Genomic DNA, 144,179 nt, shown 5'->3' with positions numbered 1-144,179 from the left:
TTCTGTGAAATTATAACCCGTCCAGGAAGAAAAACAAAACACTATAAACAAAAATGTTTGTTGCTAAGTTAGATATTTCTCTTAAGGAGAATCAAGTTGGTCAGGGTAAAGGGAGACAAGTAAATTACATTCTTGCTTGCACATCCTTTCTCCTTTTAGTATACCATTTAGGACAACATGAGTGAATGGTTTGTAGGGGATGCAGTTTTGTAGCTGCTTCTATTCTGAACAACAGTAGAAGGACTAGAAAAATTGCTGTCCTCTAGAAGTACAGTGCGAGCCACCGAGGCTTATTTTAATGATCTATTCTGTTCAATTTAATGTATCTAAAGTGCAATTGTATGCCATTTATATTATTGGGCTATTTTGCCTCCCCCTCCCCCCTTCAAAACCCTTTATGCATTTTTCAGTTACAGCACATTTGAATTCTGCCCAGCCCACCGCAGTGTAAGTGTTCAATAATCATATATGGCTAATTTCTACCATATCAGACAGCACAGGAATAAAGATGGGGAAGTTGAAGAAGAAAAGTCGGGATGGAAAACGGGATTTAAAGCAGTCTAGTGGTAGTGAAGCAAATTTTGTGACCAAATACTTTGTTTTCAGGCTGCATGATGACAAGCCATGTTCGTTCAAGGCTGCTATCAGCCATATTATCTAAAGATATAAGTCTTGCCACTAAGAAAATCTGACCATCTCACTAAGACATTGATCAGTTGCAAAGCAGTACTGAGAATGTCTTTCGTTGCATACTTAATACATTTTAAAAGGTGTAGTGGCTCAACACCACTCACTTTCATCATAAAGGACCTAATAGGGCTAGACAATTCCTTCAACACAGCTGATTAAAACTCTATTGCATTGTCTCCTAGCCTTATCCTAACATTCTTTTCCAAATGCACCACTGAGGATGGCTCTGTAACAGCCTATGGGCAGTGTGCTACATATAGGAATATTGATCACTTTTATCATAGTCTCTTAAGAATTACACATTTTATTGTACTAATGCTTCTTACAGTAACTATCATATTAAATCAGAACTTTAACATTATGATTCATAAATAGTATGAAACTTGGCACCCATAAATCACAGTACTAAATTGGAAATTTAAAGTTAAGATTTATAAACTAACATACTAAATCACAACTTTAAAATTTAGGATTCATTAATAAGAACTTTTATATGCATGGTGTATAAATCAAAGCACTGTACCTGATTCTTGGAAGTTAATGCATGTAAATCATAATCCTGAAAGTTAATATTAATAAATCAAGGAAATGCATTCTACTTGGTAAATTTCTTTTTTAATCGAATAGTTCCTACATTACATAATGGCACTATCGCCTGAAAAACATGAATTTCAAAGCTTCCTTTGATAGCCATTTCTAGAACAGCTTTCTTGTTTTATTTAAGCCCATTTCTCTCATGCAAACACGGAAATATCTGATAATGCACCTTGTTCATACAGACTCTCATTATCTTAAACAGTAATTAAATTTACACTATGGGTTTTCTGTTTCCAAGCTAGAAATACCCATAGAACTTAGCTTTCCTCCATAGGAGATATTTTCTGCACCTTTGATCATTTTTAATAAGTGTCTACAAGTCCTTTTGAGGATGTGAGCAAACCTGAACAAAATGTTCTTACATGGGTCCTATTAACACAGAGTGTGGTGGATGGATTACTTCTGGACCCTCATATGTCATACCTGTTTGTAACAGTCCATTTATATCTCACAGCCAAAAGAACAGGAGCAACTTCAGTCTCCCATAGTAATATGTGATCGCGAACTCAGGAAGAATTGCTTTACTCTCTTCATGCTTAGATTCCCTAGCCTTTGAGTAACCAACCCCCCCCCCGAAAAAATAAAAAAAAACTGGCTTCTGTCTCCTCCATTCCATAAAATAGCTCTTACTAAAGTTTCCAAAGACCTCCATGCTGTCCCTGCCAAAGACCAAAAAACGAGAGAACCCTTATCTCCTTCAACAAACATGAATATGCATGTAGTCATTGACACTTGGCACTGTTCCCTGTATGAGTGTCTGGGACACCTTTCTTCTGCCTTTCCAAAAGCTCCCTCCAGTCTCCCTTATGACACTATTATCCTAACACCTCAACCTCATAATTTAAGTATTGTTTTACATTTATCTCCTTGAGTTTCTTGTTTTCTCACTCTCTCTGTTCCCTCCTCTTTGCCCATGGGATCCACTACCAGTCAAATATTTATTTACAGAAATCTTAAGATCTAAAAATATTTACTTGGTATTTCTTCCTTGATGTGACACTAACCCTGTTGAAATCTACATGCTCAAACTGGGTTTCCTCATTTCCTTGGGCAAGCATCTTCTCTTTCTTCAATCCCATCATTTTCCCCAAAGTCTAATTAGCTCAGACGCTGCTCAGATTTCTTCCATCCATTCCATCTAGTCTTCCATCTATTCCTCAGACGTTGCTCAGATTTCTTCCATCTATTCCTACAGTCCATCTATTCCTACACTTTTAGCTTCGGCCCCCATTAATTCTCCCTTGGACTGACTGTTCTATAGTTTCCTAACAACTCAGTACTCAAGAAAGGTTATCCAAACATATAACCCCCATCACCTGCTCCTCATATATATGGCTCTGATAACCCATCTGCTTCTACCTTCTCAACTCCATCTCTGCCTCCCATCATACTTTTCAATTTAAATGAGTAGTTTTCAATCTGGGGAATTTTGCTCCCCAGTGAACGTTTGACAGTATCTGAAGACATTTTTGTTTGTCCCAACTACAGGCGGTATTGCTACTGGTATCTTGTAGATAAAAGCTCCAGATGTGTTTAATGTCCTTCAATGCACAGCATAGGTCCCTGCAACAATTCGCCAGTCTCAGAAGTCAGTCAAGCAAAAGTTCAGAAACACTACTTTACACAAAGTATCCATTCTTTATCAAGAGATTGCAACAGATTTTGCAACAGCTATGTGTGCCAAGTCTTTATGCCACAGAGGTGCAACCTCCTTTTCCTGAAACACTCCACCAAGCTTTATCCTGCATGTCCCAGTTTAATGCCTCCTCCTCTGAAAAAGGGATTTATCATCCTTCCAAGCATCAGTAACCTACCAATATGGCTTTGTAGAAACAATGTGCATGGGATTCATAGTCAGAAAGAGATTGCCTTGAAACATGGTTCCATGTTACTAGGGCTGTGTCCTGGGGCAAATTAACCAGAGTCACAGTTTCTTCTTCTAAGAATTGTGAATAGAAAATTCCAAACTGACAACTTTATCACTGAGATTTAATCACATCGATGCAAGGGATATCAAGCTCTACATTGTCACCCCAATGACCACTAATATTAACTTGGCTGGTTTCACAGTTTGTTCTTCCAAAACAAAAGGATCAAGTCACATGAAGGATGCATTCTTCAATCAAGGAAATAGAAGTGACAGAGCTCCCTGACTAGACCCTCCCAATAGGCTTTCAAGGTCTATTTGCAGAGAAATAAAAACAAGAAAAGAGTAAAATATGTCTAATATATGTCCTGGGCTTCACTTTGATACCTGGGTTGTTCCAGTAAGATTAACTGGATGACACTAGTTACATCTTCTTTTGGAAATATGTTTCATTATGTAATATACTTAAGCCAGCATAAGAATTTTCAGTTTAGGGGGTGGGTGGAGGGAGGGGAGGGATTGGGGTCAAAATGGGGGGGTTGAAATTGTATGGGGAATATAAAAATAAAATTTATTATAAAAAAATAATTTTCAGTTTAGTTGGAAACATTGGACTGGAATTCTAAATCAGCCAGAAGGACACTTTAACTTGTAATCCACTAGTAAAATGAGGTCATAGAACAGTACCACATACTTTTCTATACAATGTTTTAAGTAGTGAAAAGGTACACAGATCTCTATCAGCTTAAAATGAGGTTAAGTCCTGATAAGCCCATCATAATTTGATAATGACGTAAGTTGAAAACACTGACAACACAGAGCAGAGTTCACTGTGGGTGAACCCTTCTGATCATGTAGCTGATTGGGAGCTGTTTGCTCTCTGCTCCTACCCAGCATCAATAGAGAGTATGGGACCATGTATTGTGAGCCCAAGAAAACATCAAAAATCAAATATTGAAGTCTAGTTTCTACTTCAGTATGATTGTATATTACTTTCACACTATTGTCAAGTTGAACTATCTTAAGTTGAACCATGGTGAGGCGGGAACCACCTGTGCTCACAACTAGTGTATGAAATGGAAGCTAGTGTGGCCATTTATGTGAATGGAACCCTTCAGGTCTGTGCACTTATTAGTCTTTTCTGTTATATCCAAAGACTTCTTTTAATGAGCTAATTTGTAGCATGGAAGATGCAATATGCAGTGTATAACACTCTTCTGTACTAGGGTTAAAATATAAATTGGTCAGAGTGAGGTAGACCTCTAAGGAGGACATGTGGAAATGTATTTGAAATGCTCAAAACTGTGAATGTGATTCATTCTTCCACTGAAGTGCCCACAAATGTTTACTTGAGAATTTTTTGAAGCTTTTTAAAAGGACTTGCAATGAATTCAGCATTACAGTAAGCAGAGCCATCCTGCCGGCAGTAATGCTCTTGCAGCTTCTCAGCTATTCCCAGAGGAAATAATGGCTGAAAGGAAAAATCAAGTGAAAAAGAACTTTCATCAGATCTACTATAAAAGGCTTTTCTGACATCACAGCATATGCAGATTTCTTTGATAGTCTGACTCTTTGGGTATAGTTTAATAACTTTCTTTTTTCCCCCCATCACTTACTTTCTCTAAGTAATCTGACATGTCAATAATTTTATGCATAAAATTACACATTTTTGTGAGGTAATACACACTGATACCATTTCAAGCACACCACCAGGCAGACCTCATGAGAGTTTAGTAACATATTTGTGATTCTGAAGTATATTATAAATTTGTAAAGAGTAGTTCTAATATTTACTTGTTTTATTAAGAATTGAAAGTTTGAAATGTGTATTTTTTATGTAAATGAAGTGATCTGATTTTTTTAAGTGGTATTCCTTATTACCAAAGGAGAAAAAGCTAAAACATTATTCCCCTTAGAGATTTTGTCACTAAGCACCATCACATAGTCCAGAAAGTATCTCAAAATATGAAAGTGATATATTTCTATATAAATCTATAAAAAGTCCATATGCCATAAACATGACTGAAAAATGAGTGGTACATGATGGCCTAGGTGAAACATTTAAACATTAGGGCAACCAAGGGCATTCTAGTTTATTACAAATATGTTGTCACAAACAAAAATGGGGGAAATAACATTTGCAGGATTATACAAGGATATTTATAGTTAATTCAACAAGAGGCAAAACACAAGCAATTAGTAACATAGAAAAAGTCTTAGGTTTACCAGTTATTTTATAAACTGCAACTGGAGCAACTATATCTATTTGCCTTCCAATTCTTTCTTTGATGTGATGTTTCTACCCAGGACTGACTGGCATGTGAATAAAAGGAATTGGTCATTTTATATAATTCTGGTAGGTATATAAATCAGTAGTACAACTTTCTAGAGAGAAATTTCTCTTTAACATGTTAATATATTTTGACAGAAAGGTTTCTAGGAAATTATCCTAAGAAAATAACTACAGCCGCAAGATGTCCTTTGCAACGTTACTCAGTACCCACAATCATCAACCTAAATATGCAAGAATGGAGATAATTTGAATAAATGTTGAAGAATTACAATGTGACTGTGAAAAAGTTATTCTGGAAATAGAGTTCCTTATATAAGATGCTCATAACTCAGGGTTGTATGGGAAAAAAAAAGAACAACACAGCTTCCAAGAACATGCACACCACACTCCTGTGTTAGAATGTTTTAGCCACAAGAATTGCTTAAATCTACATAGGTAGTAAAATTTTATTATAGTGTGTGCCAAGAAAAATGAGGAGCCACACAAAACCCTTCTCAATCGCTACTCTTGGATGAAGACAACAATGGTCCCTCATGATTCCAAAGGGGACAGGAAAGCAGCCCTGAGGAATTAGTTACCACATCGTCCAGAAGTAGGCTTCTACCATTCTCTAATGATTCTGCCTTTTGTGCCTTCCCTCTTTCTTCTAATATCTAAATTTCTTATTTCTTTTTCCTATGTTCTTTACTTCTGCTATCATTATTGCTTTTGTTTCCGTATGCATCCCTATTCTTTATTTTTTACATCACTGTGTAGTCCCCGTAAAAATCCCACCACTAATTCACCCATGAAGCATCACCATAGTCCCTTGTGCTCTTCTCCCCCATTTTGATCCGTTTTCTCCCCCTCCCTCACAGAATGTCTCTGATTTATGGTTGTCTGCTAATTTTTCTGGGTATTTTGATTATTTGTTATTTTTTTTCCCGATCCCTTATTTTGTTCCCTATATTCCTCCTGTAAGTGACACTATCCGATACTTTTCTTTATCCTTCTGGATTATTTCACTGAGCATGATCTCTTCTAGCTCCATCCATGTTGCCGCAAATGGCATGAGTTTATCTTTTTGATTGCTGAGTAATATTCCATTGTGTATATGTACCATATCTGCTTGATCCAGTCATCTATTTTTGGGCATTTGGTTGTGCAGCCCTGTTTTTTTGTTGTGTCTCACAAACAATCCCCTCAACACCTCAAGAGAGGATCCTATTGACCCTTCATTTAGCATCCAGTGTAGTGTGTCCACACTGAGTACAGTTCTTATGAGGAGCTACTTATTTAGCTCCTGGGCCAGTTTTTAGATGGTTATGTTTGCTTTCAGCACTGCTTCATGATCCAATCAAATTTCTCTTGGACAGCAGAGTCACATGAGATGAAATCTAACTTATTCAGAAGAAGCTACTAATGCTTTCCTGAAAATGGGAGTTATAGATCTGGATGACACTAAGATACCTTTCTATGATGAAATTATAGAATCCACAGAATAGAATCTCAAATATAGGTCATTTCCATTTGCTATTGATTCATTTTATATTAAACAATTTTATTACCTACCTATAAAGAAAATATAAGTATTCAGTTTTAGTAAGTTTTATGTTTTCAATAACTTGACCCAGTCTCATGCCTAAAGGTTTTATCTTTTCCAATGATCATTTGTAAATATAGGCTTCTTCAAAAATATCTACTGAATCATATGTATCATTCCATCATCTATTCTAACTCCCCTTCCCATCCTGATTCCTGGAAAAGCCTTATCATTAATACTTAGTAATGTGGGCCTCTCTGGTGGCCTAGGGGTTATGTCTCAACACCATCACCATTGAGGCCCGATTCAATCCCCGGCCAGGGAGCTGACCCAAATATGGCACAGCAGACCTCTCCTGTCTTGCCCGCTGCTCCCCTCGGCAGTGTATTTAAGTCAATCCATCTGTTCTGCTCCATTTCTGGTGAATCCTCTCAATCCTCCTGCCCAACCTCTGGCCTACACCCCAGTTCTTCTGTAACATATTTTTTAAAAAAAAATGCCTAGTAATGTCAGCAACAACTAAATCCTAAAACACTCCCTTTATCCATGCTACATTTTTTTTATCCATGCTACATTTTGTTTCATTTTGTCTTCCTCTTAAAATGTGTATGAATATTGCAGTTAGTTACTTAGATTATATACAGAATGTTAGAGTACTTGGTTTTGAGGCCATATGAACCAAAATTTTTCTTTTGAAAATTTGGTGGTGATTTTCTATCATAACTGTTTCTCCATAATCAGAACCTTAGTATTTCCAATTTGCTCCTTTCCTGGCTTCAGAAATAATTCTATAAAAATTCTGATCTGTAGGGATATTATTTAATGTCTTACTTAATGTCACCCTAGTCTATCTATTTTTATTTCTTAAGCCTGCTGTTATGGTTCATTTTATTCCTGCTATAGCACACAGCAAGTAGATTTTTTTTTTGACCTTTTTATTCTATCATCAGTTTGATCCTGTTCTTTATATATTTTCCATAATTCAAGTCATGCATATTAGTCTACACTCTATGTAAGACTTTTTACTAGAAACTCTTACACACACATGTCCCATACCCTGCCCATTAGTGGTGGGAAGGGACATATATTTATAATAAAAGGAAAGGACACAAAGAACAAATAGCTAGAAAATGTATTAGAAATATCAGAGTAAAGTGGAATTAGTGAGAAAAGCAAAATAGGAGGAATCTTAGGAATATAGAAATAGGGATATTGTATTTTTCTTTATGTCATACATAATAAGATAGGTATTAAATCATTTTGAATTAAAATTCACTGAACCAGAAAAATATAATATCAGGTTGTCAGTATTGGGAGCGGGTGCAAAAAATTGTTCAGGATGGAATGAGTCATGGTCAAAAGCAGCAGAATGAAGACTAAGAAAGGAAAACTCCTAAGAGAAGCCATTAAAGAAACTTCAGGAATGTCCATTCAGTAGGATGCAGACACATAAATGCTGTGTTGCAAAAAGTATGCTGGAAAGATTGTTACCTGAGCACCTGAACATTTTGATAGTGGAAAGAGACAAGACATTGTGGAGGTAATAAATACCATGAGATTGCTCTAAGAATAAAAATGATCAGAAGAGTGACCAGCATCTAAAAGGGCAGAAAGAGAGGGCTATTTCAAGAGTCTTCATAATTACTGTCAAATTTAAAATGGCATAGGGAAACATATGTAGGCAGACCTTATACCACACATAAAATGAACTTGAAATAATCAAACCCTGAAATGCAGGATCTAAAACTTTAAAATTATAGGAGGGAAACAGAAGAAAAGCTACATAATAGGTTCGACAATGATATTTTGGCTATGATACCAAAAGCACAGGCAACAAACAATAAAAGATAATGTGGACTTTATCAAAATTTAAAACTTTCAAAGGACACAATCAACAGAGCAAAAAGGCATCCCTTTTTGTATATCTGATAAGGAATATCCATAATATATAAAGAATTTACAACTAAAAAACAAGTTTAAAAATGGACATATGACTTGAACAGACCTTTCTCCAAAGAACATACAAATAACCCATTAGCATATGGAAAAAAGTTCAACCCAAGTGTCCACAGATGGATGGATTAGCAAAATGTGGCACATGCATACAATGGACTAGTACTCAGCTTTTGAAAGGGAAAACTCGGATATACCTTACAACAATGCATGAAACTTGAGGTGGCTAAGTCAAACAAGCCAGTCACAAAAGCATAAATACTACATGATTCCACTTAATGAGGTATGTAGCAGTCAAATTCATAGAGACAGAAAGTAGAATGGTGGTTGTCAGGGGCTGGAAGAAAGAGGGAAATGGAGAATTGTTTTAGTGGGTAGTTTCAATTGGAAACGATGGAAGATAAAGTTCTGGAGGTTGTTTGAAGAATGGTGTGCATGAATTTAATACTACTGAACTGCATACTCAAAAGTGGCTAAGAGAGTAAACATATATATTTCACCACAACTACAAATAGAAATATAATTTTACCACAAATTGAGAGAAATATAAAAATTGATTAACATGGCAAATTTGATGTTATGTGTGTTTTACTGCACTTAAGTAGAGCATCTCATGTCCCGGAAAGCCTTCTACCCTCCCTTAGCTACTGACCTTTTTACAATCCTGGAAGGTTATAAGGTCTCTTGATCTCTTCCTGTCAAATTATGCCCTCTTCAAATTTTTCAGATCATGTCATTTGCTCAGAAGAAAAACTTTTCTTGACTACCCAAATCAAAAGTATGCTCATTGTTTGATGTTTTATCATCCCTCCTACCTTTCCCCCACTTAAACATTGGTTTAAGTATACAGTTTTGGAAGAACATTTCTTTCAGCCTGTATTCCCTGATAGCCTGTAAATTCTGTGAGAACAGGAACAAAAGTCCAAGTTAATACATAGTTGTATCCATAACAGCTGGTAACTTGACAGGCACAGAGTTCATTTTCAGTAAATACATGTTTAATTAAGAAGTGAAGCTAGTTGCTAGTGAAACATTTAGTATTGGGGTTAAATATAATAATTTATCATCAAGGTTGATAGAAATCCCCAAGTATTAGTAACATTTGAGGAATGAAAGTTCGATATAGTTGGCTGGCAATCATTTATTCCCATTTCCTTCTTTCTACTCTGGATGTATAAAACCCAAATTATATTCTCATACTCTTGCACTCAATGTAATTAGGTTTCACTAATGAGTCTCATTCGAGGATCAAATGGCTTGAAGGCCATCTTCCTGCTGTGGCTGCTGTCACTGTTTGCAAAGCATTCATAAAGCTCTGTCTCTCTGTGCCTAGTGACAACACATTAAACATGGGTATGAGGGACACAGCAGGTATAGTGCCAAATGCATCTTCCTCATCTTTGGGTTTTGGCTACAGTGAATATAGTGGCAGGCTGCCAATTTTCATCCTCTACTTTTATAGACTTCTCAGGCTCTGTAATATACCCCTTTCTGCTTAAACTACTTAGAATTGTCAGCTCACCACACTGAATCCAGATACGCCAAGTTTTGAAAAGACTAGAGCTAAAACAAAATAAAGCAAGTTTTCATGTTATTGACATATCACATTAAACTCAAGTCATGGCACAATTCTGGAACAATAAGTGAACAAGTTGTGATCATTTAAAATGGAGGAAAAGTGGTCATGCCAAGTTAGACTAGAATCACTAAATGAATGCCATGGTAACCTAACACTAAGTGTTTCTTGATGGGGTCTTTACACTAGCAAGTAAGTACAATCTCATACTCCTAGGGTACTTAAATTTCAGCAAATATTTAACAAAAATCCTTCATGTAACCTCCTATGACATTCCTGGCCAGGATCACTCTAGTACACTTGAACACTATTGTCCTCTACATTCCTGTGTCATTCTGCTTACTCTTGTTAGATCACTATTATCACACCAGTTCAGTTTCACATCTGTCCTCATATCCCCACCCCCCAATCTGGACTTCCTGGATGTCAATAAACATATTATTCTTCCATATAATCCTAAGACCTGGTATAACACTTGACATACCGTGATTTCGATATTCAATACTAACATTGAATTATGCAATAACTAAGTAAATTCATACATGACAGAAATATCAACTTCAAATGCACTGATTAATGGAGTGATATGAACTGGAGAGAAGTCTCAATTAGAATAACTCCAGGTTTTTTCACTCTAATTTTTAATCCTAGAAACAACTGTGGCCTTATTTTGTGGCACTGTATCATTATGTATTAAATTGGTACAATATCACTTTTATTCTGCTCTGCAATTGAGCTCATCATTTTGTTTGGAGGGTGTTCAGCCTCATCGACTAGATTTATAAATTTCCTAAAGATTCAGGCTTTGTCTACTTCTTTCCCTTGGCCCACATCATTAACTTCACTGCTCTGCCCACAGTGGGTGTGCAGTAGGCCCTTTTTATATGACCATTTTCTTGTTACTGGTTCTCATCCTCTTAGTTGATTCCTCTGCTGGCCTCCAAGTCTCTATGGCAAGTCTCTTTTCAATTGAGAATTAGTAGGGGATCAACAGAAGCTATTGTGTGTTGCCTCTCATTTCATCATTTAGAATAAACTGACTTTTTTTTTTGGACAACACCCATATACTTAAGACGCCCACATATTTGGAGTAAATCACTGTAAATAGGCGATCAGCAGAAAACAACAGCCTGTAGAACACATTACGAAGGAGCAGCAGGCAGCCAAGTTTTTCGTAACTGGGCTACTAGCCACCAATTTAAAGCTTTCATCTGAACACACTTGCACCAAACAGAAGTCTGTTTTTCTGCACAACATAAATGGAAGGGGACAAAACACTGCTGCTCTAAGTTTTATTAAATTGATATTTTTAAACAATTCTGGCTTTGAGTTAGTAAACATGCTTTGGAAATGGCATATCCAAAACAATGAACTATGCTAAAAATAAGAGAATGTATGTAAGTATAGACAAAAAGGGGTCTTCCTTAAAAAAAACATTTCCACTAATACTATCACCCCCTACCTCTTAGCATAAGATTAATTGGCTCTGGAGATAGGACAGTCAGTTCTTACATAACGCCACCGAATGTTTTCTGTCAAAATTTTAAGTCTCTAATAACACTAGCTGCTAAAGGGAAGGCAAACAGCTCCATTCTACTTCATTTGAATGCTGGAGAGCCTTTTTAAATTTTGATATTTTTTAGTTCCAAACTGAAAATAAGCATTTTCCACCCCCCCCAAAAAAAAAAACAAAAACCCATTTTGGAGGTGAGTTATTGAGAGCCTTCTTTTCTACTAATGATATTCTACCACAGAGCAATGAATGTGAGCTTATAATCATAAAAATACTTGATGAAGCCTTTTTATCCAAATATCCCAGAGCATTAAAGGAAATAAAAACACCATCCATTTGCATACCAATTCTGATAGCGAATAAAATAAACAAACAGGCAGAAAATTGTCTAAGGAGTTTCTGTGCAATTCATAGTTTCAAAATCATTGACAGGGATTATTTTTGATCCCCCGCCACCAGGCCAGGTCTAACCAAACATGTCATTTTCCAGTGAAAACTTACATGTGACCAAAAACATCTGACCTTAGTCATGAGCCCACTATGTCCATTTTGCTACTTAAGACTAATTCTTTCAAATACAATTTTGTTGTATCCTTTTCCCATACCTCTGCTTGCAGAATTTCAAAACCTCCTGATTCATATGTGGTTTTAGCTATCTAAGTATATATACACGCACATTTATTGGGCTTTATGCAAAACTTTGGGAGATTTCAGAGCAGTTAAACCATTCCATGTTCTCCCCATGCACACACAAAAAAGGTCATTTTAAATTAATACAGAGATACACCTCATTGGAGAGAAGAGTGACATCATAAATGGCAAACTACTAATGCAAAAGAAGAACAGTGCTGCTTACTAGGAGCCAGGTGGCCCTAACCTGGTCCCATGAGACTTGCTTTTGGATTGGTTTCATTTCGAGCCACTCAATTTACAGTAAAGAAATAGAAAACCCCCACCCTCCTAGAAAAGACGCATTCCTGCATTCCTGTAGTTCCACTTACCAGTGGTGACAGGGAACTGGAAGACTTTGCAAAGCTCCACGGCCTGAAGAAACCAGCAAGCCTCAGTTTGCCTTATAAACAGCTCAGAGCCAATCAAAAAGCTCTATCAGTATATTCATTGACATCAGGTGTTCCCTTCAGCACTCCTCTAGTGCGTATAGCTGAAAGCCTTGTTCATCAGCATTTGCGTCACCTGGAGGATGGATAGACCTGGCCCAACTTCTGACTTCTTAATCAGTAACTGCATTTTTAAAAGATCCTCAGGTGGTCCAAATAAGCACTAAAGTTGGTGCAGCACTAATCTCAATGTGCGCTCAGCTTCTGACTGCAGGATTTGGCAAAATGATTCTTTAGAGCAGAACCTGATAGTTGAAGAACATTGTAGTTCTGAGAGACTTTGGCTCTATAAATTGAATCCTTAATTTGTGACAAAGCTCTACAAGCTTAAGAAGTCTGGGACTTCAAGGCCTCTCTGGTGGCGCAAGAGGTTAAGACGCAACTTATGAAGCTGTCCACAGCCACTGTAACACGTTTGATTCCCAGCTGGCCAGGGAGCAACACACATGGCACAGCAGACCTCTCCTGCCTCGCCCGCTGCTCCCCTCAGCAGTGTATTTCAGTCAATCTGCCTGTTCTGCTCCCCACTCTGTCTCTGGTGAATCCTCTCAACCCCCACACCTCTGGCCTGTACTCCAGCTCTTGTATGCATAAATAAATAAATCTTTAAAAAAAAAACGTTTGGGACTTCAAAATTCTAGAAAAAATGATTGTAATCTGTATTTTCTTTGAATTTTTCTCTTTTACTTTTATAAAATGCCACTTTATTACTGATAAAATGTTTACTTCACACTCTCTCTCACACACACACAAACGTGCGTAAGTTCAATGCAGTTAAGGAAGCTTGAGAAAGCTTCATACCATGAATAGGACAGAATTCAATTTTTTTGCTAAGTAAATAATTAATAAATGTTTCTTGAACTGTTAAAACAAATGTAAAAGATGAGGTTTAAGATAGTTACAGATAGTGCAGGGACGGTGACAAGAATGAGGTTCAATTATTAAGAATCACTGATTTCTAACAACTAAGCTGAGTCTTTCTCTTGTGAACCAAAATAGAGCTGGATTTGGGTAAAGGAATGTGGGTGCTTTGACGGTGGTGGTGGTTTGGTAACGTAGATATGAGGAGGTATGAGACCATTTCCCTAAATGGTGTACAATGTTGTAAACCAACGTTACCTCATTAAAGAAAAAAATTTGAGGGACTCCCTGGTGGTGCAAGGGGGTAAGCACCGTACCATGAAGCAATCCGCAGCCTCTGCAGCACAAGTTCAATCTCTGGCCAGGGAGAAACCCACATGGCACAGCAGACCTCTCCTGTCTCGCCCGCTGCTCCCCTCAGCAGTGTATTTCAGTCAGTCTGCCTATTCTGTTTCCCACTCTGTCTCTGGTGGATCCTCTCACCCCGTGCATCTCTGGCCTGTACCCCAGTTCTTGTATGCATAAATATTTTTTTTTTTTTTTTTTTTTTATATATAGAGGCATGTTTTCTTTCTTTCTTTATTTGTTTCTTTTTTTTGTTTATACATGCACTGGGTACAGTCAGAAGCGCGGGAGGGTGAGAGAATTCACCAGAGCCAGAGCGGAGAGCAGAGCAGGCAGAAGGACCGAAGTACACTGCTGAGGGGAGCAGCGGGCGTCAGGAGAGGTCTGCGCGCCATGTGGGACCCTCCTCCGGTGGCCGGGGAGCAGCCGGGGATCGAACCGGCGCCGCAGAGGCCGCGGGCAGCTTCGCAACCCAGCGCTCAACCGCTGCGCCACCGGGGAGGCCCATGCATAAATATTTTTTTAATAAAATAGAAAAAATTTGAAAAAGACACGCTGAAAATGCAGACATCTCAATCCCGTTCCACCTCTTTTATTTGCTGTTGACCTCATTATGTCTGCTTTTTTCCCATCTGTGTCTGAAGAAGGTGACCTTTCACAATCCAGCTGGGTTTAAAATTCTCTTTCCAATGGCTTAGAAGACTTCAATATTATTACCTGCATTAGACATAAAGGAGTGATCGTATTGATCAGTAATTTTTGTTTTGGTTGCTTTTTTGCTCATTTGTTTTTTAATTTTGGAGAACTAGCAACTGTACTAAGTTAGCATTATGTGGAAGGAGGCATTTAGATGATGGCTTCATCTTATTAAAAATTCCATCCAAGTTTTAAAACTACATTTTCCAAGAAGTTTTCCTTAAAATTGTAATGAGCACTGTGTGTTAAAAAATGATTTCACTGTTAAATAGGTTGGGAAGTATTGGTTTATACAAGTGAAAAAGGCAACAGGCACATGAAAAAATGGTTGTGTTCACTTATCCTCAAGGAAATGCAAATCAAAACCACAACAGATATTACTTGACTCCCTGGCCTGTTTAAACAAACAAAACAAACAAACAAACAAAAAAACAAAAGTTGGCGAGGCTGTGGAGAAAAGGACCCCTTACACACTGTTGGTGGGCATGTAGGCTGGTCCAACCCCTATGGAAAACAGTATGGAAGTTTCTCAAAATATTAAAAATAGATATAGCATATGATCCAGTAATTCCACTCCTTGGTACTTATCTAAAGAATGCAAAAACATTAATTTGAAGCACTCCCCTGATCATTTCAGCACAATTTACAATTGCCAAGTTATAGAAACAACTTAAATGCCCAAGGGCAGAGGCATGGATAAAGAAGATGTAGTGTATATACACAGTGGAATACTACTCAGCTATGTACAAAAAAAAAGATGAACACTTGCCATTTGCAACAATAATGGAGCTGGAGGGGATTATGCTATCTGAAATAAGTCAGAAAGAGAACAGCAAATACCAGAAGATTTCACTGATATGTAGAACACAAAGGGGAAAAAACTGACAAAACTAAACCAAAGCAAATCCTAGAAATGACTGAAGAAGTGAGATGATTAGAGGGGGCAGGAAGGGAGGTGTGAATAAAGGAGACTGGGTACCCCAATGGCCTAGGAAAAAGGACTATAAGAATTTGGTGGTAAGTGTGGTGTGGTAACATACATCTGAGGAGGTATGAACCTAGTCCCCTAAATCATAAACAGTGTTGTAAATCAATGTTAACTCAATAATGATTTTTTTTCCATAAGGGGGAAAATCTTTATGCAATGATTATTAGGACTTTAGCATGTTAATGAGAAATGAGAACCTATAAGAAGTGAGGTAGGATACAGTTGCAAATTTACACAAACCTATTTAGTCATAGACTATTTTGGGGATAAAATATCCCAATGGACTAATGTCCTAAGATAAATGCTGAACTCAAAGTGGAAGTTGGCTGAATGGATGGATAGGGTTAGATAAATAACATATATAGTGTTTTGAGGTGGGACACCTAACAAAACAGGGAGGAAAAAGCTGTCAGAATTTTCATACACTTATGTCTGGAGAAGATTTCTTGCTCATGTCAGAAAAATTGACCTTTTCCAACATGAAAAAAAAAGAGTAGTGTGGGGATGTACTGCAGAGGATTTATCACTAGTGGCTAAACTAATACTCTTCCAATATATAAGAAGAAGGATGACCTGAGGATTTGGAACCTTAACAGTAGAGATATTTTTAGATATAATTCAATACTTGAATTAAACACAAAACATAGCTGACTATATAGAAGTGTTGAAAGCTCAGCATTTATACTCAAGTAAGCAAATTGCAGCATTCTGCACCAGCATCAAATTTTGAATGCTTTTTACCTAGATCCTCCTGCAATTCAGCTTAAATGGAAGAAAGGTAAATGTTACATCTTCCCAAATAATGGCAGACACATAAGAAGGCAAGAATGCCAGAGATTATTGGATCTCCATAGTGACCAGTAGGTCAAACTATATCTAAATTTTTATTTCTCACTAAAACATTTTTGGATAACCAACCAGTTATGTCATGCTAAACACACTTATGCACTCTTTCATAAAGTGAAGAGTTTGTTTACAAGAAAACCTTCTGAAATGGAATCATGTTTTGATCTTTGCATGGCGAAAAATAAAAAAAAAATTAAAATGTTCCCTTAAGGCCCTAAATACAGCCATATGCTTTTGCATACATTTTCACAACTCAGCAGCTGCTCACTGAACCTCTTCCATTTCAAGTTTTCCTGTTGACCACTCTCTTCTGCAAGGCTTCTGTGACTGCCGGATGGAAATATTTACGAAAACATTGGGGCAGCCAAGATCGTCCAAGTGTTTTCAAAATGTTTGCTTGGCAAAGAGATGCTGGCAGGCAAAATATGCTCCTACAAGGGTTTCAGTAAGCGTTTATGCCTCCTCAGTATATTACATTTGTAAATGTGGCAGAGACCTAAACTGTGATCTCTAGAAGCTTTAAATGAAGAAGTGGAAACTCACTTTGCCTTGGAGAGGTTTTGCACCTGTCAATACTACCAAAGCACTTTAATGGATTCATAGGCAGGCGCCTCCTTAACCACCTCTATAATCACAGACACAAACTGAGAAAACTGAAGTTCCCATGATCTCCCTAAAAGAAATCAGTTAATTTGTTTCAGAAGAGTCTTTTCCTGAAGGCGTGACTTGTGTTAGGAAGGACAATGAAGAAGATGGGGAGAAGTGAGGGTTTTCACACCGGAGAAAGACATAGAAGAATTGGAGAGGATGGTGCATCCAAGAAAATGTAATAGCAGGTTGATGACTATTAGGACATTGGTCACCCTCTAGGTGACCAGGGGATTAAGCTCGAGATATAGGCAAGACCCATAATGGTGATATTTCTAAATCATATGGAAGAATTTGCAAAATCCTGAAGTGATATAAGCAGTAGCTCTGTGGTATGATTTGATTGTTATCTTTTAAAAGACAATTTGCTTCAAAAGAGCCTGAAACTCTGTTGCAACTGGAGCACCACTTAACTTGAAGCCAATAAAAGGGGATTTAAAAGTTTGAGCAAAAAATGATAAAGTTATATAAATGGAATCAGACAATATGGACCCTTCTGAAACTAACTTCTTTTACTCAGCATAATGATTGTGAGATTGATCCAAGTTGTGGTTTGTATCAGTAATTCTGTCCTTTTTATTACAGAAAAATATCTCATTGTACAGACGTACCACCATTTGTTTATACATTTACCCATCAAAGGGCATTTGGGGTGCTTCCAGTGTGGGGAGGTTATGAATAGAGGTGCTGTAAACATCCATGCACAGATGGAACACTTTTGTTTACCAATTATGGTGGTGGTTACACAAATTTATGTATATGGGTTAGAATTTGTAAAACTATAAACTAAAAATGTTAATTTTACTATATGTTAATTTAAAAATAAAATTGTAAACAGTGGAAATGAACTGAGCTAAGAAAGTAGCAAGGAGACTAGAGAATAAAGATTTGAGATAATGCCAAGTTTGGTTCAACAGATTGTTTTACAGGGAAACAGAAATTTCAAGGAAGTAGATTTCAGTAATTGCAGGGACAACAGTGAGCTCATTCATTCATTGTTAATTTTCTGGATTTGATGAGAACCTGAGAAGAAATCAAACAATCAAAATAAAATTAGATGGGTCTTAGGGAGGTGCTGCACTCAAGACTTCCAGGGGGGAACACCTTCCCAGTTGATGGAGACCCAGCCACCACACCAGCCCATCTGGATTCTGGAACTTGCATAACAAAAACCCAGTATCTTCTTTTAGTCTAATAGTCATCCACATATGTGCCCACACTACCATTTCTTCTTCTTTTTTTTCTTTTAAAGTAACACCTGTACAAAGAAACTAAAAGGAAAAAAGTTATGTAGAATAGCCAGAATGCAGCATATTGTTTATTTCTAATCCTTAGCTGAGCTGCCTTTGAAACCATTCAGAAAACTGAGCCTCCCCTGTGGCGCAGCGGTTGAGCGCTGGGCTGCAGAGCTGCCCACAGCCTCTGCAGTGCCAGTTCGATCCCTGGCCGCTGGCGAGGGTCCTACATGGCATGCAGACCTCTCCTGCCACGCCCGCTGCTCCCCTCAGCAGTGTGTTTCCTCAGACTGCCTGTTCTGCTTCCTGCTCTGTCTCTGGTGGATTCTCTCACCCTCCCACGCTTCTGACTGCACCCAGTGCTTGTATAAATAAATAAATCTTTAAAAAAATAAAAAAAAAAGTCTGGCAGTCACACCCCATTAGTAAATCCACATGGTTGAGACGTGTTGAACCTGAAATCACATACTAATGAAGCAACTGGCAAATTTGTTAGACATTTTGCCATTAAAATGTCAATATAAGTGAGGGTGGGGAAGCAAATTTCACTAGGTAAAATAGTGAGTTAGTCGATTAGATCTTTTTAAAACAAAACCAGTCTGTAGTAGGTTATCAGAAGCTCATCAACATATGGGTATTATACGGGAAGAGGAAATTATGAGATGGTTGAAAGGATGGCCAAATGCAGGAAGTAGGAAATCAGATGACACTAAGATTTTTTTTTTTTTTCCAGAGTGACTACATGATGCATTGATTACCAAAACATCTGTAATTCAGTCTCTCCTATTCAGACCCTTTACAATATCACTTTGCAACTTCTACCACTAAAAAGCAAAATCTATTTCACCAACCACTAAAACCTGGGCTGGTCTGGTCACCCGCCTTGGCCAATAAAATGTGTTGTAAATGGTCCTGGGTCATGCAGACTCTAAACCTCAAGAGGTCAAGCATCCTTCCTTGTTCTCCCAGAAGTCTGTGCACCCACCAGGTAAGTTAGCTTGGGTTAACACTTCCGAGGAGCACATGGAACAAAAATGAAGCCTACCTGCCCAGTTAAGATCTCTCTAGACCAGCTAACAGGCAGCAGAGCATCTGGCGACGTGACCCGAGAAACATGAGTAAATGCTTGTAAAATCAACCAATCCCGCAGTTGAATCCTACAACTGACCCAAAGACCTGTGAAGAAAATAAATCCTTGCTATTTTAAGACACTGAAATTTAGGGTGGTTTATTATATAACATAGTCGTTAACAGAAACAAACCTCAAAACACTTTATATTTCTGCATGCATTAGTTTCCTGTTGCCACTATAACAAATTTCCAGAGACTTAGTGGTTTAAAGCAACACAAATTCTTTTACAGTTCTGAAGTCCGGAAGAAGTTTCACTGCGCTAAAGTCAATGTGTTGGCAGGGGTGGTTCTTTCTGGAGGCTCTAGGGAAAAACCTATTTCCTTGTGATTTTTCAGCTTCTAGTGTATGACTGCACTCATTGGCTTGTGGTGGCGGCCCCCTCCATCTTCAAAGCACATCATTCCAAATCTTTGCTTTCATTATCACAGCACCTTGTCCTCCAAATCTAACTTCTCTTGTGTCCTTCTGAAAAAGCCTGGTGTGAGTTATCATGTACGGCTAGGTATGTGAGGAGTCTCTCCATCTCAAAGTCCTTACCTTCATCAGATCCACAAAGTCCCTTCTGCTGTGTAACATAATATTGAGATTCTGGAGATTAGCCTGTGGACAGAGTTGCAGGACTATTATTGAGGATCCACACTACCTTTTCCTTAAAGCCACCACAGCTACATCCTTTTCATGTTTTAAATTAACAGCAGAAAGTTCACATACAGGGCATGAGGGATGAAGATCAAGTTCAGTTATAGCAAGATTGGGGAATGAAACGATTATAACATCAAATATAGCTGGAAGAAAAGCCAAATTAATGATAATAATAACTACTACTTATTGACCTCCTACTATGAGCTGGAAACAGTGGTAGGCATTTTACTTTTAATTTTTGTAATTATTAAAATCTATCAAAGTAGTACTTTGCCTACTTGAGACCAAGACTGAGAAATTTAAATAGCTTGTCTGTAGCTTCTGAGTGATTGAGCTAGGATGTGACTCCCGTGCCTTCTTCCTCCTAAGTACATTATCCACATTGCTGAATTAAAATCTCTGATACTCTTTTATACTCTTTACTCGCTCAACTTGCAAATCTAATATTCTACAGACAATATTTATCCAACAGAAATCTCACAAGGCAAAAATGAGAAACACCCTCTAGTTCTCAGGTAGGGAGTAGGGTATCTACAGATTAATATAACTAGACTCCAAATGCTTAAGTCAGTTTTTAATGCTTAACCTGACAACAATATATTTTAGATTTTAGACTAACAATATAACAGCAACTAAAAACTGTTCTTTTGATATTCTTGCACTTTCAAATTTTGACCCATGGTGGAACTTTTTTTATTATCCTATGAGTCATGTTTTTGATTTGAAAATTACACTCAGTTGAAGTATTTTCACTTTGGCTTTATTTTCATTCGGGCAACAAACTTGTAAGTTTGGGTTACTTTACAATTTCTTTGAAATTTTTACTTTGAGAAGTATCTCTGAAGAGTCTTTTTGTTAATGAGGAAAAACTACTGCTTGGCTGAAAAACATTTCATTTGTAACTGAAAAGTTAAAAGCTTTTCTGCCTGGGTATGTGTCAGCAGCAAGGAACAAGAAGTGCAAATGCATGGTTAAGTGAAAACAATTTAAATATGTGCATATTAAATGCACCCTTATTTGAAATATTTGTTAATAAAATATTCATGCACAATTGTTATCAAATACTTGACTTCAGTGTATTCTTAAGACTTTAAAAGCTATCTTGGAACCTTACAAGATCATTATAAGGGTAGAGGGTAGAGTTCGCTGTTTACACAAACTAAATGAAGCCCACTGATTTATTTTGTGGTAGGTTCCATTTTCTAAATGACAAAACTCAAGCAAATCAAAATCTAGAAAGATGATTGCAGAACTGAGGCTACTAGGGGGGAAGTTGGGCATCAGAACAAAGTGGGTAAAGAGGTCCAATGGTATACAATAAAGGGATATGGGTGCTCTGGGGTGAGTGGGGTGGGGTGATGCACATCTGAGGAGGTGTGAACCCGTTCCTCTGAAATATATACAGTCCTGTGAACCACTGTTAATTCAAAAATAAATACAATACTTATTTTAAAAAAGGAAATAAAACAACCAGAAAAAAAGCATGGCGTTACCATAATGGTGAGAAAAAACCTTGCTGCAGTTGCAAAGGGATGGGGCATTCCAGAAACATAAGATTTTAATTTAGGCACAGAAGGAACCAAGAAATTAGAATCTGGTATGGAAAACAAATTTATTACATGACAGGGATGTAAGTTTATAAATTTTGTGGCCCTAGGTTTAATGCAGGCTAGATAGTATATCCATCTGAACAAAGATGAGAATTAGCAATAAAGAATAGTACTATGACAGAGATAAAGTAATATTAGAATGATTGGCTCATCTATTTATACCTCTAGCCCTCAACTTCTATTTCCTCAAAAATCTATAGCTACCTGTCTCTTTTAATCATTAACAAATCTCCTACCAATTCATAGTCCTAGAGGCAATAACAGAAAAGCTTCAAGATGCGGGAGCTTCATAGAGGAAAATAATCTTTGATTTGAAAGAAATATGAAAAGCCATCAAGTTCAAACTTCATCCACTTGACAAAATCTCCTTAGAACACCCATGACAGAGTCATCCACCTCTGCTAAAGTTCTTCCAAAGCTGATTACTGTCAATCCACTACAAGGCAAGCCATTTGGTTCATGACAGTTCTTATTCTACTTAACAAAAATCTACATCCTTAGAAAGGTACCTATTAGAACTTCTACTGAACTCTGGATCGAAGTTAGAGTTAACTAAATCCTGTGCTGTGTAACAACTCAAAAAAAAAATTGAAAAAGAAACAGACATGTGCCTGGCAGGTTTCTCTTTTGGAGCTCAGCATCCTCACACCTCTATTTGTTAACTTTTTCCAGAAGCATCTCATAATGCAGAATACAGTGGGGTTGCCCCCACCATGGTTAGGACACTCTTCATCAGTGTTCACCAAGCTGAAGTGCTTTTGTATACAGAGGGTCATATTCTGGGCTTAGGCTGATAAATATCAGATATTGATTGCAGGGATCACCTTTTCTCAGGGTAGCTGCAACAGTAACACCTGAGACAATCAGTACTTTGATATCCCTCTTTATTTCTGACAACTGCGATGGAGGATGATTTTCTAACCATTCCCTAAATTGACATTAGAGAATGGGAGAATGGTTCTGTAGACTTAGAGTACAGTTACAATGACTACTGGGAGCTCTAAAAGTGGGAGAAATGCAGTTAGGCATTCTGGCCTTTTCTTTGGAAGATTCTCTTCATAAGATTTTTGAAGAACATTCATTCAGAGTATGGGAAATAGAACAAAGGGAAAACTAACTTGCTCTACAGAAACAAAGCGGGGTTTGGAGCTAGTTCTTTAGCAGTGGGAGAGAGAGAGAGATCATTAAGCCCATTTTGGAAAGATAACAAAAATTACAAAACAAAAACAAAACTCTGGAGCCACCTGGGAGTGCTGGCTATAACAACAGAAAGTGATGGCAGAGCTAATCTCAGGAGAAAGAGTAATCCCCCATCCCAGCTGTCAGAAATAAATAGACAATGAAAGTGCTGATTGTTTTCAAGTGTTGTTGCTGCTGACATTGACTAAGGGCAACAGGGTGCAAGAACCAGGGTCTTTGGTCTTCATGTCACGTAAAGATAAAAAGAAGGAACTGTAGGAGACAGAAAGTTGCAAGTGAGGCCACAGGAAAAATCCAGGACACCCCCAAATCTGTATACTCTGTTACAAGGAGTACTAGAAAAAAAAATCACTGACCTGCAGGAAACTTTGTATACTGGGTGTTACCAAAGACATCTCTAAAAAGCAAAACCTGTTCCCCAATGGATATTTGGATATTTGGAAAAAATTACTGAAACTTTTTGATATCAAAAATATGGTCAATTTTAATGCACATATTTGTGTTAAAAAATTAGATCCAGCTGGAGAGATAAGTAGCGATCTGGGCAATACATGTCAGAAAAAATTGCTCAAAATGCAAAATATAAAAGTAAGTTTATAAGTAATTGTGCGTAAAATGTACACCCAATAGAGTTTTAGTATATCTTCCTATAAAAGAAAAGAGCTGAGAGAATGTGAATTAGGCGGTATTAGCAGGGAAAATGACCAAGAGTCTTCTGATATTGATTGTGGCATTAAAACTTAAAAAAGGGAAGTATGCGGGGCCTCCCTGGTGATGCAAGTGGTTAAGCACTGCACTATGAAGCAATCTGCAGCCTCTGCAACACAAGTTTGATCCCCAGCCAGGGAGAAAACCACATGGCCGAGCAGACCTCTCCTGTCTCTTCTGCCGCTCCCCTCAGCAGTGTACTTCGGTCAATCTGCCTGTTCTGTTTCCTGCTCTGTCTCTGGTGAATCCTCTCACCCACCCCCAGCATCTCTGGCCTGTACCCCAGCTCTTGTATGCATAAATAAATTATTCTTTACAAAAAAGGGAAGTATATGCCCTGAGTAGAATAAATAAAAATCATTCCATGTTTACATGATTAATATGAAAGTGCAGACCATCAATAAAAATATCCACATAGCAACACTTTGAGGATGAAGCTAAAAGTACTTGAAGAGACATTTGAAAAGAAGAAATATTGGGTCTCCCTGGTGGCGCAAGCAGTTAAGTCTCAGTGCTATCATGCTCTTACCACTGTGGCCTAAGTTCGATCCCCAGCCAGGGAGGTGACCCACATGGTGCAGCAGACCTCTCCTGTCTCGCCCACTGCTCCCCTCAGCAGTGTTTTTCAGTCAATCTGCCTGTTCTGTTTCCCACTCTGTCTCTGGTGAATCTTCTTACCCACCTACACCCCAGGACTTACATGCATAAATAATAAATCTTAAAAAAAAAAAGATGAAATGGATGTGTTACCCACAACTCCCTTTTCTTGCTCTCTCCTGCAGCAAAATGCTGAAAGGAAAGGCCAAGGGAAAGAAGGTGGCCCTGGGCCCTACCATGTTGAACAATCAGGAGGCCAAGAGCGTGGTAAATGCCCTGTTTGAGAAAAGGCCCAAGAATTTTTGGCATCAGCCAGGGCACACAGCCCAAAAGGGACCTCACTCACTTTGTGACATGGCCCCTCTCCATCAGGCTGCAGTGGCCAAGGGCAATTTTCTACAAGCGGCTAAGTGTGCCTTCCACCATGCACCAGTTCACCCAGGCCTTGGGCTGCCAATCAGCTGGCTCCTCCGCTGCTTGTGCTGGCGCACAAATAGGGACCAGAGACCAAGCAAGAGAAGTAGCATAGATTGTTGGCCCAGGATGAGAAGAAAGCTGCCAGCAAGGGGGATGGATATCCCCACTAAGAGGGAACCTGTCCTTGGAGCAGGGGTTGATACTGTCATCACCCTGGTGGACAACAAGAAGTCTCAGTTGGTGGTGATCACACATGATGTGGACCCCAAGGAACTGATTTTCTTGCTGCCTGCCCTGTGTTGAAAGATGGGGGATCCCTACTGCATTATCAAGGGGAAGATGAGGCTGGGGCTTCTGGGCCACAGGGAGACTTGGGCCGCTGTCTCCTACACACAGGTTAGCTTGGAAGACAAAGGAGCCTTGGCTAAGCTGGTGGCATCTATCAGACCAAGGACAATGACAGATAGGATGAGATATTAATCACGGGTGTGGAGGGGGTGTCCTGGGTCCAAAATCTGTGGCTCTTATCACCAAGCTGGAAAAGGAGAGGCTAAGAACTCACCACTAAATTGGCTGAGCATATATATGCTGGGGTGTTTTCTGTACATAAAATAATAAATGTCCTCCTTCGGCCAGTGTCAAAAAAAAAAAAAAAAGAAAAAAAAAAAAAGCAATAGCAATAGAGGAACCAAGTTGAGAGTTTAAAAAACGAAAAAAATGAACAAAAACAAAAAGAAACAAGTGAAATAATATCAATGAAAGAGGAAACAATAGAAAAATCAACAAAAACAGAAACTGAATAGAAAATACAAAAATGTCTGAAAAGCTTGATAATGTGTGTGGAGGGAGTGGGGAAAAATGGTATATTACCAATATTAAGTGAGCAAAAATACATGACACTGTAGTTTAGCATATTAGAGTATGCCATGATCTGCATGGCATACTATGCCATGGATATAAATATAATGGATATAAATGTATATAATATGGATATAAATATAATGATACACGTCTCTAAATTATTAAATCCAGAACAAAAAAGGATCTATTTTATGGGCCCTTACATTTGTAGGAAAAATACAAAAAGGCATTTGGATAGAATATATAATAACTTCAGGACAATGATAACTTTTGAGCAGGAAGAGGACAGGAGTGAGGCTGTAGTTATATCTATTATAATTCATTTCTTTATAAAAAGGAGGTGTGAAATAATAAAGCAAAATGTCAGCTCATTTTTTATAGGTTACATTCATGACTATTCTAACAAGAAATTATATTTCAGTAGGAAACTCTGTATCTTCTATTGGACACTCTTAGTTACCAGATTCTAACTTCATATTCACTGTCTTTAAGCTATTTTGCACCTATTTATAACCTGTAGATAACTGATATAGTGCTCAAATAAAGTTCAATGCTGTCACATTAAATTTCTCCAGTCTATTAAAACTGGACTGTCAGCAGAGATTTAATTGACCTCCTCCCTGATGGCCAAAAATAAAAACCACAGTTTTGTCTCCACTTACAATTAATCTCAACACTGTTCATATAAATGTGTGCTATTTTTCCCTTTTTATAACCTTTTTATTGTGGTATAATCAACATACAAAAACCTACATATTTAATGTCTACAACATGATAAGCATACATCCATGAAACAATTAACACAAGGTATACCATAAACCTATGCTTTGAATGGGTTATAATAGCTGCCTGATGATATACAAATAAAAAAATTATTAAACATGTGTTCACTTTTATATCTGTAAAACAGCCGGAATTTTATCTTTTCGAAAGTTATCTTTTAAGACAACTTTCTGTGTGTTTGTGATATGTGAATTTTTTTTTTAAATTATGTGATACACCACACACCTGGCAAGGGACTGATATCAAAGATCTATAAGGAGTTTACACAACTCAACAAAAAGAAAACAAATTGCCCAATTAGAAAATGGGCAGAGAAGTTAAATAGACATTTCTTCAAAGAAGACATACAGATGGCCAATAGGCACATGAAAAAATGTTCATCATCACTCATCACTAACGAACAGCAAATCAAATCCACGATGAGGTATTACCTCACACTGGTGAGAGCAGCCCATATTAAAAAGACCAGAAACAACACACGCTGGCAAAAGTATAGGGGAAAAGGAACTATCTTACACTGTTGCTGGGGATGTAGATTGGTCCGGACCCTATGGAAAGCAGTATGGAGTTTCCTCAAAAGACTAAAAATGCATGTGCGATATGACCCAGCAATTCCACTCCTAGGTATCTACCTAAAAAATAAAAAAATAATAATTCAAAATGAAACCCAGGGCCTCCCCTGGTGGCACAGCGGTTGAGCGCTGGGCTGTGAGGCTGCCCGCAGCCTCTGCAGCGCCGGTTCGTTCCCTGGCTGCCGGCGAAAGTCCCACAAAATGAAACCCACACGCCTATTTTATAGCAACACTATTTGCAATAGCCAAGATACGGAAACAACCTAAATGCCCAAAAACAGATGAGTGGAGTAAGAAGATGTGGTACAACGGAATATTACTCAGCAATCAAAAAAGATAAACTCATGCCATTTGCAGCAACATGGATGGCGCTGGAAGGGATCATGCTCAGTGAAATAAGCCAGAAAGAAAAAGAAAAATACCGGATGGTCTCACTCATAGCAGGAATTTAGAAAACTTAAATAATGGACCAGGAAAATGAATAACTATAAGAAAGTAAAAATCAAAATCAACAAGCAACCATAGACCAGAGACACACTACAGTGGGAGTGGGGGGGAGGAGAAGAGGGATAAGGTTCAGAAAAAGGGGGTGATAATTGTATGGGGAATATAACCCAAATGAAAATGCATACATTATGCAAAAACGAAAAATGATGTAAGGATTATATAAAATAAAATAATTTATAAAAAAAGAATATGTGGTAGATAAATATACAATGAAATACCAATCAGCAATCAAAAATATTAACTCATGTCATTTTCAGCAACATGGAAAGAACTGGAAGGGCGTCTACTAAGTGAAATAAGCCAGGAGGAGAAAGATACATACTGGATGGGTCCACATGTGGAATACAGAAAAATCAAGCAAAGGGGCAGAAACAGACAAACTTCAAAACCAACCCTTGAAAACCAAACCACAAATCTTTGGCTTTCAGCAGGAGGATGAGGGTAGGGAAGGAAAGGGATAAAAATAGGGAGTTGGGGCCACCCTGGTGGCGCAAGGGGTTAAGATGCAACCTAGGAAGCTATCCGCAGCCACTGCAGCATGAGTTCGATCCCCTGCCAGGGAGCTACCCACGTGGGGCAGCAGACCTCTCCTGACTCACCCACTGCTCTCCTCAGCAGTGTATTTCAGTCAGTTTGCCTGTTCTGTTCCCCACTCTGCCTCTGGCGAATCCTTTCCCCCCACACCTCTGGCCTGTACCCCAGTTCTTTTATGCATAAATAAATAAATCTTTTAAAAAATAGGGAGGTAGGGGAGAACACAATGGACTTGTGCTTTGGCAGTGGGAGGGTTTGGGTGACTACACCTGGGGTGTAATCTTACACTGTCAGCACACTAGTATGGGTGTAAAATAATGGTACTTCCATAACAATTAAAAAAAACTGAATAAATATTAATTAAAAAATTATATAACAGAGGTTTGGAAAGACCAAAGTTTTGGAAGGAAAAGAGCAGAACCAGAAATACTTCAATGGCAGGGGAGCATTGCACAGGAGAGGTACAACCAGTAAGGGGTCTCCCAGGGTGGAGATCACAGAGAAATTTGGGGGCATTATTATTTTATCATATATTTTAAACACACTTCCTCTACGATGTCCTGTTTCACTCTCTCTCCACTTTCCCCAAACTTTGAAAAATATATTTTACTCAAAAAAGCCTTGTAGTAGTGCTTTTAGGAATAAACGAGGGGGCAAAACAAGTTCAAGAGCACTGCAAACATTTCATAAAAACTCCTGAAGGTCCACTGGCTATTTCCCCATGGTGCATTTCAAATTTTCAGCAAGTAAGGTAAAGACCATTTCTTTTTTGTCCATGGAGACAATCATAGTATAGGTAAAGTGTTTTAAGCCAAATTTTAAAATATTTTGCTCCCTTTTTAGTGAGTTATTTCCTATTAATTATAGTATAAGATATGTTGGGTTATTATAGTGTCACATTAATTGTTTTCTGATAAATGTCAGGCCCATGTTATTAAAGGGGTTATTTTTTAACTAAGAGCCTTTGTTCTGGCTGATGAAATAGAGTAAGTGTCACATTATCAGATCTTGACATTTGCAAAAGACAGAGTGCACTGGACAATTAAGGAAGTGATTTTATTCAGACTATTGTAACAGGGAGCATGTTCATTAATGAGAAATTTCTCAAAGAAATGGAAGGAGGCCTGGGATTTTATAGAAGCCGGTAAACAAGGGGATCATTAGTGAGTTTCATAAGTTATAGGAAGGATGGAGCAGGAGCTTATCTGTCATTGAGGGAGGGTGGGTTTGGGTCTTATCTCAGAATATGGGAGAGCAGAGAGGTCCTTGATGGTTAGCCCACTCAGAACATGAAAGCGTAGAGGATTTTTCAACCATCACTGCTTCCCAGGAGCAAAGGATTCAGATACATTTCATTTTTTTTCAGTTCCCTCTGTTGTTAATGATAAATGAGTATCACTGCTGCTGAAGAGCTCAGAGGCATTCTTAAACCTCCTGAAAGGGGCACTGTCTAAGAAATAGTCTTTCAAGTGTTCTTGTCTGCATTGTTCTTGCAAAACCAGTAGCACAATCTCAGAGTTAGTAGCAAAGATAGTCATTTTAGGCTCCTGGAGATCAGACATCTTAAAAGATTATCTAAAGGGAAAAGAAAAGAAATATATAAATGGCTGAATTAAAGTACAGAACCAGAAATTGAACTCTGAGAGTAACCAGTCTAATGGATTCCAAGAGATTGTTAGAGGAAAATCTTTCTGTTATGGAGCACCACCTATTGAGTTTCTTGAACTCTTAGCTAGGATGTCAATGCTCTTAGTGATGTTGCCCACAGTCTTAGTTTCCTCTCACATAAGGAAATACAGGGCTCATGCATTTGGCAGACTTTTTAGAGGTCCAGACTGTGGTCAGCCTATGGATAGCTTGCTGTGGTGATGAGTTCTTCAAAATTATAGCAAATTACTGAAGTTCAGCTGGACAGGCTTTTTCAGATTTTGGAGAAAAGGCAACCTGAGGTTCCAATAAGGGTCTGAGTAGTGAAGTTTCAATTCTTAATGACTCCAAGTCAGGTGATAGGGACACAAACAGGAAATGTTAGTTTGCAGGATTATGATCAAATATTCAAGTAAACATGAACACTTGAAAATTTGGTAAGGTTTGACAATTTGGGCAAGATAACAGAATCCAATTCAATTTGCAGTTCAATACCCAAACTGGGTTTTCTATAGCGGGAGAAGACAATATTCTGTTAGAACATAGGCAAGAGAGTTGAGTATAAAATTTGATGGGTTATTATTTAGTCTTATTATTTTTTCTGATAATAATTGTTAGCCTCATGGTAATAAAGGTGTTATTTTATATGTAAGAGCCTTTGTTCTGGCCTATTTTTACCCACAATTTGCAAAAAGGTGAAAAATAGCTCAAATATAATGAATATGATTGAAATCTTGTAACCCAGAGGGTTTTCCTACAGATAAAGCAGAGTTTCCCATTGAAAAAAAAAATTATCTCTATAATCACCCCATTAATCAATCTCAAAGAAAGGTTATTCTTGATTACAAATAAGTCTGGTTTCATTGGATTCAACCTAGTTATTTACATAGGTGCAGTAAGAATGATAATTTACTTATATAGGCCTTCCTAAGTAATTTTTTTCCTTGAAATTTTCATAAGGAAACTCATATTGGACTTTGAAAAACCCCTGAAGGCAGAGAAACAAAACCAATAAATCACTATAGATTCCACTTACAATAATATAGATTTGGGCAAATCCCTCTCTTCTTGGGGTACCCCAAATATCCTAAGTATCCTGGGACTGCTAGGAAGTGACTATTTTTGGTCAATCATCTTGAGAACGCTGTAAAGTGGGTACCAGACCAGTTTTTCCAAGAGGACTTTTTACATATTGGCTCCATACAGTCAACCTTATTTCATCAAAAGTGTCTGGTTACATTTGATTATTTGAACATCATTCTTGAATATGACATTCAGGAAAAGGCCTTAATTGCATGACCAATGATTCCAGTTATGTCTCATTGTTACTTAATATCAAGCAAGGCAGTACCAGAAATCTGATTAAAAGAAACATTATGAACAGGGAGAGCATTGATAATTCTCTGGAAACTTCTATGCCATATATATGTTCTGAAATACTCATATTAATAATGTTTTACCCATATATAGATAACCAAGAGAATGTTAAGCTTCTCTTTATATTTGACGATGTTTCCCTGTAATTCATTAAATAAAAATTCAAATAACCAAATCAAATAAATCTAATTATTCTTGAGCACCTTTTATATAATAAAATAACAAGTCTTTGTGATTTTCCAGGGGCTCATAGGAAGATAATGGTAGGTGTAAATGACATGAATTAGGAATTGATTTTGGGAAGGCAAAATATCAAAAGTTGTCAGATTTGAACACTTGATTAAAATAGGATCATGGCTTACTAAGAAAAATATTTGGATAGTTTTATAAAGCAAAGTGACAAGAATTTTTTTTCTTAAGTACACATAAGAAGTAGAGAATCTTAACACTTTCCCAAGTGAGAAAGCTTTGTTTTCTTGAACAATCAAGGTTTTAATAAAACCAATTCAAACCATAAAAGGTTATTCTGTTAGAACACAGAATCTTTGCCATTTAGACAGATTACATAGAAGATGAAGAATAACATTTACAACCTCTTATTAAAAGCAGACCAATAATCCAAGAAAAGTTTGTCATTTCAACAGAAAAAAAATTCTGGTTTTTGCATCAGTACAGTATTTGACACAAAAGCTTTTTGAATATATTACTTTTTTAAAACCATCAAATCCTGGCCAGCTTTGACTGTAGCAGATAAAACTTCCTTTCCAAAAACCCCTACAATTGTGTATATCTGTAAATATCCTTTATACTACATCTTCTCAAAGTAGCAAAAACGAATACTTCCAGATCAAATATCTAGAACCTCTCTGAAGCTACACAAATATAAAAACAAAGGTATATAATAATGTAGATTATATTTACTAATCAATGTTTCAGTATTCCATTTTACTTTGGGACTGAACTAGATAGTTAAAGAATAGCCAGTACCAGTACAAGATTTTAAGTTACCTAAAGATCTTGTAAACCCTGTTAAAGTTAACAGACTATGAAAAACGATTGCTGTTGAATTAAATTTGTCAAAATAATGATACAACTTGGTTAAACACAAATTTATATTGTTTATAATCTTATACATTTAGTAGAAATAATTCTATCATTTTTGATCAGTATACATATATAATTTTAGAAAGAACATACCCAAGTAGAATAACAACTTTTAAATATATTATACTTAACACCGGTAAATCAGAGTTTTTTTAAATTAAGCCAAAAATGTCAAGCTAGTCTTATTCACCAAAGCTTTATCTGAATTATGTGAATTTGAATTCTTAACACAATACTGAGTTGATTTCTGTAAGCATACTTTAAAATTTGGATGTGGGCCTCCCCTGGTGGCGCAGTGGTTGAGCGGTGGGCTGTGAAGTTGCCCGCAACCTCTGTAGTGCCGGTTCGATACCTGGCAGGCCGCCTTGCCGGCGAGAGTCCCACATGGCTCGACAGACCTCTCCTATCTGGCCCGCTGCTCCCCTCAGCAGTGTATTTTGTCATTCTGCCTGTTCTGTTCCCCGCTCTAGCTCTGGTGAATTCTCTCACCCTCTCGCACTTCTGACTGTACCCAGTGCTTGTATAAATAAATAAATCTTTTAAAAAAATGGGGATGTTTGAGATGTTAAATCACCCTATATTCTCAGAATTTTAAAAATGTATTTATATAAGATTTTTTTAATCTATTGATATATGCCAACCAAAATAGAGCTTCTTTAAGAGATATTTATCATTTTTATTTATTATTAATAATATTTGGAGGTAGGAATATATTATAGTCACACAGTGAGAGGTATATTATATGAATTATACTCATAAAAACACATAGGGAGACACAGACAGAAAGCCGGTTGCTTCAATTCTAAAATTTCAGTTGTGGAACAAGCATAAACACAGAAACATAACTCTGCAAGTCTAGGTACCCATTTCCAGGTGGACCTGAGTTTCTTTATTGATTTGGACTCGAAATAGACCAACAGAAAGACGAAAGATTTTCAAAAAATAGATTTCTTTCACCTTTCACCTAACAGAAATAAGATTTCATAAACCATTAGCCATTCACACAGATCATCAAGTGGAGAGATCACGAAATCAAAAAGAGCTGGCACCAGAAATCAAACCTGTAATTATTAACTATCAAAAATAAATCCTGGGCCTCCCTGGTGGCACAAGGGGTTAAGACACAACCTATGAGGCTATCCGCAGCCACGGCGGCACAAGTTCAATTCCCGGGCAGGGAGCTACCCACATGGCACAGCAGACCTCTCCTGACTCCCCTGCTGCTCCCCTCACCAGTGTACTTTGGTCAATCTGCCTGTTATGTTCCCCACTCTGTCTCTGGTGAATCTTGTCTCCCCCAGCACCTCTGGCCTGTACCCCAGCTCTTGTATGCATAAATAAATAAAAATCCTTAAAAAAAATCCTAATGATGCACAAGAGTCTGGAGAACAGGAATAGAAGGAGTCACATTCATCTTTGGGTTTTCAGATTGTCAGTCAGGAGTAGAAAGGGTTCGAAGAGGCCTTTTCATTGGGGTATAGTAAATGAGAACAGGGCCAGGGTAGAATTTCCTCTGAGTCACAGTACTAAACTGAAAAACAAGAGGTACTGGACAATTAGGATTATTTTTTTTGGACCATTGCAATAGGGCTCACTTTCATTAATGAGGAACATCTGAAAGTAAAGGACAACATCCTGGAGTTTGAGGGGCAGGTAAACAAGGGAGTCATCAGTTCAGTGAGTCTTATGGAAGCCAAGAGGAAGGACTGAGAGTCCCTGAGTAAGCGAGAGTAATCTCATTTCAGTCATTCATGAGTGATCCTTTGAGGAGAGCGTTTTCTCAGAAAACAAAAGGGTGGGGAGATTTCTCAACCATCCCTGCTTTTGGGGAGCACAGGGTGAAATTCAGAATTGTCACATTAAATTTCTGCAACCTATAAAATGGTCATGAAATATAGATTATGTTTGACTTGTAATTTTGCTCATTAATAATCATTAATATTCTTATGTTACCTGGTATAAAATGACAAATCTCTTTAATACCATGTTACGTTGGTAGTATAAGCTTAACAAATAGCATTAGCTTACCCGTGAATTAACTTTCTATTTCTTCTCATTTCTTTAGTTAATAAATTCTACTTTGATCAATTTTTAGATTGACAGTTCCATATGTTGGATAGTTGGTAATTTTATTATAGATAGAAACAATAATTTAATGCATATTTGTAGATCTAATGCTGGAAAACTCCTATTTCAGTTTTATAGCAAAGACAAATCAAGGTTGTGGTTTCATAGGAGAGAGTCATTGTACAGAAACTTAAAACACAAATTGGCATGTTAAAAATATATACAGTTTTGGGCTTCCCTGGTGGTGCAAGTGGTTAATAACAGCACTGTAAAGCTATCCTCATCCTCTGCAGCATGAGTTGGATCCCCAGCCAGCCAGGGAACTACCCACACGGCACAGCGGACCTCTCCTGTCTTGCCCGCTGCTCCCTCAGCAGTGTATTTCAGTCAGTCCGCCTGTTCTGTTCCCCACTCTGTCTCTGGTGAATCCTCTCATCCCTCCACACCTCTGGCCTGCACCCCAGTTCTTGTATGCATAAATAAACAAATCTTAAAAAAAAAAAAACACCTAAGATGAAAAGCTTCTACCCAAGAGGTCAAGTCTCAGTTTTTTCAAAATCTGCAATTTATACTGATTTCTAATTACAGACCAGCATTCAGGAAAAAAGTGCTCCTGGGATGACATATGTTCTACCTACACATCATTCATTAAAATTAACTATATTAATTTTATTTTGAAAATGGATTATTTGACAATTTTTGTTTACATGGGCGAATAGGAAAGATTCACAAAAAGTAGGAAAGTAGCGGGTCAAGGAAACCCAAAACATAAATTGTCTGTCCTTGAAGAAATAAGCATATATAATCACTCTTAAATTTTTTCCCAACTCTTCAAAGAATACTTAGCTTATAGAAAGAAAATAAAAAAGCAAAAATGTAAAAGGAAAGAAAAAAAAATAAAGCAAAAACTAAAGAGTCATTAGCTTTATGAATATGTTTTTTTTTTCAGTTATGGTTCTTCTAATTGACATTATATGAACTAATTCAATTTGGGATTCACTTGATTGCAGAAAATCAGTTTAATAAAAATTCATTATTTTTAAAAGTTTTCCAAGATAGTCTCTGGATATATACAATATTGTATCATTTTTAATATAGCTACATTTTATAAGTTCCCGATAAAGATTCATAATAAGGCTCCATAGTTTTTCTATTAAAAACCCTTTCATCATTTTCAATTGTAAATGAAATATAAGATTCAAGTGGATTTTCTTTTGTTAAATACATATCTACAATATATATTCTGAATCCATACAAAAAGTTGTCTTTTAAGGAGAATATATACAATCAGTTTGTACTTTATTTTTGGATTTCTGAGAAATGTTTCCCTAAAAATGCTCTTAGTGGTTCTAGTCATCCTAAATGTGTGGTTTCAGAACATAACAGACAGCTTAGGAGTAACACAACTTTTTATGACTTCTATTTATGCCTTTGCATTAATAAACTTTGTCTTTGAAATTTATGAGTGAATGGTGAGTTTTACCCCTCCCAACCTGCCTAATGAGTTAATTTAAATTTTTCTCACCTATTTGGTGTAAGTGGCCAGGATCCATAAATTTTGTGGTAATGTGATTTAATCCAATTAAAAGGTCTCTTCTCTCTTGCTGTGAGGTAAGCTGCACCTCTTTTTTGTTCCAATTTTCTGGTATTCTTCCCAAAGGGTGCCAGCCCTAGATTAATTAACAACTTTGTAAAGCCTTCCTTCATTGAAGTGACTTCAGGACAACATGCTGAGTCTTAGGTCAATAGAGTAAGAATTCCAATCTCTTTTCGTCATATTGAAATGTTGGAGTTTGGGGTATATAGCTTTCTGTCATTGGCTATCATAGGTCTGCACATAAAGATTATAAATATGTGGGATGGAGCACCTTTTCTAAGTGTTCCACCAACCCCATTCAATATTGTGAGCCACTGTGGTGATGAAAGAGGATCTAACAAGGAAGTTACAGGGCAAATCTTGGCCAGCTAATAGGTTGAATTGTAGCTTTCATAAGAAAAGTCCTTTAGTATTCAACAATTCAAGAAAGTGGTTGCTAAGAGCAGTCTAATCATTCTATCTGACTGGATGGTACAGCTCTACAAAGTATGAGATGTAAATACTTGCTAAGTCCCTGCTCCTTAGAAATGTATGGTCTTCCCACTTCTCCAAAGAAGAAATGCAAATGGCCTACAGGCATATGAAAAATGTTCAGCATCACTCATTATCAGGGAAATGTAAATCAAAACTACAATGAGGGCCTCCCCTGGTGGCGCAGCGGTTGAGCACTGGGCTGCAAAGCTGCCCACAGCCTCTGCAGCGCTGGTTCCATCCCTGGCCACCAGCAAGGGTCCCACATGGCATGCAAACCTCTCCTGCTGTGCCCGCTGCTCCCCTCAGCAGTGTATTTCGTCAGTCTTCCTGTTCTGTTCCCCACTCTGGCTCTGGTGAATCCTCTCACCCTCCCACGCTTCTGACTGTACCCAGAGCTTGTATAAATAAATAAATAAATCTTAAAAAAAAAAAACAACTACAATGAAATCCCACCTCACACAAGTGAAAATGGCCCACATTAAAAAAGAAAGAAAGAAAGAAAGAAAACTGGAAACCACAAATGCTGAAGAGGATATGGAGAAAAGGGACTCTCTTACACTGCTGGTGGGAATGCAAACTGGTCCAACCACTATGGAAAGCTGTGTGGAGGTTGCTCATAAAACTAAAAATTGATCTACCATATGATCCAGTGAATGCACTCCTAGGAATCTACCCAAAGAACACAAAACCAATAATTTGAAAGGATTTTATTTTCATGCCTATGTTTATTGCCGCACTATTTACAATAGCCAAGATATGGAAACAACCCAAAACAGATGAATGGATCAATAGTCATGGTATATTTACACAATGGAATATTACCCAGTGATCAAAAAAAGACAAACTAGTGCCATTTGCAGCAACATGGGTGGAGCTAGAAGGGATTATGCTAGCTGAATTTAGTCCGAAGGAAAAACAGAAATATTGGATGGTTTCATTTGCATGCAGAATATACAGAAGCCAAACAAAAGGTCAAGAAAAAGACAAAACTTGCAGGCAGATCACAGATCTGAAGCAAACAGCAAGGGCGGGGGGGAGAGGATCAAATCAGGGGAAGGAAGAGTACAAGGGACTATGGTGATGGTTCACGAGTGATATGGTGGTGGGAAAACTATGAGGGCTACACCTAAGGGGAGAAACCAATTTTTGTACAAAAATGAATAATGATATTCAAAAATTGAAATTGAACAAAGATTTTCTAATTCTAAACCAAAAAAAGAACTAGGTAGTACTCATATTTGTAGCCTCAGTAGCAGTTCCTCTCCACATGCTGCATTTCACCACTTGGAAAGCTGCCTAAGTCATCCCCAAAATCTCACTACATTTGTGTGGGATAAGACCTGGGCATCAGTCTTTGATTTTTTTTTTCTTTTTTGGAGCAATTATCTCCAAAGATAATCACCATGATTAGTTTGATGTGTGTTTTCTAGATATTTAATGTGCATTTTTAGTCTGGTGTCAGTTTATTTTGAAAAATAGTTTTATTTCATGGCATTTTTTTTGTCTAATAAGTGGCATCATGCTATATATAGTTCCTTTACAAACTTGCACTTTCTGATTCATTTCTTTGTTGGTAAGGTTTTTTCTGCATCGAATAAACCTATCTTATTATTTTGAAATAAAAATGTATGGTCTTCCTTCAAGTGGTAGCCCCTAGACAAAGACAAGGGGGTTCTTAAGTCTTGTCAAAGGTGAGAGTGGTAAATAAAAGTATCCTCTTGGGCCTCCCTGGTGGACTAGGGGTTAAGTCTTAGCACTGTAACAGCTGCAGCCTGAGTTCGATCCCTGGCCAGGGAGCTAACCCACATATGGCACAGCAGACCTCTCCTGTCCCGCCCGCTGCTCCTCTCAGCAGTGTATTTCAGTCAGTCTGCCTGTTCTTTCCCCCCCCCACTCTGTCTCTGGTGAATCTTTTCACACTACCCCCCCCCACCTCTGGCCTATACCCCAGTTCTTGTATGCATAAATAAATAAATAAAATCTTTTAAAAACAGTATCCTCTCTACATAATGTTTAAGTGAATGTTTTTTATATGATACTGTTATGAAATAACATACATAAAAAGCAAAATCATAACTCATGATACAAAGATGAACACATAGTAAAGGTTTAATGGACTCATGTTAGGGAATCAGGCAGATGTTATAAGTAGCCCCCAAATCAAAAAAGCACAAATTTATATGATGTGCAGATAAACTGACTTTCCCCGGTGGCACAGCGGTTGAGCACTGGGCTGCGAAGCTCCCCGCAGCCTCTGCAGCGCTGGTTCGATCCCTGGCCACCGGGGAGGGTCCCACATGTTGCGCAGACCTCCCCTGCCGGACCCACTGCTCCCCTCAGCAATGTACCTCGGTCTTTCTGCCTGTTCTGCTCCCTGCTCTGGCTCTGGTGAATTCTTTCACCCTCCTGCGCTTCAGACTGTACCCAGTGCTTGTATAAATAAATAAACAAACAAACAAATAAACAAATCTTAAAATGACTTAAAAGTAAACAACAGGCTAGAATCAGGTAACACCAAAGAATGTATTACAGACAATGTATAGTTTTTCGCTGAAACAACAATTTTTATCTACAATGACTTTCTGACTCTGCTTTTGATAATTTTCTTACTAGATTTATATATCATGCTCCACTTATTGGAGTTAGAGTGAAAAACAAGAATTTCATATTCAATACTAGGCTCTGATGCCCTGTGTTACTTATTAAACCTATCACAAAAAGAAGCACTACTTTCAAAGGTTATAAAAATTCCTTGACAAATCTAGAAAAAAGATTAATCTTATGAAAATAATATTGAACAAAAGAAGCATGACATGAAAGAATATATTCAACACATTTTCATTTTTATAGTTCCAAAACAGGTAAAACTAAACTCTTATGAAAGCATACATATAAATTTAATTATAAAAACGAGGAATTTAAGTATCATAAAATCCATGCATGAGAGAAGTTCTAATTTGACAAAATGTTTCCTCTGGTAAATTAAATTAAAAAATATATATCACATCAAACTAGAGTGACATATGAATAACACAAACACACCTCTTCCCTTTCTCATCCTCAGATACCATGGTTTCCTTTCATGTTTTTACACTATTTCAGCTCCGGCGCATGTACGATGCTTCCATGTTTATATATAGGAATAGAACAGAAGATTTCGTCCAACCAGGATGTGTTCTAATGACATTCCCTTTCCCCACATATCTGTGCTATTAAAATAGAATTCATATAGACACAAACACTCATGAGCCTGACCCTAAAGCAGTTTGATGGAGAGCTTTTCTCCACAAGGATAAGAGTTTTAGATCCAGATATATAGATAAGGGTCCTTTCATGCACCTTAAGGGAAGGGTAGCTGCATATTGACTTAAAATTCACTGGATTCTTGGGCCTCCCCGGTGGTGCAGTGGTTGAGCGCTGGGTTGCGAAGCTGCCCGCAGCCTCTGCAGCACCGGTTCGATCCCCGGCTGCTCCCCGGCCACCGGAGGAGGGTCCCACATGGCGCGCAGACCTCTCCTGCTGCCCGCTACTCCCCTCAGCAGTGTATTTCATCAGTGTGCCTGTTCTGTTCCCTGCTCTGGCTCTGGTGAATTCTCTCACCCCCCTGTGCTTCTCACTGTACCCAGTGCTTGTATAAATAAACAAACAAATAAATAAATAACTCTTTAAAAGCAAAACAAAAAAAAAAAATCACTGGATTCTTGGGGTAATGGAGCCCAATATGTGAACAACTTGAGTAGTTTAGCATTTCTCAATGGGATGCTATTGGCATTTTTAGCAAGACAATTCTTCAATATGAATCATCTGTTCTAAAGAGCATGCCATATTTAGCACACCAATAGCACCCAAGTCATTGTGACACGCAAAACCCTCCCACAAATATCTGACTGCCCTTGGAGTATGTACTAACCCAGATTAAAATGTTACCATCTACCGAGCAGCAGCATTATTTACCATCACGAAGAGGTAGCACCAATCCAAATGTCTGTCAACAAATGAATGGATAAACAAAATAGGTTGTATTCATTCAGTCTTAAAAAGCAAGGCAATTCTGATACAAGTGACAACATCAAAGAACCCTGAAGACATTATACTAAGTGAAATAAGCCAGTCACAAAAAGACAAATACTGTGTGATTCCACATATGAATTATCGAGAGTAGACAAACTCACAGAAACAGAAAGTAGAATGGTAGTTTTCAGGGACTACGGGAGAGGGCAAAATGGAAAATTGTTTAATGGATACAGTATTTCAGTCTTGCAAGATGAAAAGTTCTGAAGATTGGTTGCATAGCAAGGTAAATATAATTGACACTAAGGAAACTAAACACTTAAAATGAGTAAGATAGTAAATTCTATGTTATGTGAATTTTATCACAATTTAAAAAATACTACCATCCATCTGAAATTTTTAGAAAAAAACATTATTTAATGCATATGTTATTACATAGAATGATATAATAGGCCATCTACATAGCGACTTTTTACAAATTATGACTTTAAAATTTGCAAGGAAAATGGATTAATCACACTTTTCAACACTCAAGAAAAAATACTTGTGCAGTACACTCGAAAAAATATTTTATAAGAGTTCTGGGGGGTTGATTCTAGATAGTAGTTTTTTCACAGAACTTTTGCAAAGTAAATGTATCCAGGACTAGTCCTGGACACAAATGTAGTCATGTTAATATTAAAATCTATCAACACAATTTTCAGAGCTCAAAAGAATTACTAATTAATTAGTAATTAGACACTGGAGAATCTTGAATAGTTTTTTTTTTTTCATGCTTCAGATGTTATCTCAGTTTTTCTATGTATTTACAAGGCAACTCTGTATGTCTATGCTTGTGTAGAAACATGCTAAGGAGTGATATATCTATAGAAGGGAATTTACTCTTGAGTTCGTTGTCAGATCTTCCAATTGGTAGCTCATTCAATCAAATGATGTCAAATTTTGTGTCCTAGATGTGACATTAAGATAGATAGAAAGAGGCCTCCCAGGTGTAGGGGTTAAGTCTCAGCGTTATCACTATTGAGACCTGTGTTTGATCCCTGGCCAGGGAACTAACCCACATATGGTGCAGTAGACTTCTCCTGTCTCACCTGCTGCTCCCCTTAGCAGTGTATTTCAATAGATTCGCCTGTTCTATTCCCCACTCTGTCTATGGTGAATCCTCTCACCTCTGCACCTCTGGCCTACACCTCAGTTCTTCTCTGCATAAATAAATAAATCTTAGAAAGAGAGAGATAGAAACACATTGAAAAAACAATAAACTTGCATCTAGAGCTCAGGAAAAGCTCAACACTGTCAGTAGCAGTGTGGAAGGCATACAGATTATTAAAATAACATTGTGTTAAGTCTAAACATCCTAGAGTGTTTATCTACAGCTGGAACAGATCAATCTCAGGAATGTCAGTACCTACCACTTCTACTTGTCTCCATCTTCCTTATATTTTGTACACTCTGGATGGCCTGACTCTATTCAATCTACTTAACACCTTTGGACCTCAGTGTTGTTAAAAACAATGATAGATGTTGAGCTTAAGTTGGGTGATCAAAGGACAATAGGAAATGCATTTTAATGGGATTACAATAGCTGGTAGGAGCAATTCATCTGTGGGCCATAGCTTTTCAAGCCCTTGTTTCACAATTATCATTCATCCCTGAAAGCATCAATTCTCATTTGTTCAAGTTCTATACTGCTGCTATGAAGCCCAATGTAGGCATCAAAATTATAGATTTCCAGTATTTTGGCTCATGATTCTCACTTGTTCACTGTGTCGTTAAACTCTTACAGGATCATAAACACTGACAGGACTGTTTTTTATATATCCATCCCTTTATTCAGTTATCCACTTTCATTGGTTTTGTGGAGAGAAGCTGCTAGACACACAGGAGAAGACTGAGCTCAATGTCTCACTGACTGGGGGAGAACAGCATTGTTACTGGTGTCATGGTGGAAGCTCTTCATATCCTTATCCGTGTGATAAAGGCTTGTAGAATTTTTATATGGTATTTACAGCAAAACACATAGAAGGAAACAATATGATGGATTAAGAAATTAAATGGTCTGAGACTATGATATAATTTGGAATAAAACTGACACCAAACTTAGAATGAAATTAGATTGTTTTCTCTGCAGAACTACCACAATTTAAATAATCAATATAATTAAAACTCACCCCAGTGTAATAAAAGGTCATCTCAGTATATCTTGGAACATTTGGGGTTTGTTGTTATTTCCTGTCAGGAAGCACTAACATGTCTCTTGAAGTTACTATTGGCAGGACTCCATTTTATGAGAATTTGGCAGTGGAGGGTAAAATAATATGCCACCCCAAATATGTTACTTTGGTATATTGAGCATTTTGAGCTTCTCAATTGGAGACAATTGAGAAGAAAATCACCTTGCCCTCCCCCATTTGCCTAAGAGCAGACATTTACAATGGTAAATGTGTCCGGAATCCCCTCTCTATCAGGAAGGACAAGAACATAATCAGCAGAGAGAACATTAGACCTTTGGCAGCCCAGAGATGGCACCAGAAGAATGACCGTAACGCACTTTGCTAGAACTAGCCCTCACCTACCATTATTTCTCCATATATTTGACTTCCCACAATTTGCCACGCCTAGAAGTGCAAAGTCCTCTTACATTTCATCAGTTCTCTACAAAATCTTTGTTCTCTAAGGTGCTACAGAAGCTCAAGTTCTAACCATCCCTTTGAGTTACTCATCCTGAATGCTACCATGTCTAAGTGTTATGTCTGCATTAAAACTTCTGTTTTTAGCTTGCTCTTCTTTTTTTTCCAGCCTCAATTGTAGACCCCAGCTAATGAACCCAATGAGAAGAAAAAAAAAAAAAAAAGTTTTACTCCTCTCCAGCAGAGAGCAAAGAAAAATGAGAAAATTATACATCATATGGTCATGACATTGCTGGGGCTCTTTTGGTGTTCACTGATTTATCATCACCACCCCCACCCCCAAACACACACCCACATCTGGTGTATAATTCCTTAGACTTCCTTGGATGGAGAGTCATCGGCTGTTCCCCGAGAGGATAATCTACCTCTTACCCCTGGGAACCATGGGCTTGTCTAGCGCTGGTTTCTACCTTGTTCCACATTCCAAAAAATAAGAATGCATTTTGTACTAAACTTTAACATGGACTTTTCTGTGCTCTGACCAGAACAAAATATAATTACTATTCAAAAAAAATAAAAGGAAAGGCAAGTCCAAACATTTCTCCTAACCCAGCATGGTTTCTATGGTTCATTATTACAATCACTTCCTTAAAAAATGCTTCCAACTCCCTTGTACTCGCTCAGTCCCTTAATTAATCTCACTTGGGAAATCTCAAACCTTCAAGTATTTTCACCGAAGCAGATTAACATTTCTGGGAAAAATCAAATCCACACAATTTGGCTGAACATTCCACTTTAAATTCATAACAATCTGAGACAGGGCACAGCAGTCTTACATTTTCCTAGGAAGTTTATTTTCCCACCTTCCAAAATGGCCATTTGGAGCTCCTTCTCACTCTTCAAATCTACTCTCACGCCCACCCCACTCTCAGCTGCTGAGGTTGCCCCCTACTTCATGAGTAAATGAGAAGCAATCCAACAGTATGTCTCTCATCCTCACTGACCAATATCTCAATATATCTACTCTTTTAACAGGCTCCTTGCTCCCAAGAAAGTCATCACTTCCTCTTGAGCTTTGAGTGGCATCCCTTCTGCCTTCTCAAAGTTAATCATCCCAAGGTCAGTCCCATCAACACAAAAAACATGCTGGTAACTCCCTATCAATAAAAAGGAAGATTTACCTCTGGAATATCCTCCTGCAACCAACACCCCTTTCCTCTCCATCTTTTGCCCAGATGAAATCTTTTCAAATGCACTGTGGTTCAGATGCCTCCACTTCCTCACCACCCCCCATCCCACAAGCTCATCAATAACATATGTTAAGACTTATAACAGTTTCTCTAGTGCCTTCTCCAAAAGGTTCTCATCTCCTCAACCTCTTTATATTTCTTTACTCTGTTGTCCTTGAAATAGGACTATTCTCGAAACACTTCCCTCTCTGGAACCGGCACTCTAAGGTGTATCTCATTCTTTACTCTTGAGTCTCCTTTTCTGTCTTCAGCTTTTCTCCACCTCCACATGGTGGAGTGGACCACAGCACAGTCAATTCCATGCTCTCTTCTTAAGCCAGCAGTTCTCAAATCTAGTTACTCTTTCAAACCACTTAGCGAAGTCTCAAAATATGTAGCACATGGAATATCCTGTCAACGATGCTATTTGAATTGGCCTGGGACAGAGCATGACATGTGTATGTTTTAACAAGCTTCGTAAATGATTCCAAAGTATAATCCGGACTGAGGAACGCTGCCTTAGAAAATATCGGGGCATAGCTTTAAGTGCTGATTGTATGCCTACGATTCCAGATTATATGCCCATGATTCCAGATAATATGCCCATGATTCCAGATCGCTCCAGCACCAGTTCCCCTGAACTTTCCACTCCATTCATCTCTTGATATCTGCGCTTAGTTGTCAAGCATCTCAGAAGAAACATATTCAAAATGGAATGTGATGTCTTTCTTTTTTCAGTCCTACAGAGCCAATCTATCAAGTAGCATTGACTTTCTTTTCAGGAAATATATCAAATGTATCTCTTCCCATTTCCATTTCCCTAATTCAAACTGCCTTGATTTCATCCCCTGCTCACTGCAATAGCCTTTCAATCGGCCTCCTCGCTTCCGTACCCCACTACCCGCTGTTCTCCATATAGGAAGTAGACTTTGTTAATGTCAATGAAATCATGATTCTCCTTTGTTTTAATATTGATTGGTTTGCACTGCTCTTACAATAAAACACAAACCTCTTACCCCTGGTTTATAAGGCATTGGAGGTGCTTCTCAAAGCAATTTCTACATAACATTTTCAATCACCCACTGGAATCCAACCTTACTGCGTCTTATTCTACAAACACATCGTGATCTTTCTTGGCTTAAGGCCTTTGCGCTTGCTGTTCCTTCTGTCTCTAATTTGCCCCTTCCCATATCTTGTACCTCATCTGTCTTCTGTGAAGCAACATGTAATTTCCTCAAAAATAGCATAGTGGTAAATAACACTGTCTCTGTGTCAAACCACATAGGTTCAAATTCTATCTCCATAATCTCTCAATAGTGTGATCTTTGAAGAGTGAGGTAAACAATCTGTGTCCAATGGTGATAAACGTATAGAAAATGTAAAATTAAGATGACAAAGGTACCAACGTCAGAAAGTTGCTGACATAGCCTAATCCACGTGAATGGTCAATAGAGAAGTACTTGGTACATAATAAATGTTACCTATTAATATAATTCTCTGACTATCCTAAAGTAAACTGGCTAGTCTTTCACTCTGTTGTTTATCTTAAATACGTATCATCTCTGTTTCCTGATTAACTGTTTTAAGTAATTTTATGTTTATTATTTTATTTTTATTTTCTGCTTTCCCAAACAACACTGACCACTATAACCCAGGTGCTACTAGAATGTTCCATGAAAGCAAGGATGTTAGCTGTCTTCCTCAGCACTGTATATAGGGAAGAACCTGGCACACTGTATACATTCAGTAAATATTTGTAAACTTAATATTGGCTGGTATAAATAGAGCATCTTTTTAATTTACATTCTTTATAAGAGAGAAATATGTGGGAATGAAATCAGTAGATAACACTGAGTGCCAATGTTCTAAAAATCAATAGCTTTTTTTTTTTAAACCTGTAAACCTCACTGTGTACTTGTTTCTAAGAAAAGACTTTCAATAACTCAGCAGTGAAGTATGACATATTACCTCTAAGGGAAAATGTTTTCCAAACATTTGTTGTACATATTCTGCAATTGTGATAAAACGAATTGTATTTTTTAAGGCACCACTCAGAAATAAATCCAATTTCTGGAAGTTCAAAGGAAGTATTTTAAGGTAATATTTTCATCTGAAATTTGTAAGATCACTTCATGTTTTGATACAAATTGTATGTTTAACCAATCCACCATGATATCACTGGAAGATATCAACCTAAGCTTTTCTTCTTTACAATATGAAAACTTCTTTACAGTATCAATATAATCTTTAAACTTCTCTGTAGCTATTTTAAAAGAATAATATAAATTTATCTTGATTACCATTATTTCACCCACAGAAACCATATATATATGCTTAGAAAGGGATATGAATAGCATAAGACAAGTTCAAGGACTAAAATGAATAGAGAATCAGTCCACTGAAGGGGGCTCACACATTTCACAAATGAGTTTTCAAGAGACACCATATTCTTCATCATATTCTCACCATTTAGTTTGAGTAGCTCCTGAAAAATCAAACAGGAATTTCAGGAACAAATGTCCCTTTTATTCCCTTGTAAAAATCCTATAGCTTCATTGCAAAACATCGTTCAATATTTTTATTGAACTTGAAAAATTGAAATGAAACAGAATAAAAATTCTTTCCTGTGATGCTAACGTTTCAAAACCGAGGCTTATGAATTGTCACCACATCTGAGTATTGAGACTAATGATTATTTGCTCTCTTCAGTTGATGCTTTGTGTGATAATGTTGGATGGAGGAGTAGTAGCAATCGCTCATTTATTTGAATCACAATAGCTGCCTGAGAAACCTGAAGTAAAGGTAAATTGATACATGAGGTTTCTGTCCCCATATTGTTTTCTTGGATTCCCAGTGCTCCAATAACTTCTGCCAGGAGGAAAGCACATAGAGAATTTGAATCATATTGCAGATTGAATTTCATTTGAAGGACTGGTCATCTCACTAAAAACCATGCAGACCTACCTTACCATTACTTCCGTATTTTATAATGACCCGTGAAAGATGAATAGACCTCTTTTTACACATATGAAATGATTCTATGGTATAAATTGATTCTTTTATATCTAACTTGTTTTTTAAGAACGTTTAAAACACCAGACTTGGATGATAACTGGGAAGTGACTGGCTCACACACATTTGGGTATTATATGTCCAGTGATAAAATGAAATTCATTTTATAAGAACTCATATTTTAGAGTATCTTTTGGGTTATTTTATAAAACACAGTTTGAGAAGAAAAAATAGCATGCCAAAAATTATAACTTAAAAGCTTTAAATTATATATAGAATATTAGAAGGGGAATTTTTCATTCACTTGATACAAAATACGAAGTTACCTTATCAAGTTCCTTACCTACTTCACTCCATTTTCTCCACCAACTCTTCAGTAAATATATATTTGAAAGTCAGTATTAAAATATCACAATGTGCGGGCCTCCCTGGTGGCCTCGGGGATTAAGTCCCAGTGCTATGGCCTGAGTTCGAACCCCAGGCAGGGAGCGAACCCACATATGGTACAGCAGACCTCTCCCGCCTTGCCCACTGCTCCCCTCAGCAGTGTATTTCAGTAGCTCTGCCTGCTCTGCTCCCCACTCTGTCTCTGGTGAGTCCTCTTATTTACCCCCACACCTCTGGCCTACAACCCAGTTCTTCTATGCAAAAATAAAATAAAATATCACAGTGTAAATCCATAGGAGGTTCTATATGTGAGTAGTCTTGGAAAGAAGCCAAAGGACACAGCCTGCCTCCAAACAGGTCTCCCATCTTACCTCATCCAAAATATGAATTACTAGTCAATTAATTCAGTGCCATATCCAGAAAGACTTGGTTGCATTAATATATTGCTCCTTGGAATCAAGGATATGACTTATCACTACTTTAACAAAGGTTCAATTCTAAGATTTGCTCATTTAAAAGTGCAGGAACCTATCCAAAAAAATGTGCTAGCAAAATGGAAAAGTGGGGCCTCACTGGTGGTGCAAGGGGTTGAGACAAAGCCTATGGGGCTGTTCACAGCCACCACCGCAGTGTGAGTTTGATCCCTAGCCAGGGAGCTACCCACATGGTACAGTAGACCTCTTCTGGTTCTCCCGCTGCCCCGTCTGCAGTGTGTTTCAGTCGATCTGCCTGTTCTGTTCCCCGCTCTCTCTCTGGTGAATTCTCTCACCCCCATACATCTGGCCTGTAACCCAGTTCTTGTACGCATAAATAGATAAATCTTTTTTTTTTTTTTAAAAAAAGAATGGAAAAAGTGTCCAGCATGTAGGAGGTCTACTTGTTACTGGTTGAGATATTGAGGTTAGATCCAGCAAAGAAAGCAGAATGGAACTTTCCTAGCCATGCTAATATCTATTGGAGAGATTTATAAGAGCTATTCTGTGACCTAACTGCAGGAGTAAAGTCAGGTAAGAAAAACTGAAGATACAGAAAGGAGGAAACAAATAATACAGCGGGGAAAACTTGGGTGAGGGGAGAGAATATAAAGAAACAAAAAATCTGAAAGAGTCCAGAGAAGAGCTGATTCAGTAGGACTCTTGGTGACATTGGATTTTAGCCATCTTACTTCTGAATACTTTGGCATGCACCTACTGCTAAGGAGAAGAATTTTTAGAGAGGCAAAGTTATTCAGAGAATTTTGAAGGTTATGATAGAATGATCGTTCTCAACATTTAGGTTATGGATAACTTGATGGCCTTGAGTTATTTCTTTAGTAATTGCATCCCAAAGTCACTACTACATCGTTTGGGAAGCCATAAACAACTTTGATATTAAGATCAAAGTTTGTGCAATCAAAAGTTTCAGGAACTGCGGAGTAGGTAATCAAGCACTAACTAGATGGCATGCTCAGCTCAACAAGAATGGCTTCTTTCTGGGCCTCCCCTGGTGGCGCAGCGGTTTGAGTGCTGGGTTGTGAGGCTGCCCGCAGCCTCTGCAGCGCCAGCTCGATTCCGGCTGCTCCCCGGCCACCAGCGAGAGTCCCACTGAAAAAAAAAAAAAAAAAGAATGGCTTCTTTCTGCATTCTGAAGTTCTGTTCTCGAGATCCAACAACGACAGTAGTGCATATTTAACATACAACAGCAGACTGATTTTTTTTTTTTTTTTTGTTTAGAAACAAGGGTAGTATTCTAAAAGAACATGACAAAAACAAAGGTTGGGTCAATGTGTTCCTATATACATAGTGGGCTAGGCATTATCATAGATAGTTGTCAAAATTGAGTTAATGACTCAACAGTGCAATCGCTAGGGAAAAAAAACAGTGTATTTATTTGCAATGGCTAAAAAAATGAATTGTGCTTTTGTGGTGGGTTCTCAGAACCGTGTCTTCTCAGGAAAAGGTATGTTGAAGCCTTAACTTCTAATACCTTATTTGGAAGTATGGTTATTCAAGATATAATTGGTTAATTATAGTCAGAGAATATATTACAGTCAGAAAATATATTCCTATATTTTGAGTCTTAGAGATTAATTGAGGCTTCCTTTGAAGCCTAAAAAAGAGTTGAATTTTGTAACTGTTCCATGTGTGTTTGAAAAGAATATCTACTGTTTGTTAAGGGTAAAATTCTCTCCATGTGTAATTTTTAGTTCAAAGCTAATAATCATATTATTTGATTAGTCTTTTTTTTTTTTTAATTGAGGTAACTGGTTTACAACACTGTATAAGGTTCAGCAGGAGAGCTGCACACCTTGACAAATGTGTCTATTATTACACCACACCCACCACTAAAGGCCTAGCTACCATCCACCATTATACAATTAACCCCCTCACACGTTCCTCCACCCACTTCCCGCCCTCTCCCCTCTGGTAAACCATCATTCTGTTGTCAGAGTCTAAGGGTTTGTTTTACTCTGTTTGTTCATGTGCTTTATTTCTTTATGTTCCAAATGCGTGAAATCCTATGGCATTTGTATTTGTTTTTCTGAGTTATTTCACTTAACCTAATCACCTCAAGTTCTTTCATTGTTTAGTTTTTTATTGCTTGATTAATCTAACAGTGTCTAATAGAAAATGTTTAATGAAATTTCTAATTACAATCATTGATTTCTTCATGTCTTCGCTTGTTCTTCCAATTGTAGACCTATATATTTTGACACTATATCTAAGTAAAGATGTTCAAGACATATCTTCTTGAACTATGCTTCACTTTACAAACATATAGCACATTCAGCTTAAAGTATCTTTGAATTGAGATTTTTTTGTCTCCCCAGCTTACTTTTCTTTGTATTTATCAACTCTCTCTGTCCCCTTCCATTTTATTTTAATAAATAGCTAGACCTTATAAGCTAGCTGTTCTGCATGTCATTTAATCAAATTTGAGAGTATCTATAGATTTATATTTGCTGTAACTTGTTATATTAGGATTCATTTCTGTACCTTATTTCATGTCTGTATATTAAAATTTATTTTTTAATATATAGCATACTCCTTTCCTTACCTTTCATTAGAGAAGCTCAACTCACTCTACTCTCTTTTCGTACTTTAGCACCCTTCCTCAGAACATTAGCATCATTCAGACTGCAGTTTTTATTTTTCTTAAAGATTGATTTATTTATGCATACAAGAGTTGGGGTGTAGGCCAAAGGTGTGGGGTATGAGAAGATTCACCAGAGACAGAGTGGGGAGCAGAACAGGTAGATCTACTGAAATACACTGCTGAGGGGAGCAGAGGGCAAGACAGGAGAGGTGTGCTGCACCATGTGGGTAGCTCCCTGGCCAGGGATCAAACTCTTGCTTCAGTGGCTGCTGATAGCTTCACAGTGCTGATGCTTAACCCCTTGCGCCACCAGGGAGGCCCCAGACTGCAGTTTTTAAAGTATGGCCCACAGCCTTTTTGGGATTCCTATGACTATTTCAAAAACATATGCGTGGTCAAATGATTTTCACAGTGAATTAAGTATTCATTTGCCTTTTTCTCTCTGCTTCTTTAATGAGTGCTCAGTAGATTTTTGTGGAGACCACACAAGGTATGGATCACAATAGACTGAATGCAGAAGCACAGATGTGAATCTAGCTATTTCCTGTTATTCTAGACATTAAAGAGATTTACAAAAACATAAAACAATGTAAATCCCAGATTTTTTTTTTGTTTTAGAATTCTTTCTTCATAAAAGATGTCATTCATGTTACCTTGAAATGGGTTTGTTGTTACTATTTTTAACAAATACTGTGAATTTTTGAAAAAAAATTTTAATATGGTGATATTAATGGACCTAACTCATATAAAGAAAAGTTCTTTGGCATTCTTAATGGTTTTTAAGGATGTTAATGGATCTTGTGGCCACAATATTTGAATACTTCTGGGTTAAATTTTGTTTCCGGATGTTTAAAAAAATACAGCTTAAAAACCACTATTTGCAAAAACACATTGGAAGTTACTCACTTCCAATTTTATACATACTTTTTATTTTTACTGAAATGCTTTCTTCAGGAGTTTGTTGAACTACTGTTCAAAACTTAAAAGTTGGAGTAATAACTGTTATAAGTGTTTTATTCCCATAGAATTTTTTTTTAACTTTCATATTCATCTATTTTAGTGGATGTAAAATTGCTAGGCCCAAGTACTTAGTAGGTTCAACTCTTCACTGTCTAATTTCACCTAACATTTTTCTTCTAAAGTTTGATACGGGGCCTCCCTGGTGGCTCAAGGTGTTAAGACACAACCTATGAAGCTATCCACAGCCACCGCACCAAGAGTTCGATCCCTGGCCAGCCAGGAAGCTACCCACATGGTGCAGCAGACCTCTCCTGACTTGCCCACTGCTCCTCTCAGCAGTGTGTTTCAGTTTGTCTTCCTGTTCTGTTCCTTGCTCTGTCTCTGGTGAATCCTCTCACACCCCACACATCTGGCTTGTACCTCAGTTACTGCATGCATAAATAAATTTTTAAAAAATGTGTTTTCCTGTTTTTTTGTTCTTGTAATATATCACCACTGTTTCCAATGAGTCATGATAATGTATATTCATGCCCCCGAAAATGGAAGTTCTAAAATACTTTGAAAATGACAAGGATGCAACTGTTAGGCACCATGATGTGCCCCAGAACCCTTAGTTGTTATTGTGCCATCAAGTGTCCAAGGAAGTAGAAAATGAGATCAATAACCATACAACTGTAAATAGAACTTTATCAAATCATTTTAAAAACAGCAATGAATGACAAAACTGGTGGGGTGTGGGAGGGAAAGACCTTGACATGCATTTTATGGCCCATATTTATTGTCATTTATATATAGGATCTTAAGACTGACAACGAAAATTGATTACAGTAGCAAAAATCAATGAAAAACTTCTTACATGTCAAAGCAAACGTAGGAAATTAGCAGCTCTAAGACAGAAGTGAAGGTTGGTAGAATCTTGAAGAGCAATCCTTACATGATAATTAGGAAGTGAAATACATACAGAAGAGGAACAAAATCAAAAAATAAATTCTCTCACTCAAGTGTCAATGTATGTTGCACAGTACTAAAGAAAGTACAAGGAAAAGAATAATTTCTTGGAGTAGAATTGAGCAGCCTTAAATCTAGAGCTCATGTTCTATTCCTGCCAGGAACCTGAGTCATTGTTTTATCTCAGGCAAGTAAGTCATTTTGCTTCTTTTTGCCTCAAATTACTCATCTATAAAAAGCTATACTTTCAGTATTCTTATAGACTATCCCATCACGCCTCTTCCTTATCCAATGAGTGCCGGATATCAACGCCGGAAACAAACTCAGAAATTAATTCAGAAATAAAAGCTCTAATTCCAAAACATAAAAATAAAGATGGAACATAGAGAATAAGCTAGCTCGGAAAGTCCTTCGTTGTAGATTGCATTTAGTTCATGGATATGATTGACATAACCTTTAAAAAGTATTACTTGTTTTAATATCGCTTATGTTTAAAGTAGATTATGGATGAAAGAGAGTCCACATTATCATTCACCTGCCCTGAGGAAAACATAAAGTTAGTTCTAATGAGTTTCATAATTTTGGTTTGCTATCATTATTATAAAAACATTCATGAATACCATGTACATGTCAAATTGAGCTTTTTTTCCAATTTTAGCTTTTTATAAGTGAAAAAATTTTAATAAAATGGAAGTCATCACTTTTTTTTTGAAGTCATCACTTTTTCAGGAAAAGAAACTTCGCTATTATTTAGTGTCACTGTTTGACAGTCGGTTTTCCTGTATGATCAAATACAATCCAAGCATGAAGCCCATGCCACAGCGAAAGGAACAGAGGGACGTTGGGTCAAAAATGGTAAATAGGGGCCTCCCTGGTGGTGCAAGGGGTTAAGATACAACCTATGAAACTATCCACAGTGACTGCAGCATGAGTTTGATCCCCAGCCAGGGAGCTACTTGCATGGCACAGCAGACCTCTCCTGTCTTCACATGCTGCTCCCCTCAGCAGTGTGTTTCAGTCAATCTACCTGTTCTGTTCCCCACTCTGTCTCTGGTGAGTCCTCTCACCCCCCACACTTCTGGCATGTACACCAGTTCTTGTACGCATAATTTTTTTTTTTTCAGATTTATTTATACAAGCACTGGGTACAGTCAAAGCGTGGGTAGGTGAGACAATTCACCAGAGCCAGAGTGGGGAACAGAACAGGTAGACTGACAAAGTACACTGCTGAGGGGAGCAGCGGGCGGCAGGAGAGGTCTGCGGCGCCATGTGAGACCCTCTCTGGTGGCCGGGGATCGAATTGGTGCTGCAGAGGCTGCAGGCAGCTTCTCTGCCCAGTGCTCAACCTCTGCGCTACCAGGGGAGACCCTGCATAAATAAATCTTTTTAAAAAAGAGAGAATTAACTTTTAAAAAAATGATAAATAAGTTGCCCTTAGTTACAGAACAAGTTCGTGGCACAACTAGGAATCATGTCCTGATCTATTAACTTCAACCCTCCCCTGTTTATTTTCTGTTCTATTTTTATGTCTCACTCAATTCAACCGCATACAAAAATATTTATTGAATAGCTACAAAATGTCCTGCTTTTGTGAGTTTAATTTGAAATACTTATTAACTCTCTATTCCTGAACAAGTTAGTTAAATTCCCTGAACATTCAATTTCTTTATTAGTGAATGAGATATAAAAATATCTATTCATTTATACTATAGAGCTGATATAACGATCAAAGAAGTACCTTGTGAGACAAAACAATAAAAATTCTCTGAAAAGCTGTATTTCAGCCAAAGCGAGAGATGAAACCAAAAGACTAGCGAACATAGAAAGAAATGGAAAACAGATTTTTTTTAATGATAATGAACCTTTTTTTTTTAAGATTTATTTATATATTTATACAAGCACTGGGTACAGTCAGAAGCGCGGGAGGGTGAGAGAATTCACCAGAGCCAGAGCAGGGAGCAGAGCAGGCAGAAGGACCGAAGTACACTGCTGAGGGGAGCAGCGGGCGGCAGGAGAGGTCTGCACGCCATGCGGGACCCTCCTCCGATGGCCGGGGAGCAGCTGGGGATTGAACCGGTGCTACAGAGGCCGCGGGCAGCTTCGCAACCCAGCGCTCAACCGCTGAGCCACCGGGGAGGCCCGATAAATGTAATTCTTAACAAAATCATCCTTAAGTTGCATTCCCCCCTTTCTCCCTGCTCTCAGCAGCACTGGCCTCCTTTCAGTTCAGGGAACACAGAAGACTTTTCTCCTCTTCCCTAAGCTACTTTAGAATATTCCCTCCCTTTAGGGAATGTTCCTTCCTAGCTAGTTGCATGCATGGTGTCTTCTTATCTTTGATTTTTATATATCAGCTCAAATATTCATCTCCCTAGAACAGTTGCCCTTATCACCCTCTCCAAATAAAGTCATCCTTCTTAATTTTTACCGTAACATTCAGTTCCTCATTAATATATGTATTGTTCTTTTCTAGTGCTCTACTGCTACCAAGGAATTTAAGAGACTTGAGAGTGAAAATTATATGTGGGCTTCTCACTACAAACTGATTAGAAATATTTGTTGCAAAGATCAAAAAAAAATAGTAAAGTAAGACATGAAGAAGGGAATAAAGATTTCTGAACATTGGGACTGCTGAGTGCATTAAGTACTGGGCCAAAGAGGGTCCAAAAAAGGACTGTTTCCTCATAAGACAATGAGGTTTTTTTGTAAAGGTCATCTCTCAGCTTTAAATACATATCACATTCTTAATAACAAACTCCTATTAATAGGAGTTGTAATTTCTATAGAAATTAAAAATCAAGGTAGGCTGTTAACAGCACTTGTGTTTTTCATTTTAAAAAAACTGTTGAGCATATCAAATATAGGTTTTCATCTAACTTTTGACAAGGTGAAGAACTTGACCATATAATATACATGATACAAATCAGCTGTCCTTTTGTATTGCAGTATTATTTGAAATTGCTAGAAATAGACAATTCTTTAACTAGACTAACGAAGAAAAAAGGAGAGGACACCCAAATACACAAAATCAGAAAAGAAAGAAGAAAATTGTAACTCATGCTACAGAGATAAAAATAAACACGTAAGTCAACTAAGAACATTTATACTCCAGCAAATTGATTTTTTTGTATAAAGATGTGATATATGTATATGTGATACACATACACACACACATACACACACACACAGAAGTATTATTCATCATTTAAAATTAAGGAAATTCTGATATGGGAGAACATGGATGAACCAGGAGGACATGTTGCTAAATCAAAAAAGTCAGTAACAGAAGATCAAATACTCCCTGATTCCACTTACAGGAGATATTCACAACAGCCAAACTCACAAAAGCAGAGAATAAAGGGGCTGTTGCCAAGGGGGCATGGGGTATGGGGAGCAGCAAATGGAGAATTTTTGTTCGGTGAGAATAAATTTTCATTTATACAAAATGAGCTAGGTTCTAGTGATCTGCTTATAAACCAGTGTCAAAAATTAACAATATTATATATTGTATTATACTGTATTATATACTTAAAAATTTGCTAAGAGATTAGATCTCATGCTAAGTGTTCTTATTTCAATAAAAGAAAAAAGATGTTATAAGAAATTATCTCATGGAATCATTCAATGTTGAAAGGAAAAATAAATAAAAGTGAAGTCGCCTCTGGACTTTCTCTCCCTGGTCCCATTGTCAGGAAGATGGCAATGATAAAAGTACTTGGTTGAAACATCCTGAGGATGACAGAACCTCCCAGATAGTCTTAGATAGCTCATTCCAAATGGTTCTGTATGAAAGAAGGCAACATCTGGTCTCTTTGTGTGAAAAAAAAATTGATAGAAAAACAACTACATCAAAGAAGCAATGTTAAATAGTTAAAGGATAACTGAAAGGTAATAGGTTGGCTTCATCATTGATCTGCTGCTGAACAGTTGAGACAAATCTACTCACATCTTTAGACTTCTGGTTTCTTATCTGCACAATGAAAGCACTGGCCAATGCTGGTCCTTTGCAATTTGTGCTCAAAGAAAATTTTAGGGTAGCATAGAATCTCCCTAGGATATCAAAGGGAGAAAGGACAGGAATTCTAAACTTCAAAAAGTCCAAGACATTAGATTGGTACTCAACTCAATGGTTTTAAACTACCTCAAAGCATTACTGCTAAAAGGCAAGGTACCAAAATTTGTAATTATAAATTTCTAAGAAAATTAAGAGGAAGAGGTATAATACACTACTCTTCTCCAACAATAGGGACAGGACAGCTCTATCAGAGTCATTTCTTAAGATTTATTTATTTATGCATACAAGAACTGGGACATAGCCCAGAGGTGCAGGGGGGTGAGAGGATTCACCAGAGACAGAGCGGGGAACAGAACAGGCAGAATGACTGAAATACACTGCTGAGGGGAGTAGTGGGCGAGTCAGGAAAGGTCCACTGTGCCATGCTGGATCGAACTCATGCTGCAGTGGCTGCGGACAACTTCATAGGGGGCGTCTTAACCCCTTGCGCCACCAAGGAGGCCCTCAGAGTCATTTCTTAAAACTATTTTTTCATGCATATATCTAAATTAAGGTGATTTCCCCCACAAGTAACAATATGGAATTTATTTAATCAAAAGGATGGAATCCCAGAGTTGGTGAGGTAGAAGATGAAGACATTCAGTGCTGGTGGCATGAGAGGTAGATTCATCAAGAAGTTAATAAAGCCTAAGCTTTATAGGCAGTCAAAGAACTTTAATTTTGTATAGACTTTTGAATTATTTTTCTTTTTTGATTATAATTTTAATATTAACTTGGCAGTCATTTTCACATTTCCATATGTGCACCTGCTTCATTCACTCTCCACCAAACCTCCCATGCCTATGGCCCATCCCTTTCCTTCCCCTGTTTCCTCATTCCTCCTCCCATGCCCTCTGGTAACCAGTATATTTTTCACAGAGTCTAAGAACTATGTTTGCTATGTTTTACCAGTATATGTTCCTTAATTATTTATAGTCCACAAATGACTGAAAGTATTTGGTATCTTTCACTATCTGACTTATTTCATTTAGCATAGTCACCTCAAGATCCACTCATTTTGTTCCAAAAGACACTATTTTGTCATTTTGATAGCTGCATAGTACTCCATTGAGTATATATTCCACAAAGTAATATTGTAATTAAGTACATATTTGAAAATTGAAACCCTTATTTTTCCATTTAATACACTTTTGATGGTGATATATCACTTATTTTATAATACATTGCAATACACCGAATCTGCTGACCTGATAGAATGCTGGATTAGTGTCTTCCATTTTCTTTTTTAAATTGAAGTAACATTGCATTATAACATCATATAAGTTTAATTTTCTTGTTGCACTCCCCCATAAATTGCTTAATCTATGACCCTAGAAAACCTGCATCAACAGCTGGCTCTCACACTATTTTCCAACAAGTCTCCTAGCAATGAATTCTTGATGGGGTCAGCTTTGCTCACTGACTAGGTTGGCTCTGACTTACACAAAGGCTTCTCACAGCTAACTGGTGATATGTCTTTTCATTTCCTTCCAGGCATTCACTTCCAGGCCTTGTTTACTTCCTAGTAAGTGTATGACATATGTCCTTTTTTTGTAATGATGAACTATGTCCCTAGTTTCGAGGATGATGTCACATGCTAATTAAGCCATGATTTTAGAACCAATTTACTGCCAGAGAAACGGATGTTGCCTAATTGACTCAAATATAAGCCACTCTGGAAATGAGGCTGAAGTTAGCTTACTTAGGGAGGCATGGCTTATGGAGAAGATGAGACTGGAGTTAGCTTACTATGGATATGGGTGATATATGGAGAGGGCTGAAACTGAACCAAATTCAGATGTGGGATAGCTTAAAGTAGTAGAGTAGCTTAGTAGTTATAGGAGAAAAGCCTTGCTTGGAAGATTCTGGAAAGACGACCTCCCCTGGTGGTGCAGGCGGTTGAGCGCCACGCTGTGAAGCTGTCCACAGCCTCCACAGCACCAGTTCGGGCCAGTGAGGGTCCCACATGGTGCTGCAGACCTCTCCTGTCCCGCCGGCTGCTCCCCTCAGCAGCGTATTTCATCAGTCTGCCTGTTGTGTTCCCTGCATTTCTCTGGTGAATCCTCTCACCCTCCCACACATCTGGCCTGTACCCCAGTTCTTGTATAAATAAATAAATAAATAAGAAGATTCTGGAGAGAAATTTTCTAGCTGTTACAAGAGAATCATAGAACAATATTTTCTCAGTTCTCTCTCCCCCTCCCCCCACTCTCTTTTTTTCTTATGAACATGGAACCCACCCACCTCATTGGGTGCCAGCCACCACTGTGCCATCACAATGAGGGAAGCACTGACCAATCACAAAGCTCACATATGCAAACAGGCAAAGTTAAAAAAAAAAAAAACAAAACAGAGAAGCAGATCTAGAGCTGTCGTTTTTCTGTATTAATCCACCCAACTTCTATACTACCAGTTATGTGGGCCAATAAAAACTCTCTATACTCCTGCAACTTACACAGAATTGTAAACCAGTGGAACAATAAAAATTTTAGGTTTATTTTTCTGCCATCTGCAGACAAGCACAATAATGAAAAATTCATCAAAGTTCCATTATTCCACCTGCATCAGAAAATGATCATTCAATTACAAGGCAATTAATCCCTTTATTTTCTACATCTGTTAAATTTTCAATTAAGAATTTGACCTTTATGCTCATATCTTTTCTATTGTCGTGAATTTCATCTTGATGCCTTTTAAATCTCCAAGTGAGGATGCTGGGGGGATTGACAGACATATGAGAGTCAAGTTTAGAGAGTGCTACAGGAAGAAATATAAATTTGGGGATCATCTGTATATAGATGGCATTTAAAGGCCAGGAGTCCAGATGATATCACCTAAGATTTGAGTGCAGACAGAAATAAAGAAATCTAGGGCCTCCCAGGTGGCACGGCAGGTTGAGCACAGCATTCTGAAGCTGTCCACAGTCTCTGCAGTGCTGGTTCAACTCCCCAGCCTGTCAGGGAGATACCCACATGGCACAGGAGACCTCTCCTGTATCACTCGCTCCTCCCCTCAGCAGTGTATTTCAGTCCATCTGCCTGTTCTGCTCCCCACTCTGTCTCTGGTGAATCCTCTCACCCTCTCATGCCTCTGGCCTGTACCCCAGCTCTTGTATAATTAAATAAAATCTTAAAAAAAGAGGTCCATAATCTGCATCTTTCAGGGCAAAATGGGGCAATCTGAAAACCAACACACAAAAATGACATCATCATTTGCTGAGTTGAGTTTACCACAGGTGTTCTCCATATACTTCTCCATTTTACTCTAAATGTAATCAAGGTAAAATACTCTCACAAACTCCCATCATAGGGGTGGAATTATTGCACGATATTAATTTAGACCTTACTATATGCCAAATCACAGCACAGTCGACAGCTTGCTCACTAGTTACAGCAAGAGGCAAATTAAAAAGAACCCTATCAATAAAGAGAGTTGATGTTTCTAGAGAAGCAAGGCTAGCCGAGAGAGGAGAAACAGCTGGATGGGAGACAGATAAATGGATTGAAACTCTGAGCAATCATCAATACTGCCCCCTTCTGGGGATCTCCAGGGCCGGTAACTAGGAACTAATTGAGAATGTTTTAAAAAATTCTTCAGAGCGATTGCTTTTCTACATTTGTAATAAAACAGAATTTTTTAAGAATCTGTTTTGTCATGTACGAATTTGAAATAAGATTTAAAAAATAACATTCTCTTAGGTGATATTTAAAACCCTTGTTGCTGCCTACCTTTTAAAAGAAGCAAAATGGCATTTCAAAGAGGCAACCGAATCTAGAAAGCAAAGGATCACAAAACAGGTTAGCAACAGCTAGAGTTCATGATTATTTTTCTAAAAATAGCTACTTGTATTTTAGAAATACACAAAGGGTAATTTAAGAGGCTTTTTTTAAATAATAAAATATATGTCAAGCCCACATTGCAAACCAGATTTAAACTCAGTGAAGTGATCTTTCATACATTATACAGTGGCAATTACCATGTAAATAGATTTTAAATAAAGTGATGTATTATTTAAAACCTCGGTGTTATATAAAGCAAGCATGGGGAAATGCTTGATGTCTATTTTATTTTCAAATCAGCAACCCCTTTTCACACACAGAAAAGGACAATGATTGTACTAGATAATTTTAATTATCTTCCTATAATAACGTGCTTGTAGCCCCTATGATTATATATTTCACCAACATTTGTGAAAAACATGATCATGTCCCCTATATTTCCTTTCAGAAATATTTTAATGAGAACTCCTAGAGAATACATTCAATTCAGACTGTTACAAATGACCTGAAATAATAAAAATCATGATGCATGAGAGCGCGAATTCCCCCTCAGATTTTTCAAGGTGTCCTTGCAGGAACAGGTTGAAAGGAAGGGAGGAAGGAAAGACAATACATTTAAGGAGTGTTTCATGGACCCTAAAGAGGATATTGAATCTGAGAGACCATGGTTAGAGTCAGTCTATGACCACTTGTCTAGTGTCTACCGTTTGCAGTAGCATCTGAGAGTCACATGGAGTTGAGTAAATGACCAACAATGGGGCCTCCCCTGGTGGCGCAGGCGACTGAGCGTCACACTGTGAAGCTGTCCGCAGCCTCTGCAGTGCTGGTTCAAACCCGGCCGGCCGGCGAGGGTCCCACATGGCGCGCAGACCTCTCCCTCCGCCCGCTGCTCCCCTCAGCAGTGTACTTAGTCAGTCTGCCTGTTCTGTTCCCCGCTCTGTCTCTGGTGAATCCTCTCACCCTCCCGCGCATCTGGCCTATACTCCGGTTCTTGTATAAAATAAATAAATCTTTTAAAAAATGACCAACAATGGAGCCAGTTACCTTTGGGGTCACCTAGTCTCTACTTGAGCAAGCACAGTTCTTTTTTGATGCTAAAGAGCCATGGGGAATTCGTCCCTCCCTGTGCCTCTTCATCTGTATCCCTACCTAACTCTGGTCTCATTGTCCATCTTCCTTGGCTATTTTGGCCACATCCATAAATGGACAGAGGAAGGGTGATGATGATCGCACTCCTGAACACAAAGTGAGTTGACAGTGACGTGGAAGGGAAGATCCCCACACTTTACCTGAGTATAATCAGCTTGAGATTCATCTCCTACACTCATCTCTCCTCACTAAATAATTAGAGACCAGGAAAATCACATTCTAGAACATACATTTCTTAACTCAGTGACCTAGTCCCTTCAAAGCAAAAAATACTTTGACTACTCTAGTTGTTATCTGCAAATTAAGAACATTCCTCTCTCCAAGAAGTGTTCAGTTGTTATCGATCATCTAATATCCCCTGCATTTTCCTGTCTCCTCCTATTGATCATCTTCATTTTCCTTTGGATTCTGTCTTTGTTCTCAAGCATACCATTCTATCCACTCATCTTGGATTATTATTATTTTTTATTTTTTTAAAGATTTATTTTTTATTTATACAATAGCTGGGGTACAGGCCAGAGGCGAGGGAGGGTGAGAGGATCCACCAGAGACAGAGTGGGGAACAGAACAGGCAGACGAACCGAAAGCACTGCTGAGGGGAGCAGCGGGCATGACAGGAGAGGTCTGCCATGCCATGTGGGAATCTCCCTAGCTGGCCGGGAATCAAACCCACAGTGCAGAGGCTGCGGACAGCTTCACAGCACTGTGCTCAACTCGCTGAGCCACCAGGAAGGCCCCATTTTAGATTATTGTAATAGCCCATTATATGTGTCCTGTCATCAAATCTCCTTTTACTCATCAAACATTACTGATCGCCTACTCTGGATATTCTGCAGTGAAGAACGTGGCGTAGAAATCTGTTCTCAAAATTTGCCTCCTGGTGTACATGACCAAAATTATAATCCAGCTTCCTCACATCCCTTTTTCACTTAGTTTAACTCTGCATTGATGTTGGAAGCAAATACAAACACTTCATCCTTGCCAATCAAACTATCATTTACTTACTCATCTTCATCTCTGAACATCAAACTCTAGAATGTTCATTAAACAGTTGTAATTCAGTTGAAAGAGTGCCACTAATGAATATGAATTCACATTCTTGCCCTGGACATGAATTTAGCTTCTCTAAGATTCAGTTTTCCAATTTCTAAATTGAAGGTAATAGTTCTTCCTTCAGAAAACTTTTGAAATATTGCAATGCCACATGATGCCAACAAAACTATTTTGCAAACTGAAAAGTACCATAGCAAGAAAAATTATTATGTCAAATTGCTATTTACATTTTCGGTTTTCTACCAACACCAGACTATTATGGAACCATGGAATCTAGTGTAAATCTAATGACTACTTCAAAATCAATTTCAAGTAGTAGTGTGTGAACATGAACAGTAACAACAGATTACCCCTACCTGAAAGGTTACCATGTGCCATAAATAAAGCATTTCTAATGCACTATCTTATTTTAACCTTTTGAACAATCTTAAGAGGTACTACAATTAGAAACCCCACTGCACATGAAGAGAATAAGCAGTACCTAACTTCAAAAACTTGACCATAGTGGGGCGACTAATATGCAATAGACTCAAGGGTCAAGTATGAGACTGTTCCTCTCGCTGAAGAATGCATAACCACTACATTATTTTTCAATTTCTGAGGTCTTCTATTAAATCCTTTCCTCACCTTGACTTGACTTTATACTTTCCTCCTTCTGCGACAAGGATTTTTTATATAATTCTTCACTTTACACAGCCACTACATAGTAAGTTTGATTTTCCCATAACAGTTATCAAATCCTAAGAGGAAGGAACCATGAATTATCCTTCACTTAAGTATTATTCCACAGCTCCTATACATCCTTGCATGGAAAGCAAATAATTAGTAAACAGACCTTGCCTTAATTTGGCACTACAAGGAGACCAGACAAAAAGAGGTAACAATGTATACCATAAAGAATACCGAATTAGCAACATCTAATTCTGAAATAATTTAAATATAGAATCCAAACAATTACATCATCATTTAATCATTTATGGCTTGGGATTTCTTTACATTTGGAAAAGAAAACCCTGAATAAGTAAACCAGGTCTTCACAACAAATAACGTTTCTCACCTGTTCTTGTGTATTAGCAGTATATTTCTTGAGTTTGTTTGTGGTAGCCCACTAAATGCTAAAATCCCTTTTCATGCCCTGTTAAAGAGATGGTGGAAAACTCTTCTTAGTGTGTTAATGTAGTGCCAAGCTGTCACATTATTCAAATATCTGATTTTGTAGGTTGTGTGTGCGTGTGTGTGCATGTGTGTGTGTGTTTGATAATGATCTGTGAGGTGTTGTTTAAAGTTGAGTTACTTATTACTGAAGCAGGGAAGACTTTTTTTCTTGATTTTTTTCTATTAGGCCTGAGAGATTGAACAATAAACATGCATTTGTTTGAACGTTAAACTCATAAAAGGAAAAGTCTGTATAATACATGTATTTCTACATCTTTATATACACAAATTTATTTAGACATAAACATATTCATAGACATTTATTATCTTAATTAAAAGATATGTGCACTGCAACCAAGCATAATAAATAAAACACCCAGTTTCATAGTTTACACTGAATCACCTTCAAAAAGCTGACCATAAAACTGAAATATCCAGAGTGGGAGGACTGGGGGGGAGGGGTAAGAACAAACAGGGAAGGGAGCACAATGGCCTATGGTGGTGGATTATGGGTGATTTGGTGGTGGGTGCTGAATGACGTGATACTTGATGGGGGGTTACTACTGTTATTGCAATTAAAAATACATTTATTTTAATAAATGAATAAAATAGGCAAAATATTTATTTAAATGAAAGTTCATCAGGTTAGGGGGGGAAATAAAAATAGAAAACTGATGTCAAATCCTACCTCACCAGAATTCCATGGGGTAAGAAAACATATGAGAGGCATATATTAAGGATTCAATAAATGCTGATTCCTTGGTTGCTTATGACCAACTCCCCCCACCCCCAGTGTTTTTTGATCTCCCTGACTGAGACAAAGGATAATGATGAAAATTTCAAACAGCTAATTTCTCCTTAGAAAAGTAAAGAATAAGGAAAGGAATTAATAAACCTGTGCATGAATTCCCAGTGATCCTCTACAAAAAAAATAAGAGTATCCTTAACAATCCTTCAGTCATTGATGTTTCTTGGGAACAGATGGGAAAGAGAGTATTTAATCCAGCAGAACAAAGGGAACAACTTGTAAAATGAGATTACAGCAGGCAGGTTCTCTGCTTATTTGACTTGATTCCTTCTCCTTTGTTCCAACATAGACCTGAAACTCAGAATTACAAAATATACATTAAATATTAATGTGTATAACTGTAACAAACATCACTTTTTTACCTGTCAAATATTCTTAGTCCCCAGGCGATGACTAAGAAAGTGGGCATTAACTAATGGATTAGCCAAAAGACGTTTTAGTGAGACTTTGCCCTGCATTAATAATCACTCTAAGTTCGAGAGTGCATATTACCAAGTAACAGAGGCATAGAGAAGTACTAGCCAGAGTTAAATGTAGTGAATTAAACCCAACAGATGGAAACTACATAAGTCCCCAACAACAGGTGAGTGGATAAAGATATGATATATATGTACACCGTGGAGTACTGCTTAGTTATTAAAAAAAAGATGAACTCTTGCTACTTGTGACAACATGGATGGAACTAGAGGAAGACAGTGGTGGAATATTCCATGGGAGATCCAAAGACAAATCAAGACAGCCTTTGCCTTCAAGAAGTATTTGGCCCAATGATATATTACAGAAATTTTATTTGGCATAGTTAATCACTGCTATAGATTTTTGGGGAAAAAAAAAAAAACACCTATACTGAGCCTAAATGGGAACTTCCATGTTTCATTAAATAAATGGGAATTTAATTTTATATTAATAGATGGTAGTATTATAGTTTTCAAAAAACATTTTTATTGAATTAATATCAGTTTACACTGTTGCTTCCATACTAGAGGTAGGATCCCACCTTCAAGCATTGTTGCCATTGTGTACTCACCATCAGAGAAGCCATAGTCCACCACCTAAAGATGGCAGCATTTGAATGGATGAAAGAGACAGGGCATGGCAACAGTACATCATGGAAAAGTGATTAAGAAGAATAGATATGATGGTACCTTCCTAATTGCTAACAACTATTTCCAGAAAGATAGTTCGGAAATACTTAGTGATTTGGTATAAACACTATGCATTGGTTGGCTGACCTTTCGTTTCTAGCAGGCAGATCCCACTAACCAAAGAGTAGTATTTCTTTATGATTATCATGACAGCTTATGCTCAGATAATAAAAATATCTATAAAAGAGAACCTATACGAGTCAATACCTGAGTCCACAGATAACTTCTGATCAATTTAATTGGCCACCCATCTTGCAGAGTACATCAATTTAATTAAGATGCATTATATAATTTTAGCATATAACTAGCTTCCTAGGTTGCAGAAAAGAGGAAAGGTGGCTTCATGGGTTTTAGGGTGTGTTTTCTTTTAAATTATATTATATTTTATTGATGTAACATTGGTTTACATCTCTATATATCATCTAAGTGTATAGATTCTCACCTCTTTAGATTTATGTCACCTCACCACACCCACCACTAAGGCACCCTTAATCCTTCACTAGAGTCCATTGAGACACTCCCCACTTGGGTAGCCTCAATTCTGAGGTCAGATTTCTGGGGATTGTTTTTTAGATTTGTCTCTCTCTATTACAAACGAGTGCAGTCATATGGTACTTAACTTTCTCCTTCTGGCTGATTTTACTAAGCATAATCCCCTCGAGTTCTATCCATGTTGTCACAAATGGCAAGAGTTTGTCCTTATTTTAAATAACTAAGCAGTAGTCCATTATATATACATAAATATATACTTAGAGAGAGATAAACCTGTATATATATATATATATACATATATATCTGTGTATGTATGTATGTATGCATGTATGTATGCATGTATGTATATATATATATATATATATATATATCTCGCATGTTTATTCACTCATTTGTTGTTGGGCACTTTTGTTGCTCCCATAACCTGGCTGTTGTAAATAGTGCTGCAATGAGCATGGTGGGGGGGCATAGATCCCTTAAAACTATGGTTTCTATACTCTTCAGATAGATTCCTGGGAGTGGAATTATGGCAGATCCATCTGGACTCTTTTGAGAGCCCTCCATACTGTTTACCATAGGGACTGGACCATTTTACATTCCCACCAACAGTGTAGGGGGATTAATTTTCTCCATACCCTCATCAACTGTTTCTGGTCCTATTGATATGGTCCATTCTCTCAGGTATGAGATGATGTCTCATTGTGATTTTGATTTGCATTTCTCTGATGGTAAGTGAGGCTAAGTATTTTTTCCAAGTGCCTGTTAGCCATCTTCATATCTTCTTTGGAGAAGTGCCTATTTATATCTTCTGTCCATTTTTTGAAAGTCATTAAGTTTGATTATATGCACATATTCTGACCCTCACCCCCATACAAACATTTAAAGAGACATATTTTCTTTTCTTTTTTTTTTTAATTATTTTTTTTTCTTAGACTTTATTTATTTATACAAGCACTGGGTACAGTCAGAAGCGCGGGAGGGTGAGAGAATTCACCAGAGCCAGAGCAGGGAGCAGAGCAGGCAGAAGGACCGAAGTACACTGCTGAGGGGAGCAGCGGGTGGCAGGAGAGGTCTGCCCACCATGTGGGACCCTCCTCCGGTGGCTGGGGAGCAGCCGGGGATCGAACTGGCGCTGCAGAGGCTGCGGGCAGCTTCGCAACCCAGTGCTCAACCGCTGCGCCACCGGGGAGGCCCGAGAATTATTTTCTTTTCATAGAAAAGCATAGCGCGGATTTTAAATGACCACAAATGTGGATTATCTCTAAATTTACTCTTAATTATATTTTTCATCAGGGCAAGAGCATGACAAACCTGTCATTAATGAATACAATAAAGGGCTAGATAGAAAGAAACTGACAATATAATTACAAACTCAAATTTCTTGTAGACATTTTTAACATAGGTCATGTAGGAAGTCACCAAGAGATCTGTCAAGAAGAAAAAAAAAAGGATAGTCATGTGGAAATAAACAAAGACCACCCAGATAACAAGCAAACATTATTTATTCAGAGCTTGCTTAGGCTAACTAGAAGTAGAACATGCTATGTGAAAGGTTAAAGGGCACATCTGACATTTTCTGCATGGTCCCAAGTTGTAAGTGGGGACAAAAATTAGGGAGACTGGCTGTGACTATTGGGCCAACTCATGACTATTGGGTTTGACTGCGACAGAAGCTGTGGTTTTCTTTCTCTGGAGATTGTGGATCACAGATCTATTTTTACAGATGGTCTGACCATTGTTCCTTTGTGTATTTAGACTCTAAGCCACAAATCTCAAATTATTTGGACTTAATGTTATATGCTTGGGTGAAAACTATTGTGATACCTTCGTCATGATATGATTTCCTCTTTTATTCAATAAACTCAGGAGTTATAAAGCCTATTACAAGAAGATAGAATCTAAATAATTAGTAAAACGTCTTCTTAGCTAAAGCAATGAAATGTCAGCATTATCACAAATTATAGTATATTTGTTGAAGCAGATAAAAATGTGACAATAATAATTTGCCCATTTAACTAAAAAATATGAGGAAAGTAAGAATTTCTCAGTCTTGTTTGAAATTTGCTTCAATACCAACAAATATATTAGTACTTAAGCTGTCAACAATTTGCGATATATTGACATAATAACATTTTAATTTACTTTCATTACAAAATACTTTCATTTCTTAAGGGGTCCAAATATTCATGGCCAGGAGATAATATATCACACCTTAAAATAATTACTTATGTATAGTACTTCTCTGAGATAACTAGGAAAAAGAAGTCATTCCCATTTGAAATTTGAGAAAGCAGGATCAGAGAAGCATACTGACTTGCGTAGGATCTAGTTACGATCCATGCTACAAATTAGACTTCCTAATTTCTAGTTTCATTTCTCTTTTCTCTCGATTTTCCACCTTCTATTTAATTGCCAAGGTGAATGCCAATTTCATCAGCCTTACAATAGCCTCCAACATGAAAGAGAAAAAACAAAAAAAAGAAAACACTACTAAAAACACAGTGGACATGACAAGCAAAGAAAATCTAATGAAATTATATAGAATAATAACTTCTGCTTTCTCCCAAGTATAGACTGAAACTGTGTCAAGTCCAAAAAAGACTGACAATCCATCCCTGAGAGTAGACAAAATAATCTTGACCCCAGAGAAGGGGACTGTGGGATTAATAAGAACAAGGCAGTGGAAGAAGGAGGAAAGAGAAATTTCAGCAGGAATAAGTCTACATAATTGAAATACAAAGCTTTTTAGAGGGCTCCTTGGAGAAACATCATCTAGAATACTTTCCTTGTAGCAGAAAATAAGGAAATTGTCAAAAAATAATGAGAACAAGTCAAAAGGAAACAGAAACTAACTTGAATAAACTTCCACTGACCAAATCTGGGGCAAGTCATTATTAATAATAATAAAGAAGATAACAACAACAATGACATTATGGATTAAAACTCATTAAATAAAATAATTTATGGGTTCCTAATAAAGAGAGAGAAATACAGAATGTCCTTTCTGTGGTGATAACATAGAAATAATATTGCAATGACTATAGGGAGGAAAATAAAGGTCAACATTTTCCAGCAATTATAATTAATTCAAATTAAAAATATCAGTAGATGCTAAAACTAATGGATGAAACATTTAGAGAGAACAGAATACTCAAACATCTTCAAATAATAATTGTTAATGACAAATGGAAATATAACCATGCCAGGGAGAAAACTGGCAGGCATCACCACATAGCCAAGTGATCAAAGTCAGTATCACCAAAAATAATTCCATTTGGTCAGTTATCCTACTTCTGGATATTTACCCGAAAATACAAAAATACTAACTCTAAGAGCTATATGCACTATATATATATATATATATATATATGCATTATTTACAATAACCGTGATATGGAACCAAGATATACAACAATCTAAGTATCCATAGATTCACAAGTGAATTTTAAAAATGACTATCTACACAATGAAATACTATTCAGCTATAAAAACATAAAATTCTGCCAGTTGCAACAACATGGATGGACCTAAAATGAATTTGCTTAATGAAATAAGCCAGACAGAAAAATATATACACTGTGTATCACTCACATCTGCTATATAGAGAAAGCAAACAAAGGAACTAAATAAAATAAAAATTAACTTTTGGACTTTAAGACCAGCTAGGAGTTTCCAGAAGGGAAGGGAAAAGGAAAATTGGGGGAAAGGGGTTGGTGGTATGGTTAAGGATAGATTTAGACTTTTAGTGGTGAAGTTAATGTAGTATATATACACGTTGATTCTCAACGATGAACACCTGAAACTTATATAAGGTTAGAATAATAATTAGAAAACATTATAATAATATAATAATATATAATAATATAATAAATACATATGTAATAATGATATAATATCATAACATGATCATACTGTTATAATAATAATAAGACACAATTATAACAATGAGACAAAGCAACCTCAGGTACCCGCTGATATGATGCACTAATAGAAACAAAACATCTTGTATGTATTATTCCTGCCCCAAACACACAATCTAAATCTAATCAGGAGGAAATCTTAGACCATCCAAAATTAAAGGACATTCTACAAAATAATTGATCTTAACTCTTCCAAATGTCAGTGTCATGGAAGATAAAGAAAGCCCCAGGAACCGTGCAAATTAATGGAGCCAAAGAAATATGACAATTGAATACAAAAGATGATCCTGGATTGGATCCTGAAGAGGAACAAAAAGTTGCTATAAAGGATGTTATTGGAACAATTGGAGTAATTTGAACGCAAATGCAGTTTAGTTTATACTACAGTATCATTGTTAAATTGTTAACTACCCTGATTTTGATAATTACACTGTGATTATATAAGATGATATTTTCGTTCATGGAAACCACATAATGTTTTGGGGAAATGAGGCGCAATGACTATAAAGAACAAGTTATTCAGATAATTTTTTTCAGATATATATATATAAATGGATATGAATTTTCTCTCTTTTTATATATATATATATATATATATATATAAATGGAGAATGGAGAGAGAAAGACACAGACAGAGATAGAGAGAGAGAGACAGACAGAAACAGAGAGAACAATAATGACAGGAAACTTATGTATTAACATTGAACAAGGACATTTTCACATTTTAGAATTATTTGTATTACTTTACCACTTTTTGATAGCTCGAAATGATTTCAAAATAAAAAAGGACATTTGGAGTAACAATAACAAAATTTAAAAATAAAACATTTTTCACAGCAAACAACCTTTTACTAATAGAACTCCTGAGACTTATTAAACAAAATAACTCTTACCCCTTCTCCAACCTTAAGCCCCTCTAATAACAGAGTCCTTTTCTGAAATCCTTCTAAAGAGATGAGGTAGATTACTAGCTCCTAAAGGAACACATTGAAACATTATCCAAAGTGTATATTTTTGAGCATCTTAACAGGAAAGCTGCACGACTCCTTCTGTTCACTAGAGAGACACAGCGCCAGGGTTATTGTACTATACCTGTTGTAGCAATTTACATGAATTGCAATTAATTTATGTCCTATTTTTCTTTTTTTCTTAAAGATTTACTTTTATTTATGCATACAAGAACTGGGGTGTAGGCCAGAGTTGCAGGGCATGAAAGGATTCACCAGAGACAGAGTGGGGGACAGAAAGTGCAGAGCTACTGAAATACACTGCTAAGGGGAGCAGTGGGCGAGTCAGGAGAGGTCTGCTGCACTACGTGGGTCAGCTCCCTGGTCAGGGATCAAACTCATGCTGCAGTGGCTGCTGATAGCTTGACAGCACTGACTTTATTTAACCCATGCGCCACCAGGGAGACATATTTCCTGTTTTTGTTGCCACACTGAAAGCTAATCCTCTAAACTCATGATCCTCTCTAGTCCTCCAAACTCATGATGCTCATCACTTTCATATTTCTTCCTTTCTTGAACATCTAACTGTAATGATTAGACAGTTACTCATCATTTCCACCTCTTTCTCAGATATATTGCGTGCAAAAAACAGGCTAAAATGAATTTGGCCACTCAGCAAACATCAGGGTGCTATATTAAACTTTGGTAGCTATATATCCCCTTCCTTACTGCTTCCATGCCATGGAATGTAACAGTGAAACCAAGTCTCAGAACAAATGTTGCAATATGTATAAAAGATTATTCACAAGGAGGCAAGGCACTTGTTCTATACCCAGAAAGGGCTCACTCTATGACCAATAATTCAAACTGATGGTACTGGAATGTTGGGCTCACTGTAATCTCATCTATTTTCATGAAAGGACATTAGCCTTTGTAACCTACCAGTCACCTATCTTGAATTCATATTCTCTCTCTCTCTCTCTCTCTCTCTCTCTCTCTCTCTCTCTCCCTACTTCCCTCCCTCCCTCACACACCACACACACACACACACACACACACACACACACGCATGTTTGTGTGTAGGGATGGAGTAGTAGTGTAGTAGTTCAATTCCAAAACCCATAGGTCAAAATACACATTTGTCAGTGAGATTGTCTCCTGTGTACCCAGGCCAGCACTCAGACATCATTCTCTTAGGGCAGAGCTCAGCAAATGTTTCTGCAAAGGTCCAGACAGTAAATATTTATGGCTTTGCGGGTCATGTGACTTCTGCACTAACTCAGCACTGTCCTTGCAGTGCAAAGGCAGCTAGAGACAATGTGGAAATGAATGGGTAGTTCTGTGTTCCCACAAAACTGCAGCTATAAAATGGGTGGCAGGACAGTCTGCTGACCCTTGTATTAGGGCAATGAAACAGACTAATACACTGTGAAGATCATAGTGATGGGTTGAAATAGGCTGGACTGTCCTCCAAGTTTTCTCTCAGGTCTCTCAGTTTTTGTTTTTTATTTATTTTCTTATATCTTTGCTCATTTTTTTTTTTTACAGTATTTCATTTCTCTCCTCAGGTGTAGTCCCCATAGTTCATCCACCACCATATCACCCATGAACCATCACCATACTTCCCTCCCCTATTTTGACCCCCTCCTTCCCCTCCACTGGTGTATGCCTCTCTCTATGGTCAGCTTGTAAGTCTTGTCTTTTTTATTTGACCTTTTGTTCAGTTTCTCTATATCCCACATATAAGTGAAACCATCCAATATTTATCTTTTTCTGACTTATTTAGCTTAGCATAATCCCTTCCAGTTCCATCCATGTTGAACGAATGGCATGAGTTTATCCTTTTTAATTGCTGAGTCGTATTCCATTGTGTGTCTATAACACAACTTTTTGATCCATTCATCTGTTCTGGGTCATTTAGGTGGTTTCTGTATTTTAGATATTATAAATAGTGTGCAATAAACATAGAAGCCCTTATTTCCTATAAGATTAGATTTTTGGTGTTCTTTGGGTAGATTCCTAGAAGTGGAATCACTGGATCATATGGTACTTCCAATTTTAGTGTTCTGAGGACCCTCCCCACAATGGCTGGTCAGGTGCCTCAGCTTTGAATGGCTTATCATATTGTGCTTTTGTGTCTTCTTGCTTCCCTATTCTTAGACACGTCATTCCCTTCTACAAAATGGAACCACAGAACACTTTATAATGCTCAGGGACTACCAGCAGAGCAGGTGGTCTACAAAAATGAGTCTGCTTTCATTGTTCTAGCCTGGTCAAAAGGTGAGTTTCTACCTACATACTGCACATTAACCAAATTACCTCCTATATTATCAAAATTAAACAAAGCCCCTTTAAAGCATAGAAAATACCTTTATGTGTAAGTTATTTTTATTAACGCCCAAAACAGCTTTACTTTACTCATAATTAAAGTACTGCAAATATGTAGCATTTCGCCACTTGGAAAGTTTTTTCACACACTTAAAAACCTTGAATGGTAGACAAGGTTGGTAATGTTCTTAAAAAGATGATAAAATTAAGGTCCTGAGACACTCAGAAATCTGCCCAAGTAGCTAAAATTAGAAACCTATCCTGTCTTCAACTCTTTCCACTATAATATAGAGCACTGCAAATCTTACTCTAGGGACTAAAGATAAACTCAGCAAAATTTCAAAAGTTGAGAATCGTTCATCCTCCAGAACCATGGTGAAATCAGAAGTCAAAAGAGAAAATGTCGAAGACCATGCCCTAGGAAGAGCAGAAGACACAGAGTCTAATTGTTTCTCCTTATTTGCAAAAACACAGTTTGCTTTCGGTCATTCCTGGCAGTATCTTTCAAGTTTTGCTCATGATAAGGCTTCCCCTTGAAAAGGAAAGGAAATTGCAAACGAGAAGCACCAATCCTTACTCTCCAAGGCAGAGAATTAATCAAATCAGAAATTAAAACCAAAAAGGAGGGCCTCCCCGGTGGCGCAGCGGTTGAGCGCTGGGTTGCGAAGCTGCCCTAGGCCTCTGTGGCGCCGGTTCGATCCCCGGCTGCTCCCCGGCCACCGGAGTAGGGTCCCACATGGCGCGCAGACCTCTCCTGCCGCCCGCTGCTCCCCTCAGCAGTGTACTTCGGTCCTTCTGCCTGCTCTGCTCCCCGCTCTGGCTCTGGTGAATTCTCTCACCCCCCGCGCTTCTGACTGTACCCAGTGCTTGTATAAACAAAACAAACAAACAAATAATAAAAAAAAAAAAACAAAAAGGAGACAAAGAGTTTCTGCACTTATAATGCCAAATATTCAAAATGTTACAAATGGGGGCCTCCATGGTGGCACAAGGGGTTAAGTCTCAGCATTATGAAGCAGTCTGCAGCTACTGTAGCATGAGTTCAATCCCCGGCCAGGGAGCTGACCCACATGGCGCAGCAGACCTCTCCTGTCTCACCTGCTGCTCCCCTCAGCAGTGTATTTCAGTCAGTCTGCCTGTTCTGCTCCCTACTTTGTCTCAGGTGAATCCTCTCACCCCTGCCACACACCTCTGGCCTATACCCTGGTTCTTGTATGCATAAATATATAAATCCTTAAAAAAATGTTACAAATGGTTGGAAGACAACATTGTACTAGTTTTAACTAAGAAAAAGTAACTGGAGGAAAATATTTTATGATGGGGTTCAATAATGCAGGTATACTCTCCAAAGATTACAGGGATTCAACCTTTTTCCTCTAAAAGAAAGTAAACCAGCTAGATATTCAATAATTTACTTTCTGTATACCTGTTATGGCCTAAAGAGCTTCAAGACACTAAATCACATACTTGTAACTCATTAATATAATCTCATATTGTATCAGTGTAGTGTTCATTATGTGAAGCTGATCTTTATTGAAATATTTTCCACTTAAAGAATTTAATTTAAAATACTATTGTTGGGTGCAGCGAAAATTTTTCCCACTCCTTTGGGTTCTTCTCAGGTTGGACGAACAAACAAATTAATGTTAGAGAGATTAGTAGGAGAAAAGACAAAATTTAATTACATAAGTATAGAGAATATGCATGGCTATAAAATCTAAAGTAAATGGAATAAACCAGAGGTTTATATCCTGTGAAAGGAAATGGGATGATGCCCTTGGTGTGGGGGCGAGGGCTCACAGAGGAGTCGCACATGACAAGAGGGGGAGAGGAAGACTTCATATGCTAAAATCTTGCCTCGTCTTAGCATAAGTTTCTCCTATCTAGAAAGTTTATTTCTAGAGATGTCCATAAATCCAGACAATCTGCATTCTTTAAGAGTATAGTAACAGGGCCTCCCCGGGTGGCACGGCGATTGAGCCCCACCCGTTGAGGCTGCCAGCAGCCTCTGCAGCGCTGGGGAGGGTCCCACATGGCACGCAGACCTCTCCTGCCACGCCCGCTGCTCCCCTCAGCAGTGTATTTCATCAGTCTGCCTGTTCTGTTCCCTGCTCTGGCTCTGGTGAATTCTCTCACCCTCGCGTGCTTCTGACTGTGCCCAGTGCTTGTATAAATAAATAAATAAATCTTTAAAAAAAAAAAAAAACAGATTATAGTAACAGTTTGTCTCCAAGCCCACAGGATACAGTTGACCTTAGTTCCTTGGTGACACCACGGTGACATACTGGCAAAAGCCTGTCTGGCATTTCTGGAGAGACCAACCCCACATTACATAAAAAGTCATCCTTCCTTTATCCAGAAAGAAAATATCATCACTGTAGAGACTCTCAATTAATAATCATTTCAAGTATCTTCAGCCAACTATTTACCATGTTCAAAAACCTATTGACCAGTGATTATTTGGACAATGAGAATTGTACATTCATTCTTTCAATAAATCAGATCAGTGATCAGTCCTCATCACTTTTCACCTTTTTTGCTGAATTTTCATTATGCATTTTGTATGTGCATGTATCGTGTTTCTATTCTGATAACATGGATTAGTCTGGAACAAACACTACAATTTGCCTCATTGGTCAGACACTGTATTATTAGACTTGAAAATCATTTCAAGAGACTCAGATGCATGGATTCCAGCTGGGTACAGTAATTTTTTCAGTAGTGTGGTAATTTTCCCTCCAACACAAACCTGCCCTGGATCAAGACTCCTAGAGGAAGGAACACCACAGAAGCTATAAGTAAGAGGCCAAAATGCCTTTCATGCAATTTCAGATAGGTTCTTCCCTTTTTAGCTGTAATAAAAGGTCTTTTAAACAAAGGAAAGGCAGAAAAGTGGATTTCACAAAAAAAGTACTACAGATTTTATCTGGTGAACAATGCTTTTGAAAGAGAAACATTCATCTAAGAAGTACAATTATTTTATTGAAATATTCTAGTGTCAGTGGTTTATAAATACTTTCAAGGATACACCTTCTCATTTGACCCTTGCAACAACCCTGCATTGTCCATTAGATTTCTTTTTTTTTTTAAGATTTATTTATTTATGCATACAAGAACTAGGGCACAGGCCAGAGGTGTGGGGGGTGAGAGGATTCTCCAGAGAGAGAGTGGGGAGCAGAACAGGCAGATGGACTGAAATACACTGCTGAGAGGAGCAGCGGGTGAGACAGGAGCGGTCTGCCGCGCCATGTGGTTCACCTCCCTAGCTGGGGATAGAACTCATGCTGCAGTGGCTGTGGATACCTTCATAGTGCTCCGACTTAACCCCAAGAGACACCGGGGAGGCCCCCATTAGATTTATTTACCAAATGAGAAACTGAGGCTCAGAGTGGATAAAAATATATCTCTGACAGAGTTCACAGAATTAGCACAAGTTGCTGAATGGGAACCAGAAGGCAGAGGATCCATTTAGCTTGAATTGTTAAATTGACCATGAAAAGGGCAGGGCATATTAACGCTGCCTCAAAACTAAGGGTAACAACAAGGGTAATAATTCTGATGTGCCAACTGTGATTGAATACAAAGGCTCAGGTTTCACCAAACTCAAGCTGGCGAGGCCAGCCACCGACTGTCGTAAACATTTTATTGAAATACAGTACACCCACTTATTTCTACAGTACCTGTGTCTGTTTTTGTGCTACAAATTGCACTACAACTACGGAGTAGCTGCAGCAGATGATGTGTTGTCCACGAACATAAAGTCTGCATTATCTGATCATTTAACGAGAAGTTTGCTGCTTGAGATCACTGTATTTCAGAGGATTCTGAAGTTATATTTAGTCCTCATGATTGACTATTGTCTGCCCCGGACAAAGGAAGAAGGAAATTGTCTGTTACCCTTACATTGCCTTAGATAAAAATGTCATCTTGATTAGGCTCTTTCTTTTTCTGGATATTTCTCTCTGCTCCAATGTCAGACCATTAGCATTACATTTTCAGAAATTCGGTTTACTGGGTTTACTTAGCAGTGATAAGGTTGCTTGACTTAATGCATGTTAACTCACCAAATCTGCATTTTAGGATGGGTGAGTTCTAGTAAGACATGATCCAGATAGTGAGCCCTATCCCGAGTATAAAATTGTCATGCATCTGTAAGTACACTACAGTTGATCACTGTTTCTCTCTGGTGTTACATACTTCTCTATTATTTTTTCTCAGTTCTAATCAAGTCCATAAGTTCGTTATGATTAAGAACCACTTTTTCCTGTTCCTCCCTGGTGGTGCAAGGGGTTAAGTCACAGCACTATGAAGCTATCCCCAGCCACTGCAGTGCGAGTTCGACCACCTGCTAGGGAGTTAACTCACATGGTGCAGCAGACCCCTCCTGCCTTGCCCGCTGCTCCCTTCAGCAGTGTATTTCAGTAGATCTGCCTGTCCTGCTCCCCACTCTGTCTCTGGTGAATCCTCTCATTCCCCCCACCTCTGGCCTGCACCCCAGTTCTTGTATGCATAAATAAATAAATAAAAACTTTCCCCTAAGTCTTTGTATCCAGTCATAGGACTAGGTATAATAACACTACTAGGCATTTAATAAAAATACTTTGCTATATAGTTTTCTAAGCAAAAAAAGTAGTGTAACAGGGTGGTCCCCAGGAAAGGGGGAGGTTTCCTGCTCAGCTCCACCCTCCCTTGGGTGGGGCAGGCTTGGGTGGGGCAGGGAACCTCCCCCTTTCCTGGGGACCACCCTGTTACAGTAGGGCATCACTGAGTAAAAGGTACCCTAGGACTTGCTTTAGCAATAATCTTTCAATTAAGCATCCAGAAGAAAGGCAGGACTGTATAACAGTTTTAGGAGCTATTTTTTCCAAAATCAAAGTTTTTTTGCACTTCTATTAATCAAACTACGGACTTTTTTTTTTTTTTTTTTTTTTGGTGGGACCCTCGCTGGTGGCCGGGGAACAAACCAGTGCTGCAGAGGCTGCAGGCAGCCTCGCAGCCCAGCGCTCAACCGCTGCGCCACCAGGGGAGGCCTTAACTACAGACTTTTTTGAGTTTCAAATCCACAGTAGCTGGCAGCAAGTTACTTACATGTGCGTAGTTGTTATTATTATTATTTTGTTTGTGTGTGTGTGGGGACCCTCGCTGGCAGCCAGGGAACGAACCGGCGCTGCAGAGGCTGCAGGCAGCCTTGCAGCTCAGCGCTTAACCGCTGCGCCACCAGGGGAGGCCCAGTTGTTATTTTAAATGTACATCAAAGCTTCTGTTAGCAGGACATGCAAAGTATTCAGCATATATAGACACGGGATATAGAATGCTGGAGCTAGATGGGAACTGAGAAATAACCAGGTTCCTTCTTAAAGATGATTAGCCTGAGGCCCAAACAAGTGATCAGTGTATAAGGGAAATAGTTTGGTCAACTAATCATGCCAGTGGGAACAATGATATCTCTGACTCGGGTATGGTACCGAGGGAAGGAAGCTTTGAATGAAAGCAGCGCCAGAAAGAAGTACATACCTCGGGAAAATAATCTTATTTAAGAGGTAAGAGAATGGAATCTAGTACCAATTTGTTAAAATGTGGTTGGTAATCTTCACAACTCTCATGTAATTTTGACTGGAAGAAGGGAAGTGGCACTATAGTGTGTAAACTGTGAAACAATCTTACAGAAATTAAATATACATATTATATATAATTCATTGAATGTGAATATTTCTGGTATATCTGATATGAAGTTAACATTGGTTATCTCTGAGTCATGTGCTGGATTTTTGCTCTCAAATTCTCCCCCATCTCTCTGTCCTTTTTTCTGCATCACAAAGAACATTTCTCCTTGTACATTTCCCTCTGTCTTCAAGGTAATTGTAAGTATTTGGAGGTGATGATGGAAGACTAAGGATGGGCGGAGGGGAGAAGCCAGGATCTTCTCTTGCTCTGCTCTGGGCTGCTCTAGCAGCTGCTGTGTGCCACCTCTCTCCAGCACATCTTTTCCTTTGTATATCCATTTCCCACCAGGCTGACTATTATACTTTCAGCATCTATCATCAGCTCCTTTATCTTCCACAATGCTGCCCCCTCATTTACCCCTTCAGCCTAGAACTGGCAGCACTTTCTGCTTCCTGCTAATACCTGGATTGCTTTACACCCCCTCTTTAGATTCTCAGTTTGTCAAGGACTCCCATAAGTAAGCCCCATATGAAATTTCCTCTGTTTAAAATACCTAGTATGAGTTCACTGATTTGTGGAATATAAATGGGATAAAAGTAATGGAACAAGCAAAACCAATCCAAAAGCAAGCCCTTAGACTCTCATAGAGAATGGTGGTTACCAGAGGGTAGCAAGGGTACAGAAACGCTCAATATTGGATGGTGACCAGACACTGGTGGTGGTTTGGGGTGATATACACAGTCGCTGAGGTGAGAAACCATGCATCTGACACCTGTGCAATATTTCAAATTATTGTTACCTCAGTAAAAATTAAAAAATACCTAGAGTGGTTTTTCTTTTCTGATCAGAACCTGATTAACACAGGTGGAGGAAGGGAAATACTTATACTTTCAATATTGTTTCACAAAACCACACTATACTGGGGTAATGTTTAAATTTTTCTTCAAAAAAAAAGTCTGAGGAAACTCCATTTTTTACAGAGTACTCCCAGAGTAATAAGAAAAAATGTCTTTCAACCATGAACATTATGCAACAATGACTGTAGTCCACAGTCCTTTATCATCCCCAAATGAACTTTCCTTAACATTCACTACGCTTTGTTAGTGTAGTTTCCATTCAAACTAGAAACAGAGCAAATGTTACACTCTCTGATTCTGTTTTCATCTGCAGCAGTGCATTTACATGCGCCAAGTCATTTACTTGCTGACCTTCAAGGAAAGGCCTAAGAGCTACCCTCAAGCGCCATGTCAGACCAGCCAAGATTACAGTGGTAGATAATGTCCAATGTGTGTGAAGATATGGGAGTATGTGCCTTACATACTCTAATTTGACATCTTGCCAGGTTGTCCTCGGTTATCACTACACTATAAATTCTTAGAGATCAAGAATTTTTTCTTAGTTTCTTTTGTTAAGACATTTGATAGCACAATATCTAGCACTTAATGTAAATATCTAAAAGTTGTCATCCTGGTGTTCCTGTATTTCTCTATGATACTACTTTGTCACTGCTTTATCACATGTCTCTTGTGCTACCTTTAGAACTTAAATAAACACCATCAAAATGAAAATAGACTGGAATGGGAATACTCTATCCTTAGTCTTCTACCTCATCCATCATATCTTGAAATATTGAAATATCACTATATTCCCAGGCCCAGCTGATATTTTACCTGTTTCATGAAATATTGTTGATTATCTTGGCCAAAAGTGATCTTTCCCTCTTCAGTCTGAATTATTTTTATGGAATTTATAAAAATCTACTTTCAATAATTTATATGCTCCTGGCCCTTATTGAATTGTAAGCTATTCCTACCACTTCATAGAGAGAGGAATTGGGTCTAATATATTATGAGACTTCCCAAGTGCAAGTGCACTATTTGCAAATAGAGTTTATTTGCTAGCTGGAAGAATAAATGAATGAATAAATGAATGACAAAGAGATTTGTCCAGATAAGAGGAGTCCAAATCCTGAAAGTGAAAGACCTGTTCTATTTAATTTAAAACTATGCAACACTTTTAATCAGTAAAATATTTAATCATTTTGGTAGCATATTTTTTCATAATTGCATGAATTTTCACATCTTTATAATGCTGTTAACTTTTTGAAAATATTTTTAGTATCATTATGAAAATGTCACAAAGTGAAAATTGTTATTGCCTCCCACACCTATAATTTCTAAACATGGTTAAAATTATAATAACAGGATTTTCACTGAATTTGGATTATAGTCTAACAATTAAAACAATTTCTATCGTAAAATGCATTTCATATCTGGAGTTGAATATTTTATAAGCATTTCTTTGTGACTTTATAGCAATGGTGATATTTTAATTATATTTTTGTCACTTAAAAACCCTCTGTCTGATTAACCATAAATCAACATGGGTCATTAGCCTGAAAATGAGGAGTAAATCATGGACACCACCTACCTCATTCTAATCTGATATTTGATAATATTACTCGTGGTCTTATTATAGGCATGGCAAAGGAATGTAGACTGGATAAAAATACAGTTAAGTTGGATTTATATTGGTTGAACAAGCAGATTTAAAAGGATATTGATTCCTGGATGGCGACCATGGAGAAGGCTCTCCTGTGGTCTGGCCAGTCAACTCCTTTTTATCAACGGGATTGATAAACACATCAACAAAATACATATTGGTTGGGAGAGTACTGAAGTTAAATATAATTTAAGGCAGAAATGGGTATTCAAATATCTTGCTAATGCTTGAAAAGCAATCACAGATCAAGGTGATAAAAATTTAACTGTACAAAAGAGGAAACCCCATCTTCATATCTCGAACAAAGAATCAACATTGTTTCAAAGTTAACATAAGGTAGTGTGGAAAGGCCTGAGGCAATACTATATCCAAATACCAATTCTTCACAGCTACTGCCTTTGTGAACTTGAAAAAGTACTCACCTATCTACACAATGGTGAATACAATCCCTGCTTCACAGACGTTTTAGAAGAATAGAATTTTAGGGCCTCCCCGGTGGCGCAGCGGTTGAGCGCTGGGTTGCAAAGCTTCCGGCCGGTTCGATCCCCGGCTGCTCCCCGGCCACCGAAGGAGGGTCCCACATGGCGCGCAGACCTCTCCTGCCGCCCACTGCTCCCCTCAGCAGTGTACTTCGGTCCTTCTACCTGCTCTGCTCCCCGCTCTGGCTCTGGTGAATTCTCTCACCTCCCGCGCTTCTGTCTGTACCCAGTGCATGTATAAACAAAACGAACGAACAAACAAATAAAAAAAAAAAAAGAATAGAATTTTAAGTCTGCCTGCCATGATGAACTTTAATTATCGCTATAATCCCCAAAAGAAATCAAAACTTAACTGTAGGCTCCAGTTCAAGGGAGGTGATATATGCTTGGCCTGAAGACATCTGAAGAATTGAGCTCCATTCTAGACACTATGCTTCAGAAGGAATTTTGGAGAACATCCAGAGAAAATCTAGACAAATCCATTTACATAAAGAACTTTTGAGGAAAATGGATATTTTTGTCTTGAGAGGAAAGCCTAAAGAGACATGATAGCTGTCTCCAAATATTTTGAAGTACTATGTTGTGGAGGAAGTAGTATTTTTAGTCAGTGTTACTCCAGGAGGCAGAAGAAAGACCAATACTTGGGAAGTTTTGGGAAAATAAATTTCATTATGATCTGAGGACCCTCTCAATGATGACATCTGTTCACCAATGGAGCAGGCTGTTTCAACAAGCACCACACTCTCCATCTTTTAAATATCAGGGAAAGTATAAATAGAATTCACTGTACAGCTGGGAAGGCATTTTTAGAAATATTATATTACTTAAAACTACTCATTAACCCCATAAGTCATGTATTATCATTCTTTTCCCCATATTTCAGATCACAGATGGTTTGACTTACCCCAAATCACACTGACAGTTAAGTTTTAGGTCCATACTCTCAGAGTCCAAAATCTGTGCTTATTTCAGAACCTAAGTTTGACTAAGGAACTCATGAACTGTGTTGAGTTGGTATTACAAGCCATCTCCAATGTCTTAAGAATTATGAATTCATAATCAATATATTTAAGTTTTCAAATCACATCCAGTCTGATTTCATTCTAGTCCACAAGCAGTTCTCCCTTTATATATACTGTGTCAGGCATAGAACATTCATTATTTCCTTTGATTTGTTCAGCAACCCTGTGAGGCAAGAGAGCAGGCATTATTCGTGTTTTATGTATAGAGAACCAAAATTGTGAGAAGCTAAATGATTTAACCAAGGTCACAGAGTTCCACAATGACAAAGTCAGAAAGCAGAATGTCTGATCGTACATACAGTCCTTTCCACACACCAGGCATCGTGAAATTAATTAGAGATTAAGGATTTCTGCAATGGACTAGGAAGCAGGACTATAAATGCTTGTTGGGTAAAAACCAGTGAGCATTCAACAGCTTTACCCAAATTATTTTTTGTCAATAAATTATTTATATGACATATAATTGGCAAAATTGTAAAGTTATAGAACTGCAAGGTAATTTTTCAATTAAATAGAAAGCTACATAAAGGTTTTTTTTTTCTTAATGTTTAGAATGACACAATGTATCTTAATAACATAGTCAGTATTCCACAACTGTTATAGTCAGGAAATGCTTCCTAATTTATGACCCTGATTCCTGCTCCAGTTTCCACCACATTCCCTCATGGCCTGTCCTCTGAGGAAAATGAAACAAACAGAAAAGTTTCTTGTACATTTCCTTTCATCTGTATAATCATCACTAAATTATTAAAAGAAGGCTTCACTATGCTAAAGCTTGCTTTCATATTATGACATTGTCACCTGTTCTGCTTAGATCTCTATAAAAATAATATCTTTATTCCATTCACACACTAACCAAAAGTCAAGGTCATTTGAACCAAACTTTTAATTACTTATGTACGTTCTCCTCACAAGAATACCACAAAAAGCATCACACTGAAATAACTTCAGCTTCCCCACATGATTAAAAATATTTGAGTAATGAGCAGAGAATATTATCATTTAGGTTCTTAGTAAGAACCTTTATTACCACTGCAAACTACACCAGTGGTTCTTCACTTCCTGTAATCTCACATCTAAACCAAAAAGAATCAAATGTTAAGAAGCATATTCCATTTATTACGATTGTATAACTCACCACCCCAAAATATGGTGGGATAAAATAGTTCTTTATTACGCACAAGGATTTATGGATTGGGAACCTGAATGAGAAAAAGAGGAGGAACTTGTATTTATTTACTCCACAATGTGGATCTGAAAGACCTCCAAATTGGGGAGTTAGAATCATCTAAAGGCTCCCTCAGTCAAATGTCTGGTGTTTGATGTTGTTGGTTGGGGACATCAGTTCTCCATTTTGGCTTTCCATGTGACTTCTCCACCATAGGCTAGTTTGCCTTTTCTCACAGAATGGAGGCTGATATACAAGGACAAATATCTCAAGGGTGAGAGAGAGCCAGGATAAACTGTAATATTTTCTGATCCAGTCTTGAAAGAGTGTTATTGCTACCATACTTGAGGTCAAATTGGGGAAGGAATGGTTACTCTCCTTTCTCTTTGTGGAAAGAATGATGGTGATGTTGCAAGAGGAGCATGTGGAAAGTGTCCATATGTAGCCATCTTTGGATCATTTCATGTGCCACAGTGAACCCTGGTCACATTTCACAACCCACCCACATGCAAAATACATTCACATCTTGCAAAAGATGTTCTATTACAGTATCAGAGCCAGGCTCAAGATCCAGAATCAGGGCCACCCCAGTGGCGCAGCGGTAGAGCGCTGGGCTGCAAAGCTGCCCGCAGCCTTTGCAGCGCTGGTTTGATCCCCGGCCGCCAGCGAGGGTCCCACATGGGGCGCAGACCTCTCCTGCCACCCGCTGCTCCCCTCAGCAGTGTACTTCGGTCCTTCTGCCTGTTATGCTTTCCGCTCTGGCTCTGGTGAATTCTCTCACTGTACCCAGTGCTTATATAAATAAATAAATAAATATTAAAAAAAAAAAAGATCCAGAATCATATTATCTACTTCAGGTGCAGGTGTTCCTCTAGCACTGTTTCATTTTCAGGCCTGTAAACTAAAGTCAAGTTATCTATCCCCCTACACACCCAAAAGGCAATGGTTAGACAAATAAAGGATAGCTACAGCTAGACCCTTCAGTATAAAAATGGGACAAACTGGGGACACACAAGAGTTTCAGGTCAATAGTAATTCTGAAATCCAGTCAGGCACATATTACTAGTTCAATTTCAGGGTTCAATCCTACCGTCTGAGAATGAGTCCTCTGCCTTCTTGGTTCTTGGCTCTACGCTCTGAGTCATCCTTCCTTTGCTAGTCAAAAAATACCCAGCTTGATAGTTTTTGCAGCTTGTTTCCTGTCTATAGATATTTAGAGATCAAATGGTTTCTTTCCATTTAGTGATTCTCTGTCCAGTTCAGTTTCACATGATATAATTTCTCTAAAAATGTACATTCCTTGTCAATCAATTCACGATCTGCTCTCACAAAACCAAACTCATCAACCTCTACAAGATAAGCCTTATCTGCCTGAGGTAGGAACAATACCCCAAAGACTGTTAGATTATTATTCCTGTTGCTTAGGAGAGAGACTGAATAGAGCTCCAAGGCACCACTTTAGAACTTTCTGAGATCTTACCAAAATATTTCATAGTCACATCATTGGTAGATGCTGTTTGTCTTAATGGAAGAATAGGCTACCTCTTTCCTTCTGTATTTTACTATGAGCAGTAAAAAGAAGCCAAGTGATACCTTTACATTCTCTCTGAAAATTACTATGGTAGATCATCCAGTTCATCAGCTGCATTTTCTACTTTCCAAGTTATCACAGGTGACAGTACTAAATTTTCTACTAGGATATAACAAGAAAAGTTGTTAGAAGAAATGAAACTCTTTCTTCTAATTTCTAAAAATATTTTCCTTCTGTTCACTTCAGGTGGCACTGCAAGCCCCCTCAAGGACATAACAATGTCTCCAATGCTTTTCCAAATCCTAGAAGTGTTACTCTTGCCAATACACTGTTTCATTACAGGTTTTGTTACAGCAACATCCCGCTTTCATGTACTACACACGTTACAGCTACTGAATGGCATGATACAAATTACTCCAAGACAGTGCTATAAACCAATCATTTATTTTCTCATGGTTTCTATAGATAAATAATTCAGTCTAATTGTTAGGGTTCTAATGGGCATTTCTTTCTTGGAGTTTTTCATGCAGTTGTAGTTGATACTGCCCAGGGTTGCAGTCACCTGAAGGCTCAAAGGAAACTGGAAGGTCCACTTCTAAGATGACTTACTCATATCACTGGCAACATGGAAGGGGCCCCAATCCTTCACATGGGCCTCCCCATGGGCCTTCTAGGACGTTATCACAGCATGGCAGTTGGCCCTCCTCAAAGCTAGGAATCCAAGAGATCAAATTAGAAGATCTCTTGGAGTTCCAGCTCTGGAGATCCTGATTTAATTGTTCTGCAGTAAATCTTCCCAGTTTATCAGAATATGGAAGAAAGAAAATCTAAAATGAGATCAGGAATGTGAAGAGAAGCAGAAGAAAACTGGCTAAAAGAGTTGCCAGAAACCAGAAACTGATTGTGGAGATATGTCCTACGAGGGTGAAGACCCTGCCCAGGAAGACTCAGGTCCCCAGAGAACGTTCTGCTCATGTTTCCAGGGAGGGAGGTGGAGGGGGAATCACTGGCATTTGCTAGTTGTTCCTCTACTCAGCATTGAAGGTCAATACCCTAAACCCACTAAGCACTTCAGGATGGTTTTTATCCTAAGGCTTTGCCTAGTCCCTCTCTAATCACCCTGCATGGAAACACCCTCCCATACACCAAATAAAGCCTCAAAACATCTACGATGAAGAAAAATGAATGAGACCTGTAATATTTTCTGCAACAAAATTAAAATTAACCAGCACATTATTCCCTAAGCTAGTTACTTGTTATGCACCTGCATCACACTATGCTAATTGTTTTAGATGCATTATCTAATTTACTACTCTCTAAAACATGGAAAGAGCTAGGTTATCCTATTTTATTTATAAGGAAATTGAAATTCAGGTGGGGTTCCTACCAGGAACAAATCACCTAGCTCAAAACTGGTAAAATCTTTGTTTCTATTGGATTTCAGAGTCTAGTTTCTTAACCTCTACATTACAATGTATCTTCCTAATATTTAGGTAAATATTTGTTGGGTAGCTCTAAGCAGACAGACCTATAGTCAACATGAAAACTATGTGATTTACTGATAATATCAATTCATATGTAAGTTTCCAGGATATTTTCCAGATTGTATGTAGGGAATTGTGTAGATAGAAGCTTTAGTTAAATGAAGTTCAAGTTGGAGAAAATCTGGCTCAAGCCAGGGTAGAAGTGGAAGAGAATTATTTCACATGGGCCTCCCATGGGCCTTCTAGGACGTTATCACAGCATGACAGTTGGCCCTTGACATTGAGGGGCTGACTTGTCATAGGCAGTTGAAGATGCCTGCCAGTCAAGAGCATATTTAGTCCTGGATCTCAGAAGTAAAATAAGCAGGAGTTATGGGCTTACATATCATAGTGGAAAATAAGATATGAATGACTATCCTGGGAGAAACTACTTGGTCTGAAAAACTAAGTGGTCCTCAGACAGAATACAAATCAGATCTTCCAAACTTCAAGACAGGCAAGAGAAAAAGGAATCAGTTAAATGACACCATAATTCAAAGGAAAAAGAGTGTGGTTACACGGGATCAGAAAGAGTGTACATGTGTTTGGAAACAGAGTCAACAAATTTGCCAATACCTGCACAATACCCAAGTAAGTTAAGTGATGGAGCGAGCTGACCTTTGGAGAGGAAGTTTATAGTGCAAATCGGGTCAGGGGAGGACTAAAATAATATAAGCACTATAAAAAATTTTATCTGGGCCCCTTGTGATGCATCCTCTCCACCCTGAGATTTGAGGTAAGGATTCTTAATGCCCACATTACAAAGCATGGAACAACATACATTTGCACATAAAGAACAAAGTTCAGAGAAGAACTCGGATCTGTCTGGTTTTAAGACACTTGCACTTCCTCTGGTAGGTATTTTCTCTTTTTGATATAAAATTCACATAGCATAAAAATCACCATTTTAACAATTTTAAAGTATACTATTCAATGTTTTTTTTTTCACTACTGATACATTGACAATGCTCAGCAACCATCACCACTAACTCCAGAACATTTTCACGACTCTAAAAACTGCACTCATAGTTATTCCCTTTACCCTTTTTCACCCAACCCCTGGCAAGCACTAATCTATTTTCATTCTGTATGGGTTTGCCCATAAAAACTGTATCTTATAATCTATTGCTTTATATGTCTGCTTTCACTCATTTAGCATGTTTTCAAGTTAGTATAACTATAGCATGAACCAGTACTTCATTCCTTTTAATGGCTGTGCAATATTCCATTGCATGGATATAGCACATTTTGTTTACACATCATCCACTGATGGGTGTTTCTGTTCCTTTTATGTTTTCTCTATTATGAACATTTGTGTTCACGTTTTGGTGTGAATATTTGTTTTCAGTTCCCTTGGGTAAACACTTAGAAGCTGGATTCCTGGGTCTTAGAGTAGCTCCATGTTTACCTATTTGATGAACTGCTAGCATGGACTGATCCCACTAGCAATACATGAAGATTTCACTTCATCTGCAGCCTTGCCAACACTTACTTCCCATTGTTTTGTCATAGTCACCCTAGTGCGTGTGAAGTGGTGGCTCATGTTTTTCATTTGCATTTCCCTAATGATTAATACTGTAGAGCATCTTTCAGGTGTTTGGTGGCCATCTGTATATCTTCTTTGGAGAAATGTCTATTCAAATCTTGACATTTTGAAATGTCCCAACTTTTTAAAACTACATTTTTATATTCAGGCCCAGTGAAATATCCCAGGTTCACCTTATACTTTACCTGCCCCAGACTGAGAATCAGGAATTTCTCCAATGAGTCTCAGTTACTTTTAGGGGAACAAGTACTTCGAAACAACGAGACATGTTCAATGTTACTGGGATGACATTTTTTCTAAACTTTTTCAGCTAGTTAGGAATTTTTGTAAGCTATTGTTTAAACTGATTTCTCCTATGCAAATGTAAATTGTTTTCCTTCTTTTATCTCATATCTTTATCAAGCTTCTTTTTCTCCACAATGATAAGCCAGGTTACCAATAACTTTTATGTATTTGCTCACTTGCTCTGTCCTACAATAAACACAAAGTTGTTGCAAGTTCACTACATCAATTCCACTATCAACAATAATACTAAGTTCAAAGTTTTTCATAATTCTTCTTGTTAGAATACATGACACTGAGTTTGCACAATTAAAATACTCAAGGGCCTCCCTAGTGGCCTAGGGGTTAAGTCTCAGCCCTATCATTACTAAGGCCTGAGTTTGATCCCCAGCCAGGTAGCTAACCCACATATGGCACAGTAGACCTCTCCTGCCTGGCCCACTGGCCCCTCAGCAGTGTACTTCAGTAAATCCGCCTGTTCTGCTCCCCGCTCTGTCTCTGGTGAATCTTCTTACTCCCCACACCTCTGGCCTATACCCTAGTCCTTCTATGCAAACATTAAAAAAAGAATACTCAAAAACTACTTTAAATAATTCCATTGTTCCAGTGTGTTTAGTTTATCAATATCACATGCTTACATTCATATTTTTAGTTTAGATTTAAATGTAATGTTGGACATCTTATAGTTCTTTAATTTAATTTCAATTTTTATGTAGAGTTTTATTTTTACTTGAAAAATTGGCTCTGAAAAATGTTGATAATGATCAACAAGTAATCAAAAACTGATGAAAAACATCTCCCCAGTTGAAACTACTGTTATATACCATTTGGGTTAACATGAAATATCATGTCTAGTTGGTGGGTTGATATTTCCACCAGCAATTATAGAAACTTTGCATTGTATACCTGCCAGCTGGTGATTTTTAGGGTTTAGTTCATCTTTTGCTTTCTAGATATGATGTTGGACGTAGACTAGAGTGATATTCTCATCCTTGAGTTGCCTATTAGAATAACCTGGGGAACACAGAAGAATATCACTGTCAGAGCCACAACCCAAAGCAATTCAGTCAGAATCTCAAGATGGTGGGGATCTCCAAACAGCAGAAGCTTTTAAACCAGCCCAGTTGTTTCTAACATGCCGCCAAAGTTGAGAATCCCACACTAGGAGAAATATTTTCTTTCTTCATTGGTACTTGCCTTCTTCTGTCTTTAACACCTGCACCCCAATGTTTATTGCAGCACTATTTACAATAACTAAGCTATGGAAACAACCCAAATGCCCAAAAATAGATGACTGGATCAAGAAGATGTGGTACATATACACCATGGAATATTACTCGGCAATCAAAAAAGATAAACTCATGTAATTTGCAGCAACATGGATGGAGCTGGAAGGGATCATGCTCAGCAAAATAAGCCAGAAAGAAAAAGAAAAATACCGGATGGTCTCACTCATAGCAGGAAAGCAGAGGATCCAAATAAGGGATCAGGACAAAAAACTAATTATAATAAAGTAAATATCAAAATCAACAGGCAGCAATAAATCAGAGACATACTATCGGGAGAGGTGGGGGAGAAGGGAGTAGGATCAAAACAAGGGAGGGAAGAGCACAAGGGACCATGGTGACAGTTCATAGGTGAATGGTGGGGGGAATTTTATGGGGATTATAACCAATATGAAAATACATACATTGTACAAAAATGTAAAATGATGTAAAAATATATATAATTAAAAATAAAATAAATAGAGCTTAATGGCTTATTTGACCCATAGCTGAATCAATTTGGTGACTGTGGAGTAGAAGCCCGGCAGCCTGGGGTAGGTTTCTACCCTCAGTACTACCTGAGAAACAGTGGGACTTGGAGAAGATCTGCTTATCTTCACTTTGCAAAGAAAGAGAAAAAAACACAAGAAACAGCCACATCAAAACAATTAGATTATGCATATCCTGAAATATTTATTCATGAAAAATGTTCTCACACTGGCTCTCTACTGTTCCCTTGACCTTAGAAAAGTCATTTAGCCTCTTTGCACTTTAATCTCCATTTCTATAATATGAGAGTTTTGGGCTAGTCTATTACAAGTCTTTTTATAAGTAATACATTTGACTGATTTGGGAGAGGAGCTAGAAAGAAGACTAACATTTTGGAAGACCTGTAATGATATGCTAAGTAAATCTGTAGTGATACTTTCACCATACCACCTCATTTAGTGCTCTCAGGAACCTTCAAGAGAAGCATAAACTTTCACAGATAAGGATTATAAGGCCAAAAGTACTTAAAGAGATTTGTTTAAATTCACAAGGTCAGGAAGTGATAGGGACACCTTTCTCTCCCCACTGGGTCTATATTAATGCATGTAAATGATGTAGTTTATTGAAGTTTAATAAAGCTTTGGTTTTGAAAATAGTGATTAAATCCTGTCCGTGATTTAGACATCAGCAGATTGTGCAATAGTCTGGAGGAAGTTTCTCTGGGGCCATGTTATTAAACTTAGCTTATGACCCAGGGAGTGGGTCTAAACCAGAGTTTGCAGACATCAAGCACCTTTGGAAAACCTTTTTCCCTCACCCAACTGTGTCTCTACATTCTGATTTCATCTACATAGAACAATGAGGCTATTTCCTTAAAGTCAACAATCCCATGCAAAGCCTTAATTTAACAGAATTCCCCCTTAGAGAACTGTCTCTCCTTCCTTCCCTTCTCCCTGTTCTGGAGAAGTGGACAGGGAAGGAGAAGAAACTGAAAGCATGAAGTAAATTCTACTAATGTTATTGCCATTTTTATCTGGGGGGAAAAAGAGTGGCATCAAAGAGCTAGACATATACTGTTTAAGTCTACATATATGTAAAATGTTTTAAATACCTCCTAAGTGCCTTTAAAAATTAACTTTAATTAGACAAATTCCCCTTATAAAAGACTGCAAAAAGACTCAAATCCCATTTGACTACTACCATCTGAATGTTCTCCCATATTCCAGCTATGGGAGAGTTTCCTATCACTACTACAATAAACTACTACAGACTAAGTGGATTAAAAAAAATTGCATTAGGGCCTCCCCGGTGGCGCAGCGGTTGAGCGCTGGGTTGCGAAGCTGCCCGCAGCCTCTGCAGTGCCAGTTCGATCCCCGGCTGCTCCCCGGCCACCTGAGGAGGGTCCCGCATGGCGCGCAGACCTCTCCTGCCGCCCGCTGCTCCCCTCAGCAGTGTACTTCGTCAATCTGCCTGCTCTGCTCCCTGCTCTGGCCCTGGTGAATTCTCTCACCCTCCTGTGCTTCTGACTGTACCCAGTGCTTGTATAAACAAACAAACAAACAAACAAATAAATAAAATAAATCTTTAAAGAAAAAAAAATTAAAAAAAGAAAAAGAAAAAAAATTGCATTCATTATCTTAAAATTCTGGGAGCCGAAAGTCCAAAAGGGATATTAATGGGGAGAAAATCAAGGTGCCAAAAGGACTGCTTCCTTCAGAAGAGTCTAGAAGAGAATCTGTAACCTCAATTTTCCAGCTTCAAGACGCACTTGAATTCATTTTCCATCCCTCCATCTTCAAAACCAGCAATATAGCATCTTCCAGTCTCACTCTGATTGTGACTCTCTGCCTCACTCTTTAAAGGATTATTTTGATCACATTTAGGGCTGACTTAGATATTCCAGGATAATCTCCTCCTTCTGAAAATCCTTAATGCAATCACCTCTGCAAGGTCCCTTAAACCATGTAATGTAACATATTCACAGGTTCTGAGGATTCAGAAGTGGGTATCTTTGGGGGCCATTCTCTGCCTACCATGCCAGCCTTGCATTGGGCCACCACTCACCTCATGTTAGCTGCTATCTAATAATCCTTAATGATTATCTTCTTCCATTCCATGCTGCTATTTCCACCATGCTTTCAAGAAACAATAGTGTGTAATGCTCTCACACTTCCCTTGGTTCGGCTTTATATTCAAAGTTTATGAGCTAACATCAGTCAAAATTGTTCTTGAACATTCCCATGGCAAGGCAGAAGAACAAAGGGTAATCTCAGAGGAAAACCCAATGAGAAAGAGGGAAAATAAAACACTGTTTCAGAAATAAAACACTGTTTCATTTTTTTTTTAGGTAAGAGAACTGCAATCATTTATTAAACATTTACCATATGACAGATGTTACTATTTTATTAAACAGCTGCCTAATGTCCAGTGCTGCCTCGACCTTTTTCTTCCCCCTTCCTTGAAAAGAGCCTCCATCAAGCCGACACTTGCTCTTTGAAGAAAACACACTCCTTGAAGAGGAGTTGCTCTTTCCCAAGTTAAGCAATCCAAGTTCTACTACAATTTTTCTTTTTACAAGATAAAACCTTATCTTCTCATTCTCCCTGACTAGTTGGTTAGCCGGTCAGTGACCACTGACACTACACTACACACACTACACACCCCCCAAACACACACGCACCCCAAAGACAAAAATTGGCAGAAACAGTGCAGTCCAGGGGCCTCCCTGGTGGCACAAGGGGTTAAGCACTGTACTATGAAGCAATCAGTAGCATCTGCAGCCCGAGTTCTATCCCCAGCCGGCGAGGGGGCAACCCACATGGCACAGCAGACCTCTCCTGACTTGCCCGCTGCACACTCCAGCAGTGTATTTTGGTCAATCTGCCTGTTCTGTTCCCACTGTCTCTGGTGAATCCTCTCATCCCCCGCATCTCTGGCCTGTACCCATCTCTGTATGCATAAATAAATCTTTAAAATAAAAAGAAACAGTGCAATCCAAAAACATGAATGAAGGAAACATTTCTCAAAATCAAAGACATCAGTGAAGATTTCTTCATTATGGCAAATGAAGCCAACTCCCTGAGTCCATCTCTAGCTCCTTGGCCTATGAAACCTAAATAAACAACCCAGCTGTGCACCTTTGCTCCCCATTTTCTGGTTACACAAAGACAGAACCAAAGTTTTGAAATGGGGCCTCGCGGATGGCACAGCGGGTTGAGCGCAGCACTGTGAAGCTGTCTGCAGCCTCTGTGGTGCGGGTTCGATTCCTGGCCTGACGGTCAGGGAGATACCAACTTAGCGCAGCAGACCTATCCTGCCTCGTCCCCTGATACCCTCAGCAGTGTCTTTGGTCGATCTGACTGTTCTGTTCCCCGCTCTGTCTCTGGTGAATCCTCTCACCCTCCCACGCCTCTGGCCTGTACCCCAACTCTTGTATAAATTAAAAAAAATCACAAAGTTTTGAAATGATCAGATCCTTATACAGTGGTAAGGGGGATGTCTCAAGACAAATGTCACCTATGCTAATTTCTATATACAGATGGGAGACAAGATGAAATTTTAGTGTCCTTGGAGACCACAATATTGAGGGGTCCTCTATCAGTCACATACCTAAGTGATATTAGGCAGAAGGACCAATACCATGACAAATTCAAGAATATGGAATATAAATTGAAAAACAAATTCTCATATTCAGAGCAATTCTTATTAGCAAGAAACACATAGACTACTTTCTGATTTGAGTGGAAACAGATGCCATATAACAGGTATAAATTAGGTGGATAAGCAATTTTTATGTTAATAACAATGTGACTTAAAAAGAATGCTCTCTGGATGCAAATAATTATTTTAAAATAATGAGCTCATGATAACCATCTGCATTAGGAACCTATATTTTAACTACAGAATATATTTTGCTTTCACAAATGTTCCTGTTTTAATGAATTTACTATTATTTCTGACCTATTTTATTTTATGGGACTGAAAAGTGCTACTGAGAACATAATTGCTAATTCCTTTGACTGCTCCCATTTCATTAAGAAAGTTTATCTACATATATCACTTGAGTCAAATAAGAAAAGTATCAAGGAGGGACTCCCCGGTGGTGCAGTGATTGAGTGCTGGGTTGCGAAGCTGCCCGAAGCCTCTACAGCACCGGTTTGATCCCCAGCTGCTCCCCGGCAACCGGAGGAGGGTCCCATATGGCGCGCAGACCTCTCCTGCCGCCCGCTGCTCCCCTCAGCAGTGTGCTTCGGTCCTTCTGCCTGCTCTGCCCCCTGCTCTGGCTCTGGTGAATTCTCTCACCCTCCCGTGCTTCTCACTGTACCCAGGGCTTGTATAAATAATAAACAAATATTTAAAAAAAAAGTATCAAGGAAACAAAACATAAGAATATTTCCAACAACTATAAGTTTAAATGTGACATTTGATGTCAATTTTGATCTTATGAAGAATTCTCGTGATATTAATTTCTATATTCCATAGGCCAATGCTCCATTAATAAACAAACAAATAAATGATAATGCTGGAAAAATATATTCAGATAGGTATGCAGTTCTGTAGTAGATCAAAGCAGGCTACAGCGGGGTACAAAACCAAGATACAAAAATCACTTGTGTTTCTATACATTAACAACAAATTTTCTGAAAGAAATCTTAAGAAAGTAATCCCATTTACAATTTTGCCAACTATACCTTAAAAACACCTCACTGACATTTTAAAGTTAATTATATAACAAAGTTTATATCAATAATGTTAAAGACCTCATCTATTATTAGAGTGAATGCAATGCAATCTCTCTCTCTCTCTCTCTCTCTCTCTCTCTCTCTCTCTATCTATCTATCTATCTTGGATGGTATGTACATTGTAAGGAATAATGATGAGGTTGTGAATAACAAAATAATAAATATTGAAGATCTGAAACACCAAAAAAAAAACATTCTTAGGAATAATTTAACAAGGAAGTGAAAAGTTCTGTATACTGAAAACTATAAAACATTGATGAAATCAATTGAGGAAAACACAAATAAATTGAAACCTCTCATGTTCTTTGAGTTAAAGAATTAATATTGCCAAGTCTATAAGACCAAAAGTGATCTACAGATTCAATGCTATCAAAATGACTATGGTGTTTATATAAATAGAAAAAAAAAAACCTGAAATGTGTATGGAACCACAAAAGACTGTTAAAAGCCAAAGCAATTTTGAGAAAAACAAAAATGGAGCCATAACATTTACCAATTTCAAACTATAATTCAGAGATATAGTAGTCAAAAACAGCATGGTACTGGCATAAAACCAAACATATGGATCAAAACAGAGAGCTCAGAAATAAATCAAGGTATATATAGTTGTATCACAAACACACAGTGAGGGAAGAATAGTCTATTCAATAAATGGTGTTGGAAAAGTTCTATATGTACAAGAATGACACCAGAACCCTGTCTTAAACAGTTCAAAAAAATTAACTCAAAAATGGGCCTCCCCAGTGGCGCAGTGGTTGAGCGCTGGGCTGTGAAGCTGCCCGCAGCCTCTGCAGCACCGGTTCCATCCCTGGCCAATGGTGAGGGTCCCACATGGCACGCATACCTCTCCTGCCGCACCTGCTGCTCCCCTCAGCAGTGTATTTCATCAGTCTGCCTGTTCTGCTCCCCGCTTTGGCTCTGGTGAATTCTCTCACCCTCCTATGCTTCTGACTGTACCCAGTGCTTCTATAAATAAATAAATAAATAAATCTTTAAAAAAAATTAATTCAAAATGAATTAAAGTCTTAATACCTGAAACTATAAAGCTCTTAGAAGAAAACACAGGAAAGAGGCTCTTTGACATCAGTCTTGACAATGGGTTTCTGGATATGCTGCCAAACACACAGACAAAAAAAAACAAAAATAAACTACATCCAAAAAAAAGCATCTGGGGGCTTCACTGGTGGCGCAGGGGTTAAAGTCTCAGCACTGTCAGGTTTTCACCAGCCACTGCTACATGAGTCCGATCCCCGGTCACGGAGCTAACCCACATGATCTGAAATAGTGGAAGGGGGATTTGAACCCCGGCGGGAGAACTCTAGAACAGAAATCATTATGCCATTACCAACTATCTAGTCATTTATTCATTTCATGGCCTACAAGAAATGGGCCTCATTCCTCAATCCCCTCCCTATGTGGGGTGGAAAAGAGTCAAATTTAAAAGTTTGGATAAATATGTACTTTTAGACCTTTATCTGAGATCTGGCAATGTTCTGAATGTATTACATTTACTTCCACTTCAGATTACATAAAGTGTACTATCATCTTTGTGATTTATCAAAAGATTATTAACTGCATTTGATAGGACAAATACCCTCTCTCAGTGTGGGCATTATTAGCTTGCTGTGTGATTGTTAATTCCAATCAGTTTACATTAGGTTGAACTGCCAAGTTCACCAGAAAAAGGTAATGTATCTTCAAAATAAATGCTGCTTTAGGGAAGCTTTTCTGCCAATCATTATATTCTTCACAGAATCTTAAATGAGCCAACACAACTCACAGAAAATTGCCCAGTCAGATACATCAAGTAGATCCTTCACATTTGCAAGCTAGTCAATTAATTCAAAACATTATTAGCCCAGTCAAGAGTTACAGCTAGAAATAGTGGTTGTTTCTAAGTTAACACAGGAGTGTAGAGCAGGTTGATTTCACAAACAATTGCCCAAAGGAAGGTTCTTGAAGTATCTGACTGAATCAAGAAGAATGATAGCTAACTTGAACGAAGCTTCAGTTTTGCTACTTCTTATCAAAGCAATGGGGGAAGTAAACATGAAGAAAAATATGTGTTTTACTTGTATGGGGTTCAAGTTTTGCCATTTACTGCTATATTTTTATGTATCGGTGCTATAACTGAATGAAGCAAGTTATGTGAAAATGACCATCTTAGATTATAAATATTTATAAGTCTCTTCCTCCAGTGAGTGTAGCCTCCCTGAGATGAAGACCTGTTTCTCCTTTCTTATGCCACAGTGCACAGGCACCAAGTCCTTGGTACAGTTGCTCAGAAAAGATATAATTTAAGCAGAATTGAATTGGATAGCTTCATTTTTTTAAAATATTTATTTATTTATGCATACAAGAGCTGGGGTATAGGCCAGAGGTGTGGAAGGTGAGAGGATTCACCAGAGACAGAGTAGGGAACAGAACAGGCAGACTGACTGAAATACACTGCGGAAGGGAGCAGTGGGCACAACAGGAGAGGTCTGCTGTGCCATGTGGGTTGCTCCCTGGCTGGCCAGGGATCGAAGTTGTGCTGCAGAGGCTGCAGACAGCTTCATAGGTTGTGTCTTAACACCTTGCACCACCAGGGAGGCCTGCTTCGTTGTGTTTGTTTTGTTTTTGTTTTTTTGTGGGACCCTCGCCAGTGGCCAGGGAGAGAACCAGTGCTGCAGAGGCTCCGGGCAGCTTCACACCCCAGCGCTCAAAAGCTGCACCACCTGGGGAGGCCCTGTTGTGTTTTTTTTTTAATTTTTATTTATTTTTTCAGAGAATTATTTATTTATGCATACAACAACTGGGATGTAGGCCAGAGGCATGGAGGGTGAGAGGATTCACCATAAACAGAGTGGGGAGCAGAACAGGCAGATGTACTGAAATACACTGCTGAGGGGAACAGCAGGCGAGACAGGAGAGGTCTGCTGTGCCATGTGGGTCACCTCTCTGGCTGGGGATTGAACTCATGCAGCAGTGACTGGTGATAGCGTGATAGTGCTGAGACTTTAACCCCTATGCCACCGGGAAGGTCCCTCTCCACTGTTTTAAATAACTATTGCTCTGTATGCAAAAAAAGCACAAAAGGATTCAAAAGGATCTAATCAACAGATATATGAGAAAAAATCCAGACAATTACCTAGCACCATACACACAAATTAAGTCAAAATGGATTTAAGATTTGGATGTAAGATCTGAAGCCATAAAATTCCTAGAAGAAAACATAGATGATATGCTTCTTGACATCAACACTTCTTTGGGGATTCTGCTCCAAGAGAAAGGGAAACATAAACAGAAGTAAATAAATGGGACTACATCAAAGTAAAAATCTCTGCTCAGTGAAAGAAACTATCATCAAAACATAAAGGCATACTGGGCCTTCCTGGTGGAGCAAGGGTTAAGACACAACCTATGAGGCTGTCCGGATCCACTGCAGCACGAGTTGGATTCCCGGCCGGTTGGGGAGCAGCCCACATGGCACAGCAGAACTCTCCTGTCTTGCCCGCTGCTCCCCTCAGCAGTGTATTTCAGTCAGTCTGCCTGTTCTGTTGCCTACTCTGTCTCTGGTGAATCCTCTCACCCCCACACCTCTGGCCTGTACCCCAGCTCTTGTATGCATAAATAAATAAATCTTAGAAAAATACAAAAGAAAAGGCATACTACTGAATGGGAGAAGATATTTGTACATCATATGTCTGGCAAAGGGTTAATATTTAAAATGTATAAAGAATTGATGAAACTCAACAGCAAAAAAAAAAAAAAATTCTGCTTTAAAAATGGGCACTAGAGCTGAACAGACACTTCTCCAGTGAAAACAAACAGATGGCCGACAGGGACATGAAAAGATGGCCCATTGTCTCTTATTATAAGGGAAATGAAAATCAAAACAATGAAATATCACAGTACACCTGGGAAAATCGGCTATTATCCCAAAGACAAGATAAAACAATAAGTGTTGGAGAGGATGTGGAGAGAAGGGAAACTTTGTACACTGTGGTGGGAATGTAAATTGATACAGTCATTATGAAAAGCAATACAAAGATTCCACGAAAAGACTAAAAATAGGGCCTCCCCTGGTGAGGCCGCTCTGTGAAGCTGTCCGCAGCCTCTGCAGTGCTGGTTCGATCCCGGCCAATCGGCAAGGTTCAGCACAGCAGACCTCTCCTATCTCACCCGCTGCTCCCCTCAGCAGTGTATTTCAGTCAGTCTGCCTGTTCTGTTCCCCACTCTGTCTCTGGTGAGTCCTCTCACCCTCCCGCACATCTGGCCTGTACCCCAGTTTTTGCATAAATAAGTAAAATAAATCTTAAAAAAATACTGAAAATAGAAATTCCATATGTTTCAGTTATCCCACATCAGGATATTTACTCAAAGAATACAAAAACACTAATTTGAAGAGATATATGTACCCCCATGTTCATTGCAACATTATATACAACAGCCAAGAACTGGAAATAACCTAAGTGACCATCAACAGGTAACTGGATAAGAAATATGTGGTGTATAATATACACAACAGCCTATTACTCAGCTACATAAAATATGAAATGCTATTATTTGCAACAATATGGATGGACCTAGAGAATATTTACTTAGTGAAAAATGTCAGATGAAAAAAACAAAGAAAACACCATATGATTTCATACAATTTCCAAACAAATGAATGAACTAAATGAAACAAAAATAAATTTTCAGACCATAAGTCCTAATTAGTGGTTGCTAGAAGGGAAAATGGAAGATGAGAGGTTAAACTGGGTGAAAGGGGTCAAATGTATGGTGAATAAAAGAATTGGACCATTAGTGGTACAATTAAGGTAGTATGCACAGATGTTGATTTATAATGACACATACCCGAAACATACAATGGTATAATACAGTGTTGTTTTCATAAAAATTATTTTAAAAACACAGGAAATGGTCTGACCTAGTCTACTATATTAACATTACTTTTATTTTGGCAGCTTTATTGATATATAATTTATGTATCATACATTTCACCCATTTAAAGCATATAATTCAATGGTTTTTAGGATATTTATAGGAGTTCTATAACCATCACCTCAACTTCAGAACATTTTAATCACTCCCAACAGAAATACCCATTAGCAGTCTTTCCTCGTTTGCTTCACCTACAGCCTCTGAAAACTACTAATCTACTTTCTGTCTCTTTAGATTCGACTATTCTGGATACATATATACATAGAATGAGAGAATATGTGGCTTTGTGCGTCTAGCTTCTTTACCATACCACTTTATTTTTAGTTGACTTTGATTTCCATCATATTGGCAGCATATATCAGCACTCCAGTCATTTTTATGGGTAAGTAATACTCCGTTGTATAAATATACCAGCTCTTGCTTATTCATTCCTCTGCTGATGGACATTTGGATTGTTTTCACTTTTTGGCCACTATGAATAATGCTGCTATAAACCTTCATTTAAAATTTGTAAACATAGGTTTTCATTTTTCTTGGACATAAATACCTAGGAGTAGAATTGTTGAGTACTATGGCAATTCTGTTATGACTGAGTAAATTCTATTAATCTGCCCTTAAATGCATTAATTCCATCTTCTGTTAATTTCTACTCTACTAACGAGACAATCCAAGGAGTGTTGTTGTTTGTATTTGTGTATGTGTATTTTCTTGGTTAGCCTATCTTTTCAGTTCTATGATTTACATTTGTTTCTTTTTTAATAAATTTGATTTCTTTTTCGAGATTTCCTAATCCAGACACAGAAAGACAAAGGCTGTATGATCTCGCTTATATGTGAAATCTAAAACAGTTGAACTGGTAGAAACAGAGAATAGAAATGTGGTTGCCGGGCCTCCCTGATAGCACAAGGGGTTAAGATGCAACCTATGAAGCAATCCGCAGGCTTTGCAGCACGAGTTTGATTCCCCCGGCCAGCCAGGGAGCAACCCACATGGCGCAGGAGACCTCTCCTGTCTCGCCCACTGCTCCCCTCAGCAGTGTATTTCAATAGATCAGCCTGTTCTGCTCCCCACTCTGTCTTTGGTGATCCTCTCATCCTCCATGCCTCTGGCCTGTACCCCAGTTCTTGTATGTATAAATAAATAAATCTTTTTAAAAAAAAGAATACGAAAGGCTATGATAGAGGACTGTGGGTGCCTTGTTGGAGGGTGTGATGCGAGGACATGCATCTGAGGTGTGATCTTATGCCTCTGAATCATATGCAGTGTTGTAAACTAATGTTACCTTGATAAAAAAAAATTAAATAAATAAAATAATGGACAGAAGTTCTCAAAAAATACTATATAACACACCTGAACTATTTCTAAGAGAGTAGATCTTAAGTGTTCTCATCACCAAAATTAAAAAAAGAAAATCATACAGGAAACCTATAAAACCCTTGTCAGATTATGTCAAAATCTAATTCATCTTGGTGCTAACAGTTGATTGTCATTTTTTTTTTCCCATGCATTCTGTGAGTTGCCTGGTTCTTAGCATAAAGGGTGATTTTCTCTACGATGTTTTAGACAATATGAGACTCTGGGACCTATTTAATCTCCCCTTTTTCAGCAATGCAGTCCCCTGTTCAAGTTTAGTGTGAGGACAGTTTGTCGGGCACGTTTGGCTTCGGACTGGGTACCACAAACCATCTGGGCAAAAGTAGGGCAGCAACTCACACTATCACATTTCAGACAAGTGAAATGGAGATTTAGTGTGTCTCTTGGCCCTGTTAACACTCTGTTTGCTTTTAAGATTTATTTATTTATTTATACAAGCACTGAGTACAGTCAGAAGCATAGGAGGGTGAGAGAATTCACCAGAGCCAGAGCGGGGAACAGAACAGGCAGACCGACAGAATACACTGCTGAGGGGAGCAGCGGGCACGGCAGGAGAAGTCTGTGCGCCATGTGGGACCCTCTCCCATGGCCAGGGATCGCACCAGTGCTGCAGAGGCAGCTTCGCAGCCCAGTGCTCAACTGCTATGCCACCATGGGAGGCCCCTTGTTAGCACTCTTCTGCAGAAAGTGGGGCACCAACTCACACCACCTTATTACCTCGGATGGTGGTGAAAGCCCAGCTTCCCACTGGGCCTTGCTGATACCAGCAAGGTGGGAAGTTGATTTACTGACACCACCTCGTCGCTGCTGAGTGGGAGTACAAGCTTACTCTCCCCACTGGACCCCTCTCACAGGAGGAAAATAGAGCGACAACCAGCCCCACCTCCGACCTCTTCACTGATTCTCTCAGATGCTGGGTAGGGACGGAGGGGCAGCTCCAAGCTGGATGCCATGACCATTACCCTGGGTGGGGAATCAGAACTGCACCTGCTACTGCCAGGTCCCTAACACTACCCCTGCGGGCAATCTGGAGCACCGGCTAGCTGCACTGGATAGGAGACGGAGATCAGCTGCCCTGAACAGTCTGCTGATATCACCCGGCAGGGGAATTCAAATGCTGTCTGTTTCCTCCAGGTAGGAATCAGAAGATAGACTCTACACTTGCAAGGCTAGGTTCCTGCCTAGGTCCAACCCAGCAGGAAGGAGGAGATTAGAATGCCTGGACCTGATCCAGGGGGGGTAAGGCAGTGGCACAAGTCAAATCCTCACTCAGGGGCCTTCCCAGTGGTGCAGGGGTTAAAGTCTCAGTGCTATCAAGCTATAGGCAGCCACTGCAGCCTGAGTTCAATTCCGAGTCAGGGAGCTGACCCACATGGCACAGCAGACCTCTCCTGTCTCACCCGCTGCCCCACTCAGCAGTGTATTTAAGTACATCTGCCTGTTCTGCTCCCCACTCTGCCTCTGGTGAACCCTCTCATCATCTGTATCTCTGGCCTACACCCCAGTTCTTGAATGGATAAATAAAAATAAATCTCTAAAAAAGCAAAAAACAACAAATCCTCACTCGGTCCCATTGAAATCCTGGAGGTGGGGGCAGTTTTTTTTGTTAATTCACCATTTTCCTAGTCCTTTTCCTAGGGAAAAGGGACTTGGTGTAGGAGGGGAGAGTTTTCTTTTGTTTGTTGCTATCAGCAGTTCTGGATTAGAGGATTCTAAGAGATAAAGATATTTATCTCTTTGTTCAGATATATGGCAGGTAATAAGAAAACTCACAAAGAAAAACTATAAAGTCCTTGTCAGATTATGTCAAGATCTGATTCATCTTGTGCCATACCTCAAGTACCAAGGTCCCTAATGCTAGGCATTCCACCTTTTTCTTGCCACCTTTCAGAATCTACAATCTTATGCTTGTTTATTGTCTATAGCCAAGGATCTGGAAAAATACATATGATCTGACATGCAAGTGATATGTCAACTTGCATCATTTGAATGGATTTTTGTACTAAACAGTTTTTAACCCTCTTGAAAATCAAGTTGACAGTAAAGAGCCCATTTGTGTGGGTTAAACTTGATACGAAAGGTCAGCATTGCTAACATTTTCCCTAGAAAATCCCCTAAGAATATCAAAATATTTCTGTCTTTTCCCCCATATCTTCCACACGCTGTTAATGATTGTCAGAACTGATAGAGCCGAATCACTTTTAAGAGGATAGTCATCTAAAAGTAGCTCTGATTTTCATGAACTAAGAAAGAAAATAAAGGCAACAACTTAGAATCCAATCAGGTAGTTAAATGGGTACATCGTTGTTAGGAAAAAAATAGAAAAGGGCATGATGCAGCTGGCTTCAAAGTCATACGACATTAAAAATCTGTATTTTGAAAACTATAAAGGTTTGAAAGTTAAAAGAATAAAAAAGGATCGGTTCAAAAACAAAACCAAAAGGAAATTCTTACACTTTACAGGTGGAAGTCGCAAAATCATGCCCCCCCCCAAAAAAAATGGAAGCATCTTGGAAATTCACAGAAATAATAGAGCATAGAACTGATCCCCACATCTCTACTTACACAAATCCATGTGTTGGCTTTAAGGACCCAGAAAGCAGCCGACACAGGTCCTGGAGCAGTTCTCATATCACGCTCTCATCTAAGTTTCTTGTCTGTAAAGTAGAGCACATAGTCACGCTAAATGTCCAGAGAAAAACTGCACGTTGCCTTCCCCACCTTACTCCTTGATGATTATTTTTGGGAAAGATACCAAGAAACATAGTGAAACCCAAATTGACACCTGGATTGCTTTGGTTTCCTTTCCTTTATATCAATTTTGTTGCCTTGTAAATTGGTTTTTGTACATTGAGGGCAAGGAGAGTTGAGAGAAGAGAAGGCCACTCCAGGTTGGGAGGTGGAGGTTTTAATCAGTGAGAGAATTCACCCAGGAGGCTGATCTTGGGCGCCCACCCACTGCGGGAATCTTAGCTCATACAAAGGATGATCTCTCAAGGCTGAGTCCTTGAAAACCAGCCCCGCTATGGGAACGCTTGGTAGAACCTACAATGCAAGGGTCCTCCCTGGTGGCTCAAGGGATTAAGTCCCAGCACTATGAATCTATCCACAGCCAATGAAGCACAAGTTCGATCCTCTGCCAGGGAGCAACCCACAGGGTGCAGCAGACCTCTCCTCTTTCACCCACTGCTACCTCGGCAGTGTATTTTAGTCAGTCTGCTTGTTCTGTTCCCCACTCTGTCTCTGGTGAATCCTCTCACCCCCCACATCTTTGGCCTGCACTCCAGCTCTTGTATGCATAAATAAATAAATATTTAAAAAAAAAATAGAACCTACACTTCAGGAACAGGTACAGGCGAGAAGTGCCTCCGATTGTCCTCAGGATGACCACTTCCACCAATTTTCAGCTCCAGACAAGTACATAGAAAGCCGTTTCTTCCATGTAAGAATTTATGCTTTCTGGGGCCTTCCCACTTCTTAATTAATTCAATTGAGAGATTATAGAAATAGTATTTAAGAATATTAAATTTCAGCATGATTTTATATATGTAATCTTTTGCATTTCTAAAATGCATAGTGCATTTCTACAGTCTTTCTACAGGGTGGATGTGGTTAGACCAAATTCCAAACTTTGAATAAATCCAATAGTATTAGTAGGGAAGCATGATAAGATATAAGGTTAAAGCAGCACTTTTAATCTGGTCAAATTGCAACCTCTAACCTTTAATTATTTGTGTCCACCTCTTCATCCAAGATGTAAACAATTATTCCACCTAGGTCTAGGGTAAATGTGTAATTTTCCAAAATTTATTTCTGTGCACATGACCCAGGTTGGGAAAAAGGAGGCAGTGAGCAGAGACTGGAAGATATAATTGCTATGAAGAAAAAACCACGTCTCTTGTTGAGCGACATCTTAACAGCACAGTTTATTAGCAAGCTTGATAAGTCTCGATAACCAACGGAGTGAAACTTCAGAAATAAAAGTAAGAAACGTTTCTGTTGGCTTTAATAATTACTAAAATAAAAAGGGTGAGCAGCAACTTACAGCTTGTTTCAGGAAGGCTTTATGGCAAGTGTGGTTCTAAAAGGATACCTCTGACTCACTAGTCATTCCAGGCATGTAGAGCAAGATGAGGAGGGAAGAAAAAAATCTACCCGGGAAAGGTATTAAGAAAAGAAATATGTTTGGTCATAGAGAATGGAGGGAGGGAAGTAGCAGAGACCCAGAACAAGCCAGGGGAAGCAATATAAATGGGACGAAGGGATTAAAGGCCTGGGAGGTGAGGGCAGGTCTGCATTAGTTTGAAAGGCAATGAGACCAGGTTAAGTGATTTACTAAAGGTTCCCTACTGAGTCACTGGCAGCTCTGCTTCCATCCCTCCTATTTTGGGTTTCCTCTTTAGTTCCTTGTCTCTACACAGAAATAGACATTCTATGTGATTTTCTCTCATTGCAAATCTTTTATACTTTAACTCAGAAAGCCGTGTTTAGAGGACTGTGTAGGTGGTTGTTTTTAATGTTGAATTTTTCCCCCTTCTTTGGGAAAACTGCTGGTATAGAAAGCTTCCTTGACTCAGTATTGAGACAAATAAAAGACAAATGCGTTATTCTACTGAGACTGTTGAAATGAAAGTTTGCTTTGAAGTAGGGTACTAGAATACATATGAGAGAATGCTGTTCTTGTCATAAAAACTGGCAGCTGAGCTTTCTCTGCCCTGTCAGAGAGAATGACAATCTAACAGGGCCAAAGTGAGACTGAGGGAATATTTTTTTTCTTTAATCACTAACTCAACCTGTGCTCAGAAAAGGACAAATATTGGAGATACAAAGTGACCCCAAAATTAGTTTAAATAAATTACAACTCAACCTGCTATTGTCTATTGGCAGGAATGTGATAAGTAATGGTAAAAAATCCAAAGTATTTTTAATAAGCTGTTGAGCTATTCCTATACTTTTGACATAATATAATTTAATAGAAATCTCTCTATCTTTAGAATGCAAGCAGTTTAAATCCACCCATCTGGAGTCTGGTATTTGAAACAGTTATTTCTAGAAGTCTCTGATTATACAAATCAACACAATTTCTAATACAAAATCTTTTAAAAATGACAACAAATACATTCTTGGATTTTTCTCTGCAGAATTAATCTTGACTATAATTCCATATCTTGCTGACTTTGATTTTTAACACTGTATCTATTTTTCAAAATGTGAATCAGCCTAATATACAATGTTTATAGAAAAAAGAATACACTTAAAATGAAAAGAAACCTGAACAGATATTCTTTCAGTCAATAAATATTTATATTATATTCCTCTTACTCATTACAATGCTAAATTTAAGTGAGAAGTGGCTCTTTAAAATTTGTTTGAAATAAATTTATTCATTTAAAAATGTCCCCAGTTTTAGTGAGGTATTATTGACTTACAACACATAGAAGTTTAATGTTTACAATATGATCATTTGATGCACATATATATTGTAAAATGATTACCACAATACAGTGTAGTTAGTTATAGTCACCGTGCGGTATGCTAATAACTTATTCATTGTACATGTGGAAATTTGTAGTCTTTGACCAGCATCTCCATGTCCCCCGTACCTCAGTCCCTGGTAACTACCATTCTACTCTCTGCTTCTATGAATCAAATTTTTTGATTCCACATATAAATGAGAATATACAGTATTTGCCTGGCTCTGTCTGACTTCACTTAGCAAAATGCCCTCAAGGTGTGCTGATCTTGTCACAACAGGCAAGATTTCCTTGAATAATGGCTGAATAATATTTGTGGGTGTGTGATATTTTCTTTATCTGTTCATCCATCAATCGACATTTAGTATCATTCCATGTTTTGGCAATTGCAAATAATACAGCCAAGAACATAAGGGTACAGATATATCTTCAAGACAGTGATTCATTTTCCTTAGCTATATATCCAAAAGTGGGATTGCTGGATAAAATGCAGTTCTGCTTTTAATTTTGTGAGGAACCTCTACATAGTTTCCACAGTGGTTGTATCAATTTATAATCCTACTAACAGCACATAGGGTTCCAACTTCTCCATAGCTCTGCCAACAGTTGTTGTTTTCTTGTTTCCTATTAGTAGTCATTGTGACAGGCATGCCAAGTGGTATCTGATTGTGGTTTTCATTTGCATTTTCCTAATGATAAGTGGTGCTGAACACAGTTTCATATGCCTGTTGTCCATTTGTGTTTTCTTTGGAAAAATGGGGTTGTTTGTTTTTTGTTACAATTGTGTTATATGAGTCCATATGTATTTTTGGACACTAACTCCTCATCCGATATATGGCTTGCAAGTAACCCCTCCTTATTCCATAGTTTGCCTTTTTATTCTGTTGATGGTTTCCTTTTCTGTGCAGAATCTTTTCCGTTTGATGTAGTCCCACATGTATATTTGCTTTTGTTGCTTGAGCATTTGGTGACATTCAAAAATTTATTGCCACGACCAATGTCAGGGAGCTACCCCTTATGTAATCTTCTAGTAGGTTTATAATTTCAGGTCTCACATTTATGTATTTAATCCATCTTGAGTTAGTTTTAGTGATGGTCTAAGACAGGGTTCCAATTTCATTCTTTCATATGTGGATATTCTGTTTTCCCTCCTTTCCCCACTGAGTATTATCGGCTCCCTTGTCAAACATTAGTTGACCATATATGCATAGGTTTATTTCTGGACTCTCAACTCTGTTCCATTGGTCTATGCATCTCTTTTTATGCCAGTACCATACACTTTTAAATTTAAATCAGTTTTATTTAAGAATTTCCAACATTGGAAAACTCTTGGAAAAAGTTTCCAAGCACAGGACAAGAATTGCAGCAAACAGCATTCGTAACAATAGCTAACATACATTAGAACTTCCACCCTTATTTGAGACACCCCACACTCACTGGTGAACTCTGCTTCCAACTACTCCTGCAAAGCACACCACAAACACAGTCCATTTTCTCAACCCATCAACTCCAGCTCACATTACCACTATATATCAGTAAGAGAAGAGAAACATAACATACAACATCCACAGCAGCTGATGAAGGGATGGGGGAATGTAAGTATCATTCCACTTAAGACAGTCGACTAACATCGATTATCTAAGAGCAAAACTCAAACAAAATCACAGATGTGGATATCCTTTGAATGCAAAGACATTCTCATTTTATTTGTTATCACTGCTCTCTGCATACTTTCTCACCAATTCCCCCAGAGTTGTTCACTTTCCAAGTTAAGATTTCAAAAATATTTTTAATTGAGAGTATTATGTTGACATTTATTTTTCATTCCACATCATCTTCAGCCAAGATCTGAGCATTTAACAATTCTCTGACTAATTGCTGGAAGCTTAGTGAAAAGCATCTGGAGACTGGTGGTAGAAGAGACTGGTGGTGCACTATAACAGTGCAGTGACTTCTGTGGATGTCCACATACAGCAATTGCCAGCCTACAGCCTTCTCATATTCACCTGATGCCAGTGACTCTTTGCCAAGGCATATTTCTTCAAAGAAGAATTTCCGAACAGCTTCAACATCTTTAAGGTCAGATAACATGAAACGTCTAGGTCTCACCTTTGCAAGTTTTTGTTTCTTCATTATTATAGTCTGTTTTTTAAAAATTTGGGTCACTCTCTCTCTCTCTCTTGCAGTCAAAGTTAATGCAGTACCCGATGTAAAAGACTTGGCATACATCCGCAGAGATGGAAAAGTTCTAGCCCGCCTCTTCACTTGATTGCTGAGTTCAGGCAGCTGCAGGGCCTCCAAAGAAGCCATCAGTCATGAGCCCTCTGGGAGAACAGAGCTATGCAGACCTGACAGATGCTGCAATGGACCACTAGCACCATACTTTTTTGATTACTATAGGTCTGTAGTATATTTTGTAGTCAGAAAGTTTTGTTCTTCAGGATTGCTTTGGCTATTTGGGGAATTTTGTGATTCTATGGGAATTTTAGAAATATTTCCGTGAGTAATAACAATAGAATTTTTAATAGGGATTCCATTGACTCTACAGATGGCTTTCAGTAGTAAGAATTCTTTAATAACAACTCTGATTCATCAACATAGGATGTCTTTCCATTTATTTGTGTGTTCTTCAATTGAATTCATCAAGATCTAGTAATTTCAGTGTACAGGTTTTTTACCTAATAGGTTAAACTTATTCTTAAGTATTTTATCATTTTTGATGTAATTGTAAATGGGATTGTTTCCTTTATTTCTTTTTCAGATAGGTTCTAATTAGTGTCCTAATTTTTGTATATTGATTTTTCTATCCCCCTATATATATTATCTACAATCAGAGACAATTTTACTTTTCCCTTGCTGATTTGGATGCTTTATTATTATTATTTTTTTTGTCTAATTACTCTGCCTAAAACTTGCAGTTCTTGACCTGAATGGGAAAGCTTTTACCCTTTCACCATTGTGTATGATGTTAGTTGTGGGTTTGTCCTATATGGTCCATATTATGTTAATGTGTTTTTCTATATCCAAGTTGTTGAGAATTCTTTTCAAAGATTTATTTATTTGGGGCCTCCCTGTTGGTGCAAGGGGTTAAGATGCAACCTATGAAGCTGTGTGCAGCCACTGCAGCATGAGTTTAATTCCCGGCTGGCCGGGGAGGTAACCCACATGGCGCAGCAGATCTCTCCTGACTTACCCGCTGTTCCCCTCAGCAGTGTATGTCAGTCAGTCTGCCTGTTCTGCTCCCCACTCTGTCTCTGGTGAATCCTCTCATACACACACACCACATCTCTGGCCTGCACCCCAGTTCTTGTATGCATCTTGTTTTGCAGTGGCTGCACACAGCTTCACAGGTTGCATCTTAACCCCTTGCACCAACAGGGAGGCTCCAAATAAATAAATCTTTAAAAAATATTTATTTATTTATGCATACAAAAACTGGGATATAGGCAGAGGTGTGGGGGTGAGAGGAGTCACCAGAGACAGAGTTGGGAGCAGAATAGGCAGACTGACTAAAATACACTGCAGAGGGGAGCAGCGGGTGAGACAGGAGAGGTCTGCTGTGCCATGTGGGTAGCTCCCAGACTAGCCAGGGATCAAACTCATGCTCTTCTAGGTTGTCCAATATTAGTGTATAATTATTCATATTAATCTCTTAAATCCTTTGTATTTCTGTGATGTGAGTTGTAATGCTTCCTCTTGTTTAGATTCTACTTTAATCTTCTCTTTTTCATGTTAATCTAGTTAAAAGCCTGGCCATTATTTTGTACCTCAAATAAGGTACAAAGGTAAATCACTCTTAAAAAAAAAAAAAAACTGTTTCCCCTTTATGCTTTATCTTATGTCCCTACTGAGACTAGCTTTCTTGTCCTCACCATCAGTTCAATCACAGGCCAGAAACCAGTGAAATCTATTGCAGAGAAGAGAAATGAAGTACAAACATAATAATTATCATTTAATTATAATGCTTATTTTGTTTGCTGTCACTTTGTATGGTGTACAAAAGAAGGCAACATAATAAAGAACACTGTGCTGGCTCATTTCTGTTTGCTCATCCCCTTCCCCTCTCAGTTCCCTTCTCTAGCCTGTCTTTCCTCTCCTGCTTTCAGGAAGGTTGATCCCCATGGACTACACCACTGGACTCCTTCGTTGGCTAGCTTCCTGTTGGCAGGAGATGGAAGGTTGGGAGGAGAGAAAGTTCCAGGCATTTCTTCTCTACACTATCCAGCTCAATGCTGACTTTCTGGTAGCAGCTGCAGTCCTCCCATTAAACAGCCCCTTTTCCAGATTCCACTGTTCAAAGACCTCCCCTTGGCTCTTTGAAGGGGTCCAAGAGTGTGAATGCCTTTCTGCTGATGCTATTCTTTTTTTTAAGATTAATTTATTTATACATACAGGAACTGGGGTACAGACCAGAGTTGTGGGAGGTGAGAGGATTCACCACAGACAGAGTAGGAAACAGATCAGGTGGATTGACTGAAATACACTGCTGAGGGGAGCAGCGGGCAAGTTAGGGGAGGTCTGCTGCACCATGTGGGTAGCTCCCTGGCTGGGATTGAACTTGTGCTGCAGTGGTTGCAGATAGCTTCATAGTGCTGAGACTTAACACCTTATACCACCAGGGAAGCCCTGATGCTATTCTTTGGATGCTTCAATATTTCCTTTTAGTTTTGGTCCCCCCATATATGCCCATTCCTCACTAAGTTGTCCCTCCACTAAAGTATCTTCACCTAAACCTCTGGAGTGAAATCTTTCTTGTGAGAATGCTGACTGATACATATGATTTAATTTGATGTTCTACTTAAGTCAATCTGAACAGACTCTACCTTTCTGGAAAGAATGCCCAAATCCCAATTTACCTTTGAAATCACTCTTAATACTTTGTTATATATTGCTCTCACTATTTTCTAGAGAAAATGACTGTAGTTATCAAAAAGGAATCTGTGTCACCCAAAATAGTTAAAATCACTGCTCTATAAGTACTTCATCTGCTAGATATTTCTTGTTAGTAGAGTCAATTCTGTCTAGCATTATTTCTATCCAGCTCAATGCTGACTTTCCTGTAAATTTCTAGCTAGTTTCCAAAATAAGACTATAATGTGTTTGAAGAGAGGAACTGTTTCATATGACTGTTTATTTCTCCAGTTCTCCTAGCTTACTATTAAAAAAAATAAATAGTGGGTATCCAAGAATCAGACTTTTGTGGAGACATGGAACTTTTTTTTTTAAAGACAAAGTAGATCAAATGAATCTAAACATTACAGAGAAATGCATGCTTCATTTAAAAATCTTTCATAAAGTTGGATTTGTCAGAGAGTGAGTTTACTCATTACCTTAGTTATATAAGCAGTTTTAGAAGACAATGCAATTTCTAGAGCTGAGAGAATCCCCATGGATAGATTATAAAGCAAGAATCATAGAGGTCAGAGGATATTTAACATATGTGGGAAGAAGGGCAGTAGGAGAGGAAAGAGTGTAAATATATTGAGGGAACATATCAAGACAGAAAGGGAAAAATAAACTTCTAAAAAATAGTAATAATCTAGATAAAAACAAACTTTAAAACTATAGAGCTTGAAAATAAAAATAAAATATATACCATGATTTTAAATTATATAATTCTTTACTGTATACAATATAAGTTTTTCCTGTATTAATGTATGAAGGCAATGCAACCCTAATTAAAATAACAGGGTTTGTGAAGGTACTTTCTCAATTCCTATACTTATTCAGTAAATATATTTTGAATATTTATTTATGCCAAGTACTATGCTACTCTCTAAAAGAAACCCATGAAATTTAAAATATGATAAAATGACAATTTGATTTTCACAGAAAGGATTGATTTCTCAAAAAATGGCATTGGAACAAGTAACGAAGCCTTTCAAAAACAAAATTTGCTGGGCCTCCCCGGTGGCGCAGCGGGTTGAGCACAGCGCTGTGAAGCTGTCCGCAGACTCTGCAGCGCGGGTTCGATGCACGGCCGGCCAAGGTGATTCCCACATGGCGCAGCAGACTTCTCCTGCCTCGCGCACTGCTCCCCTCAGCAGTGTATTTTGGTCCGTCTGCCTGCTCAGCTCCCCACTCTGTCTCTGGTGAATCCTCTCACCCTCCAGCACATCTGGCCTGTACCCCAGCTATTGCATAAATAAAAAATAAATCTTAAAAAAAAATGCTGTATCCCTCATGCAGCCCTTCAAAATAAATTTGAGATACATTAAAATATAAAAAAGTAAGAACCTTATAGAATATTATAAAGGGTCTACCTGGTGGCCTAGGGGTTAAGTCTCAGCACTATCATGCTATTACCCATTGCTGCAGCCTGAGTTCCATCCCCGGCCAGGGAACTATCTACAGATGGCATAGCAGACTTCTCCTGTCTCGCCCACTGCTCCCCTTGGCAGTGTATTTCAGTCAGTCTGCATCTTCTGTTCCCCACTCTGTCTCTGGTGAATCCTCTCACCCCCTCACCTCTGGCCTGTACCCAAGTTCTTGTATGCATAAATAAATAAATCTTTAAAAAAAAGGGAAAAGATGGGAGTGTTTGGCAACATACATTTGAAGAAGTGTGACCCTATACCCCTAAAACATAGAGTGTGGCAAACCAATATTATTGCAGTAAAAAAAATAATTTAATTATTAAAAAAGTTAAGGAAAATAGAAACCAAAAATAAAGTCAAAATATAGCAACAAACATGACAAGCCAAATATAAATTCCTGCAATACATCTTAAATCAATAAGAAAATGACAATACATACGAAAATGGGGGAAAGAAATTATCAGGCAGTTCACAGGAAAAGAAATATAAATATAAGAAATAAATTTGAAAATCTAGAGGATTCCCTGGCTGGGTGAGGTGGCCCTGGGAGGTGGGTGGGTACCACACACACACACACACACACAAAAAAAAAAAAAAAAAAAAAAAAACCTCCTAGGAAGAAATGGAGAGATGCTGAGCATGATGGCCATGACTGGGGCACTGGTCATGGGCATGGGGTGAATACACATATTTATAGAGGTTAGAACCTATAACCCCTAAACCAAATGCAATGATATAAACCAACTTTACTTCAATAAACATAATTTGGAAAAAAAATCTTAATAATAACTAGGCTTGATAAAGCTATGGGGAGATCCCAAATTTGACAGAATCATAACTGTATGCTAATTTTTAGTAGAACAGTTAGTAACTAGCATAAATTTAAATGTACATACCTTTTCATCAGAAAATGTTCAGCTAAACATTCCTATCTCCTTAAACTTTCAACTGCCTTGTTTCGGGATTCATTTTAGATACTCATAAGTGTAAACAAAAATAAAATAAAAAAAAAAACATGGCCTAAGTAAGATAGAAGGTTATGTTTCTGTCACATAAGAGAAGTTTCAAGGTTGGCAGCCTTGAGAATTGTTATGGAGGCTCTATGGTCATCAAAGATTCAGGTCTATATTTTTCTATTTTATTATCGTTAATACATAGCTTCCATTTTCAATGTCACTTAATGGACCAAAATGTCTGTTGTGATCCAGCCATAATATTTGCTTTCAATCCAGGGAAGAGAAATGGGAAAAGAACAACAATCAAAGCACGGATCATCCAAATAAGGCAGCTATGTTAAAACAAAATCAGTTAAGGGGACCTCCCTGGTGATGCAGAGGTTAAAATCTCAGCACCATCAAGCTATAGCCAGCCACTGCAGCACGAGTTCGATTCCCAGTCGGCCAGGAAGCAACCCACATGGTGCAGCAGACCTCTCATGTCTCACCTGCTGTTCCCCTCAGCAGTGTATTCCAGTGGATCCACTTGTTCTGCTTCCCACCCTGCCTCTGGTGAATCCTCTCACCCACTGCACCTCTGGCCTACACCCCAGTTCTTGTATGCATAAATAAATAAAAATAAATCTTAAAAAAAATCAATTAAGACCCTTTGACACATTTAGTAAAATATTGGACCAAACATTGCTTAAACAACGGGCTTGCTTTCCTTACACAGCAAGACCAGAGGTAGTAAAAGCCAGAGGTTATTCAATAGCTCAATGACCACATCAAGGTCACCAGCTCCTTGCCATAGCTCACATATACCATTCCTCAGTGTGCCCTCCATGTTTTTCCTGTCAAGATTCCAAGACTGCTGTTTCAGCTCCATGCCTGCCTCATGTCCTTAAAAAGTGCTTAAAACAGAGGGGAAATAATAGTAGGGAGCTGCTCTTTACATATTGCTCTCATCAGCGAGGACTGTCTTGTGCAAAAGAATCAGCAGCTTTTTCCTCAGCCTTTCCCTCCACCACATGAAAGGCTGGGAAATGGGAATATGTAGGCACTCTGAGTTTTCATCATGTAGGAATAGTGAAACTAGCAAAAAAGAATGTCTGTCAATATCATTGGTAGACAGCCAATAGTGTCTGTCATATATGCTGAGAGAGAGAAGAGCTAACAGAAGGTTTAAATACATATTAGAAAGAAAGTGACTGTAGATGAATGTCTCAGAAGACAGAGGCTAGGATTCTATCCAGATCCTAGAGCACTAGTGGAGCAACAGTTCATCTTTTGAAATAAGGAGGAAAAATAAATAACTGAAGATATTTCAGTTAGTAGAGGTCAAGTGCAGGAAGCTGAGGGTATTTTACTTGGGAAGACCAAGGAAGGCAGTGGAAGACAACAGAGTTACCATGTTGGACATTGCATGACCAAAAAACATAGCTAGGAGAAGAAGATGAATGCATTACCACTCATGTAAGAAAACTCACTTTTCTTTCCTTTTTTCCAATTTAAGAAAGCTCAATTTTCATCTGCTATTTTTAAATGAGAAAGGAAGTAATATATAAATTTCATTTTATAATGTGAATTGTATGAGATGAAAACATTATGGCGGGGAGTGCAAGTAATTGACTCAGCTACTATACTCAGAATTTTCCATCACAAAGTCTTAAATTAGTATTTTTTACCACTTAGAAAGCTTCTCATATGCCTCTCGCATTTGATTAGCTTCAATCAATTAATATCTGAAAAATTAATGCTAGTTTATACCATAATTATGATATAAAACTGCAAAAATAACCTATTATGGAACAAACTAGCCCTATATTCCAAATTTTATGAGTGATTACATATTTAATCCACCTTCTCCTTTTAGAAATATAATTTATTAACAAAGCTATTTTACCATTATATTGAAGTGTCAAATTATAAAGACTTAAATTGAAAACAAATGTTTTGAAGTCACTTCCTGGTGTTTCACATTTTTCTATATCATAATCAAAGGCTAGTCTATTATCTATAACGTGCAATGTGGGGATTTGCTTTTCATTCAAATGATGGTTTTCATTCTTAAGATGAAAATGACATAGCTAGAGACTTAAGTTGAAGTAGGTGAGATTATTACTTAAATGACAGACACTTCCTATGGAGAAACATCCAAGGGCCCATTTATTCATGGATTCAGGATAATGGGTCTCTTACTCTTTCAGAGCTGATTTCGGAAATTAAACAATGTAGGAGTAAAGCTTCTTAGTTAATTCGTAGCCTAATTGTTTCATGGTCTTATGAGTTCAATGTTTCGATGAATAAGAACACAGCCAAATGTTTTTGAGAAACTACTTGCTTACAGCATTAGAAGCATTTATTGTAGAAGGGTCCTTAGGAACTCAGTGAATAGAATACAATTTTTAAAATTCATCAATTTGAATATGGTCAGTGCAAATTGACCACATCGATTCTCAACCTATTAGCAGTTGAAGCCTCATTTCTACTGAAAATTTTGCAGAGATATCAAAGACTTTATAAGGAGGATGTGATAGGAGGATATTTAATATTTACAACTATACAGTTGGGATAATAACCATTCCACTTTAAATAACTTAATTTGCATTCATTAATAGACAACTGTAACTATTATGTTTGTGTCATAGAAAGAGAAATTAGAATAGGAGGATTCTGTGTATGATGAGAATAACTAGATAAACAGAATCCTCTAATTTTCTAATTCAGTGTCACTGCCTCATTTCAAAAGCTTATCATTCTCAAGTAGTAGGACTTTACATTATTGGTAATTATTATCTTCGTGCTCATATGAATACACAAGTAACACACTAATAAGAAAGCCAATTACAGAGCTATATATTTGAGGATTTATTTTTTTTTTCCCTTTCTCAACACTGACAATACATTTTTACGAAGTAATCCTTGGAGTCTTGCTTTATTTTGATTAAAGGGCCATTTCTGGGTTATTGATATAATCTGTAGTTCCAAAACAGACATGTAGAGGCTTTGAGGCTGACCGATAGTCAGGTTGTTGTAAGAGACATGCTCATGAATTTGTAAGAATGTGCAGGAAATGGGCCTCCCCTGGCGGTGCAGGAGGTTGAGCACTGCGCTATGAAGCTGTCCGCAGCCTCTGCAGCACAGGTTTGATTCCAGCTGGCCGGCAAGGGTCCCACATGGTGCAGCAGACCTCTTCTGTCTCGCCGGCTGCTCCCCTCAGCAGTGTGTTTCAGGCAGTCTGCCTGTTCTGCTCCCTGCTCTGTCTCTGATGAATCCTCTCAACCTACCATGCATCTGGCCTGTACCCCAGTTCTTATATAAAATAAATAAATAAATCTTTAACAAAAAATGAATGTGCAGGCAAGACAGGAAAAACAGGTGCATCTCAGATACAGGCCTGAAGGGGACTGAAGCCTTCTTTAGAACTGTCATTCAGAACTCAAGGCAAATCCAGAGCCTGCGACTCCTCTTGGCTACTCTACAGCCAGCCTACACCACTCCTTATGTGGCCATGATGAAGTTGCCACTACTGTTTCTGCTACTTCTGCTCTCTCCACTTGTAATAAGCCCACATCTACTCCTCTCTGTTTTATGTTATGGCACTTTCTGTCTCAGAAATTCTTAGAGTTTGGTCCCACTGCCAACTCTGTGCCTTTCTTTATTATGCCACACAATCAAACCCTAAGAGCAATGATCTGATATTTACAATCACTCCCTTTTAAATAATATTCATGTTGGACAGAGTATTCTTCTGGTTTTCTCTGTTGATTCCTCCTTCCATAAACTATGGACTAGATAGATGTCAGCTCTCTCAAAGGGGACCCGGTTAGCACAAATACCTGTGGTTTATATAGTCCTCTCCAAAAATATGCTTTGGAAAATCATATCCAGCTTTGTTTTATATAACAGCTGAGCTATAATTCCAGGTTTAGTGGCAGGGCATAATGTCAAAATAATGTCAATTGTCTATCAACTTTTATATCTATGGAAAATACACTCTTGGCTGAGACTTTCACACTTCTTTAATACCTAGTATTAAAGAAGACTCCAAAAGAAAACTGCTGTTGAATCATTTCAGCTTCTATTCAGGTATACCCAAATTAGAACAGCAAAACACTACAAAATATTTAAAATCAATCAAAACATCCATCAGCATTTCATCTTTTGCTAGATAAAAAAAACAATTTGTCCTTCATTTTATGCCAACACATTCTTTCTTTCCACTTTAGTAAATACTATTTATGAGACTAATTAATGTCTCTGTGGATTGCCAGGTTAAGGATGAAAGGTGGAATCCTAACTACAAATAACCATCTCAGCAAAACAGGTTAAACATGACTCAGATATAGGCTTTAGCAATGCTCATTCTAAAGTCATTTCTTGTTTTGTGGATATTCTTCCAATTTGTTTTGAGGAAATAGAGGACAAGATCTTAGGTAGGTAATATATATACATTTCACAACATTAAAAATTTACATAACAAGTAAGTCTACAGCTATACAGATTGGCTATCATTACTATTAATGTTGTGAAAAAAATCAGCCCCAATGGAAGCCCTGAAAAGACACTTCTCCAAAGAAGACATACAGATGGTCAATAGGCATATCAAAAAATGCTCATCATCACCAATCATCAGGAAAATGCAAACCAAAACCACAATGAGATACCACCTCCTACCTGTAAAAATGCCTCATATATTAAAAAAACAAAACCAGAAATGATAGATGCTGGTGAGGGTATGGATTATAAGGAACCCTCATACGCTGTTTGTGGGAATGTAGACTCGCCCAGTCCCTATGGAAACAGTACGGGGGCTCCTCAAAATATTAAAAATAGATAGCCCCTATGACTCAGCATTTCCACTCATAGATATCTACCTGAAGAATGCAAACACTGCAGTGCTGTTTACAATAGCCAAATTATGGAAACAACCTAAAGGCCCCAGGACAGAGGAGTAGATTGAGTGGATGTGGTATATGCACACAATGGAATACTACTCAGCTATAAAGGCACATATGAACCCTTGCCATTTGCAACAACATAGGTTGGAGATGGAGGAGATTATGCTAACTGAAATGTCAGAAGAAGATAGATAAAACCTGGCTGATTTCACTCCTATGTGGAATATAGGCAAACTAAAAGGAACAGACAAAACTAAATCAAAACAAACCCTAGAAATATGACGGTAGAATTTAGGCCACTAGAGGCAGAGGATGCCTAATGGAACTATGAGTGCTTTGGTGGTGGGTGTGGTGAGGTAACATACATTAGCAGAAGTGTGATCCTAACACCGTAAATCATATACAGGGTTGTATACCAATGTTGCCGCAATAAAAATAAATAAGAAAATATTTTTTAAATATGAAAATTAGGGGCCTCCCTGGTGGCATAAGGGATTATAAGACACAACCTATGAAGCTGTGCTCAGCCTCTGCAGCATGAGTTCAATCCCCGGTCAGGGAGCCACCCACATGGCACAGCAGACCTCTCCTGACTCACCTGCTGCTCCCCTCAGCAGTGTATTGCAGTAGAGACCTGCCTGTTCTGCTCCCCACTCTGTCTCTGGTGAATCCTCTCACCCCCACACCTCTGGCCTGAACCACATTCTTGTATGCATAAGTAAATATGTTTTTTAAAAAATAAAATTAAATATGAAAATTAAAAACCACCCCAGAATTCAGTAACTTATATCTGCAAAACTTATATTATTAAAAGCCTATAAATTTTCGAGGCCACCTCCGCTTTCTAATATTAGCTGTGTGGGCTTGGCTTTACGCTTTGGGTCATGTTTGGGGATAATCCATACAGCCACTCAAGGTCACAAACCGAAGGGACAGTGGCTACCTGGGTCATGTGCCTCCCGTGGCAGTCACAGAAGCATATGACTAAGCCAGAACTGGCAGAGAACATGCTTGTATCATATCTGCTACACTCTACTCCCAAAGCAAGTCATATGACCAAGACTTAGTCACGAAGGTTGTAAATTATATTTGACCTTAAAGCAGAAAGGGTATGAGAGTCAATATGTGCTAAACAATCATCAGATACACCTTGTTCCCCAGTCACACAGTTTCTCACTGGATACAAGAACTGTTACTCATTTCTTGCATATAATCCACAGCAAGTCTATGCAACATATAAGTCTCTTTACGGGTAACCAGTGTAATACCAATGGCCTCATACCATACACACTGTTCTAGACCTTTATCTCTCCCCCATTTAATGATATGTCTTAGAAACCATTACATGTCAGTACACGTAGAGTTACCTCATTTAAGTCACTGTATATTATTACATAAAAGGAATAAACAATAATTTTTAGCAAATGTTCTATTGGTGAATATTTAGTTTGTTTCCAATACTATGTCATTTTTTTTTAAGATTTATTTATTTATTTATACAAGCACTGGGTACAGTCAGAAGCGCGGGAGGATGAGAGGATTCATCAGAGCCAGAGCAGGGAACAGAACAGGCAGACTGATGACATACACTGCTGAGGGGAGCAGCGGGCGGCAGGAGAGGTCTGTGCAACATGTTGGACCCACGTTGGCAGCCTGGGATCGAACCAGCGCTGCAGAGGCTGCGGGCAGCTTCGCAGCCCAGCGCTCAATCGCTGCGCCACCAGGGGAGGCCCTATACTATGTCATTTTAACAAAAGCTGCAATGACTGTCATTGTATATATTTGTGAAGAGTTGTAGAAAATATTCCTAGAAGGGATATAGTTCCAAAGATTCTTGCATTTTCAGTTTTGATAGCTCTTTTCAAGTTTTTTAAATAAAAAATAGGTTATTTAAACTACCATGAGCAATAAAGAAGAGCCTGATTACCTAAACCCTTGCAACACAAATCAAATCATTTTCTTTTTGCCAAAATGATAAATTAGAAAAAGACTGCTTATTATTTGAATTTGTATTTCACTTCCTATGGGTGAAGCTGATACATTTTCGTACGACAAACAGGCATGTCTAGTCTCTATGGTAGACCTCCCAGGTCTGTAGGGTCATCATCTATAGCGTCTCCCACCCCACAGACTGCTGCACAGTAGTGTTAGGAAACTATATTTGTATGGAATAATATCATTTCCTAAGGAGGAACCCAGACTCAAGTGTGGGTTCCTGAGATAAAAACTTATGAAGACACACAAGTAAGAGTACACTTTTGGCCTGTATTTTACATTCCTAAGTTAAATCATAAGACATTCAAAAACAGACTGTGAAGGGCCTCCCTGGTGGCACAGGAGTTAAAGACAGCACTATCAAGCTATTGCCAGCCACTGCAGCATGAATTCCATGCTGAACCAGGGAGCAACCCACATGGTGCAGCAGACCTCTCCTGACTCGCCCGCTGCTCCCCTCGGCAGTGTATTACAGTCAATCTGCCTGTTCTGCTCCCTACTCTGTCTCTGGTGAATCCTCTCACCCCCCACACCTCTGGCCTGTACCTCAGTTCTTATATGCATGAATAAATACATCTTTAAAAAAACAGACTATGTATAAGTCTTTGGCAGTAATTTAAAGAGATATATATGTTTTTCAGAGCTGAAAGACAGTAATCTCTGACTCTCTGAAACAACATTCGCTACCTCAACTGATGAAGACAACATCCAAACAACTCTTTTTTTACCAAAAGTCCAGAGTAACCTACAGATGCTATGAATAACAATGACAAACACCAATAATCAATCCTATCCACAGGGTTCACACAGTAAGAACCATAACACCAAAACAAACCAAGGAAAATGAAAGAAGCACAGCAGGATTCAGCTTCCAAAATACTCTGTGTTCCTGAGAGAAATATTCTTCATAAATAAAAATACTAAAATTAACTATGTAACTAAGTAGTTACACAGTTAATTGCACTGTGACCCCCCCAGGTAATATTTTTTTTTTCCTGGAGAAAATTTTATAGACACATTAACATTGTTATTCATAACAACTTGAAATTAAGAACTGAGATGATGGACTTGAAAGACTGCTAAAGTTATAGCAGAAGGTACTGTTGTAGATAAGAAAGTTAGACTATAACCAATTATGTTCAACCTTTAGTGCAACAATTGTAAAATTTTGTATGACTCACTGGTCGCTGATTAAGAGGTTCAGTTGTCAGTGCCAGATAAGAAGTGTCTAATCTCTCCCAATATTAGAGCTACAGTATTTTAACTACAAATAGTGTTTGCAACTCATTGGGCACCCATTATTGAGTTCACAAAAAACTTGCTAGAATACTCTTTTTAGAGGTAGTGCCATGCCTCTTTACAGACAGAATAGTCTTTAAATGGGGGTCTTTGGTGATCATGGCAATTCAATAAAACTAAGACAGGGGTTAGGAAAGACCTACTCAACCTGAATTTTCTGTGGAAAAAAAAAGTACTATGTGACTCCAACACGTCCAGTTGTTCCTCTTTTGTTCTTATTCCAGGTTAAGTAATTATATGACCATATTATTAAATCTCTGACCTCCCTTTGAGACGCTCTCAGAGTCTTACTTCTGAAATTCAAGGTCATTGCCTCTAAATATCATGTATTCCTGAAACAGTAAAGACTTAGCAGTTCCAACAGCCCCTCAAGGGCCTTTACATTTTCTTTTTTCTAAGTAATTAAAGTTACATAAAATTGAAGTATTCATATCAGGAATATATTTGATGAATATACCAATTTAAATAAAAATTAAAGAATATGAATCAGTAGAAAATGTGAAAGTATCTTTTATTATGCAGCCTTTATGGCAAGTTGCTACTTGTTATAACCTCAGATCAGACCAATCTCTTCATACCTGCAGTTCATCATGGACTCTTTTTGCTACAACTGTCATCACCTGCTGACCTGGCTGCCTGAGAGGAAGCATCAGAACATGGGCTCAGAGAGGGTTCAAATTTCCTATGAAGTTACCAACAATCCTTACACTAGTTCTCCTTGGGACAGTTCACAGTCAATGTATCATGCACAATTGTATCCAAATGAAATATACCTAAACTCTAAAAGAAAATGTATTTGTCTCAAACTTTCTTCTCACCCTCTCCATAACTCCAGTTTTCATGACTAATCTGTTCAGTCCAATAAGTAGGAATACAAACATATATGTCACTCGATATCCCCCACCAGATGATATAGTAAATGAAGTTGCTTGAGTTTCTCAACTCTATGTGAGTTGTTTATGCTACAACCCCTTTCCAAGGGCCAAGCACTATAATTTAATCTATAGGAAGGAATTTTTAAAAATATTTTATTTATTTTTTTACACAGAAGAACCAGGGTACAGGCCAGAGGTGCAGGGGGTGAGAGGACTTACCATAGACAGAGTGGGGAGCAGAACAGTCAGGTCTCTACTGAAATACACTGCTGAAGGGAGCAGCAGGTGAGACAGGAGAGGTCTGCTATGCCATGTGGGTAGCCCCCTGCCAGCCGGGGATCGAACTCATGCTGCAGAAAAGCTTCACAGTGCTGGGCTTAACCCCTTGTGCCACCAGAGAGGCACCACAAAATAGTTTTGAGTGCAATTATTCACATCAGTACTACTTGTCCACAGGAATATCTCTAGCACCTATTACTGAGTGGCACAGTGTAGACACTAAATGAATTCCTGTTGAGGGAAGGGAATTCCAGGAAAATTGAGTGGACAAAATTGGGGTCTGGTTTCCATATATTAAAGAGTGACATCATGTATGCCTATGGTGCATACTCATGTCAAATGCACCTTGTTTTTATTTATTTCAAGAGTTAAAGGTGAAAAAGAAATGTAAGATAATCCAGTTTATCCCACATATGTTTATAGCCTTCTCTTTCACATTAGCAATATTTCCTCTAGTTTATTATAATTACCCTTTGTGACAAGATTTTGATCATTTACACATGACTCCATTCAATCATATAACAAAATTAGATTTAGGAGACAGATTTCCCCAAACCATACAGTGAAGTTTCTTTTCTCTGTTATAGTTACTTCAAAGGTTCATCTAACACTCTGCTGGCATTAAGCCTCAATGTAAGGAAGGGAAATGTTAAGATACTCATGTTTCAAATTTTTTAAAATATGCATCCTTGTTAGCAGAATTATAAAATTTCATAGCACTTCAATTATTTTATCCATTAGTCTGATTTTACCTCATATTCTTTTCTGCCCAAATCAAATGGGAATGAGCCCCCCAAAACCAACGTGGGCCATGGCCACACGAAAAAAATGGTCACTGATAGAAGGAGAGGTGCTCCATTGTGCTGGGATTACACATGTACTGGATTCTCAGGCACACTTTATGAGGAATAGTATAATTCAATGGCACATCCCTATAAATAAAAGAATTGAATCACACTATTTCTCAGCACTCAGTTCTGAAAGGGCAAACTTCCCAGAAGGCCACAATTATCAGTGCTAGGGTGGCTCAGCTGGACATCAAGTAACATGATAAAGATAAGTGGTCCAAAACTCAGGTGAAGTCTTTGAATGTGATAATTCATAATCAGAGCCATCACGGATTTGCTGTTGCACCACATCGTGTGCAAATCATTTTCATCAGCATCATCTCAAGCTCAGTTTATAATAGCCACCTAATATGAAATTGGTTTCCGTAGACTTTCTTTTCATGGGCTATAACCTTTCTTCTTCATGTTCTTCATGGTTAGTTCAGTCCTCGTCACCCAGCAGATATCTGGGTGTCAAGGGTGCTCCACAATATGCAGTATAATGCTTTCAGAATCATTTGAAAGCAAATGCCTCAGGCTATTCATCATTTCACAGCTATCTTAGAGTCATAGTGACACATAACATAGAAAGACATCCTGTTATATTTCTAAGAAATTACTGTTATTTAATATCTTACTTGCAGCAACACCACCTATACCTTGCTCACGTTACACACAGATCAAAAATTTTAATGATAAAGAAATTGCTGCTAAGGTCCTGTTCCACACATTTAATGGATTTTTTTTTTGTATTTGTATTTACAATTTGAAAGTGCGTTCCCATATATTATTCCTTCTTTGGACATACCTGCTCCGACAGACATAAAATTGTAAATACATTGTGAATTGCATCACTTCCCTAGCCCTCTCTCTCAGTGTCTCCCAGCATAGCTTCCTAAAATTGCTGATGATCTCATTTATACTATTTAGGTTATGTTATGTAAGGTACGACACCATATTGTTAAGATGATTTGATTTTTTTAAAGTATATGATTCTGTTATAAAATTCTGTTATAAAATAGCTACTTGCAATATACCGGTAATTTTTAAAGTGTGAATCCTGGAACAGTTATATCAGAACCTTATGAATAACTTTTTCTTAAGAACTTTAATGTGTAACAGATATCTATGTACACGGCTACAAATTCAGATTCTTCTACTCCCAAATCTCATAAATCAGAATCTCCGGAAGTGAGGTCAGGGAATTTGAATTTTCAGCTACCTGGGGGCTTGCTACACACTTCCAAAGGCTGAAAACTATTGTCTAACAATGTGCCTGATTTTTCTCAGGGTTCCCACTGTAACTTAGAAGAAAGTTCTGTGCCTTTAGAAACAGCAAGAACTCTTTAAGGCAATTAGCATACCATTTAGGGAGTAATTCAAATTTAAGAAAAAAAGAACAATGGGATTTAAATTATCATCAAAACATACTTCTGTGCAGTGCCCTGTACTCGGTGCTCTAAAAACTGTAAAAATTGATACAATTTCATAATAAATATTCAATCTGTAATGATGAGCTCTGTCAATCTTAGAAAAGATAAATGTAGGGTTTAATTAGAAAATAGATGTCTCTCTGAATGTGAGGTGAAAGCTGGATAAAATGCATTTCTGTCTGCTTCATAAGGTACCATTCAAGATATGTCATTGTTATAATTTGAAAAGTATTATTCAGAAAGAAGACAGATTTCAGTTCAGTAGCTTTGACTGTAAGAAGACCAAGAAATAAAAGCCAAATGAATGAAAGCAAAGTCACAGATGACTGAATTTAAAAATTATCACATATCTTTAAATTTAGCTAAAGAATTAGCCAAATCCCAATTTGCCTCTCAACAAATTGATAGGCCAGGGGATCTTTGCAATACGAGCTATTTCTCTTGATGTAAACTTAAGTAAGGTAGTTTCCTACTTTCCTATTCCATGGTGCTTGGCTTATGTCGCTTTATGAATTATGTTCTGATATTTTTAGGTTACTGAAAATGTCAAAATAATATTGCGTTAAATGCAATGTCTTCACATCTTTCATGAGTTTAAAACAGCCCATTCTCTAGGATAGCAATTAGATGACATCAATCTGACTGTGAAAGAATTTTATCTGGGGAGTTCCAGGAAGGTATTGCAGAAGTGACCTATAAATCTGGCATGCAAGGCTAGGTCAGACCCTGTCAACTAAAGGCAGTAGGGCGCATATATCTGAACCAAGTCTGGGGAAGACTGGGCTAGATAACAGTAGAAGGCTAGAGTTCCTAATTCACTTTTTCCTAGATCGTTCTTATCACAATGACATTTCATAACAAACACCGCAAAATACCCGGTGGCCTACAATAACTGTTTATTGTTCACATGCCTGCAGTTAACTGCTGACCTTGTCTAAGAATCAGCTGGCTGTTGCTTGAATAAACCATCTTCAGCTCTGATGATTGGAGCAACTTGACCTAGTCTACATATCTATCATCATCTAGAAGTTTAACCCAGGCATATTTTTATGCAATAACTAAAGTACAAAAGAGAACAAGTGGAAATATGCTGGAGAGCTAAAGTCCTAAATTCAGGACTGCTACATACTCACTTTCATCGTATACTATGGTCGACAACAAGTTGTAAGATGGGTACAGATTCAAGGGGTAGGAGCAGCATAGACTATGTCTTTTTAGTATAAGGGACTGCAAGATCTCGTAGTAAAGGGCATGGCTATTGGTGGCGTGAAGAATTCAATTCACCATTGCATTTTCCTTTGTCTGCAATGTTGAATTTCTGTTCCCTAGGTACCACAGTACCCAATGTGGATACTAAGAAGTTTAAGATCTGACAGTGATTCTCAGACATGGAGGGCTTGCTAACATACAAATTGCCAGGCTCAGTCCCCAGAGTTGCTGATTCAGAAAACTGGGAGTGAAATCTGAGGAACTGTATTTGTAGTGAGTTCCGATGCTGCTGATGCTGCTGACCACGAGAAAACACGTGGAGAGCCACTGTTTTGTGGATTTGAAATGAACAGGACCTTGCTGGGATACTAAAACACTGACATTTATAGGAAAGCTGTATTTATTAGGAGACATTGATATTTATAGGAAAGGCAATTTTAAGTAAAGTGGGAGAATCTGACTGAGGTCATTTCCCAGATACCCAAACAGCTCATTCAGAATAAGCAAGTTAATCAGGGACCTTTGCTGCTAGCTTAACATTACCTGATATAACTGCCCCAGGTAGACTAGTAAACAATGTAAGGCTGGGAATGAATGATCCATCTAGTGTCTACTGAAAGCCACACACAAAACTCTACACTGGCAAATAAATTTGAGAGCATCATTTTATTGGAAAAAATAAATAAAATAAATGTTCGCAATATCCATCACCATTTAAGTCGGTAAAGGCACCCGACTTGTTCTAAGATCAAATTAAATGCATGTTGGGGGACTGAGATAAGCATTAAGAACTGAGATTCTGTGTGAGCTTTTCCAATTTAAGCCCTGATTTCTGCAGCGACATGATAATAATAAGTTAAGGGGTTATTCCTGAAGGAGAAGAAATCACAATGAAGCAATGAATAAGTGAGACCTTAATTTTGGGGAGAGTAGAAAAATGCTGTTAAACTATTTTCAGGAGATCGATGAACTACAACCAGTAAAGATAAAGTGATAAATGTGAAGGAATGAATATTGAGACTTATGTGAGACTTAGCTTACCCTGACACTATAGTTAAGTACCGATCAGAAAGAAAGAGCTCATAAGCTATTATTAGGCAAACGGAAAAGCAGATTACATTTTACCGCCCAAAATGCTACCTTTAAAAGTGCGCAGGCAAATATCAAAAGTGAATCAGTATTTCCAGGTCCCTATCTTTGGAGGCATCTTTAACCTAGTGCTAATTGCAACCAAAAAAAAAAAAAACAGAGAAGAGAGAGAGAGAGAGAGAGAGAGAGAGAGAGAAGGTGCAGAGAACATATGAACTCATTCAATATCAATGCCAACAGTGTCTTTCAATGTTCATTTCAAAATTGGAATTAGTGTAATAGAAAGGGATCAAAAGAAAGGGGGCACATTTTTAAGGTTTTAAAACTCTATTGATCCCCAATTTTTATATTTTTATATTTAATCATAATCTTTTTATTTAATACTTATATTTAATTTAATGTTTATAGACTAAATGAAAGGGTAAAAACAATTTTTGGAATAAACACAAATCTGCTATGCTGATGCAGATTTGGGTTTTTTTTTTGTTGTTGTTTTTAAAGATTTATATACTTATTTATACAAGCACTGGGTACAATCAGAAGAGTGGGAGGGTGAGAGAATTCACCAGAGCCAGAGCGGGGAACAGAACAGGCAGACTGACGAAATACACTGCTGAGGGGAGCAGCGGGCGTGGCCGGAGAGCTCTGCATGCCATGTGGGACCCTTGCCAGCGACCTGGGATTGAATCGGTGCTGTAGAGGCTGAGGGCAGCTTCACAGCCCAGCGCTCAACCGCTGTGCCACTGGGGAGGCCCTATGCTGATACAGATTTGAATGGAACATTTTGTAAGTTTATTTAATAAAGTATATTATGTGAACATGTATTTAATAATATGATGACCATTATTGGTATTTATCCAATCATAGATAGTATAAGCATGAACTCTTAAAAAGACTGGTTTTGCTACTGAGCGAGATCTCTCTCTCTCATCATTAACTCCCTTGGCCAATTGAGAATTGAATTCTAAATGGACAGAAACAATAAGAAGGATATTATAATTTCACACTAATGTTATTTTTATCTTTTATCTATTTGAGTGTTTTCTCCATGAAGTTCCCACCTCCACTACCACCTACAGTGAAAACATTCACTGGAATACTACTCAACAATCAAAAATGATAAACTCATGCCATTTGCAGCAACATGGATAGAACTGATGGGATTATCTGAAGTGAAGTGAGCCAGAAGAAGAAAGATAAATACTGAATGGTGTCACCCATATGTGGAATAATGAGAAATCAAAAAATGATCAGACAAAGACAAACTTTAAAAGTGAGCCTTGAGGGTCTCCCCAGTGGTGCAGTGGATTGAGCACAGCACTGTGGAGCTGTCTGCAGCCTCTGCAGTGTGGGTTCGATTCCCGGCCAGCTAGGGAGATACACACATGGCACGGCAGACCTCTCCTGCCTCTCCCGCTGCTCCCCTCAGCAGTGTTTTTGGTTGTCTGCCTGTTCTTCTCCCTGCTCTGGCTCTGGTGAATCCTCTCACCCTCCTGTGCTTCTGACCTGTACCCCAGCTCTTGTATAAATAAATAAATCTTAAAAAAAAAAAAAGCAAGCCTTGAAAGCTGACCTGAGGCATACTGGAGGGAAGGGAGAGGTAGAGGAACAGGGGGAGGGGAGGAAAAGGTGGGGGCGAGAGTGTAGGAGAGCACAATGGACTATGGTGGAGGACTAGGGGTGCTCTGGTGGTGGAGCTATGGTGACCACACCTGAAGGGAGAAATCCTATAATGCAAAAAAAAAAAAAAATCAAGAACGTAAAATAATGGTATGCCATTACTATTTTTAATTTGAAAAAGTCTCCATAGAAGATATTTAAATAAATCTTTAAAAAAGAAAATGTTCCCCTAAAACCCAGTAGAATTAATAGACTATTTTCTCTACAGTGATATATCACACAATCTGAGTTACTCGTTTGTTTTTTTCATGCAAACCAAAAAGCAAAGCTGCATGAGAGTATGTCTAAAGATAGCAAGTAGCTTTTTAGTTATCTGTGAAACCTCACTTTAGATGTAAGTGGAGGGAAATCATTGGAAGTTAGGGAAAGAAATGTGTAGAGAAAAAGACCTGTCAATTTATACATACATACACACATATAAATCATAATATTATATGTGTATGTATATAATATATATATATTATTTATATATATATGTGTGTGTGTATATATATGTGTATATACACATATATATACACACACACACACACACACACAATTTCTTTTGCATCCATCAGAATAGGAAGGTAAATTTAATCAGGGCAGGGGATAGCGGCTGGAGCAGAAATGCAAATAAAGGAAACAAAATTGCGGCAAGTTTCTTAAACGTCTTTTCTCAGTGATTTGATAATATGGGTCTTCAGATAAATACAGAATCTTACTCCAAGGATAAAGATAATGTTGCATTTTTTTAGACTTTTCATAACAGCTACTTTTCTATGTTCTTTTGACCTCGGCAACAAGAATTTCAGAAAGTAGTAGGATTAAGTTAAGTTGCTGGTATCTAGACAACTTGGAATTGAATTCAAATAGAAATCTGAGCTCTCAGATGGATGAAAAATTTATCAAACTGGTTCCATTTTTAAAAAAGACTGTTAGTGTCATATAACTAATGCACTTTTGCTTCCAAAGAAGATAAATTACCTATTTGTAGCATATGAATTCTGGAGCGCAGGGCCTTGATTTAATGCATCCAGTAAACCAATGAGCCAAATTTCACCAAAATCCAACAAAAAATCTAAGCTAAATGACAAGAATAATGATTCTGCCGAGTATTCATTCCAGAATCTTCTGAAATCTAGGCCAAAATATGCCATGCTTCTTTGGGTGGATCAACGAGCGTCTATATGAAAAAAGACAGTCCCAAGTTCTCCCACAGATATTTGGCTGTACTGCAGCCATACTACCAACAAAATCATTCCCAGCTTCGAGTCAATGGTAGACCACAGCTGTTTATCCCTCTTGTAGCTACTTAGACACCCACTTTAGCTCACAATGGATCCCACGGTGTTCTTTGAGTGGTCCCAGGCTGAACTGGCCTCTGACATCAACATTTCTAAGACATCAGAGGCCATTTCAACCTGGGAGTACACAACACATTTTAATCTGAAATTAATTACTGGTTCAGCTTTCATTTCCCATTCCTTTTATATAGCAGAAAAGTAGGAATAGTGCTTTTTTTTTTTTTCATTTCAGAGAATACTATGGAGATCTTAAGTGGAGGCAGATCATTTCAATCCCAAAATAAACATATTTAGAGTGATGGACCCCAGTAAAGATGAAGGCTGATGGGAGGTTTCCTATTGTCTAGGCACTTTAGCCAGTAAGCATTTTACTAATGTTTCAATCAGTCCTCACAACAATGCTGTGCCACAGGGGATATTCCTATCTCCATTCACAACTTTCCCAGAGCCATTCAGTAAATATATGAATCCAAGAACATGGGTGATTTTCCTCTCTGTCTTGTTTTCCTTAAGCTTATTAATGGAAGAGACAATACTGGAGAATCCTTATGTTAGATAGTGAAGCCAAAAGACTTCGACAGCAAGTCTTTTCTCGGTTACCACTGAATGCTCTCAAAGTCCAGACTCTCTGGTCAGTGGTTTCATTATAACTAAACTGGAAATAGGGTATATCTAGTATTTAGTATTTTTATCTCTTGAACTCAGCTCCAAATTAATAGTGTTGGATTTATTTTCAATGGATAGGAAAGATATGAAAGAATTTGCCCAGACTATTTTCAACAACATTGTTTGGTAGGGGATGAATGTTAGGCTGGGGCCGCCCAGGTGGCACAGCGGTTGAGCGCTGTGCTGTGAAGCTGCCCTTAGCCTCTGCAGCACCAGTTCGGTCCCCGCCACCAGCGAGGGTCCCGCATGGCGCGCAGACCTCTCCTACCGCGCCCACTGCTCTCCTCAGCAGTGTATTTTGTTGGTCTGCCTGTTCTGTTCCCCGCTCTGGCTCTGGTGAATTCTCTCATCCGCGCTACTGACTGTACCCAGTGCTTGTACAAATTATAAATAAATAAATCTTAAAAAAAAAAAAAGAATGTTAGGCTGTTTGATTTCTGAAATACTACTTCTTTTTGCCTACAATTTCATGGTCAACTTAATGCTTTTCACCAGAAACATCAAACTTTCTGATGCCTCTGGGAACTTTCAAGCACCAAGCCATATAGAAAACAAGTCATATAGTAGCACATGCAATTAAATTTGGTCACATAAAGTTCTTTGCTTCCTCAGTGAGAATGAAGACAAAACAGCACCCATCACCTTTCTGCTTTTTGCATAAGCGCTCTTACAATTAATATTCACATGCTCAGGCCTCCCCTGGTGGCACAGAGGTTGAGCTCTGGGCTGTGAAGCTGCCTGCAGCCTCTGCAGCGCAGGTTCGATCCCCAGCCACCGGTGAGGGTACCACATGGCGCGCAGACCTCTCCTGCCGCCCACTGCTCCCCTCAGCAGTGTACTTCGTTATTCTGCCTGTTCTGTTCCCCGCTCTGGCTCTGGTGAATTCTCTCACCCTCCCGTGCTTCTGACTGTGCCCAGTGCTTTTATAAATAAATAAATAAATCTTTTTACAAATAAATAAATAAAATAAAATAAAATTCACATGCTCTATCTTAGAACACACAAAGAACATTCCACTGCTCCCCAGAACGTGTCAAGGTGAGCCATTTGTCCCATTGCAGTAAAAGAAGGTCTTGGAAATATTGTACATTTATAGCAATTTTTCTTATTCTGAACTTTTCCAAGATGTACAGATACAGTTTTTTTTTTTCTTTTAATGTGTGCAGACTAACAAGTCTCACCTTTGGGTTTCATTGCAAACATTCTGAATGCCACTGGACAAGATGGTTTATACTATACTATGTAAGATGGGGGCACTTTTCCCCCAGAGTACTGATCTAGGGTATCATTGCTCCCACTTTCAGTCCCCAACTCCAGCATTGTGCATGCTGACTTCTATATGTGACTTTCTATAACCTTAGTTGCCTCGTCTGTAAAATGAGACGACAGCCCTTCTCTTTGCCTTAGTTACTGTAATAACAACAAAGCACTGCATCAATGAAAGGGAGTATTCAAGTCATAATTTCACATCACTCCACTCCCTTTCTTCTGCTAGCCAGGTAGCCATCTAGCTACACCCCCTATTATTTCCTCCCTATTGGCTACAGCCTTGCCCTTTCTCTTTTTACTTCTTTGTCTTTGTATTACTTTCCCCATACTTCCTCACTTTGATTTTCTTTTCTCTTTTGGCCCTGAGATCACTTGTCTTTTTCTCCTTGGGGTCATCAGAACAAACAGACACACAGATCTCTGTGATCAGACAATCACATGCTATCAGTAGTCACTTGCATTATTCCCATTTGTTCATCCCCTCACCCGAAGAATTAAGTTGATCGGATATTCAAGAATCATAACTTTATTTTAGGTAGCTTAAGAAAAAAAGAATTCAAGTGGACCTAAGACTGTGCCTGTGATACAATATAATGTTTATATCCATTATTTTTTAAGAAGTACCCACTGGCAATTAAGAATATACTATGAGGGTCCCCCTGGTGGTGCAGGGGTTAAGTATCTGTGCTCTCAAACTATCGCCAGCCACTGAGGCATGAGTTCGATCCCTGGCCAGGGAGCTAACCCACATGGCACAGCAGACCTCTCCAGTCTCGCCTGCTGCTCCCCTCAGCAGTGTATTTCAGTGAATCCACCTGTTCTGCTCCCCACTGTCTCTGGTGAAATCCTCTCACCCCCTACCCCGCATCTCTGGCCTACACCCTAGCTCTTCTATGCAAAAAATAAATAAAATCCTTAGTCTCAAAAAAATTAAAATTATAAAATTAAATTAAATTCCCTGTGTGTGAAAAGTTGAAGAAAGTACACCATTTAACAGCCTGTGGCAATGAGTGCCTGGGATAAGACAGTCCATGGGGTTGTAGATTTTTTTTGTGTTCTTTTAATGGAATTCATGGAAAAGAGAATGCCTTTTTTTTTTTTGCTGTTACAAATTCTCTCGCGTGTGGAAACTTTATATATTTTAATGAAACACTTTGGCATGCCTTGTATATCTCTAAGAAAACATTTATATTATGAAAGTTTTATCAGTATTTCTGATTTCACATACTGAACCACCCAGTATAAATTCCATGGGGGACGGGGAGCAATTCACAAAAAAACATGTAACACAGTTGAAAATTATGCTTTACCAGCAGCAGTGTCTTCTTCACAAGAAACTAGTCACTGCCAGATTTTGTGACTTGAACAATTAAAATCATCTATGTATAAAAAGTACAAATTCTAATATTTATTATAAATTATTTTTAAAAGTAAAGTATTTCTAGCCAATTAGACACAAGCAGCAAAGAAGCGTCAGTAAGTTAAAAAAAAAAAAAAAAAGCTGGCTGGTATGCTCCTTTCATTGTGCCTGGACAAAGGCACATTATAAATACCACCAAAAATTGGAGGTAAGTGTAATTATATACGTTATACATTATATATTATATTTAAGGGAACTGAGGGTCTGGAGACATGAGTATTGTGCTAAGGGTCACAGGAAGTTGTTCTGCCTTTTTTTTTTTTTAACTTTTTTACTTTCATGTATACAAGCACAGGGTACAGTCAGAAGTGCGGGAGGGTGAGAGAATTCACCAGAGCCAGAGCAGGGAGCAGAGCAGGCAGACTGACAAAGTACACTGCTGAGGGGAGCAGCGGGCTGCAGAAGAGGTCTGCGCGCCATGCGGGACCCTCGCCCAGTGGCCGGGGATCAAACCGGCACTGCACAGGCTGCAGGCAGCTTCACAACCCAGTGCTCAACCACTGTGCCACCAGGGGAGGCCCCCAAATTCAGTCTTGTTCTCATTTGTTACAGAGTTTCCCCACTTTGCTGGTCGTTTGAGGAAAGTGTAGTCCTGTTTCCCTCCCAAAACACATGAGAGAAACCTCCTCTGGTGTTCTCAGGTCCACTAGCTAAACTGCCCTGGATCATTACAAGGGAGGATGACCTCTTGGGGTTGATTAAATGCTTAACTAGCTGCTGTAGGTATGTGATGATGGGGACAGGAACTAGATGTGCTATTAATTGAAGAACAGAGATTGGAGAACCTCTGAGATGCTCCTTTGTATGGGCCCTGTTTCTTGCCTCTCATACAGAAGACAGTCCCCTCTCAGGGGGAAGATAGACTCTGCAAATGCCAGATCTGCCTCATGCTATCTTCCCCTGAAAATATTTACACCCATCACTCTAATTCCCTTCAATTGATCCCAGACCTCTTTCTGAGATTAAAGGAGTCCAGCTCTTCATCTTTGCTTTTAGTGGTGATGCTAACATAATGTTAGGTCATCCTAGATCCTTGGCTTTTGTTATGATGCCAAGATTCTGGATGTAGGAAGATTCGGGATATAGGGGCCTCCCATCTCCAGCCAGGGAGCTGACCCACAAATGGCACAGCAGACCTCTCCTGTATCACCTGCTGTTCCCCTCAGCAGTGTGTTTCAGTAAACTGTTCTGTCCCCCATTCTGTCTCTTGTTAGTCTTCTCATCACCCTGTACCTCTGGTGTACACCCCAATTCTTCTATGCAAAAAAAGTCTAAAAAAATCCTGCATGTAAAAAAAGGAAAATAAATCAACAAAATCCTCTTTTTCTCTCTCAAAAAAACTCAGTCTCAAACATGAAGAGTCTGTGCCTTTTAAACCCCACATGTTATCATTACAGGTGAATTTAATGCAGTACATACACATGTTGATTCTCAATGATACACATCTACAATTATATAATGTTTTAAAATGCAACATTACTTCAATTTTTTTTTAAAAAAATCCTTTTTGGAAACTCAATTTGTTCTTTTTTTCCTGAGATCTTTTGTGTCCTCCCTTCCCTGGGACAAATAAATACCTTACTAAACACTATGGACTCAATGGAAGGGGAAGAATGTATAAGAGGTAGGGAAAAGGTGAAGAAAATCAACATAGGTGAGTAAAATCCAAATGTCATCGAGGGTGACAAATCACAGATTCCATCCAATATTAGTCCCCATCATAAGTGGTGAATATTGGAGCTCAACAAAGTATCACTCCAAACGGTAACAAGTTGGGGCCTCCCTGGAGGTACACGGGGTTAAGACGCAACCTGTGAAGCTATTCGCAGCCACTGCAGCACAAGTTCAATCCCCAGCCAGGGAGCTACCCACATGGTGCAGCAGACCTCTTCTGGCTCGCCCACTGTTCCCCTCGGCAGTGTATTTCAGTCAATCTGCCTGTTCTGTTCTCCACTCTGTCTCTGGTGAATCCTCTCATCCCCCACACCTCTGGCCTGTACCCCACTACTTGTATGCATAAATAAATAAATAAATCTTTAAAGAAACAAACTATAACAAGCTGACTGATAGTAACAGTGAAACAATGGCAGAATCATTATCGCGTCAGAAAACTAAATGGACAGTAACATAATGTTGTCACTACTGGTTTGTTTTTTGCAAATTATCTTCCAATTATTTACCAGTGCTTATAAGCACATGTTGCTATTAGTCCCTTCTTTGTTGTGACCAAATTTTTATAATAAAATTCCATTAATAAGGGTTAGCTGAGTGAGTCTCTGCATCTTTAAACATGAAAGAGCCTAAATAATTCAGGCATACTCTAAATCCATTATTTTAATGCAATGCCTCAGTGCAGCTAAAGAAATAAGTGAGGAAATTAAAAGACTCATAAGAGGCTATTTTGCTCAACTCCACACAAATTGAAAATTTGGGATAAGGTAGATAATTTTCTAGGAAAATAAAATTTACCAAACTAATCTAAAGAAAAGAAAGCATAGGGCCTCCCCGGTGGCGCAGCGGGTTGAGCGCAGCGCTGTGAAGCTGTCTGTAGCCTCTGAGACACTGGTTCGATTCCCGCCAAGGGAGATTCCCACATGATGTGACAGACCTCTCCTGACTCGCCCGCTGCTCCCCTCGGCAGTGTACTACTGTCCATCTGCCTGTTCTGCCCCCTGCTCTGTCTCTGGTGGCTTTTCTCACACTCCCACTTGTATAAATAAATACATCCTTTTTAAAAAGAAAAGAAAGCATCAAAAATGTTGAATTTCTATAGAAGAACTAAGGAGGGAATTTTACCCAATGGCTATTTCATGAAGCAGTAGTAAGAATAGGGATGTCAATTTGGCTTCTACAGGGGCCTTCCTGGTGACTCAGGTCTTAAGTCTCAGTGCTATCTCAGCAAGGGCCTGAGTTCTATCCCAGGCCAGGGAGCTACCCACATAGAGCAGCAGACCTCTCCTGTCTCGCCTGCTGCTCCCCTAGCAGTGTATTTCAGTGGATCCACCTTATCTGCTCCCCACTCTGTATCTAGTAAATGCTCTGACGGCCCTCACCCCCCACACACACACCTCTGGCCTACACTCCAGTTCTTCTACGCAAAAATAACAACTTAAAAAAAAATCTGGCTTCTCTAAAAAGCACAGGTCAAGTCTTGAAGTGCGTAAGATCTACTAGACAATGGTCTGTGATGGATAAAATGTGATGGAGCAAGAGAAGGCAGGGAGAGGCTTCAGACCTCAATGCAGAGCTGTGGGAAGAGAAGAAAGAAGATCCAGGATAAAGAGCCTCAGACTAGAGTGCACAGACTACAGTACCAGGTCAACCAAAAGTCAAGCAGAAGTTGCCTCTTAGAGGAGCACCACCCCTGGTAGAAATGACCAATTTCTAGCCTGGTTCTCACCTGTGTAAAAACATTTTTCCAGAAAGTCTTTTCAACCCAGCCTATGTCACTTTGTCTCTCCTTACCAAATCATTCTGGTCAGCATAGCAGCAGGTGATATTATATTCTCTATGATCTTATAAAAACGTTTCCCTAATTTTCTCTCCGTCAGAAGCTATTGCCCCATTTCTGTGTTCTCTTGGGCAGCAAAACTTCTCCAAAAATGATCTCTATGTTCACTATAGTTAACTTTCCTCTAGTTTTCTCTTAAAACCAATTCATTTGATTTTATATCCCACCATTCCAACAAAAATACATTCATCAAGTTCATTGATGAATCATCTTCAAGTAACATAAATATGTGTGTAGGTATTTGTGTAATTACAAAATAATCTAGATTTTATTGCTAACATAAGTCTGCTAAATGAAATCTAAGATGTCTTTGATGTTGTCTTGTCTTTCAGATATATCCTACTGGGAAGGCAGTGAAAATACTTTTATTTCAAGCTTGAAATAATTCACTGCTCCATGGTTATACCATCGACTAGATTTACAGGTCATTTGTTTCTGTTTCTTTTTTTATTTTTTAAAAAGATTTATTTATTTACTTATACAAGCACTGGGTACAGTCAGAAGCACGGGAGGGTGAAAGAATTCACCAGAGCCAGAGAGGGGAGCAGAACAGGCTGACTGACAAAGTACACTGCTGAGGGGAGCAGCGGGCGGCAGGGGAGGTCTGCGCACCATGTGGGACCCTCACTGGCGGCCGGGGATCTAACTGGCGCTGCAGAGGCTGCAGGCAGCTTCACAGCCCAGCGCTCAACTGCTGTGCCACCAGGGGAGGCCCACTTTTTTATTTTTATAACTCTCTTATTTTTACTTTTTGACTCAATATTGTTTTTAAATTTACATGGTCCTAAGTCAAAATTATAAAATATTGTATATTGAAAGGTCTAGTTTTCATTTCAGCCTCTTTCACCCATTTTGTAGTCATTTTCATTATTTCATAGTCAGTTTAGTTGTTAATAAAACAAAGCTTTATTTTTAAAGTATAACCAAATGGATTCTCATATGTCACTCACTATCTTACAAAACATTTGTATAGTGAACATTTTCCTCTGACCTTGCCTCTTGCCTGCCTACCTTTATTGTTTTTTGGTTTTTTTGCACTTCTCCAGGTTTACCTGGTGTTTTGCAATTGGTATATCACTCAGATAGCTGGTTACATCATTTATATGTATTCTTTTTTTGTTTTTTTCCTGCTTCTTTTTTTTTAAGATTTATTTATTTATTTATACATACAAGCACTGGGTACAGTCAGAAGCGCCGGAGGGTGAGAGTATTCACCAGAGCCAGAGCGGGGAGCAGAGCAGGCAGAAGGACCGAAGTACACTGCTGAGGGGAGTAGCAGGCGGCAGGAGAGGTCTGCGCGCCATGTGGGACCCTCCTCCGGTGGACTGGGAGCAGCAGGGAATTGAACCGGAGTTGCAGAGGCTGCGGGCAGCTTCGCACCCCAGCGCTCAACCCCTGCACCACTGGGGAGGCCCTATATGTATTATTTTTATATCGTGTGGCATTATACATGTTTTGATACATATCATACGCAAAATGATGGTTTAGAAGAGTTGTGCAATATTGGAGATTTACATTTGGATTGCAAGATGTGACTAACAGATATGCCAGGGGCCCAGGATGTGTAACCCTCAGTTTGAGGACCTGTTTGCGAACCACTTTCCTGTGGTTCTTATCTGTATCAGTGCCTAAAACAGGGTGCAGATCCTGCACCAGAAACGTCCACTCCACTCCACTCCAAATAGACCCAGTAGAGTCTCCATGTTCCCCATCATGACACCTTAATGGGTCAACTCCCTACCTTCCCCCCTTTAGGTAACAGAACTGGGCTGAATCTAGATTTCTACAACTTCCAATAACACAATTTTTAGGAAAGCCACTTATCTTCCAAGCCACATAGATCAAGATATACACTGGACGGGAAACAACAAGCAACTTGCAGTGTGGGCTGTATTTTACAACATTAGGAGTGGTGAATTTAAAGATGTTACACAGGACCAAATTAAGACAGCTTTTTCCCTTTTTGGCGAAGTGCTCCAGCTGTGATGACTGGAGTTTGCAGCTACATTAGTCTTTGCCAGAGACAACTTTTGGTATTCTAAGGAAAAGGCTGCCGCGTTGGAGATCCATCATCTCTCCCTTCAATTTGTCTTCCAGGAAGTCAACAAGAACAAGTTCATCTACCAAATCCTTCATTAAGTTACTAATGGCACAGGTCATGCCACACTACCAAGCCCAACAACCATAATCCTATTCTGAGGGACATATTCTTCCTTAATAAGATTTTGGGGCCTCCCTGGTGGTGCAAGGGGTTAAATCTCAGCACTATGAAGCTATCACCAGCCACTGCCCCACAAGTTCGATACCCCGCCAGGGAGCTGACCCACATGGCGAAGCAGACCTCTCCTGTCTCACCCGCTGCTCCCCTCAGCAGTGTATTTCAGTCAATCTGCCTGTTCTGTTACCCACTCTGTCTCTGGTAAATCCTCTCACCCCCCACACCTCTGTCTTATACCCCTGTTCTCATATGCAGAAATAAACAAATCTTAAAAAAAAATAAGTTTTTGAATCAGCTGACCATTTAGAGTTGCTATATTGGACTCAGAAGCAATAGGAATCCAGAGTGCACCAAGGATGGGTGTGGGCGATGGGCAGCTTTGAATCCCGAAGGCAGTTGCTCCAGAACTCCCAACTTCCTTCCTTCTTTCCTTTCTCCCTCCCTCTTTCTTTCATGCAACATGTCTTCTAAATCATTCCATAGAAAGGTAAAGCTATCAGACTTATTCCTCCCCTCTCAACTCATCTTTCTACCCTGCTGCAGAGCACTCTTTTATAGCTGTAGCATGCTTATTCAAACAGTGCACATTTAATGGACTTTTGAAAGATTTAAGTCTTTTTGTCTTACGAAGAGTGCTACAATAAAAACCCTTGTGTTAAGAAGAACAATCCTTCAATTTGCCTAGAATCAATGGGTTTCCTGAAATGTGAGACTTTCAGTGCTAATACCAGGAAAATCCTAAGCAAATCAGAACAAGTTGGCAATTCCACCATATTTCACAGAGAATTGATAATTTTTGAGACCTTTCTTTTAAAACCAGGTACAAGGTAGATCTTTCTATTTGTTCATATTCTCCTTTTCCTCCTTCCAGTGTGCTCTAAGGTTCTTTTTTCACAATGGTCTTGAACGTTTTTCATTAGGTGTGTTCCTAGGTCATTTTTCTTTTTTGACACTGCTGTAAATGAGATCTTTTCTACCTCTACATTTTTAATTGATTGTTGATTTCATACATTCCCAAAAAGTCATTGATTTCTACACATTTAAGTTTATTTCCCAACTCCAAGTGCTGATCTAGCAGCCAGGCACCTTCCCATTGTAAGACTACTTGCCCCAGGCATCCTGAGAATCTGTTACTGCATCTCCTCTATCTGGCTTCCCAAGGAGCAAAGAGAGAGTGATCCTGCATGCAAGTGACACATATATCCCTTCTGTTCCTATTCCATTGCCTGTAGTTCAGCCAATGCCCCTGCTTACCAGCAGGGACTTAGGAAATACAGCCTTCAATTGTGCCTAGGAAGAAAAGAATAAATAAGCCTACTTTCAAGATCCACTGGAATAGAAGTACAATAGGTGCAGGGGTTTTTGAACTTTTGATTCTTTGATGAATCACAAACACCTTGAATAGCACCGAGTACACAGTAGGTGCTCATGGAAGATATGTTGACTAAATAATGTCTTTAACATGAAAATGTTTATCTATCTCACCACACTGTGCTAAGCATTGAGGAAATACTAAATAAAGGTTTTTACGCTAAATTCAGGATAAAGGTAAAGGTGGTCACTTTTTTCTTTTTCTTTAATACTTCATGGGAGAAATTCACCAATGCAATTAAATAAGAGAAAGAAAAGATTAGGTAAAATTATCCCTATTTTCAGGTGATAAAGGGATATATCTAGAAAGTTCAAGACAAACCATTTTAAAACTAGTGCAAACAAGAAGAGGATTCAACAGGAATATTTTTGGAAGTGGGGAGCAGACATTTTATATAGTATAATTAAAAAGTGTATAGAAAAAAATTTAAAAAATGGGAAGGGCCTCCCCTGGTGGCGCAGCAGTTGAGCACTGGACTGTGAAGCTGCCCGCAGCCTCTGCAGAGCCAGTTTGATCCCCAGCCATCGGCGAGGGTCCCACATGGCACGACAGACCTCTCCTGCCAAGCCCGCTGTTCCCCTCAGCAGTGTATTTCGTCAGTCTGCCTGTTCTGTTCCCCACTCTGGCTCTGGTGAATTCTCTCACCCTCCCGCGCTTCTGACTGTACCCACTGCTTGTATAAATAAATAAATCTTTTTAAAAAAATAAAAATTAAAATTAAAAAACGGGAAAACCAATGTGGGGAGCACTTCCCTAATAGATACATAGCAAAATGCTTCATTTAAACTATGTAATATTGCCATAAAAATAGAAAGAATGGAATATGAATTTTAGAAATAGACATGATTCATAGAGAACTCTAGAATTTGAAAAGAAAGACATCCTAAACCATTTATTAGGAATAAATATTCAAAGAATGATGCTGGGAAAACCGGAGAGCAATCAGGGGTGGGGGGAAGGGGCTGTAGCCACAGTTTGTACCTCGTACAAGAGGTTAATTGCAAACAGATCAAAATTTAAATGTACAAAATATGAAAGCATAAAAGTACCAGAAATAAACATGGAGTAATACTGAAGCACTCATACATGTAAACATTTTTCTAACTATAAGAAAATAAGAAGCTATGATGGCTATAGAAATCAAAACTGCCTATGGAACCCAAAATAAATGAATGAGTTAAAAATGTGGTAATTGTTGGGCCTCCCCGGTAGCGCTGCGGTTGAGCGCTGGGTTGCGAAGCTGCCTGCAGCTTCTGCAGGGCTGGTTTGATCCCCGGCTGCTCCCCGGCCACCGGAGGAGGGTCCCACATGGCGCGCAGACCTCTCCTGCCGCCCGCTGCTCCCCTCAGCAGTGTACTTCGGTCCTTCTGCCTGCTCTGCAACCCACTCTGGCTCTGGTGAATTCTCTCACCCTCCCGTGCTTCTGACTGTGCCCAGTGCTTATATAAATAAACAAATAAATAAATAAATCTTGAAAAAAATGTGGTAATTGTTTATACCTTCTATCACTAAATATATTAGTTTGCTAACAAACTAACAGATTGTCAACCTTCTCCTACACCGTTGGTGGGAATATAGACTGGTGCAGCCCCTATGGAAAATAGTATGAAAGTTTCTCAAAATATTAAAAATACACCTACTATATGTTCCAGCAATTCCTCTCCTAGGTCTCTAGCCAAAGAATACAAAAACTTTAGTTCAACAGGAAATATGCACTTCCATGTTCACTGTAGCACTATTTACAATATCTAAGTTATGGAAACAACATAAATGCCCCAAAACAGGCAAGTGGATCAGGAAAACATTGTGTACATGCACAATGAAATACTATTGAGTTATTTAAAAAAAAAAAAAAGATAAACTCTTGCCATTTGCAACAAAATGGATAGAACTGCAAGGGATCATGCTAAGTGAAATAAGTCAGAAAGAGAACATCAAATATGGTGTCA

At 38.4% G+C, this 144,179-nt stretch overlaps 3 pseudogenes; 1 reads left to right on the top strand and 2 right to left on the bottom strand.

Moving 5' to 3' along the window:
- The first annotated feature begins 24,826 nt into the window (after positions 1 to 24,826).
- On the top strand, positions 24,827 to 106,130 carry LOC119245726 (60S ribosomal protein L7a-like; annotated as a pseudogene).
- Positions 106,131 to 109,470: 3,340 nt separating this feature from the next.
- LOC119245725 (mitochondrial import receptor subunit TOM20 homolog) lies at positions 109,471 to 123,716 on the bottom strand (annotated as a pseudogene).
- Positions 123,717 to 131,795: 8,079 nt separating this feature from the next.
- Positions 131,796 to 144,179, bottom strand: part of LOC119245724 (L-lactate dehydrogenase A chain-like) — a 128,809-nt pseudogene continuing 116,425 nt past the window's right edge.

The sequence above is a fragment of the Talpa occidentalis genome, unplaced genomic scaffold (assembly GCF_014898055.3).
Source record: "Talpa occidentalis isolate TD23 unplaced genomic scaffold, MPIMG_talOcc4v2.1 talOcc4.15, whole genome shotgun sequence".
NCBI classification, from domain to species: Eukaryota; Metazoa; Chordata; class Mammalia; order Eulipotyphla; family Talpidae; genus Talpa; species Talpa occidentalis.
The sequence above is the reverse complement of the archived record's forward strand: the minus strand, read 5'-3'. Positions and strand labels throughout refer to the sequence as shown.